The sequence below is a fragment of the Carassius gibelio genome, chromosome B11 (genome assembly GCF_023724105.1).
Source record: "Carassius gibelio isolate Cgi1373 ecotype wild population from Czech Republic chromosome B11, carGib1.2-hapl.c, whole genome shotgun sequence".
NCBI lineage: Eukaryota > Metazoa > Chordata > Actinopteri > Cypriniformes > Cyprinidae > Carassius > Carassius gibelio.
Genome location: NC_068406.1, coordinates 22,743,645 through 22,852,843, shown reverse-complemented (window position 1 = coordinate 22,852,843; position 109,199 = coordinate 22,743,645). Strand labels below are relative to the sequence as shown.

Genomic DNA, 109,199 nt, shown 5'->3' with positions numbered 1-109,199 from the left:
TGATTGATGAAACAGGATGAAATGCTCGTGTTTTTTTTTTTTAAGCTTGTGTTTGGTGAGGGACTTTCTACAGTTGTAAAGCTGCCATATTCTTTGATTTTAATCACGCTGACACATCCTCTAAAGTTTTGATCTCCGCTAAGAGGGTCTTCTCCGTCCTCAGAGGCATGCTAAGTGTACCTATGGTCATCTCTGGAGGGATTAACCGTGTGTGTGTGTGCGTGTGTGTGTGTGTAGTAACAGATTCCTGGTTGTTTGTGTAGAGTGGCTACAGCCCACTCACTGCTCTTTGACTCTATTACCCTTATAAGGCAGGTGGCACCATAGCAACCAGAGGGCTTGAATAGCAGTGTCAAATCCCTGAACACACACACACACATGCTCACTCGCCCTCCACTACTCACAGAGAGAGAGAGAGAGAGAGAGAGAAAGAACAGAGCGAGGCTTGTTGGCCAGTCACCACAGACGCTCGGGTCAGCTGTCTCTCCTGACCGTTGAATCTCATGATTTACTGATGAATGGAGAAAAGCAGGGCACGGGAAGCAGTGGACGGCTAAAAGAGCTTAAGGTCGGTTCCTGGGAATGCTGAGGCCCTCGAGAGCATACGGCTGGACCAACCGGCACTGACAAAAACAAGGTATGGAAGGACTCTCTCTCTCTTGTATTTGCAAAGAGTGTACTAAAAGAGACTGAGACTCAACTAGAAGGCGTTTGCTTCTCTGCTAAGTTGCAGGATTGTGTTGTTAACCAAGTGAAAGAGCAAGGAACTTCCTTGAACTTTCCTCCTTGAGGAGCAGGGTGGGGGCTGAGCTCTGTTTATCATTAGCCAGGTCGCTGTCTGACTGCATGTTTGGCATTGTGGGTTTCTGCTGTTGGGAGGCAGCTCTTTATGAGCAGTTTAACTCTAGTTCTAAAAAAGTTACATGGGTAAAAACATTTAGTGTCAAAAATAGTGCCATTGTTGTTACGTTTTAAGTCAACATTAGCTGTTTCGTGTTAACTTTTTTTATGCAATGTCAGATAAAAAGAAGAAGCATTTTTGATACGGATATCAATAAAACCACACAATTATAATTCTATAACTTAATATTTATATGTTAATATGTTAAACATGCATTAACATACAGTATAACCATTTCATTTGGCCTTTTTTTATTAGCTTAAACAGAAACCAGGAAAAACATGGGTATTTGCTTTATAGGCCAAACCTCAAATGGTGCTGTCAGGTGGAAAGTATTCAACATTGAATAAAAAATAAAAAAAATAGTAAAAAAATCTACGCATTGCCAACAGAATCAAAGAATGCATGATTTTATAGCTAAATGGCACTGGGGTTAAATATTGCCGTTTTAATGAAAATTGTTTGTCCTTGAGGTCCTGAGTGTAACTTTTTTTGTACCTGCTGTGTAAAATAGATTTATTAGGGTGAAATATTCAAATTCCAATAAAAATACAAATTTTGGGGAAATGTTATGCTATTTGCATTAACAACAACAACAACAAAAATGTTTCTGATGATACACAAGGGTTAAAGGAAGCAGTTTCTTTAGTATTATTTGACTTTTAGATAACCTCAGAAGATCATTTAGTTGTATTGTCATGGCTCAGGGGACTCTTTCTACTTGAATTACACAAACGAGACCATAGTAGATATACAATAAAACCATAAAGCTATAAAATAAAATTCTTGGCAGAATTCGATGAGAAAATGTTTGACTTCACAGACTGTGGTATCTTCTGAGCACATTATTGAGAAACTAGAGAAGACACTTAAGAGATTAAAGGGGAGTTCTGAGAAGCAGGAGGCTTAACTTAGGCTCCATTTGCTCTTCTTTTAATCTCATTGCTGTCCAGGAGAAACAACCGAGATACTAAGTGATCTCATTTGTGATTTAACCAAAACATGAAGCAGTAAATACGAAACACACTGGAAGGTTGAGTCAAACCAACTTAAGTGACCTGTAATACCCTCAACGTTTCTAAACATGACCGCATGTTTCTCAGTACTGAAGGAACCGGTTTAACTTGTCTGTTACTAGGGGGCATGTAGAGTAGCTTTTCCAAGAGTAATGTCACAGTGGCTGTGAGCTGTGAAGCATGTGTATGAGCTTGTCTCTTTCCTGAAGTCTGGGTGCGTTTATGTGTAATTTATTGTTTTCTGTGAAGAGGGCGAGGTGAGCTGTCCAACTCTGAACTGCTCAGTGAATCAAAGGGATCTTGAGATCTTCACAGGGTTTTTTGGTTAGAGGACATGAAGAAAAGCAACAGGGATTGTGATATGACAAAAACTTGTCAGCCCGGTAAGCCTCGGAGGTCTTCAGAGTGCTGTTGAATGTGTTTCTCCTCCGAGGTCTGACTTATTCGGCTTACTGTCTGCAGCTTGAAGGGATTCGCTCCGGGGCGGATCTGAATTCTCAACGTGGGAAGGTTTCTCAAGCAGCTCCTGCTGGTGAACACAGAGATGGCCATGGTGAGCGGAGGATGGGCCAACCCCAACGGCGGCGCTAATGGACTCGGTGAGAAAGGTTACCTGCGGGGGGAGGAGGAGAACAGCTCGCCTCGGGTGGGGAACAGCGATGCAGAAGGTGGCGAGGAGGACAAGGCCTGTGTGGTGGACTGTGTGGTGTGTGGGGACAAATCCAGCGGCAAGCACTATGGTGTTTTCACCTGTGAAGGGTGCAAGAGTTTCTTTAAGAGGAGCATCAGACGGAACCTCAACTACACTTGCAGGTGAGACATACACATATTATCCAACACACTGTCTTACAAACATATGTTTTCCACTTGGAGTCCCACAAGGATTAGTACTTGCACCGCTCTTGTTTAGCTTGTATATGCTCCCACTAAGTCAAATAATGAGAAAGAACCAAATTGCCTATCACAGCTATGCAGATGACACCCAGATTTACCAAGCCTTATCTCCAAATGACTACTGTCCCATTGACTCCCTCTGCCAATGCATTGATGAAATAAACAGTTCGATGAGCCAGACATTTCTTCAGTTAAACAAGGAGAAAACTGAAGTCATTGCATTTGGAAACAAAGATGAAGTTTTCAAGGTGAATGTATACCTTGACTCTTGGGACAAACAACTAAAAATCAAGAAAAAAAATCAAGACAGACCTTAGTTTCAGTAGTCTTGTCAAAGCAGTAACTAAATCAGCATACTGTCATCTCAAAAACATTGCAAGAATTAGATGTTTTGTTTCAAGTCAAGACATGGAGAAACTTGTTCATGCCTTTATCACCAGCAGGGTGGACTATTGTAATGGTCTCCTCAGCGGCCTTCCCAAAAAAACCATTAGACAGCTGCAGCTCATCCAGAGCACTGCTGCCAGGATTCTGACTAGAACCAGACAATCTGAGTATATCACACCAGTCCTCAGGTCCTTACACTGGCTTCAGTTACATTTAGGATTGATTTTAAAGTACTTTTACTCGTATATAAATCACTAAATGACCTAGGACTGAAATATATTTCAGATATATTTCAGATATGCTCATTGAATACAAGTGACCACTCAGATCATTAGGATCGAGTCAGTTAGAAATACCAAGGGTTCACACAAAACAAGGGGAGTCCTCCTTTAGTTACTATGCCGCTCGCAGTTGTAATCAGCTTCCAGAAGAGATCAGATGTGCTAAAACACTAGTCACATTTAAATCCAGACTCAAAACTCATCTGTTTAGCTGTGCATTATTAACTATTTTAATTAATTTTAAATCTATTTTAGTTCTTTTAAAAGTTTTTTATTTCCTTGTTTCATTATTGTGATTTTTTAAATGATAATTTTAATTCCTTTTATGTAAAGCATTTTGAATTACCATTGTGCATGAAACGTGGTATATAAATATATTTGTCTTGCCATGCATTGCCTTATATTTAATTTTTTTTTTAATAAATGCAAAATTTGATTACAACAAACTCCACAATAGTGCGTTTTCAAGCAAGAAACTGAAGGTTTGACGCCATGACTTTATATAAATGAACTACATTTTTGGACTGCTCAGGCTCATTAGCCAATCACACGACGTGTTTCCAGATGCAGCTTGGAAAAGGAATTTGGCTGAACTTTCTGTGAACTCTGTTAACCTCTTTCTGACATTTAAATTACAGTAATAAAGGGAGATGAATAAATCATAGTAATCATGCTATAATAAATGCTTTACGCTGACTCTGAGTCTGTACTCCTAAGTCAATTTAGGGGCACGATGAAAAAAGTACATTAGGTTTTTTTTTTCACTCGCACATACCCACATTCAATGATTCGAGATATACACAACGAGCAGTCCTGATCTGAATCAAATGATTCACAAACCCACTCCAAAGTTCACATCTAAATTAAACGGTTCTCGATCCACGCTGCGTAGCTCAGATCTGAATAATGATTCATGATTTCACCCATCACTATACATTATAATTTCCATTAGAATCAGTTAATTAATTTTATATAGTTTGACCACTGCAATTCAGTTGGTGCAATTAGACTATTATTTTGAAACGCTTTACCATTGCTGGGTGCTTTTTCAAACAGGTGAGGGAGATTACAATTCTTAACCATCTCTACGACATATTACAATATAAACACAATGAAGTGAACTCTGTCATAATTTAATCAACTGCAGATCATATGCAATCGTTTGGCATAAATATGAGTTATTTGACTTTGAAACGGGCAGCGCACATTTATAATAATCAAAATCATAGCCTTTTTTGAAGATATATATAAAAAACAATAGTTTCGCAGTTCATGGTTTTTATGTTTTGGCGCCAAATTTGAGACTTTTTTTTTATGCACTCGTGCTCCTAAAGACATTTTACATGCACTCAAGATGCAAGTGGGCCACTTTCGATCACTGCTATATGTTAATCAGGGAACATTACTACTAATGTTAAGATTTAGGCTTTTTTTTTTTTGCAAGTAAAGAGGAATTTCTTTCATATTGCATCAAAATATTTTAAAGAAACGACTAGCAGTGCAAGCTCTCAAGTAACAGTGATGACCAACAGCAAATTAATAAATTAATAAAAAAAATTTATTTACTAACTGTGACCTCAACATTTTGAGGGTCATGGTTTGGATGTGTACCGTGGGCATCTGTTCACCATAATATGTCAAAACCTTTTCTTTGTCGAGCATATTCATATTTGATTACGTTAGTAAGGTTTAACGATGGCTGGACTTATTTATAAGATTTTTTGGGAGCAAACAGAATAAGAAAAATATCTGAAGTGCATGGACGCTACATTTTCATTTGAAAAACACAATTGTGCATGTTCTGTGTATAACTGGCCTCTTACAGCAGATCTGACATTAGCCTTGCTGAATTGTGTCCTTCGTGTTTGTGCCAAGGTTACGTGACTGATAATTTCCCTGGGAATCACTGGAGAGCTCTTCACACAACAGAGATTCTTCTTAAATCTTAAATGATCGTATGTATTCTCTCGGCTGAAAGGTGTCTAAACTGTCTTCCCAGGTCAAACAGAGAGTGTCAGATTGATCAGCACCACCGTAACCAGTGTCAGTACTGCCGTCTGAAGAAGTGTTTCCGGGTCGGAATGAGGAAAGAAGGTCAGCAAACATCGGAAAAGTGTAAAACAATGGGTTTTCTCAGTAAAACAACTACTGGTTTCAGTTGCTCTGTTTTATCCGTGTAACTTACTAGCTGCTGAGCTTAACTATTAAATGCAATTTTGATATTACAAAGAAAAAAATGTTTATCAACTGTTTATCATACAAGCTGTGTGGGTTGACTGGTAACATTTGACATCTCATTAACATTTTTATTCATTATTTTGAACTCAAGACTCATCCGTTCAAAAACTGTCATTTAAGGGACAAAAAGGCAATTTAAAGGAAACTGAAAAACAGTGCAGAAAAATGATTAGTGTGAAATTAAAGTATGTATTTTCTTAATGGATGAATATGATATTTCTGAAGAATTATCATTAATTGACACGCAACAGTGTACTCTTAATTATACCCCACCAGTCCAAAGTTTTTAACAGTTTAATATTTTTTTATTTTTTTATTTCTCCTCTGCACATCAAGCCAGTTATGAAATGTATTTACTATTTAAAATAACTGCTTTTTATTTGAAAATATTTTGAAATTTAATTTATTAAGAGACTTACTGTAACTCTTAAAAATCTTAAAAACTTTTGACTGGTAGTGTATAATGAGCCAGATACTGTAAATATTTACTGTTTATTTATTTACATTTCTGATGTTGTCCCAAACAAACAGTTTCCCCCATAGTTTCATGTTACTGTTTGTATCACTATATTGATGTTTCTGTTCTCCCTGTTGGTTTTTTCTTGTATTTTCCAGCAGTCCAGCGTGGTCGAATCCCTCCCTCCCATGCAGGCATCAGTCCAGCCTCCATGGTTGGTGCAGGTGGTGATGTTGGAGGAGGTCAGGGCATGGGTGCCGAATTCTTCAACGGTCAGCCGGTGTCTGAATTCATCTCTCAGCTGCTGAGAGCAGAGCCGTACCCCAACAGCCGCTACGGAGCCCAGTGCGGCCAGCAGCTCCCAGGAGGCAACAGCTCCGTCATGGGCATCGACAATATATGTGAGCTGGCGGCCCGGCTGCTCTTCAGTGCCATCGAATGGGTGCGGAATATTCCGTTCTTTCCTGAGCTGCCCGTGTCGGAGCAGGTGGCTCTTCTGAGGCTCAGCTGGAGTGAACTGTTCATCTTGAATGCAGCTCAGTCGGCTCTGCCGCTGCATACAGCCCCTCTGCTGGCGGCCGCCGGCTTTCATTCCTCCCCCATGCCTGCTGACCGCGTCGTGTCCTTCATGGACCAGGTGCGGGTCTTCCAGGACCAGGTGGACAAGCTGACACGATTGCAGGTGGATTCGGCTGAATACAGCTGTCTGAAAGCCATCGCTCTGTTCTCACCAGGTGAGTGATGAACCCGAGTTACTAAAGGAACCCCGGGGTAAAAGGTGCCTTTGATATTATTTTCCTCTATACTCCTAGATGGCACAAAAACATGGCTTAGCAGTTTCCAAAACATTCGCTTATCAAGGTGCACGTGCATATTTGGCTGATACTTGATGGTCATGTACTTGCCATCATTAGCAACAGTTTTTATATCACAAAAGAATATGTAAAAGTATGGAATTTGGGGTAAAAAAGTGCCCTTACTGTTGGGGCTAAAGGCACAGTAATTAACATGATAGTTAATAGAAGGTTTACTTTTCCATTTGTTTACATAACATGGTTAATATCATATATTTGATCTTGGAGCACAAAAGCAGTCTTAAGTCACTGGGGCATATTTGTAGCAATAGTCAAAAATACATTGTATGGGTCAAAATTATAGATTTTTCTTTTATGCCCAAAATCATTAGGATATTAAGTAACGATCGTGTTCTATGAAGATATTTTGTAAATGTTCTACTGTAAATATGTCAACTTAATTTGAGATTAGTAATATGGATTGCTAAGAACTTCATTAGGACAACTTCAAATTTGATTTTCTCAATATTTAGATTTTTTTGCACACTCAGATTCCAGATTTTTCTAATAGTTTCTCAGCCAAATATTGTCCGATATTAACAAACCATACATCAATAGAAAGCCTATTTTTTCAACTTTCTGATGATGTATAAATCTCAATTTCGAAAAATTGACCCTTAAATGATTTATTTTCACACAAAATCCATTAATGTTTAATACAAACATTTATTTTTTCTGTAATTACACATTTTATGCACAGTGAAAAGCACTGCCTCCATATTAATATTAAATCAAGTAATGCATGACTATTATAATGTTTATACTTGCTTCTTGCTTAGAATCTGCATTTGAGGAATTGCATTTTATTTTATTTTAAGTCATTAAATGTACCACTTTTGCCTGCTGTATGGAACAAAATCCCTTAGACTTATATTAAAAGAGCGACCATAGCCAGATCAATTACTATCATAGAAACTTGCACTTTTAGGGTAACACATTTTGACTTGAGACAACGAGGAACCACATGGAAACCATCCAAAACATCCTAGAAATTGCATAGTAGCTTACTAAAAACTTCTAAAAAGTCACTTGCGGCTGTGTTGTAAAGTCTTTGTCCTGTTTCCTGCAGACGCGTGTGGGCTGTCAGATCCGGTGCACATCGAGAGCCTGCAGGAGAAAGCACAGGTGGCTCTGAACGAGTACGAGCGCATGCAGTATCCAGGTCAGCCGCAGCGCTTCGGGCGACTCCTGCTGCGACTGCCCGCCCTCAGAGCCGTTCCCGCCAACCTCATCTCTCAACTCTTCTTCATGCGGCTAGTTGGCAAGACGCCCATTGAGACGCTTATCCGGGACATGCAGCTCTCTGGAAGCTCCATCAACTGGCCATACGTGCCTGGACAGTAGATGAACAATCAGAGACTTGTTCCCATGTCTCTTCTCAGGCTGCGACCATGATTCCACAGTAATGTGTTGAATGTGCATAGATGTTGTGTTTCGGGTTTTGTTGATTGTGTATATACTGTATGTCTAAAAGAGGTTGACATGTATGTTCCTATGCAGTTTCAATGAGCCATCCAGCACCAGGATACCTCCTGTTTCAACAAATTCTGTCGAGAAACAGACAGAGACAAACTGATTATGAAGAAGTCAGCTGATATCTGATCCAAAGCTTTAAAGAAGTGTATAATTCCTTCTTTTTCAGTGAACTATATTAAATCTTTATGAGACTGCATTCGTGAGAAAATGGTTGGGTTATATAATTGAAGAATCAATGGTGGCTATGTTTAGAATGGAATACTTGCACAATACTGCTTTATATCGAATAGTATGTGAAACAGTATGAAATATGCAATATTACATACACCAAACCGTACTATGCTTAATTTTGATCTCATTATATTGCTTGTTTGTAGTGTAAATATGATGCACTGTATTATAGGATACAGTATTCTGTACAGTGTGCTTTGGTTGCGTTCAGAATACTTTCAGGTATTACACACTATGCACGGTTTACACACTATACACCAAAAAGAATAAGAGTGGTATGGTAGTGTGCTATTCTGAACATAGACCATGCCTTCGATTGTCCTGTTTAAACAGTTCTGGTGAATTTTTCAACGGGGTGGAGAAATGGTATCAACATTTTCATTACTGACTGGGAAATTTCAAGTATTTTTGCATATTAAAAATAAAAATTAATGATAAACATGCAGTGCTAGTCAAATAAATAAACTGCAAACAAGAAAAAGGACATTTGTTCTGAATTTTTTCGTCTGAAGTTTATGACCATTGTATTTGGAAGATTAATAAAACTGGCATCTGTTCTAATCAATACTGGTTATTATCTACACTGATTTGGCATACAAAAGTTGAAATATTAATCATAAAAAAAAACATGTTTTTTAATGTGATGTTAAAAAATTACTACACAGAAAAATAGGGAATAGAAACAATTATGAAGTTTCTTATTTAATAAAGTAACATAAAAAAACAAAGTACAAGCACTGAGATATTTTGTAAAATATATTCCAAAATATCGATAACTTCGAAAAAAGAAAACAAATCCCTTATATATATATATATATATACACCTAATTCTGATCAAATTGCGCCATCTGCTGGTGAAGCAGTGCAGGTGTTCAGTGTTGCCAAATCCGGTTTTCACGCTGTTGCCGTGGGATGTGTTTCATGAAGCGTACACAATAACATGATATTTAGCCACTGTCAGTGGTGGACGAAGTACACAAATCAAGTACTTGAGTAAAAGTACAGATACGTATAATAAAATATTACTCCAGTAAAAGTAAAAGTACTCCTTTTTCAATTTTACTCAAGTGAAAGTACAAACGTACTAAATTTTTTATGTACTTAATTAAAAAAGTACTGAAAGATAGATGTTTGCAATTTTATATAGGCTAATTTAATTTTATATTAGCACATTTGTTTTATTTTTTTTATAATCCTACTGCTCAAAATACCTGGGATTTTTTCCAAAATAACCACTATATGGAGTCAAGATATATTTTTGTTGTTGATATGGACTACGTTGATGAGAGTAATGTTAACTGTGAAGCTTACACTGTGATGTACCTGAGAGAAAACAGAGATGACCATCTGATTTTCACCAGTAAGAACAAAGTATTTTAAAGTTTGTTGTTTTACAGAACATCACAGTTATATATGACATGATAATAAGGCCTGAAGATTTTAAGGAAAATATAATTATATTTTTTCATAATGATTTTTTCCTTCTCAAACCTTGTCTGGGGTGTAAAAACACCACTGGCCAAATGGGGTGCATCTCTTCCCCTCTTTGATAATTACTGTAGTTACCATGTTCTGAACATCACATCCTTTCTTTTCTCCCCAGATGTAATCTATATATATATATATATATATATATATATATATATATATATATATATATATATATATATATATATATATATATATATATATATATATATATATATATATATAGGTGGTTGAATAACGTCCTTTATTAACGTCCTTAATAACAATGGATGAAAATTTTAAAACTCTACTGATGATTAAGTCTAGAGTGTGTCCACCTTTGTGTGTGGGTCCATGTACATGCTGAATCGACAAGTAAAAAAAAGGCTCAAGTCCAAATATTCATTTATCACCAATTAACTGTTTGACAAACACTTCCTGCTTCGATGTCTGAATTTAAAAAAATCTCAAACATGCTCCGATGTCCCGATCTGAATCAACCGAGTCGCGACCATTCTCCGAAGCGCCGATCTGAATCAACCGAGTCGCGAACAGGCTCCGAAGTGCCGATCTGAATCAACCGAGTCGCGAACAGGCTCCGAAGTGCCGATCTGAATCAACCGAGTCGCGAACATGCTCCGAAGTGCCGATCTGAATCAATCGAGTCGCGAACAGGCTCCGAAGTCCCGATCTGAATCAACCGAGTCGCGAACAGGCTCCGAAGTGCCGTTCTGAATCAACCGAGTCGCGAACAGGCTCCGAAGTGCCGATCTGAATCAACGGAGTCGCGAACAGGCTCCGAATTGCCGATCTGAATCAACAGAGTCGCGAACAGGCTCCGAAGTCCCGATCTGAATCAACAGAGTCGCGAACAGGCTCCGAATTACCGATCTGAATCAACCGAGTCGCGAACAGGCTCCGAAGTGCCGTTCTGAATCAACCGAGTCGCGAACAGGCTCCGAAGTGCCGTTCTGAATCAACCGAGTCGCGAACAGGCTCCGAAGTGCCGATCTGAATCAACAGAGTCGCGAACAGGCTCCGAAGTCCCGATCTGAATCAACAGAGTCGCGAACAGGCTCCGAATTACCGATCTGAATCAACCGAGTCGCGAACAGGCTCCGAAGTCCCGATCTGAATCAACCGAGTCGCGAACAGGCTCCGAAGTGCCGTTCTGAATCAACCGAGTCGCGAACAGGCTCCGAAGTGCCGATCTGAATCAACAGAGTCGCGAACAGGCTCCGAAGTCCCGATCTGAATCAACAGAGTCGCGAACAGGCTCCGAATTACCGATCTGAAAACTTCGACCAAAGAATGTAAAAAAAAAATAACTCAATTTCTCTAATAACTCTAATAACTCTACAAATCTATGAAAGACTCAGATCACGTGTCTAAAAATAAATCGCTATAGTAAAAGAGAAGTAATAAGAGGAGTGAAGTTTCCTACCGTTCTGCTGTGTTTGGTCCTCACGCGTGTCTGACGCTCCGCGGCGCGTCTCCGCCCCTCACACGCGCGTTTAACAGCGCTAAATTAATCATCTTTGCTAATTATTATACATTTACTTCATTGTCAGCTCCAGGTACTTCATTTATTATTGTTCACTGAACTGTTTGAAACAAAAAAAAGGTTGTATTTCAGTAATAATTCTAAATTATCAAAATAAAATATATAAAATAATGGTTTCTATTTTAATATCCTTTAAAATATAATCTATTTCTGTGATGTGCGCTGTATTTTCAGCATCATTCCTCCAGTCTTCAGTGTCACATGATCTTTAGAAATCATGAAAATATGATGATTTATTATTAGAACTATTAATAGTTGTGCTACCAAATATTATTTTGGAATCTGTGTTCTGTGAAAGTGTTTTAAAGTTTGTGGTTTTACAGAACATCACAGTTATATATGACATGATAATAAGGCCTGAAGTTAGGAAGAACATTTTAAGGAAAATATAATTATATTTTCATAATGATTTTTTTCTTTCTCAAACCTTGTCTGTGGTGTAAAAACACCCCTGGCCAAACGGGGTGCATCTCTTCCCCTCTTTGATAATTACTAGTTACCATGTTCTGAACATCACATCCTTTTGTCGCTAGATGTAATCTATATACATATATATATAGGTGGTTGAATAAAAATATTTGGACATTATTTATAAAAATTACCTCAAGTTAGCACCAGCAAGCTTGTTAGCTAGACATTTAGCATCAGCTACAATATTTACTTATTTTCAGTACTGTTATGAATAAACATGTCTGTCTAACGTTGTCTAGTTAATCCAAACAATATACATATGTATAACGTTACTGCACAATATAAAAACAGATGTCATGGTAGCATTTTAATAAAACTGTTAATATTACGGTAGCGGGGAATTTGGACATGCATGAGTTATTTTATTTAATCTGTGTTAGTTTAAGGTTATTTTATTTTATTTTTTAACCTAAAACACAGAGACGCTGATTGATGTGTCTGCATCGTTTGCACTGGAGCATTTCAGTGGGCTTAAACAGATCACTCTTTACAGCGGATTTAGTTCCCAAACAACTGACAATTTTGACCTAAATATGATTTTCAGTTACAATAATTAATCCTAAATTTCGACATTAATAACTTAGCAACATCAGACGCACGCGCGCTCACAAAATCTCCCGGTTCTTACTTCTGTAGACTCGCACTTAACGGTTCATTTGAATCAGTGAGTGGTCGACTCCAGAACAGCTGCAATCGGATCATTCTAATTCGTAAACGAATCGTTTGGTGCGATTCGCGATCCGATTAAACTTTATTTTGAAAAGACTCAGTTCGTTCATGATGAATCAGACACCGCTTCTGCGTGTCGGAGCACGTGATATATTATAGGGAGTAACGATATGTTTTATGAAATGTAGTGAAGTTAAAAGTACGATCTTATGCTTTGGAATGTAGTGAAGTAAAAGTAAAAGTTACTCAAAATAAAACTACTCCAGTAAAGTACAGATACTTGAAAAATGTACTTAAGTACAGTAACGAAGTAAAGCTACTCCGTTACTGTCAACCACTGGCCACTGTAATGCAACTTTTACCAGGGCAACCCCACCAGAAAATGTGTAATTACCCCCCTTGAACACGATTTTTACCGGAGGATCGCCCCTGAAAAGCGACTGGGCATGTTTTGAGTAGCAATTAAGCGGGTTTTTCTGTGAAAACCTGGCAACCCTTCTGGTGCTTGTTTAAACGACAGTGAAATCACTGGAAATCACGGTTTTACCCATAAATACGCCCATAAATAAGTCACATCAACATTTACCCACGTTCAGCGGATAAATCCGATTAAGTAAATGAATGAATAGGATGAATAAAACGAGAGAAGTGTGTTGTAGTCTCGAGGGCAGGGTGTGTTGAGCAGCCCAGCCCCAAACTGACACACAGCCAAAGAGGAGGAACTTAGCACCCACACTCGAATGATTATCAGTGAAAATCACTGAATTAAACACCCAGGAGTCCCAACGAGGAATAAAACCGTTATAACAAGCAGAAAATGTCGTTCATCCCCGGTCAGCCTGTCTCAGCTGTTGTGGTGAGTTTGTGTTCAGTATGAGAAAGTTTTAGCATGGAAAGCTTCATGTGTGCGGTTCTTTAGTGTTTTTACAACGACAGTGATTCATGTTATATCGTCTGACTGGGAGAGCGGTTCATTTATTTGTTCTCGACAATAATCTGCGATGTGACAGGATAGTTTGGTTACGTTTATTTAAGTTTAAGCTAACAGCTGATGTAATGGAAAGAGTTAGCATGCTAGGCTAACGTTAGCCAGCAGGGGCGAACAAAGTGAACAATAGTTAATTATTAATTTATTAGTCAAATTATTGGTTTATTTATTCAGATCGTGGGAAATGATTACGTGGCACAATATAACGAAACTGAACGTTTTATTTGTAAACCAGAGCAAACCAGAGTATTCATTTAGCTTTCCTAAAATGAAATCCTATTCATACAGTGCTTTTTAGTCATTTTTGGGATCCAATTAATATCAAATGATTAATCGGGGTTTAATTCCTTATATATATATATATATATATATAATCTCAATCTGTTGTGATGTCACTCAGGTGTGAAGTAACTAGGCGTGGTTTAGGTTCTTGTTCAGGTAGTGCTACCATATATGGTCATAAACAGCTGTGCCATAGGATGTGTCTTAAATCGCCTACCTAGATAGCACCTAGTGTGCATTCTCAAAAATGCTGACTATGTATATAGATAACTATGTTTTTAGACATACTTATTATGCCTGCCTTGTAAGTCAGCTGTCTTGTGTTTTCCTTTCTGTATTTCAGCAACGGATTGAGATTCACAAGCTATATGAGGGTGATAATTTAATATTAGGATTCAGCATCGGAGGGGGAATCGACCAAGATCCAACCCAGAATCCCTTTTCCGAAGACAAGACAGACAAGGTGAAAAATCATGTTTAGTGAATTGAATTCTGTTTAGAGAGCCATTTTTCCTCTGTCATTCAGAGGAACTCTTCTAACTTCATTAACGTTGCAGGGAATCTATGTCACACGTGTATCTAAAGGTGGACCTGCAGAGGTGGCTGGTCTCCGGCTGGGAGACAAAATCATGCAGGTGAGTGATCCAAACTATTAAGACAAACATATAATAAGACATTCTCACAGTAATGAAGATTTTTGTCCAAGTCACAAAACTAAACCATTCCTGATGTTACTAAACGAATATTTCCAGAAGAGGGCGCTGTTTCATCATTATTCATTCTTAATTTTTTTGACATAGTGGTTCACCAAAAAAATAAAATCTTTCAATTTCTTATCATTTTACTCTTACATGTTGTTTTAAATTGTACGTCTTCATAAAACAAAAAACAACCCAAAAAAAGTAATCAAAGTTTTGTTTTTCACTAAATTGAGTGAACCAATAAAATTGTGGCCGTAGTTCAATCCAAGGTTGTCAGGTTCCTTCAAAAAACATTTGAAGTGCACCTCCCATCCAATAATCACAAAGAGATTTGTGCTGTGTTCTGATAAGAAAAAGTCTAATTCATCATAATTGGTTAATTTTTTCGTAAAATTCAAACAATAAGTGGAATTATGACATTTTTAAATGTGACGTGACCGTTTTGGAGAAAACCACTTCAGTTCAAGTGACATCGCCGTTTTGGGGAAAATCCACTGAACGTAATAAGCATATGCTATTCTGATTTCCTCGCCTAAGGGAGTAATCTCGTCAATGTCAATGAGCCAATCAGCATTCAGCATGCTTGATGTGACCAACTCGAATGCTGGTGATTGGCTCTGGTGAGGCATCAAGGAAAAACGCTAGTTTACACTGGTTAGGCCCAGAGACGTGGTTCACACGGAAGTGTCCCAATCCCCATAGATGTACGGCTACGTTTACCTTAGAGCGTTTTTGTTTTAAAACAGTGTTTTAAAATAAAAACGATCTATGTCCATATTGACGTTTCAGAAAAGATCTCCGTTCACACTACACGACTGAAAACGTATGTTACGTGATCATTCATGCACTCTACTCCATAAGACAGTTTATAAGATGTATACTAAGTTTTTTTTTAATATATAATGTTGCTGAAATAGTTATTTGTTGCCTTTTTATATATTTTGCACCTGCTTGGCATTCCTCATGTACTGTAAACACCCTGTACTGAAAATTGGCAGAATCTCATGAAAATCGAATTGTATACTGTCGTAATTGTGGGTTTTATTGGCTTCATGTTTCATCTATAGAAATGTTTTTTTTTTCTGTGTTGAACTTGGAAGTGTTATGGATATTTGTCTGAAGACAGGGTGGATTATGAACTTGTCATTTAAACCAACGTGAACATGAGCAGCGAAAGAGCTTCCTATGAGAAGAGAAAATGCATGCAGACCGCACTGAAAGCAACTAATTCTCATCAGGTCGCGTGAATCAGTGGAAAATGAATTGAAATTATGATTCTAAGCTATGCAAGCTTGTGCCATGAATTTCTAATATGACAGCTAGCTAATTGCATTCAAAGAGCTTTCATCCTCCGCCATCTAGTGTTTTATGACTGGTCCTAAAAATATATATAAAATGTAGTTTTTGTGCACTCAATGTCAATTGCAGGTGAATGGCTGGGACATGACAATGGTGACGCATGATCAAGCACGGAAAAAACTCACCAAGAAGAATGAAGATGTGGTTAGGCTTCTCGTTACTAGAAAATCGCTGGAGGAAACAGTCAGACAGTCCATGATGCAACACTAATGCACATCTGAAACACGCTCATTTGAGCTAATTGAATGTCCTTATTGGTTCATCATATGTTCAGAGCATGTTTTAACTAATAAAATACTGCCAAAGAGTGATGCCAAGACCCCTTTACATTCAGAATGGACATGTTAAATATGATTTTGACGTATTGAACTCTAACTGAATCAGTGTATGTATGAATGATTGCTCCGAGTACAATCTAGATTAAGGTTTGCATTCCATAAATTGCTACGCTACTTTCAATTTAGCTACACTTTATGCCAAATACTACACTATATTACCATATATACTCTTGAATGTATCACAGAGTCTGTGAGCTCCTTATCATTTCATTCATAGATTTCAAGGGCTACAGTGATTTGTTCCTCATTTTTTTGGTCAACATGTCATATACGCCTGTTAATTATCAAAAAAGGTACTGTGGGAAACAGCCAGTTTTAGTACTTTAATGACCACTAATTTTGCTAGTTTTTAAATGTATTACTCATTTTTTAACTTTTGTTTTTGTATTTAATTAACACAGTGTTATCCTATCAAAATTAATCTACATTTGGCACAATTGAGAACACTGCAGTTTTGTATCTAGTGATACCTTATCATATGTTTCCCGTTTTGAAAATGTTTTTGATACCAATTCTTGGGAGGTTTGATTGTATGGGGATATATTTTCATGTATACGAATAAAGGAATCTTCTTGCACATGCTTTGTGTGTTTTAATGATCTCGTGTTTGCTGTCTCGGCTCTGATGTCTAATGAGTCTCTTTTGTCAGGCTGTAAATGTCTGTCTTCACATTAAGCTGGAAGATGGTGACATTTCAGAGCAACAAATCTATTTCCTGACCTTTTGCTGTTTGTCCAGGCAGTTTTGTACTTCAGGCTACTTTCATCTCTTTAATGTTAGCCGGCAAAGGTGAGCATACAACCAGGTAGCTCATAATGCAACGTGCAAAGTGCTGTAAAAGTCAGGCTGCCGATAATTACAGGGCAACACATCTTCAAACACTCATTCCATATTCTAGGGCACTGGTGAGAGAGTGATATTAGCACATATTAGACAGGATTCATCATATAAATAACAATAAAACGGAATTAGTTCAGAAAAAATGTAGAAATGCCATAACAGGGGCAACATCTTTTTAAAAGGTATACCAATATGTATCATTTAGGTACAATATGTTCTCTTTAGGTATTAATATGTACCTTTAAGACACTAGTATGAATTTGTTTAGGGGTAAAACAGAACTTTTATAAGGAACTGGCACAGTGACAGATTTTGCCCTTTTTTCTGAGAGTGTTAAGTATTCATATGTAAACTAATAGCAGTCTGCTAATGATTTCAAATATGCATCAAGATTTTATGTAACCACCTGCATGCAGAAAATGAAATGTTTTTATTGAACAGATAGTTCAGTGAGCAAAGACTGATAATTAAAATGTTATGTAAGATATTAGAAAATGATTGATTAATTAAATATATTGTTTTGATCAACTCAGCTGCATTTAATCTGTCCTATAAGCAAGGCAAGTTTATTAATATAGCACATTTCATATTCTATGGTAATTCAAAGTGCTTTACATAAAAGAAAGAAAAGTAATCATAAAAATAAAACAAGCAATTTAAAAACTAAAAATTATTTAAAAGAAAAAATAAGATTTAAAATGAATTTTAAACATTTACAAATATAAAATGATTTGACATAAAATACAGTGAATATGTAAAAAACAGTGCATAATAAGAAAGAAAACACCATTTTGGACAAAAAAGAAAAAGAAAAGAAAAAACAGACATCCAACTGCCAAACAGGAATGAGGGAAGAAATAATGCAGATAGATTTATAATAGAAGAAAAATATAATTTTTTCGAACTTTTCTTTACTTTGAGGCTGTAGTACTTGTCAAAAGGAAACCTGACATTTTACTGAAGTCTCACTGAGGCTGCATTTATTTGACCAAAAATAGCCTACAGTAAAAACAGTAATACTGTGAAATATTACAATTTAATATATTTTCAAATGTAATTTATTCCGTCGATACAAAGCTGAATTTTCAGCATTACTGCAGTCTTTAGGGTCACATAATTTATGATTTTAGCACCTATATAGCCTGCTAACAGTAACAAAAAAATGTGTCATATTTTGTACACTTTACAATAGTAAACCCAAACCTTTTATAAATATATGAACTGTGTCTAATGTGTTTCATGCCTGTTTCTCGGCAGATGAATGTGTAATTACAGTAGCTAAATGGAGAACATGTATGCAACATACCACCCACACTCTGGCAGGCCCCTTGTGTTACCATAGTGATGCAATCTGCTCCTGTCACCTTTCACAGATGCAAAATGCGCTGTTTTATGTTAAAGCATGTTTACGGCCCTTAGATTCGCTGAAGAATGGATACACACACATTTGTCATAAAAGCAGTGATGCGTTCTCTATGAATACATATTTTCTGTCATGTAAAATTGAGTTTTTGACGAGGCCACACTTCTGTTTTTGCCATATCAGGTTATAATAGAAGACCAGAAAGCTTGATACATGTAGATTTGTAGTACTTTGCATGTGCTGTCTCACATTGTCTTAGCAAAAACATGTTTTGCAATAAGTTACCATGGTACGTTCTTTCCCCCTTCTTTTCTAAGTTGTATAAATCAAAACATTCTTAAAGTGATGTTTATTGAACGTTCTATAAACGTTCTCATAATGTTGAGAGGAAACATTCTTAGAACAACATTCCTTGAACGTCCTCATTGATGTCATTTTGAACGTTCTAAAAACCGTTATCATAAACGTTAAGTAACCACGACAATAAAACTAGACCTTTAAATGTTCTTAGAATATTCAAAATAAACGTCAAATAATGTTATATTTTGAATGTAAATAACATTAACAGTACGTTCTGAGACGCGTTCTTGTAACCTTTAAATAAAGTTACAACCACAACAAGAAAACTGGGCATTTCATTGCAAACGTACAATAATATGAAACGAAATGTGCTGCAAAAATGCCATATTCCTTGGGGAGAGTTGGAAGGAAAAGAGCGAGATAGTTTATACAGACACGTGTGGTGAGTGGGTAGATCGGATCAGAAGGTCACACACACACACACACACACACACACACACACGCACAGAGATCTGGACCTCAACAAGTGCATGCAATCACGTTGTCATAGTAATGAAATACGCTTAATATTTGACTCTTACCAATGTAGTAGCCTAGCCTAATACAATGCAACTTTGCATTTTCACCTTACATATATAGTTATTTATCATTTAATGATGTGTATTATTTGAGATGTAATATCTTCAGGCGTTATTAAATGACATTAGATGAATCCAGCTCAGCGGGTGTTATCTGCATGCTCAGTATTAAACGCCTCCCCCAATCAGACTTTATTAACGTGTCGATTCTTTTCGCTGGCGGGCAGTGGGTCGTTGTTTTTTGTCTTACTGGAAATATCCTTAACCTCTTCTTCCCACGCAGAAATCACTTTCTCCGCCGTTTCCTTAAACTGTTGTGTGCACAGAATATAGAGTATCTTCTGCACGAGACTTTATCAGAACGCTCGCGAGTCACGAGAGAACAGAATAAGACGAGCTGCTACTAGATGGTAAGTCATATTCTATTGTTTTAAAATGCAAAGCGTATTAAAAAAATCTATATTTTAATTCTAATCTAATATTTAACTGAGCTAGCTCTTTGGATGAGGCATAAAACTGCCAAAATTGTTTCTTTCTCTCTTTTGTACCTACATCCAAAAATTAACACTGAGCCTAAAACCCCCTCTGTTTTGTGAGGTTCTGGTTCAAGTGAGGATCTTTCGGTTCACTGTTGGAAAGTGGAAAGATTCTGGTGCTGGTCAGCTTTGTAGTGCTCACCTGGGGTGTGTGTTGATGTGTGTATTTATGCTGATTTAAGATCAGTGGTCGTCAGACCATCAAGCACGGATCAATGGAGGGGAAACTGGCCCTAGATCAGGTCAAAGGTGTGTTGTGTACCTCTGCTGTCACTCAGTATGGGGTCACATGGAGGCTGAGAGAAGGTCAGGCCATATAAAAAACTGTTTCATGTGTGTTTGGCACAAGTTGAGCTTTACCTGTGACCACTTCAGACAAGTCTCCAGCATTAACCTGCCGCAGAGCAACCATGAGTGGTGAGTGAACCCATATCAAGGTTTTATACTGTAAATTAAACTCTTTGATAGCTTGGTGATAAATAATTTAGTTACTCAAATTTAATGTGTCTTTTTCGAATGTTTTCTTGATGGAGTGCATTATTTTTTTCAAGGTTTTCTGAGATTATACAAAAAGTAATTGGTGTCAACGTTCTGTATGATGGTTGATTATTTTGTCAGCCAGAACATAATTTCAGGGTAATTTTCTAGTGTCTGAAATTCAAAGCAGTAATGCACCCAAATTGCATTATATTTTGTGGACCAAAAAATTATGATGTTCTGCAGAATTACATGGCTTCAGATGTTTTGGAATATTGTGCACAAGTCATATAGTTAGATTAGATCATTTTCAAGTGCCTTTTTGTAATTTTTTTGTAATTTTTTTGGAGATCGACTGCCACAATATTCATTCACTTGCATTGTATGGAAATGATCAACCTGTATATTCTGATAAACATGCTGTGTTCTGTTCCACTTGAAATATATACCATATTTTCTGCACTGTAAGTCGCACTTTTTTCATAGTTTGGCTGGTCCTGATCAAAATGAATTTGACATGAACCAAGAGAAATGAAGCAAGAGAAAACATTACCGTCTCCAGCCGTGAGAGGGCGCTCTATGCTGCTAAGTTCTCCTGTAGTCTACACTGAAGACATAGAGCGCCCTCTCGTGGCTGTAGACGGTAATGTTTTCTCTTGGTTTTAAATAAATGAGACTAAATAGTCCAGTGCTACATGTTTTTTTTCCTCGTCATGACGTATTTTTGGACTGATGCGACTTATACTTAAGTGCGACTTATAGTCCAAAATATATGGTAGTCATCTTGCTTAATTTTGACAGAACTGCTTTCTGTTTTTTCATTCCATTTCTGAAATATGCAAAGCTGTTTCTGTCTCAGAGGAATAAATAAAAAGTTGATTGTGAGAAGCTGAAAATAATAAATACTTACATAAATCTAGCCACAACTATGAGTAATAGTTTCAAGTAATAAAGAGGCCTTTATGAGAAACATTTTGAGACATAAAGTTGACATTATGTGGTAAAAATTATCACAAGATATAAAGTCACAATTACAAAGTCGTAATGGCAAAATGTGAAGTCACTTTGTGCAATATAAAGTTAAAAATATCAGAAAAAGTCACAAATGCAATATATAAAGTCACACATTCAGTCATAATTGCTAAATTTGTGAGATATAAAGTTGAAATTATGTGTAAAAAGGTTTTGCAAGATAAAGTCACATTTTATGATAAAGTCACATTTTGAAGTTGAAATGATGTGGAGAAAATTAATTACAAGACATAAAGGCACATTGCAAGATATAAAGACACAAATTCAAGGTCATAATTGCAAAAGGTAAAGTCACATTAGGAGATATGAAGTTGAAATTACATGGATTTAATATTGCAAGGTGCAAAGTCACAATTTCAAAGCAAAATGTAAAGTCACTGTGCAATGTAAAGTAAAAAATTTGTGAAAGTCATAATTGCAAGATATAAAGTCACATTATGAGATATAAAGTTAAAATTATGCTGAGAAAATTAAATTGCAAGATATAAAGATGCAATTTCAAGGTTGAAGGCTAATTGTGATATATAAACACGCATTATGAAATATAACATTGATATTATGTGAAGTCATAATTGTGAGATATAAAATAACATTAATATATAATGTCACAATACGAGAAAATTAAGCAAGAAAGTCATGATAGTGAAACACAAGGTCTGCGAGATATATTCACAATGTGATATATAAAGTAACAGTTTCAAGATATACAGTCTCGTTAGATATGAAGTCAGAATGACCTGTTTATTTATATATTTTCTGCTATATTAATTAATCCTTTTTGAAAAACAATGACAATTATACTTGGCAAAATGTGCTTCCATACTAAAAGCACAAGGTGTAAATAGATTTGACTGACTGCTGTAAGTTTATTAAACATAAACCAGCTCTGCTAAAACCTTCGGTATCAGTTGCTTTGGTTGAGCCACTGCTACGACCCTCACTGGTCAATTCTTTGGCTGTTTTTTCATTATCTAACTCTACACCGTAATCCATGTGTCAGCTGGTCCTTCACACTCACAACTGACTCCAGAACAGCCCTCAGTTTACACACCTTCACTTCCATCCTGGTGTGCATCTGAAACAGAATAAACAATGACCGTTCAGTGGAGAAACTGTGTACTGCTTATCTGGAAGTCACCTGATATTTGTCTGATGTCTTCTGGGTAAGCACCTAAATATGACATTTATTTTGCATTAACAGTTTTCATAATCAATTAGAGCATGTCATTACTGTAGCCTCTCATCAATATTGCCATCAGTACATCAATAAAGTTAGTGCAAGAGTAGGTGGTGAATTGTGTTAGGTAGTTCACCCCCCGCCCCCCAAAAAGAAATTCTCATAATTTATTCTCCTTCATATCGTTCCAAACCTGGACGAGTTTCTTTCTGCTGTTTTGAAGAATGTTGGTTACCAAACAGCTGCTGGTCCCCTTTGACATCCATAGTATGGAATTCAGTGGGGACGTTAAATAGTTGGTTACCTATATTCTTAAAATATGTATTTGTGGAAATGTGTGTCCCTAAAATGGTGTTTAATGAAAGGTATGTCATCCATGCCCTCTACAGGAGCAGTACTGTATTCTCTAATTAAGTTAAAATACAAGGTCAACAGGATATACTTTTTTATTTAAGTGTACTTATTACAGGAGGGGCGACAGAATTGTACAATAATGTTGATTACCACAAAAAAAAAAAAAAAAAATGCAGTGAATGCAGCTAATTCCTAAGATTTAAAATGCTCAAATGTTTTTGAAGCATATAGCCATACGATGTAAGCAATGTGTATGTTAATTTATTGCTCAAAATTTTAATTTTAATTGTAATTTTTATTATCTATGATTTAAAAAGCAGGGACAATATTTTCTATGTTTTTGTTTTTTAATTGTTGTGTGTTCTGTATACTTTACTATTACTGTTATTATAATAATAAATAAATATTAATAATATTGTGATGTTTATCAACTCTATTAACTTGTTTTAATACAGTTTACAAAAATCACACAATAATAGTAACCGCAACAAATAGCAAACAGATCAAAACAGTATTATATTCTAAGAAAATTATGACTTTACAAAAGTAAAATAAAATAGGAATAAAATAAATATGAGAACATGATAAAACAGATATTTTAAAATTTTACTTTAATATTTAATAAATTATAATGATTAAATATTAATATTAAATGTTAAATATTTCATAAGAATAATTGTATTTAATATTTTAATTTTTTATAAAATGAGACATAACTAACCTTTTTTGTGAAATAAACAGCATGTGTTTTGACTGTTCGTGATGCATAGGTTTAAAAGAATTAACATCTGTACAGTCTATGCTTTTGTTGAATATAAAAAGAGAAACCTAAATTCTTAAAATTTTCACTTTTCATTCCCTGCAATGATCGATTCATATTTTGCCATTTGATCACATCATGATGTAGAGTAGAATGCACAATGTGTGAATGTTACATCTCGGTTTTAGCTGATACTATTTGAGAGATGGTGAATTTTAAGTCACAAAAATATAATTCTTTCTGATTTCTCGGCCACAGTCTCCCACGAAACCCTCTTGGATCATGTATTAGAGCTGATTATGAACGAGAAGCCTCCAAACAGCACTAGTCTGTTTCTGAGTGAAGCCTCTGAGAAGCCACAGCGCACTGAGGAGGGCCTCCACCGTCTGTGCCGAGTGTTACAGAAGCAGATGTCAGGAAGTCGACGGAAGATGTGCGGCATCACACGAGACAGCGTCAAGACGTTCCTGCGGAGGAACACCTTTGTGATCTTCACGGTGGCCGCTGTGGCTTTAGGTAAAGGGCCAAAACAGCAGGAAAACACAATGCTGGGCTTGTTTTTTGTTGATAGTGGCACTGTTTAGGAGGGAAGGATGATGTTTCTCATCTCTATATGTAGGGGTGGTGTTGGGTTTCGCGCTGAGGCCGTATAACCTGTCCATGAGGGAGGTGAAGTATTTCTCTTTCCCTGGAGAGCTGCTGATGAGGATGCTTCAGATGCTCGTTCTACCGCTCATCGTCTCCAGCCTTGTCACAGGTTCACCAGGAAAACACTAGACTCACTAGCATTCACTAACAATTTCAGTTCCCTTACAGTAGTTAATGCACCAGGTAGCAAACTCAAAAAGGACAATTTTGTCATCATTTACTCACCCCCCAAATCTGTATGCATTTCTTTCTTTTGTTGAACATTAAAAAATATATTTTGAAGAATGTTGTTAACCAAATAGTTGACAATAGCGATTGAATTCCATAGTTTTTTTTTCCAGACTACTGTATTAAGGTCATTGGCTACTAAAAGTGGTTACCACATTCTTCAAAATTTCTTCTTTTGCATTCAGTAGAATATATTAACTTTTGTTATGCATTGCTATGGGTTTGTCCCGTGCAATTTTACTATATAGTTAGTCAAACTATTCAAATTTAAATACATATATGAAGAGTGTATTTGCAAAAACAGATAACTCAATTCAGAAATCATGTTTTTTATTAAGTTGTCATGTTTTTATTGTTTTATTGTGTTAGTTATAATTATTATTTACTTAAAATAATCCAGCTGCAGTTTAAGATTAATTAGAATTTTTTAAAAATTTTATATATATATAAGAGTTTTAGTCAGAAAGAATGTATCAAATTAATCAAACATGCAACAGAAAAACAGTAAGCCATTTATAATGTCACAAGATTTCTGTTTCAGATAAATGCTTTTGTTTAAACTTTCTTTTCATCAGTGAATCCTTAAACTATATAAGTCTTCACAAAAGGGGTATATGTTTGATTTTGGCATTGGACGGGACATAATGTTAGACAACAGACGTTTAATTGTTTGATCAACATTACTGCCAATGACAATTTACTAATAGCTGGATATTAGTTGGGACATGTCATAGCGGCTCTAATAAATTCTACACCCTTGAAAATCATAAGTTTTGAACAGTAGTCTATGTAAGTAAAAGTGAACACCAATTATCAGTCTGTTAAACTATTTAATCAAAAGACGGTGATTTATAGGTGATTTGATGGACACAGAAATGTTCAACACCAGATCTCTTGTCTCTTGCTGTCGCATGCCTTCAGGAATCTCCTCTTTAGACAGCAAGGCCTCTGGGAAGATGGGAATCCGGGCCATCGTCTACTACATGGTGACCACGTTTATAGCGGTTTTTATCGGTATTGTATTGGTGATTATTATCAGGCCGGGTAAAGGCAGCAGGGACAGTCCAGTGACCTCTAGTGGCAGCATTGAGCCTGTGCAGGCCGCTGACGCTTTTCTGGACCTGATAAGGTGGGAGAAAACATTTGTTCGACTGATGCATTCTTGCTTGTTTGTTTTTCAGATGCAATGGGATCTAATTTTTTTTCATTATCCTTACAGAAACATGTTTCCACCAAATTTAGTTGAGGCCTGCTTTAAACAGGTTTGTGAATTTAACATCTCTAAAGGTTCAGTGTTGGGGATAATGCATTACAAGTAACGCGAGTTACAGAATCAGATTACTTTTTTCAAGTAACTAGTAAAGTAATGCATTACTTTTTAATTTATAAGAAAATATCTGAGTTACTTTTTCAAAAAGGTTTTTGTCCAGTTCAACCATACTAATAAGCAAAAATGACTTTAGATAAACTAACAATTGTGCTTGATTGTTTTTTTTTATTGCTGAAGAGTGTTGAACTTTCTTCTCCAGTGTCTACTGTACAGACATGAATTTACTTTTTGACGTGAAAGGGCTTTTACATTTGCTATAAACAGAACTTCTTATATTAAAAACAATCAAGCCCTGCTAATTTTTAAAAAGTAACGCAAAAGTAATGTAACGCATTTAAAATTGATATCACAGTCAGTGTTGGCAAATAGAAAAATTCTGTTTTATTAAAAGTGCAGTTTATCCTTATATTGTTCAACTGGTCGAGGTTGATATGGGATTTAGAAATTAGTTCGTAATAAGCAATTCACTACTATTCATATGTCAATATATATTGCAAAAGACCAATAAATCATGATTTTTTCCCCAAATCATGCATACTAATCACCCATTTTTCTTGCAGTACAAAACACTATACAAGAAAACCCTATTGATCAAAAATGTCTCCATCGTGGTCAATGCGTCAGACCTCAACTCTACAGACCTCAGCCAAGCGTCCAACTTCAGCACAGTCCTGCAGACCATCCAGGAGACGGTGGAGGAGGTGGTGCCTGTCTCCGGTTCCTCCAATGGGGTGAACGCCTTGGGGTTGGTGGTCTTCTCCATGTGCTTTGGATTAGTGATTGGAAACATGAAACAGCAGGGCCAGGCTCTCCGGGACTTCTTTGACTGCCTGAATGAGGCTATAATGCGCTTGGTGGCCATCATTATCTGGTTAGTGTGCGATTATAATGTTCTGATCACAGTAAGGCAGTCATTTAGAAGAGAATGATGTGACACTTGCATTTTTCCTGTCAAGATACATTAAAAAAGCAACTGACTGTAACGCACCTCTTTGGTAATCATGCTTTTAACTTCTGTAGTACAGTTTATTTAATTTTTTTTTTTACTGTACAATATTATAATGATAAAATAAGTCACATAAAAGAATTTGAAAATGTTTAAACATATCTGTTTTACCACTTATAATTATTTGAAAAACTTGTTTGCCAAATAAAATGAATATGGTATGACTCACCAAAAAATGTAATATAATAAAATTAAAAAAATACTTTTTTTTAACTTGATGTAAAATAATGATTACGATGTGTACACTCATATATTCAAGGAACTTTTCTTAAAATTATATATATTATATTCTTGAATACTCATAGTTGTGTTAAAAGCATAAAAGACTATTTTATAATAATGAATTAGTATGTCACATTAATGAGAATCTTCCTCATAATAAAAGATTAATATGTCATGATATTATACAATTCTGACTCAGTATTGATCTTGTAATAATGAGGACTTAGTGTAATAACTTAGTGTTAATATACAGTATATATAATAAGTGGAAATTATGTTTCTTAACATTATGACATCATAACTGATAATTATGAAAGTTTATACATTTTATACTTATACAAACTAACTCATTATTTTGAAAGTTTCTCATTATAATGAAATTATGTGTTTTTTCCCTAAATACTATGACATATTAAATACAGTTTTGATAGTAAGTGTAATTTTTATTATATTATAATATAGCCTACTATATTTTTATTATTACGATGATGAATGTTCTTAAAATCGTATTTATATTTTTCATAGTTAAAATATGAGTATATTTTTCTAAATATTATTATTTTTTTGAAATTATGGCAAATCATTTTGGAATCATTTGGAGAATGTTTCTGATTATTGTGATATACAAATGCATTATTATGAGGATTTATGTCAGTATTAAAATAAAAATTGCACATATTACAAATATCATGCAATAACATTTTTAGTTTTTAAAAAAAAAGTTCTTAAGTTAAATGAAACATCAAAGGCTCTATTTATGCATGCCTGTTATTAAATGACTATTTTTTATAAAATAATTGATTAAAATGCACTAGTTATGAAGAATTGCTGTAAATGTCTCTTCCGAGCAGGTATGCTCCGGTGGGAATCCTCTTCCTGATCGCAGGGAAGATCGTGGAGATGAAAGATCTTGCTCAGGTGGGCGGACAGTTAGGGATGTACACGGTTTCTGTCATTGTGGGACTCCTCATCCATGGCCTGTTCGTTCTGCCGCTGCTCTTCTTTGTGGTGACCAAGAAGAACCCTTTCACCTTCATAGCTGGGCTGCTGCAGGCTCTGATCACAGCTCTAGGCACCTCATCCAGGTATAAACACATTATACTTTACACATCTTACAAACAACAGTACAGAGCAAATCGTCTGTTAGCTGAGAAGAGCACTCGGTCCAGTAGCAGATGCTGTTTCTAGCTGATATACATTAAAGACCCCATGGAATGGTTTTATGAATGTAGTGTGAATGTATATATTTCCTATTGAAAGAGTTAATAGTACTATACTTATGAAAGGGCATCCTGTAGCTTTTTAATTAACATTGGAAAAAAATTAAGCCATTTGATGAATAAATTGTAGATTATTTCCTTACAACCAGTTGATGATTGGACAAGGGAATAAAGCATATCTGTAAATTAAAGGTTTGTTATAGCTATTGTTGGGCACATGTTTGTAGTGTTTATAGATTCTAGAATAGATATACAAATACATTTAATATGATATAATATCAATACATTTTTTTATTTGATCAATTTCAAATTTTAAAGGTGTAGAAAAGTTTATTAAGTCATATTTTAGCACTATGCTTGCATATAATTATTATTGTAAACTAAAATTAAAAGTAAAAACCTTAAAAAATATTTAAATAAAATGAATGAATGAAATAAATTAAATATATATATAAAAAAACATAAGCTTATTTTATTTCAGCTTGTTTCCGAGGCAAGGTTTCTTTTTTTTTCTATTTATTTAGAACAACAAAAAATAATGAAAATTAAACAAAATGATTAAACTCATATCTAAAATTAATAAGGAATCAGAAAATATAAAATAAAATAAATTATTATACAATGTAAAAATATTACATTGTACCATTATGTTAGCAAAAACTATAATAGCATCTCAGAGATAATAAAATAAAACTTGAGTTGCATATAAATGACTTCAAATCTAAAATTTAACAAAATGTTTGGCATATGATCTGAATAACAAGTACTGAATATCATTTGCCCCTGTATAGTTTACTTGTCATTTAGGAATTTTTTAAGAAGACACAATGAAATGAATAGATTCTCATCCTGAATCCATGACATTGCAGCATTTACCTATTTATAATTTGCCATCCAAATATGTAAAGTATAAAAATTTTGGAATGTGCCCAAAAGCACCATGATGATTCCTGATTCCGTGTGATTCCCTCAGCTCTGCCACCCTGCCCATCACTTTCCGTTGTCTTGAAGAAAACAACCATGTGGACAAACGAGTGACCCGTTTTGTGCTGCCAGTTGGAGCCACAATCAATATGGACGGCACAGCTCTGTACGAGGCAGTGGCGGCCATTTTTATCGCCCAGGTCAATGACATGGACCTGAACTTTGGGCAGATCCTCACCATCAGGTTAGTGTCGGCCAGCAGAAGCCCTGAAGGAGTCTTTATCACTTCTCATCTCCTTATTGCGAACAGTACCTCCTGTGGGCTATTTTCCATCAAACTCCAAATTAAAAGGCCCTCATGTTTCCCGCAGCATCACGGCGACCGCCGCCAGCATCGGAGCAGCAGGCATCCCTCAGGCTGGGCTGGTGACCATGGTGATAGTATTGACATCGGTGGGACTGCCCACAGAGGACATTACACTGATCATCGCAGTGGACTGGTTCCTGTGAGTCTCTCTCAAATGTCACGCTGAAGCTTGCGGCTCCAGTAGAGAACACTCTCTCAAAGGTTACTGATACATAATGCAGACGGCTAATCTGAAGGAGTGCTGACACGTTCAGCTTTCATACTGCTGAACACTCAATTCAATATGTTAAACGTTTCTCTTCAGTGCCTTATATGCGGATTGTTTCTTTACTTAAAGCTGCATTAGGTAACTTTTGTAAAAATCTATTTTTTACATATTTGTTAAACCTGTCATTATGTCCTGACAGTAGAATATGAGACAGATAATCTGTGAAAAAATCAAGCTCCTCTGGCTCCTCCCAGTGTCCTATTACCATTTGCAGAAATACATCGCTCCCGGTAAGAAACAACCAATCAGAGCTGCGGTCCGTAACTTTGTTTGTGTTCAAAATGTAGAAAATAATAAGCGAGAACACCATGAATTCATTTTCCAAACCGTGTTTTTAGCCTGTCCTGAATCACTAGGGTGCACCTATAATAAGTGTTTATATTCGGACTATTTTAGATTGCTTCGGGGGTAACGCGGCGGAGTAACCCAGTACCTTTGTGATTCTTCATAGACATAAACAGAGAGAAGTAGTTCCGGCTACGATGTTATTCCGCAAGACGCAAGCAGTTCTGTTTATTAACCGCTAGAGCGTCAAAAGTTCCCTACTGCAGCTTTAACAGATTACTAATGATGTTTGCTATTGTAAGCATTACTATTACTGATGCTTATTTAAAGGGAATAATTAATTTAACTACACTATTACATGTATAATGAAGTGTTTCATTTAGTCACATTGTCAGTGCTGCTCATGTGCATCAGACACAAATGATGCCTCAGACTCATGTGGTTTGTTCAGGAAAGGTGTGCTGTTACTTTTTTAAGCAGTAGGGTGAGGTTTAAAACCTTGCATGTAAAAAAGCACCACTCACAGCTGAAGAAAGTGGACTTAATGTAATGTTTTTGTGTGGTTCAGGGATCGACTCAGGACCACCACCAATGTGCTGGGAGATTCTTTCGGTGCTGGGATCGTGGAGCATCTGTCCCGACAGGAACTCCAGAACCAGGATGTGGAAATCAGCAACTTCGTGATCGAGGAGAATGAAAAGCCGTACCAGCTGATCTGTCAGGAGAACGACTCTCTCAAACATCGCAACAGTGAAACCACCATGTAACTATCCTCAAACCATCATAGTTCACACCGACGGACTGTAAAAAAAACTCCACTCCACTTCTGTCCACTAGGGAAAAGTGAAGCCACAATATTCCAATTTGAAGCACAGTCATGAAACCACATGCATTTTTATAGCATTAAACTAAAACAAACCGTATTAGAAATCCAAGGTTTGCAAACAATGGTGATGGTTTTTCTGACAATTGATGACAGTTTCCTATTAGCAGTCTATGGAAGCCATGGAATAAAATAATAATAAAAAGGTTTATTTAAGATTACATTTAAAAATGTAATACATACCTATACCGAGATTGTAAATCACAATTCTGATAAGAAGTCATAAGTTAATATCCCACAGTTCTGACTTTACAAACTCGCTATTGATGAGTTAAATCAGATCTAAATATACAGTCTAAACTTGCATTTGTGAGAAAAAGTCAGAATAGTGAGATAAATAGGTAAATGTTATGTAAAATGGTATAGGTTTAAATAGTATTTCATGATGTAACTGTAGGGCTACTACAATATGACCCATATGAACTCTATATGTGAATATTATTTTGATCTATTTTTAAAATCAATTTTAGGGTAATCACACCAGGTTTTATCCATAGTCTGTCCATTTAAAAGTTAGTTTCTCTAATCTATGACGATGGTTTTCTATGTTAAAAATTATTTGCATTCCAATTCTGACATCCAAAGGCACAACAACAATAGACTTTTTCTCTTATTCCATGGATTTTACCCATTTTCCTCCACTTGTTAGGAACGTTTTTCTGCCACCACAATACATGAGCAGCTCCAGGTGAAATAACTGTGGCATCTACTCCAAATTGGTCTATATCAGCATGATAAGAACTACTTAAAATGCTGGAAACCATGTTTTGGCTTTACTTTTTGGAACATGCAAGGCACACTTCTTCACACTCAAAGCACTATAGTTAAATTAAACATTTTCTGAAAATTAGAGCATGCTCATTAAAATGTTGGAAAGAAGACAGACGTTGAGAATGTAATTGATAGCCAATAAGATTTGTAAATGCTATCTCACAACAAATTCGTATGTATTTTATGGAGGTGGCTAATTTGCATGACCACATTGGTGTTTTATGCGAGGGGTAAGTCTAGGGCTGGTCATTTGTACGAATTCCTACAAAAATGCCACCTCTTAAAACAAGTATGATTTTTCACAAAACGTACAAATTTGAACGAACTAGCTCATACGAATTCATAAGAATTAGCCGCCTTCTAAAATGTTTGCTGTGAGATCGGGTAGTAATTGTGGTTTTATCCATTAGTATTTTTATTCACTTTGAAACAATCGAAACACATCCAGGTCAGAGTAGCACCCAATTACAACAACACTATGCTAGTTTTATAATGCTAATTTGAGACTGTTAAAAACCTCTTTGGTTTTTGTAAATTGTTTAAAGTATAAATATTGTTTTAGAGTTGGTTGATGTCAGTAAACCTGCATTATAACTTAATGCTGTATTACCTCATACACACAATGCCATACTCATAGATGATACATGTAGAGACAAAGGGAACATTTTTGAGTAACTTTGAAGTTCTTATCGTGGTTTTGTTATCTAGGTTAACAATAATGCTAATTTGTAGATGTTTATATGATATTGAATGATAGTGTGATCAATTACTTATATTATGTAATGTTTCTTTGATGAATTTAGCTTTTGCCTTACTGTTTCATACATACGTATAACTCCTCCCTTAAAGGGACAGTTCATCCAAAAATGAAAAATCTGTCATCATTTAATCACTCCCCACTTGTTTCAAGCCTGTATGAGTTTCTGTCTTCTGCTGAACCCAAAAGAAGATAATCTGAAGAATATTAATAAGTCAGTGCTAGCCATTGAAGTTTATGGTATGGAAAAAATACTATGGAAGTCATTGGCTACCATCAAATGTGTGGTAAATGACATTTTTATGTGAACTGTTCATTTAAGAATGGCTTTTATTAACATTATTTGTTTGAATTCATTCTTGATGGCACACATCGGCAGGATGTAAAGTGTATGTGAAGAGTTTTTGTTTTGTGGTGGATTATGTCTGATTATTCTAGCATGTTCTAGTTCTCCAGCCAGTTTGTGTTGTGCTTTGCTGGTTGTTTTAAGTACTTTTTGATGTCTGTTTTCCAGTTTTATAAATATCCTCAGATCGTGCTGCTCGTATTGCACCTGTGTTTTTTTTGTGAAATACTTGAATCTACCACAAAGGTCCCAAATCAGTATTAGCAGATTGGATTCACTTCAAAATCCTCTCTCTTAAATTTAGATTCACAGTATATACTTTTAGTAGAGATTGCTTTAAATAAATGCAAACTATGTGAAAATGCGGTAATGTTGTTTAATATTTCTTATTTATAAGTATTTATATGGTTCCATTTTGTACTGAACTGTTGTACTTATTAATTTGGAGTTTGCGTTTTTGAGTTAATGGTCTAGTGTGGGCATATATTTGACTTGAATGATTTGGTCATTTGAATTCTGTAATAAATGTCTCAGGAATAAAATTACTCTGTTTACAGTGTTGTCTTGTTGGAAACACACCACTTTACACTGTCTTTGAGTAACAGCATATCACCAAAACAGCATCCTCTAGTGGAGTGTAATGGATTCAGGATGTTTTACCTTGAATGCACTGTCTGTGGACTGATAGATGGACACATGTATCATTCATCAATCATGGGTTTGGTTCCCAGGGAATGCAAAAACTGCCATTGCTTTGGATAAAAGTGTCTGTCACTTGCATGAAATGTAAAGAATCTGACATTTGCCTGATCTTTTTTCTATTCTCTTTCTTTCAACAAAAATGACCTTATACCTGCTATCAGTATTTTGCTAAGTTTATTTGCACTGTCAAGCTCAATAGCTCAACTCTGTAATAGGAAAAATAACAGCGATTTAGTTATTACAGAAAAAATATTTTTTTGACAAGGCACATGAATATTATCAGTAAATAATATTGTGTTGCGCAATGTGCAGTGGGGTTTGCACTGATGCAGAGATGCTAGAAATGCATTATTTATAAAATTATTATAGTATATGTAAGTTGCTTTGGATAAAAGCATCTGCTAAATGTCTAAATGTAATGTAAATGTAACTATAAATATTTTTGAAACACAAGTCGAATCTTATTTCTCAATATTTTAAGATTATTTCAATATAAAGAAATCATCTCATATCTAAGCTTAAATAGCCTATGCATTTCCACACATTAAATAATTAACCCCTGGTAAAGGGATTTCACACTGCTCATAATTTATCCGAGGTTAACGATTAATTGTGGGCATTCTTAAAGTGACGTTTCACACTGCGCTTTCCTAAACCCTGGGTTAATGTTCTTATTTGCATATTCGTAGTCAGTGTTGCTGATTGGACGAACTGCAGCAAGCAACCTGTTAATATCTTTGGTTCGGTATCCTTTGTTTATTTTGATCAAATTTCCACTGAATTGACTTTTTGGTGGACTTTAAAGTTAAGAAAAAAACAGTCCTCACTCCTGTTAACGTTTTCTGTAAATATTTGATGTTTTCGCCTTAAATATGAGTGAAATGTAGCTTACTTTTACCCTGGAGAAAAAATCGCAGTTTAGTAGGCTACTAAAATAACCTTGGACTAAGTACAGTGTGAAAACCCCTGGGGGAAATTACTAGTCTGTTTTAATAACAACAAAACCATACTCACTATTTTCATTTATTTTTATATATAAAAATTAATTGTATTTTAACATACACAAGATAATCTGTAATTGCACTATAAATTTGAGATCGAGAACAGTGATACCAGCTTACTGGACTCTATAGAAGAGCTTGTATAAGTTATAGAGACTATACATAGCTGCAGAGATTATAAACAACCTTTAACAAGTCTCAGAGAAGAATACTTTGGCATATAGATTAACAGTCATTTGAGAGGACATCTAAATATCACAATATATCTGGATTACATACGGTTTGGTAGTGAATGCTGTGAGTCTACATGTATTTTCTTATGAGAACATATAAGAAAACAGGGACACACGAGAAGGCTGGAGTTTCTTGAATCGCATGTCCTACTTCAACATTCACTTGGTCTAAAAGGAAAGAAAACAACAACTGTGATTATTTCAGTGGGCTATTCACAAAGATTACAAAAACATTAATGTAGGCTATAACATAAACCAAGTAGACTAGCATCTAGATTACAACATTTTGTTCAAAGCAGAAAAGGGAAGATCTGAGAAAAAGCACAATGGTACAGAAAAAGTTCTTATTAATAGCCAACACCATATGTTTGAGGTGTATTGCAAAATACAGCATATCAAATATATAGAAATTTAGATGATTGAAATTGATTGACATTTTTTATTTTAACAGTATCAGATGATATTGGAAATATATTGGCATGAGTATTCTTGAATTTTATATTGGTCATTACATATATAGGCTAGGCCACATATTGTTCGGAATTATTCATGTATCCATGCATTTCTATTTCCAACTCGTCATGGGATTGGACGGTTGAAATTTCTGTTTACATGATAACAGCGACTTGGGTGATTGGTGGATGTCTCGTCAGAATTAAAGTAGTGCAGTTCTTAACTGGGAACTTACCAAATTAAACACAATTTTGTTACATATTAAGTTAAAATCACATTGATTGTGCCTATAAACAAAGTCATATATCATTCCTTAACATCTGAGTTTATGCATTGATGCATTTATGCGTTTATGCATTTAGGAGCTGATGCATTATCGCTAGACATCAGTTTATCGAAAGATAAAAAAGAATGTGATTTTTCCTTCCAGAACTGTTGCACTGAAATGGCATCCTGATGATTCTTGTTTACCTTGTTCATCTTTTGGGAGTTAACAACAGCGACCTGTCAATAAAGAGAAAATGACACTTCAAGACACTCATTTTTGGACACCGATGGTGCCGTTACTTCCTTAAATCCACGCAGATCTTACCTCTGACATGACGGGCAGATTCATATGCGGATTTGGCCACATGGGCCAGCGGGCTTTGACTCCCGGCCTCTGGCTCAGTTTCCGTAGTAACCTCTTCATCTTCTTGTCCCTTGGATCAGCGCACTTCACTGTCTTTTTGGTGTACAATCTGTCATGATTGGAACAAGCGAGAATATGAGTGCCAAGATCTCCAAGAACCTCTCTCTTTACATATGTCAAATCCCAAATCTCTTAATCTGCTATGCTTCTAGTCAGCGCAGGCCAAATTGGCTTCGGTGAAGAAACAGTTTGGGCATTGTCTACCAAGGCTGAGTGCATTCTTTTGCTCTACTTGCCTGACAATTACAGTTCTCGGTAATAAAAATCTGACCTGCTTAGACGGCAATGCCTGTGAGCTGTAATAGGGCATATTTTCCATGTCTGTGATTGCTCCAGGATGCCTGGAATACTTGCATGATGGCTCTTATGCTGCAATCCGGTCCCTCTGTCTGCATCTCATAGCTCAGGACGTCTTTGGTCCGGACTTTGTCGTAAGAGTACTGCATGCAGCACTGAACATCTCGTTGCATTTGCACACCCTTCCCTGTCATAGACAAAAACCACAAACCAGCAGCAGAATTCAACACAGAACAACACCTGGAACCCATCTTTAAGTATGGTAAACTGTGCACATCAATTGGCTTTCTCAACTGTTTGCAGAGGAAATCATGTGTCCTAATCAAATTTGGACTCCGTTTTGGAGCTTTCTGTGCCTACCATCATGCTTTAACACTCCTCATATCTCCAGACATGCGAGAAAACTGCCTCCAGCATCCGAAGCTCCTGAACTGGTCTGGTTATCATAGCATTATGCTTCTTTCCCTCCCACCCAGATCTGATCCCAACCGCCCCGTTCCAACATCACAATCAGATGCAAGCGAGAGTTTCACCTTACCTTCCAGGCAGCCGAAGAGGACGGCCGAGAGGAAGAGGATGGAGACAGTCTGCAGGAACATGATGGAACCTCAGAGGGATTTTTCCTCCGTGCTGCCTGCTGTCCTCTTGTGCTGTTTTTATTTCTCTCCTCTCTCCCTCCCTTCCCCTAGTTTTTCTCTCATGCGCCAACACACCCACAATCTCCCTCGCTCCCCCTCCTCGTGTGCTGTTTTCCGTCGTAGCATCTTCCCTCACTGTTTAGTAACACACAACTCTCTTCAATTAACACGTTGAGCTGTACGAGCTCTGGTGCAACGTGTATCATAATCTCTACAATACCGAGCCCATTGTTCTTGTTTTCTTGAGAATTTACAACTACAAAGCTCTCAATAATTAAGAAATACAAACCAAATTCTTCCGATATTTGAAGAAAGGAGATTAAAAACAGCAGTCCACAATGATATATGGGTCTGGCGACGAATGCTGAAGGAAAGGAAAGTTCTTAAATTGAAATGCCCAACTTTTTGAAAACTTATGATTTATTGCAGTCGAAAATGTTGGAGCAGGATGAAAGACAGTCCTGAGGTCTGACTTACAGGGAGGAGTGTGAGAAAACATTTGAACGAACAAAACATCAGGAATCAATATGGATGCTCATGTGCAGACATTTAGAGCCAGTCCTCTTGTCAAGTTCTTGAGTCATGTGGAGAAGCTGTGTTGGGACTTTATGGTTTTGGCATACCTGGGATCATTAGATCAAAAATATGCCATCTGCGTGTCCAAAGTGGGTGTATAAGGTGTGCAAGAATTCAGCTGCATAAACATACCTAGTCCATGACCTCACTCGCATCCATGGGCCACTCGTCTTGCCTGCATTTTTCGTTGGCAAATAAGGTATCACACTAAAGAAAACATGCCATCTGCTGCCCAAAGAACCTCTGATCTGACCAAGAACATGTTCACAGGCTGTTGTCATATGCACACAACTTCAAAATGTTTTTGCATTTACTTGAGTACTCCTAGTGAGAAAAAAATTGAGGACTGAGAGGTGGCAAGTTTGAACCATTGCCCATGAGCCAGAAAGCTAACTCCAGTGTTTGTCCAGATGAGCAATCCTTGTCAGATAATGGGTTTGTTAACTGAAAAACTTTTAGTTTGTTAAATTAAAACCTTTTTTTTTTTTAACCCTATAGGCTAAAGCTATAGACAGGCTCTAAAAACTGCTAGGGCAGAGCATATACACAAACTCATAGAAAATAACCAAAACAATCCAAGGTTTTTATTTAGCACAGTGGCTAAATTAACAAATTACCAGACGCCACCTGATTCAAATATTCCACCAACGTTTAATAGGAATGACTTTATGAATTTCTTCACTGATAAAATAGATAACATTAGAAATACAATAGCGAATGTAGATTCTACAGCGTCTAACACTTCAGTTTCATCCATCGCACCCAAAGATAAACTGCAGTGCTTTACAACTAGGACAGGAAGAGCTAAATAAACTTATCACTGTATCTAAATAAATAACATGTTTATTAGATCCTGTACCCACTAAATTACTGAAAGAGCTGTTACCTGTAGCCGAAGAACCGCTTCCAATATCATTAACTCGTCGTTATCTTTAGGTCACGTCCCAAAACCATTCAAACTGGCGGTTATTAAGCCTCTTATTAAGAAACCAAAACTAGATCCTAGTGAACTGGTAAATTATAGGCCTATTTCAAATCTTCCATTTATGTCTAAAATTTTTTAAAAAGTTGTGTCTGCTGAATTGATCACCTTCCTGCATAAAAATGATCTGTATGAAGAATTTCAGTCAGGTTTTAGGCCCCACCATAGCACAGAAACTGCACTTGTTAAAATTACAAATGACCTGCTCCTTGCGTCAGATCAAGGCTGCATCTCATTTCTAGTCTTACTTGATCTTAGTGCTGCGTTCGACACCATAGATCATGACATACTCATAGTTTGATTACAAAACTATACAGGTATTCAAGGGCAGGCTCTAAGATGGTTTAAATCCTGTCCGATCGCTACTGTTTTGTTTACTTAAATAGGGAGTCATCTCATTTATCATCAGTAAAATATGGAGTGCCACAAGGATCCGTCCTAGGTCCCCTTCTATTTTCAATATACATGTTGCCCCTTAGTAATATTATTAGAAAATACGGAATTAGCTTCCACTGTTATGCTGATGATACTCAGCTATATATCTCAACAAGACCAGATGAAACTATTCAATTATCTAAGCTAACAGAGTGTGTTAAAAATGTAAAAAAATTGAATGACAAATAATTTTCTCCAATTAAATTCGGATAAGACAGAGATATTAATTATTCGACCAAAAAACACTACACAGACTCTTGTAGATTACAGTCTGCAACTAGACGGATGTACTGTTACTTCCTCTACAGTCAGAAATCTTGGTGTTATATTAGACAGCAACTTGTCTTTTGAAAATCATATTTCCCATGTTACAAAAACTGCATTCTTCCATCTTAGAAACATTGCCAAGCTAAGAAACATGTTATCTGTTTCTGATGCAGAAAAGCTAGTTCATGCATTCATGACCTCTAGACTTGACTATTGTAATGCACTTCTAGGTGGTTGTCCTGCTTTTTCAATAAACAAGCTACAGGTAGTCCAAAATGCTATACAAATAAAAATAAACTTGAATGCAGTGTGTAGCTTTTCATTTCTTAATCAAGCATGTTGGAAAGATGTACCCATGTACATATTCACGAATGACAATATCAGGATTCAATGGACCCAAATTGTAAAATATTGCTTCAGTGAGCACAAGGAATCTTTTTCAATTACGGATTGCCCACCACAGAGGCCTGAGCTTAACCCCATTGAAAGTCTTTGGGATGTGACTTTACAAAGTGGTTTAACTCTTGCATTGTCAATACAAAATCTCAGCCAAAAATCAATGCAAGTTATGATGGAAATAAGTGTGATGTTGCACAAAAAATGCAAAATGTCATCAATGCTAAAGACCAATTAGTGTGTCAGCATGATACATTAGCATATTTCCCGACCACTTTTGGTCTTTTCACGTTAGTCAGAATGAACACAAAGCAGCACTGAGCTCACAAACACTGCTTTATCAGCCATTATTACAGGCATGATGAAATTTAAAATAAAATGAGACCAACTGGACTAATCAATGCAGATTAGAATCACGCAAATGAGGGTTTTGTAAAAATGAATCACTGAGCGAATCGTTTGGGAGTGGTTGAGCAATTAAGGTTAAAAAAAAATGCATATTATAAGACACTGAAAGTGTTTTTTGACCTTGCATGTATGTCAACCCGTTGTTAGGGACTCCTAAAACCAAAATAATGGGGGCACTTTAAGAATTTGTTTATTTATTTCTAAACTTCGACTTTTTTTTGTTTTTTTTGGCCAAGGCAGTGTCATTTTATATATATTCTAAATAAAATTGAAGTGGTCTTTGCTTAAGCTAAACTTTTCACAATGCAAACGTGGCTATGCAGTTGTTCTAAATGCTTTAGCAGGTTTAATGTGACTAGTAAATAGTTCTGGCTCTTATTTTATTTTTATGTAAAATCATTTTCTAACTGTTTTTAAATATCTTAATCATTTTAAAAGTTTTAAAATTGCTTGTTTTATTTTTGTTATTTTTCTTCATGATTATTTTACTTTCTTTTATGTAAAGCACTTTGAATTACCATTGTGTACGAAATGTGCTATATAAATAAACTTGCCTTGCCTTGCCTTGCCTAATCAAAAGAGCCAAAACGGCATTCTGGTCTATATGAATCGCCTTTTCTCAAAAGCCATACAATTTTCAGTGTTAATGTAAATCAAACAATGAAGAACATGCAATGTGAATATTTAATACTTCAGTTAAGGGGTTTATTCGATACTGATGAACACTAATGAACTTTTATCTCTCCACAGAACAAAGATCTCAAAGTTTGCAGCTGATGAGTTCAGTCCCTTTGCAGTACAGGGTCCTTCTGTTAACTTGTCATTGAATCATATTACAAAATACCATCCACACAAAAACAACTATGCAAAGAATTCTCAGCATGCATACTAGAGTTCTTCATCAAGGTCTTAAATTTCTCATGTAATGACTCACATACTTGCTCGTCTTCATCTAAAATTAATTAACTTTATGTCCTGGATCAAGACAGAAAGCCGACTAAACTTACATAAAATATTGGTTTTCAATTTTTTGGCTATGTTTTTATTTCTGCTGGATCGACAGCATCTCTCTCACTGTGAGACCACCAGAACTATTCATTCAGGGCAGACTGTTTTCCCCTGGGGGCATGCTTTAGTTAAATCTCAGGAAAGACACATGCTATGCTGCTATGATCGTGTGCACTCTGCTCAGTTCCTCCTGACCTGGTGATTCATAAAAATCTTTGGATAAGTTGGCTTGTAAAATCTTGTCTTTAAGCTCCGTGCCTGAAGACAAAGTCCTAGATATTTAGAGGTAAACAGTGGCACCCATCTCATCCTGGATATTGAGGTAGACTGGCAGTCTGATAATGGAATAGCCTCAAGACGGCACACTGCTTATATACCTTTCACTGACCGTCTAATGCATGTTGATTACAAACCTGCAAAGCACTTGCCAAAATCGCAAGCTTCAGTCAGATTTTATACTACACAACTACCGTTTACATATGGTGGCCATTGACTTTTATTCTTACTGGTATGACCACAGCCTACAAGTCCGTAGGGTGTCCTGTTTATCATTTTATTACACTAAAATATTCATTCAGACAGTTCTTGAAATGTATAGTTTTTGCAGTAAGGAAAGGCCTTTCAAATAAGAACTAATCATAGTTTGTCAGGTTAGTGGGTGAGCATGATTTCACCAAGTACAACATGTTCCCAGATCAACATTGTTGATCCTGGAACAACATTCCAATCGACCAGAGTAGAGATTTGTTTTAGGCTTAGAATAGGATTTAGGTGCTTCTACACTCTTTTTAATCAGCTATCATTTTCCCAAAGATTTTAGGAATAAATTATGCGTAGGGTTAGGTTTAGGGGTAGGGGTTCAGTCTATATTTTTGGACAATAATGTTGATCCAGGAACATGTCTTACTTGGAAAAATCACGGTGACCCAGGTTATTGCCATCAAATATATTGTGGTTTATTTTCTAACAGTGAAATAATTATTTATTTTTAGATGGACATATGAGTGAAGTGAAAAAGTGAAAGTGAATATACAGATGCTGGTCATATAATTAGAATATCATCAAAAAGTTGACTTATTTCACTAATTCCATTCAAAAAGTGAAACTTGTATATTATATTAATTCATTACACACAGACTGATATATTTCAAATGTTTATTTCTTTTAATTTTGATGATTAGAAGTAGAACTGACAACTAAGGAAAATCCCAAATTCAGGATCTCAGGAAATTAGAAATATAACTTGAGACCAATACATAGAAAGGACTTTACGAAATCTTGGCCAACTAAAAAGTAAGAAAATGAAAAGTATGAGCATGTACAGCACTCAATACTTAGTTGGGGCTTCTTTTGCCTGAATTACTGCAGCAATGCAGCGTGGGATGGAGTCGATCAGTCTGTGGCACTGCTCAGGTGTTATGAGAGCCCAGGTTGCTCTTATAGTGGCCTTCAGCTCTTCTGCATTCTTGGGTCTGACATATTGGATCTTCCCCTTCACAATACCCCATAGATTTTCTATGGGGTTAAGATAAGGTGGCCAATTAACAGGGATACCATGGTCCTTAAACCAGGTAATGGTAGCTTTGGCACTGTGTGCAGGTGCCAAGTCCTGTTGGAAAATGAAATCTGCATCTCCATAAAGTTGGTCAGCAGCATGAAGTGCTCTAAAACTTCCTGGTATACGGCTGTGTTGACCTTGGACCTCAGGAATCACAGTGGACCAACACCAGCAGATGACCTGGCACCACAAACATCACTGACTGTTTAAACTTTACACTGGACCTCAAGCAATGTGGATTGTGTGCCTCTCCTCTCTTCTTCCAGACTCAGGAACCCTGATATCCAAAGGAAATGCAAAATATATTTTCATCAGAGAACATAATTCTGGACCACTCAGCAGGAGTCCCGTCCTTTTTGAAGCAAGACACTTCTGACGCTGTCTGTTGTTCAAGAGTGTCTTGACACAAGGAATGAGACAGCTGAAACACATGTCTTGCATACATCTGTGTGTAGTGGTTCTTGAAGCACTGACTCCAGCTGCAGTCCACTATTTGTGAATCTCCCCCACATTTTTGAATGGGTTTTGTTTCACAATCCTCTCCAGGGTGCTGTTATCCCTATTGCTTGTACACTTTTTCTACCACATCTTTTTCTTCCCTTCGCCTCTCTATTAATGTGCTTGGACACAGAGCTCTGTGAACAGCCAGCCTCTTTTGCTTAAAGGTGTCAGTGGTTGTCTTTTGGACAACTGTCAAGTCAGCAGTCTTCCCACTGATTGTGTAGCCTACAGAACTACGGAGACCATTTAAAGGCTTTGCAGGTGTTTTGAGTTAATCAGCTGATTAGAGTGTGGCACCAGGTTGGGATTTTCCTTAGTTGTCAGTTATAAACATCAAAATTAAAAGAAATAAACTTTTGAAATATATCAGTCTGTGTGTAATGTGTTAATATAATATACAAGTTTCACTTTTTGAATGGAATTAGTGAAATAAATCAACTTTTTGATGATATTCTAATTATATGAACAGCACCTGTATTTTCAACAAGTCTACATGCATTTGACTTTTTACAATCATTTACAGAGAAGCCATAATTTAAATGTATTAATTTCCAGTCATTATAATGTGATCAACAAAAACGGTTGTTGGTTCCTCACATGTTGTTCAAAAGATCTTTTCCAGTTAAGCCCGAGACACACAGCATGATTTTAGCAATCCTGAGATCACTGCATATCTAACTGTGCAATATGGATCTAATAAACTTGGATATGACTTGCGTGTAGACTGTACAAAGATGACACCTAGTGACTTGTAGGCTGCGACACACATTTCTATAGAAGATTAAAATGTCATCAGTTAGTTAAACGTCATTAGTTAACTTTGTTGAAAAAAGTAGAAGCAGCCAAAGACAAAGGCATAAGACCTCGAGGTAAACAGTTTTATGTTTCAACCATGTCACATTTTATCGGCCTGGCAGTAGACATAGGTCATAGCAACTCTGTGTGTTGATCATCCAGAATTTCTGACACTCTCAGACTATCTTTGAACCTCTTTCACTGTACGACATATGACCACTGATTAGGAGCCATGATCACAGAAATTTATTAAAATAATTCAGAATAATCAAAAGTCTCAAAGCAGCACAAATTCACACATATCAGTTTTGCCCTCTCGCACAATGAACACACAACACTCTTTAGAAAAAGATAAAGAAATTCACTTTATTCAAACGTTCAACATTGTTATAAGAATTTTAGTGGAAAATACAATTGGCAATTTACAACCTTGGCAACTGTACAATTTTATCAAACGGCTCAAGCATTACAAGCATCTCAATGAAGAAAAAACCTGTTCCAGCGATCTTTCCTCCCTTTTGAGTTCTTAAATCTGAAATGAAACTTCAGAACTTGTTGACAGTCTTTACATTCATATTCGTGCACCTTTTCAGTCAGTCCAGGGTACCTACACAAGAGTGACACAGAAAGCAAACAGCTGAATTTAAAGAAATAACCTCTTTACACATGAATGAATTGCTTCGTTCAACCAAAGTTTGGTTCTATTCCCCTTCACAGGTCATATGTCACTTTTGGGTCTAAACTGTGGCACGTTTGCATCATCATCAAGTAACACTCGTTTTAACTGTACACCATTGTAACTATTGATTTTGAAGACATGAACCTTCAGTAGATCCAGTGCAGGTTACTCCAGGCCTTTCACAAGGTGAACCAAACTCTTGCCAACAAAGCAGAATTTCTTTATTGAAACAGTCATGTTATTACCAACTGCCTTCATTTCTGAATTCCTAGAATCAAAGGTCTTCATGGTCACATATAATCTGACTCCATGGCAGAATATTGTTTGCTTTAAGGCTTACAGTTCTTGGAAAATGAGGCTTGAAGGGAGGAAAGAAATATAGGCAATCAGAATGATCCATAAAACATTCTCCCACTCCTTTAAACCATTTCCCGGAGGAAATAACATTAAATTATGACTCCCTTACCTTCCAAAAACGCAAACTCATCTATTGCTTCAATAGCATTGTCTGCCAAATGAGAAAAAGCACCAATCATTACAGCATCAACACCACGGATGTTTTTAGTTAAAATTCTATTCAAACCATTTTAGAATTTACTGTATAACTTACCCAAGTCTTTGCGTTGAAGGGTTTTTCTCTTTCCCTGCTGTGCGTAAACAAGAGCATCCTTGGCGATCATTTCAACAAAAAGCTCCTGCGGGAAGAAGAATAATTGGTACCATTTTGTTTACTGTGATGTATTCGTCTTTACCCACCCAAGTGTGGTGGGGCAATCCATAAATTTTGTCCTGACGGTCCCATCAAAGTTTATACATCAATAAATCTGCCCTAGTTGGAAGTGGAATTCAGAATATCCAGACAGATAAACACTTAACAAATAATCTCCATCTGTCTTATTATACATAATATTTGTGTCATAGAAGCAATCAAGATTTTTCCGGCACTCTGAGAACCTAATATGAATTTTTTTTCTGAGGCAATTACAGACTTCTGGCTTTTAATGAGCGTGTCATTGGTGTCTGAGATTGTTTATTAACATTTATTCACATTACATTCGATCATGGGATTTCGTTTAAATGTGACCTGAGACTGTCTTACAATGAAACAAATTTTACAACCAGAAACTCAGACAAACAAAACCACAGATAGATAGACAGATAGTTGCAGAACTAAAACCGAAATGAAACAGAAAAACTTACCTTCATTGATCTCGTACATCAACTTTTATGCTCTAAAAACATTTCTGTAATTTATTATATATAACTTCTGCTGGTTTGTTATCAAGATCATGTAATTTAGCTGGCAAAAAAAATTGCAAAAAGTTACAAACTGTCACCGTCCCACTTATGGGATGCTTGGTGCTCTTTTAAATTGTTTCTCTATCAAGTATTTTAGTAATCATCAAAAATTATATGTTGCTTGAAAGATTAAAAAGCTCAAGATTCATCCAGTGAAAACTATTTGGAAACCGGAAATTGTGTTACCAAGGAAATGGGTCTTTAAAATGTTTTGGCAGTCACCTCCTGCTTAACGTGCGGTGTCAACTGTAATATTACAAAATGCATTAGTCTTTTAAAATCTAAACTTTTTATAATCTTCACATAAAACATAATTGGAAAAGGAAAAAAATCTAGACATTTGTGACAAAAAATGCATTAAAAAAAAAAAACAATGGCATTTTAATGGCACCAAGTGGCTGTTTTTGGCAGAACACGCTAAATGGCCATGTACTTACACTCTGAATTAAACTGACACAATGATCGGAAATGTTTGCTTTTCTGCACATCAAGAAAAAAATAACTATAAAATTAGAGCTCTTTTTTTTTTAGAGAGAGATAATACCAATTCCTTACATAATACCTAATTGGAATAGCATTGTGGAGAATATACCTTGGGAGAAAGTATGGACCTTGCCTCATAGATATCTGCTTACCAACAAAGTAAAAGAAATAACATTTAAGTTAATTCACAATTGTTACCCAACTAAAGTTAGACATTGATGTGAGTTGCTGTTTTTGTCATTCTTCTGAAGAAGTCTTCATTCATTTATTTTGGCAATGCTCCTACACTGAAAAAATTTGGTCAGACTTTTTGGCATTTATTCAGTGTTATTTTGTAAGTGACTTCTCTTTTTGTTTTCATTTGGATTGTTTGACCATTCAAAAGAAAATACTGGAAAATATTACATAATTTATGTTTCCTGTTAGCTAAATTTCACACTTTTGGCCATTTCACACTTCAGAGCGGGTTCACGAATCATTTGAATCATTTGAGTCATATCGCGACTTCAGAGCGGCTTCGCGAATCATTTGAGTCAGATCGGGACTTCAGAGCGGGTTCGCGAATCATTTGAGTCCTCTGAATCATTTGCGTCATTTGAGTCAGATCGGGACTTCAGAGCGGGTTCGCGAATCATTTGAGTCAGATCGGGACTTCAGAGCGGGTTCGCGAATCATTTGAGTCCTCTGAATCATTTGCGTCATTTGAGTCAGATCGGGACTTCAGAGCGGGTTCGCGAATCATTTGAGTCCTCTGAATCATTTGCGTCATTTGAGTCAGATCGCGACTTCAGAGCGGGTTCGCGAATCATTTGAGTCAGATCGGGACTTCAGAGCGGGTTCGCGAATCATTTGAGTCAGATCGGGACTTCAGAGCGGGTTCGCGAATCATTTGAGTCAGATCGCGACTTCAGAGCGGGTTCGCGAATCATTTGAGTCAGATCGGGACTTCAGAGCGGGTTAGCGAATCATTTGAGTCAGATCGCGACTTCAGAGCGGGTTCGCGAATCATTTGAGTCAGATCGCGACTTCAGAGCGGCTTCGCGAATCATAACGCGATCTACAGGCACAAGCGAGTCTTTTAAAAACAGCAACAAACATAAAATACACTAAATAAAAGTCATTTTTTGCAAATCCACAGCCTTTTTATCTACAGATCAAGCATTATGAGTATATAATATTGGAGAGAGTTTTACCATGCATACTGCTGTAAATGGACGAGGTGCGCGCTATTTGAATACTGAATGGAGAATGATTGACAGCTGCAGAGGAGGGAAAACAAGATTTCCGTAAACCTAGAACATTCTTCTTTTGACGCTCGGATGTAAAATCATATTACTTTTTTTTCAGCATGGGGGTGGCCAGGGACATGTTTACAGATGCACGGGCCTCCCTAGGACTCCGTGTAGAACCGCCACTGGAGAAAAAATTAACATGACGAATAGATGGATAAATAATTAAAAGACAGACAGAACAGAAATTGGTATCACAGAAATGAGACGACAGCAAGACAGGAAGGGAGAGAAGCACGACGAATCCAGCACGTGTTTGTGTGTATATCTTACCGTGGCTTTAGCTATGATGAACACAGACTCTTGACTGGCCAGACTCACATCCGGATCGGCTTTCATCAGAGCTTTGATTCGCGACAGCGGCAGCTTGGCGAGACGGTGCTGCTGCGCGGCCGCGATGGGCACAGCCTGCCCGTTCCCTCCGTCCTCCTCCGGCTCGGTGCCTCGGGGATCATCCTCAGCTCCGCTGCGGTCCACCTCCGACTCCGCGGGAGCTGCAGACGCAGTTGCAGCCATTGACGCACGCTGCTCGCAAAAAACGCGTTTCAAACAGAAAGCGGAGCGTCTGATGTTCTCCCGCCAAATCTGACTGTAAACAATCTCGAGGCGGACGGTGGAACTGACGTCACAGCGCCATGTGACGTCATGTTCTCGGCTCAACTCCTTCCATTCTGTAAAGGCCATTAAACAGCGCCGTTGAAAAATTAAATCTTTCAAGAAAAGGTTGATTTTTAATTGATTACAGATGACGTGTACTCAGTTCAGAGAAACTGTTTAGTGAAACAACAGAGGAAGTACATACTGTAAAAACTCCCCTACATCCAGAGAAAGACTACTTAAGATTATGTATATGTTGGAGTAAATAAACTGTGTAATGCTAAATCTATATACTTACCACGCCAAAAATCGCATGCCTCATTATACCCCAGAATTAATTTTCATTGCTTTGTTGTCATCACATAGTATCAGGGTAGCAATGAATAGTTTGGTATTTTTTGAACAATTAGTTTTTTATGTAAATGGTAACTGTTCAGTTTGTGAAATGGGAGCTAGGGGCTAGTTGTCACACTTTTTTATTCCAGGAAAGTTTTCATTGGGCAGGTTTATTTTTTCATAAGTGAATGCATGAAGTGGTAAAAATGGCCCTAATGTTTTTTAAAACAACAACAACCAAAAAAAAAAAACTGACTTCCATAAAAAAATAAATTAAAAAGAAAAATTGCATAAATGAATTGGAACCACACACTCTTTGGTTACCTTCTTCTGTGTTCAGAAGAAAGAAATTTCTACAGGTTTGGATCAAGTTGAGGGTGATTACATCATGAGAGAATTTGTATCAATCTATTTATTTAAGGGGAATTATTCCTTTAATGTACACAAAAGTTTTAATATATCAAACATGTTTATTTATCCCCTTCCTTTCCTTCAATTCGACCTGCTTTATGTATTCTTGGGGCATTGACACACATTTTTCCACCGTCGTATGACCAAGAAATATAAAAATGACATTGAGAACAAGTTTATGAAGAATTTGTGGAATTCAAGGGTTAGCAAAAAGACAGTTATGAAAAAAGTTTAATTATGGCAGGCTCCCATTTTGTGGCAGCTCACATATTTATGCTTATATATTTATGCCTTAATTATACTTTTTTCAGTTTATTATGGGCTTTTCAGCCAATTTTTAAACAGTAAAACAACATAAATAATTCATGAAATTGAAAAAGGTAAATAGATTAAAAAGAACATTGTTTTGGCCAGCAGAAATTCTAATTCAACATACACATACTGCATGACTTCAATTAAAATGTGACAGCCTGACTCAACCTGACTACTGTGAAGAATATTTTGTCTTCAGAACACAGTTTAATCATCTAGTTTAAATTTTAGTTTAAAATAGTTTTTAACTAGATGTTTAAAACCAATGCTAGAAAATAGCCTTTAAATGTTTAACTGAATAGGTCTTCCCTGTATCAAGTGTATCAAAATAGCATTCTTTTGCGTAGCTCCATTGGGGTGTGTTACAATGGATATTATTACGTCCATCTAATTGGATTGATCGCTGGTGATCGCCGGAGGATTGAAGCCTGGAGAGTAAAAGAGGTTGTCATGCTGTTCTCTATGTCCATTCATACAGACACCAGCATGAAGGATCCACAGCTTCCAGGTAAACTATATTTCTTCATGGAATAGAGTATAAGGGAGAGTTTTGACATTGTTTTGAAATGCAAATAGGGCTATGTTTTATTAGACCAGTTTTTTTCTGCGCATGGTTATGTGTCAAATTGCATAGATTATGAATAACATATCAAAAGAGAATTCTAAATATATTTTTCTTACAAGACAAGTGGATGTGGTATGCATAAGATGCTGTCATTTTTTTTAAATCTTGAATTGTATGTTTTAAATGTTTCATTTTAAATTTCAACACTTAATCCTTGCTCTTAAACACTGTTGTTTGTTAAATATGAAGGGGTTTTATAGTAAAGATGTCTGTCCAATCGATACATTAAGGAATTTTTTTAATTTTCAAGAGTTTAAATGATATCTAGGACACTTATTTCAAATTTGTTTTTGTCAATACTGTGCAAAATATTGTATCAAAAGTAATTAATGATAACGTTGTCATTAAGCAAAGTCATATGCATGCCCAACTATTTGTTTTTTTCTTGCAGCATTGATGTTTCTGATATTGTAAGTAGTTCAGTGGATATCCTGTGTATTTTTAGAAGTGTGTCGAGTCTGCAACCTGTGATGCATGGTCTTAAAGAGGCTCCTAATCCACCCTTCTTAAAGACTTTCCTATTCAGATTTATAAGCCTGATCTTGCCTCTAGAGCAGACACACTGGCCATTTGAACTGAAATAGAAAGGACATGGAGTCTGGATTAGGATTATACAAGAACATCTCTGCGACGAGTGTGATATTCCTAAAGGGTGTTCAACATGTCATTTCAATATGCTTACAGAGAACTTCACTGTAAAAAAAAATAAGTAGCAACAAAACCAGATCAGATGGATGTATTTTTTTTACCCAAGTAGGTGTTACACAGTTGTCCAAACATAGAATTTCACATTTCTGAAATGTTAAGTGTTTGTAAATTACCAGCTTGCATTGCAGCATGAATAAATGATGCGGTTATAGGATTATTGTTTTGTTGTGTGCTAACTTCATTTAAACCGTTGCTGTTATTTTGTCATTATAGTTAGTTATTTGTTGTAAGAGCTCATTTTTGACATTTGTTGATTGTTACTGGTACTTGACAATAAAAGATATAGTTCACTTAAAACTAATACTATATATACAGCTGTCAAAACAATGCATTAATTTACTGTGTTAATGCATGAATACTTGCTGAACAAGAAATCTGTTGCTGTCTTGATGAATTAGTTGGCTGAATGAGGCATTCACTGAACAAACAAGTGTTACTCAGTACAGTTATTAAGACAAAAGTTGAAAAACCTGTACGCTTAGTTGAGTTAGATTTTTAACTAATCTCAAAAAAATATGTTTATATAGTGACTTGATTTTGGTAAAAAAAAAAAAGATGGAAAAAAAAGAACTAGCTTTATTCAAGTAAACACATATTTTAAAAGAATCACCCTAAAATGTATCAAATTAAAATTCATTTTTATGGTTTAATAAAAATAATAGCTCTTAAAAGATAACATGTAATCTTTGATTTAAAAGTAGATTTAATTTATTATTGTTAATTATTATAAATTGCAGTTTTGTAAAGACATGAATATGCCATAACTGTTTACATGTAAAATAACCCTAACTTTTAAAATTTCTGATATTTTCAGTCTTCTTTTTTTTCATTATTTGTCTCATCCAAGGTACCAAAACACTAAATGTCTGGGCGAAGAGACGTGGGAAAAAAGGCAAGAATGAGCCAGCGGCCCAACCTGCCCAGAAGGAAGCAGAAACACGCAAGTCTCCAGCGCTGACGCCTGAACAACTAGCGAAGCAGACGGCCTTCGAGAGGGTCCTGTATGATATGTCCCACAATGACCAGGTCATCAGTGACATCATGCTGGGCCGCAGGATTGCTTTCTACGATCTCAGAGGAGAAATAGGCACTGGGAATTTCTCCCAGGTTAAACTGGGCGTTCACGCTTTGACTAAAGGTGAGACAGTCAAAGTGAGACATTATACTTTTTATTTTCTCAATTTCAAGCGTGCATTAGAAAAAAATCTAAATGGTGTCTAAATGTAAAAAACTGAGCATATTGGCAAATAAATTATACCTGTCTTTTGAATCTCTAATGTTAAGAACATTTAAAATGTCCAAATGAAATACTTTATGGGGCCACTGCATGTGTAAATCACAGACTTATTGATCTTGTATAACATTAATAGTGTTTGTTGGAACTAGATATTTCATAGTTGGAATGAAATTAAAATTCCAAACTGATCTCATGAGAAATTGGAACTTCATCACTTGCTCACCGGTAGATCCACTGCAGTGAATGGGTGCCATCAGAATAGGAGTCCAAACAGCTGTAGAAAGCAGTATTGTGTAGAGGACTCATATTTTAGTTGGAAGTTAAAACAATTTTAATGATGGATTTGTTTCTTACAAACACACTGTTTTTTTTCTTCACAAGACATTTACTGATAGACTCGAGTTGTGTGGATTATTGTGATGTTTTTATTAGCTGTTTGGACTCTCATTCTGACGGCACCCATTCACTGCAGAGCATCTGTTGGTGAGCAAGTGATGCAATGCTGTATTTTTCTAAATCTGTTTTCATAATGAAACAAATTGGATCATCTCATCTACATATTGGACGGCATGAGTGTGAGTAAATGTTCAGCATATGTTCAATTTTGGATGAACTATCCCTTTAAACTTAGCCTTCCCTTTTCTCCAATCTTTCATCTGCCTCGATTTTTGGCAGAAGAATTTTCTAAATCCAGGCAACAACCAATGCATGCTTTAAACCAAGTCCCTGTTTGACATTTCGTCTTTTACTAGAATCCATCACACATTTCACAATAAAAAAGAGAGATCTGTGGATACTTCATCACGACTGTACGCTCTCTGGATTTCTGTGATCTGTCAGTTTGCAGCTCCTGACAGCAGGCGGCACAGTCGAACTGTGTCAGTGACCACGAGTTGATCCGCTCATGTAATCCATCAGATTTACAGCACCCCTTCTGTGAATCGCTCTGATATTGTGGTGTGTTGCTTGAGAGGCCTTCTGAAAGCCTCTCTAGCATTCTGCCACATATTTGTTTAAAGACCTTTTCTAAGATTTTAAGATAAAAAGGTCACTAGAATATTTCACTTGATCCACTGCTATGTCATGGATTTCCCCAAATATAATTCACTGTGTTTCCCCCCTCTCTGTCTCACAGAGCGTGTTGCAGTAAAGATCCTCAATAAAGCACGTCTCGACAAGAAGTCACAGAATCTATTTACCTCAGAGATCATCTGCATGGAAAAACTCTCCCATCCGAACATCGTGCGTCTGTATGAGGTGCTCGAGACCAGTAAGCATTTGTACTTAGCAATGGAGTACGGCAGCGGAGGAGACCTGTTCTCACGCATCACCAGCAGCGGCCGCCTGACAGACCTGGAGAGCAAGCTCATCTTCGCCCAGATCATCTCAGCCATCAAATACATGGTGAGAGCAGCAAGGCCTTGTCCTCACCCGGCCTGACAACAGATCCTGTTTAGTAATGCTGCTTTTGAAGACAAGCATCGCTCCTTATATCGATCACACTTAGAATCAGGAATTTGAACGAATCCCTCAAAATCTGGTTTAGAACTACAATCATCATCCTGCACATGTGCTACGAACATCAATATACCAGTCAGGGGCGTAGCCATCTTTTCAGAAGTGAGGGGGACAGAAATTACACACACACACACACACATAATATAAACATTACAATATAAAATTTCTGTATTCTATAAAGCCTACCGGTCAACAGTTTTTGAACAGTAAGATTTTCTTAAATAACTGTTTTCTATTTGAAAGTTAATTCTGTGATGTGCAGCTTTATTTTCAGCATCATTACTCCAGTCTTAAGTGTCACATCCTTCAGAAATCATTCTAATATGATGATTAGCTGATTATCAATATTTAAAACAGATGAGTAAATTTTTTTCAGTATTCTTTGATGAATAGATGGAGCCAAAGATCAGCATTTATGTGAAATAAAAAGCTTTTGCAACATTATACACTATATAAAGTCAGTATACATTTTTCTTTTAAGAAATTATAGAACACTAGAATATTTTTATTTAGCAAGGATTCATTAAATTGATCAAAAGTCAAGATAAAGACATAATTTTACAAAATATACTGTAAATACTTCAGATAAATGCTGTTGTTCTGAACTTTTATGAAAACTATACTATAACTATACTTAAAATATATACTATATATTTTTACATTTTAATGTTTTGATTTTCCTTTAATCAAATAAATGCAGGCTTGGTTAATAGAAGAGACTTCTTTAAAAAACATTGACAAGCTTATGTTCAAAAACATTTGACTGATGAATACTATAGGCAACTTTTTCTCTCATTACTAGCTTTTAATTGGCTTAGAAATCTATAACTGCTGGACAATAACAAATAATAATGATTTGTTTATATACTACAAGCTATTTTTATAACATTATAAGGCAGAATAGTTTCTATTCTGTAATAAATGCTATGACAATTAGCATTGCATTGTTCATATACTTTATTTATCACCTGCTGGAGATGTCTTGAAAATCCATATATTGTCACAATTGTATGTTTAATGTCTTCGTGTTTCCAAAAGTTTCCAAAACTGTTTTCAAACAGCGATAGCTGGATGGTTTTGTCTTTATATATATATATAGAATTTTACAAGGTATGATTCAGTCTAACAGATCTTTATATTTCATTGTTTGTTTTTCAGCATGAAAACAACATCATCCATCGCGACCTGAAAGCAGAAAATATTTTTTACACCACATGCTACTGCATCAAAGTGGGTGACTTTGGTTTCAGTGTTGTCAGTGAGCCGACCGAAACGCTGAACACGTTTTGTGGCTCCCCGCCGTATGCGGCGCCTGAGCTGTTCAGAGACAAAAGCTACGTGGGCCGTTATGTGGACATCTGGGCGCTGGGCGTCCTACTCTACTTCATGGTGACGGCCACAATGCCTTTCTTTGCTGACAACTTAGGCCGACTGAAACGCTGCATCCTGCAGGGGGCGTACAGCATCCCGCCCTACGTCCCTGAGTCCTGCCAACTGGCCATCAAAGGCATGCTGAGACCCGTACCTGTGGACCGGACCACTGTGTCACAGCTGATGGTATGCTCCTGGCTGAGGGGCATCGAATACCCCAAACCCTATCCTGCTTTCAGCGCGACGCCCAATTACCTGGCTGACCCGGCCAAGAGTCTGTGTGTGGAGGAACAGGAAGTGAAGTCGGCCCTGAGCGAGCTGGGCATCAGTGGCACACACCTGCAGAATAACACCTGCACTGACTGTCGCAGCCCAATAACAGGAATTTATCGTATCCTGCTGCACCGCATCCAGAAGAGGAGATCCGTGGAAGCGGTAGGATATTCCGCCCTGTACCCGGAGGATTTCAGTAGCAAGAAATACTGCAGCAACAACACAACTGCTAAGCACAATCCTTCTGCAGTGTGTAACGTCTTATGAACAGTGTGGGGGGTTACGCATTACAAGTAACTAGTAAAGTAAAGTAAAAAAAAAAATCAAAAAAGTAACGCAGGTTACTTTGTTTTCCCATTTATTGACTGACAAGTCTTCTGTCCCCACATTGGGAGAAATCAGAAGTACAGAGGCGTTGTGTGCTCTGTGTGAACATGATGTAGTTCTACACTAAATGTGAATGTGCATTAATTCATCCCACTTGCAAAAAAACTGATTTAGTTATCATTAAAATTAATTAAAACAGTGACATGCAAACTCAGAATATGACGCAAACCTGCAATAATTAAATATGTTAAATAACACAAATGTATCTAATCTCATTTTATTAACTAATGTCTTTGCAGCTGACCTTTGATGATCCAGTTCAACCATACTCATAATCAAAAATGACTTTAGATAAACTAACAATTGTGCTTCATTGTTTTTTTATTGTTGAAGGCGTGTTGAATCTTCTTCTCTTGTGTTCTGCTGTACAGACATCAGTTTACTTTTCCTTCAGCCTGAGGTTTATTCACTACACTTTTTGATGTGAAAGCGCTTTTACATTTGCTATAAACAGAACTTCTTATATATATATATATATATATAAAAAAAATCAAGCCCTGGCCATATTTAAAAAGTAACACGAAAGTAACGTAACTCATTACTTTCCATAAAAAGTGACTAAGTTACGTAATTAGTTTTTTTAGGGAGTAACACAATATTTGTAATGCATTACTTTTAAAAGTAACTTTCCCCAACACTGCTTATGAAGACCTCCTTTTAATGGTTCATGGGTGAATAGTTTGTTTGATGCCATGCTTCCGGAATTTATGAATTTATAAGTATACATTTGTGCAATTTTTTGCAATTTAATTACAAATCCCAGCCTCCCAGAATCAATCCCAAGATCAGTCTTTTAAGAAACAGCGCAACAAGTGTAGCCTAATTCCAGAAATCTTTTTAACAAATCAAAAACAGACTGTGGGAGAAATTCAGCTTTATTCCCGAAAACAAAAGAACACATTGCAACAATATATAGTGTGTCAGCTTGTTTCCTGAAATGATTGGGTCTTATGAGAAAGGAATAGCTCAAAAAATTGGACTGAATCAATATAACTGAAAAAAAGAGATCAAATTAATCATAATAAATCAGTTGCATTGCATAATTTTTATTCTGTTTTACAAAATCAACAGAGTCCAGTGGGGACCAAAGGTCTGAGACCATTTCTGAAATGGCTCAAATTTGAAATACTTATGTTTATTTTGTATGTCGCTTTGTTTTATTTTTGCTTTCAACACCAATAAACTCTTTTCACAAAGGTCTCATTAAAACATGTGGATACAGCTGTTTTTCCTTTAACAGTCTGTATATTAGCCTATATATACAAATGAAAACATTTATAAGCAGCACAAATTGCATGCACATTTGGATTTATCACGCTCGTGTAATTCTAATCAGTAAGTGGTCATTTACTGTTGCCAAGCTGTGTACAGAGATGTGGCCAATCCTTAACATTTAGGAAAACATTTGTTGTATCACTGAGCGGCTGAATGTTTGAGATGTTGTATGTTTGATATAGTCTGAGCCACAGCTTTTGGTTGAGTGTAGTAAATATTTGGTCACTGTCTGTTCTGGTCTTGTGTAACAAAGTTCACATGCATTTGTACAGATTTGATGCTTATTTAATGGACTCCACCGCCATCTGTTTCTATTAAAATAGCTGAATTGCTACTTGAGATCTCAGGCAGGGTTTACATTGACTGAATGACGTAAAGGATTAAACGCTAATCCAAATGAGCGTGGTGCTTTATAAAAAGCTTGTTGTATCAGCGATTTCTTCGTATTCTATAGAATCAATCTTCTTTATTTTCCCTGATAAGGAAAAACAAGCAAGCCATAGCACATTCATATCAGGAATGGAGGAGATCTGCCAAGACGCTGTTTTTACAGGCATAATAGTGTTTTGTAGCTACACACATATGCCTTTGACTTTCTAAATCTGATTTAGAGATACATTTCATGTTAATAAACCATGTTTCTCAATGACATGACATATAGATGTAAAATTGTTACTATACCATTGCGTCATTTGCAGCATGATGTTTAATCATCAATTTACAGTCAAGCGTTGCATGTGATTTATTGTTACAGGATCGCATGTTAATATTAACAGCTTTTTGTTTGAGACAAATATATTGGATAGTGCTAATATGATACATTTCATATAACCTTATGTCACACAAATTTCAGATGCTAGATAAAAATGCATTGCATTATATTTTTGTATATGGAATATGAGAAAATGTTATAGAAAAAAAATGAAGGGGCTTTTATCCAGTACATATATTGATTAATTTTATTTTTGCATGAAATGTAAACTGGATTGTTGAAGTTCCTAAGCTTCAATAAAAGTAAAAAAAATAATAAAGTGTACACTTCTATCATAAAAATCATAAAAATCCATACTGTGGTTAAAAAAGAAGCCTCTCTTTGAGCTACATCTGATCAAAAATGATGTCACACAGTTGTTTATTTTCTTGTGTAATCCAATGCATGTTGTTCTGTGATGAATTGGGAAAGCTAAGAGAACAAAAAGAGTAAATATGCACTCTGGTGATTAATCACACATCAGACTATCCAGCATCCAAATAACCAATTAAAAGAGTTTATTTTGAACTGGATTCTCTGAATTGCTCATTTTGGATACATATCCAGTGCAAACAAGTATGGGACTGGATTAACTGTCCTTAGGTGTTTTTAGAAAAAAGACTTACTGTTCTTGGTTTTTGCTGTGTGTTAAAAATTTAGACTCATAAACATCTCTCATATAACCTATCTTTAAAGCAACAGGACCCTTGAATAAACATCCTTTCAAATCCGTCTTAGACGTGCAACGCATGCCAGAGATTTACTGTCCTCGGAACAAACAGTTTCTTTTCCTCTCTCTGTGAAATCATTTGGCCTCAATTTCACAACACTTGTACACTTCCTGCACATTACTAGTTTGTGCTTGCAGTGTTCATGGTTTCTACAAAGTGATTGTCAGTTTGCTGGCTGATAGAGATTTTGCAATCCACTCCACTCGCTCATTCCAGACTTGTTCACACATGCTTTGGCACCAAAAAGTGACTAATGAAGATCACAAAAGATCGCTGATATACTTTGATATAGATGCTAACTGCCACCTATTGTACCATATATTTCACAATATTAACAGGCAATTCATCTTTTGTTTTCCATCTAGATAAACTCTTAAAAAGCATTTTTCAGTGTGCATCATTTTTATGTGTAAGAGACAAGATCTCTATTCTAAATCTTTATAAATCATAGGACACCTTAGATATAAAATAAGAACTTAAAATAAAATTATTTTTGTTGTGAGAGTGGCTTCTCTAAAGTCTGAGGAGACTATATATAAAGATAAATAAATAAAAAAATATATATTATATTTATATTTTGCTTACCAAAGCATTACATCTATAGTATTAGCCTTCTAATTAAAATATATATTTATTATTCCTCTTTTCATAGCATGCTTTGTTTAAAGCTCAATCTGTTAATTGCATACTACAACGCATGTGCACTTGTAGTGTACTTCATATTTTAAAAATAATTATTACTTGCAGACAGTATAACATTAATTTAATAAAAGGCCACTTAAAATCAGTAAGTTATCATGTTTCTTAAGTACATTTGTAAAAAGTCCACTTTGTAGTAATGTCAAAGTAAAGGTTTTGCTTTAAACATTTTAAATCATTAGGCCTTTGTTTAAGTAATGCTTGCACTTATTTGATGACTTGAACATATAAAGCACAAATTATTTGAACTTTAGTAAGTTTTTTTTTTACATTACATTTAAAGTCAATGTATTCAAACTGTTCTAAATCGTAAATGCTTGTCAGTGTATTCGCCAGTACACTTCAAAGCAATTATGACACTGCATATGAAGACTTATGTTCATGGTTCAAAAAGCACTCTTAAGTTTAAGTAAATGCATTTCATATAAATCTTAAACAGATTTTATTGCAAACAGCATATAATTAAGTGTCCAAAAACATTACATTTAAAAACATTTAAAACCCACTATCTGTCTACAGGATGTTATTCCACCTTCTTTCCTTAGGCAAATTATGGACACAGTTGGACCGGGCCTGTTACTTTTAATTAACAAATGCCTGTCAACTGGTTCCTTCCCTAACAGTCTGAAAGTTGCTGTGGTGACGCCATATCTTAAAAAAACTAATCTTGATCCTTCCACTCTTTCTAACTATCGTCCTATTTCTAATCGACCTTTTATTTAGAAGATCCTTGAGAGAGTTGTACTGGTTCAACTACAATCATACTTATCCGCAAATTCTCTCCATGAAACATTTCAATCTGGTTTTAAAGCTCTTCACAGTACTGAATCTGCTCTTTTAAGAGTGTCAAGTGATATTTTCACTGAAACTGACTCTGGGAAATCAATGGCCTTAGTCTTATTAGATTTGAGTTCTGCATTTGACTTAGTTGACCATGAGGTCCTGTTGCGACGTCTGGAGACATCCGTGGGTTTTCGAGGCGTTGTCTTGCAGTGGTTCCGCTCTTATCTGAACAATAGATGTTTTAGTGTCCGTATTGGTCATCAATCCTCCACTAGTGTACCTCTGAACTGCGGAGTCCCACAGGGATCAATCCTCGGCCCCATATTGTTTATTCTGTATCTGTTACCTCTGGCTTCTATCTTTGATAAATATGAAGTATCCTTCCATTTGTATGCCGACGATACTCAGATTTATTTTCCTTTAAAACAGAATGATAAAAATGGTCTACAATCCTTGTTTGACTGTTAAAGTGATCTTAAACTTTGGCTTTCAAGTAACTTTCTAAACCTAAATGAAAATAAAACTGAAATAATTATCTTCGGGCCCAAGGAAAACTGTGTGTTTGATGTTGAGCGTGTTTCTCTTGCACCGTATGAAACCCACCGCGAAAGAAATCTGGGCTTTCTGTTTGACCACAACTTAAAATTTGAGAAACAGATCAGTGCTGTTGTAAAGTCATGCTTTTTTTCAGCTTCGGCAACTCTCTAAAGTGAAACCGTTTTTAACTCTAATCTTGTAATCTTCAAATAGTGACTCACGCATTCGTAACATCACGACTAGACTACTGTAATTCACTTTACTTTGGTCTATCTCATTCTTCTCTTTCTCACCTACAGCTAGTGCAAAACGCAGCAGCTAGACTCCTCACTGGGACACGCAAGTATGAGTCGATCACCCCTATCTGATTCAAACTCCATTGGCTACCTGTTAAATTTAGAATTGATTTTAAAATTTTACTTTTCTTAACAATTTGGCCCCTCAGTACCTGACTGATCTGCTCTGTCCGTACACTCCTTCTCGTACTTTGAGATCCAGCGATCACTGTCTTCTCATCGTGCCTAGATCCAGGCTTAAAAAACGAGGTGACCGTGCTTTTGCGACAGCAGGCCCAAAACTTTGGAACAGTCTGCCTCTCTATATCAGACTGGCTCCTTCAGTTTCCATCTTCAAATCTTCTTTAAAGACTTTTTTGTTTTCTCTTGCTTTTGATGCTCATTGATTCTGATACGATTACTGCTTATTTTTTCTTTTGTCCGGTACTGCTCTGCATTTTATTCTCTGCTATGTAAAGCACTTTGGTCAGCCTTGGTGGTTTTTAAATGTGCTTTATAAATAAATATTGTATTGTATTGTATTACATTTGTATCACATGCAGGTACAGTGTTATTTGAATCCTTTTATTTCCATAGAAAGTGGTCTTTTTAAAGGATACTAGTGTATTTCTTTTGCACAAGGCCAGAGCCTTACTCTTTGCTTAGATTGAGCAATTTCAGCACATTGCTCTTTGCACTTCTGGGGGGATGCTAACTGCATTTCATTGTCTCTATACGGTGAAAATAAAGTTGGATCCGACCACTGCTTTAACTCAGACTGTGGATTATTCAGAATGGAATTCAGTGGTTTCTTAATAAATATCTCGGCACATTAATCTCACCCAGTAAGATGTTTGTCGTAAATATAGTGTGTCCTCTGGATGACCTAGTTTCTCTTTAAAGATGATGCTTTAGAAATTATTTCACATATCAGACATAAAAAAGTGAAGTGTTACAGTAAGTTTGAGTGAACACAGGTCAAGTTGTTATCGGAAATGCAGACAGGTCAAAAGCAAGGGAAATAGTCCATGCGACAGGCCGACGCTACTAAATATTCATTTGCAACCACTTGTAACATTTCTCATGGCTAATGGCCAACAGAACCCACTTTCTTTGTATTAGTCATGTAATGCAAATGACAAGTTTGGAGTTGTTGCACAATGCTGATGACATATTGTCCTGAAAACACACATCCGCCCTGAATATTGAGAGTGTGAGAAAGGTACGCTACATTGCAACGTTTGCAGTTTAGTGATAAAAGCCACTTAGTCACAGAATCATGTCAGAATCAAAACACCCTTAGGCTTTGTTTCTTTATGTTAAACGGCTGATAGGAAAGTTGTCTTCAGTTTTATACTGACACCTTTGGTGTGGATGGAGATGCGAAAGGTTCCAAGTGCTGTCAAGCAATTAAAACGTGATTGATGTTCTAATTAATTAATCTAAATTAATCAAATTATTTCCCAAAAGATAAAGTTATTAATGTTAAAACATTAAAAAGGCATTACATAAAGGAAATATTTTGATCGAACATTGAATAAAAGGGTATTAATGTTTTGTAAAAAAAAAAAAAAAAAAAAAAAAAACAGCAGGTGGTGGAAAGTCACTATGTTAATGAGTCAAAGAGCTGATTCACTGAAGAACTGCATGCGGTGTAAGATGATGTAAGGGTCTCATGATAAAATTAACATCTTTAAAGTGTGAAAGTGAAAGTGACGTGACATTCAGCTAAGTATGGTGACCCATACTCAGAATTTGTGCTCTGCATTTAATCCATCCGAAGTGCACACACACACAGAGCAGTGAACACAGTGGGCAGCCATTTATGCTGCGGCGCCCGGGGAGCTGTTGGGGGTTCGATACCTTGCTCAAGGGCACCTAAGTCATGGTATTGAAGGTGGAGAGAGAACTGTACATGCACTCCCCCCACCCACAATTCCTGCCGGCCCGAGACTCGAACTCAATTCAATTGGGAGTCCGACTCTCTAACCATTAGGCCACGACTTCCCAAATCCATCATTATATAATTATTTGCAATGCTTTGTGAGATTTTAGTCCTTATTTAATGCTTTGTACCTTTTTCGTACATTTTTGTCCAACACTTTTTTTTTTGGGATATGACTCTTTAAAGGTGCCATATGCAAAAATTGAGGTAAAAATATCCATAACATGACCTACTCGCATCAAAAGAATGAGAAGAAATAAGGGCGATGATGTAATTAAAAAAATGTCAAGTTATAGTGCTGCAGAGATATCAACCTTAATTAGCATTAGCATTACTAGCCCCGGCCCGACAGGTGTCGTAATACCAGTTTCGGCCATGGGAGGCGATATGCGGGCAACATAACCACCAGCCAACCTGCAATACACGAATAAATCGCACGGCTTGTCGGCGTACCTGAACCTGATGTCAATCATGTGGAAAGTACAGCCCACTACTTCATTTCAGTTCAGGGAAGAGAGAGGAAGGATGGCTCAAGCCCTTGGCAAGAGACCAACACCCGCTACAGGGAAACAACCGCGCTCGGACTCACAAATCAAATCCGATAAGAAAAGAAGCCGAATCAGAGTAAACATCGGCACTGCTTTTAATCGCTGGAGACAACTGATGGACCTGAAAGAAATGAGGTTCGACTCCGAACGTGCAACATTTCTTTTGGATTGGTAAGTTAGATGCTGTTAGTATTTCGCTAGAAGTTTGTTTTATATGTTTGTGTATTTGTTTTCGGGAAGTTATAACATGTATCGAAGGCTGTTCGATAAACGTGCTAATGTTCAATTGCGTGTGTCTCACGGTGAATGCTTGAGAGTTGGCACATTAGTTCCCAAGCAGCATAAAGGACAGGTTAATTATTGCTGTTTAGCGTTTGTATTAATCTATGATGTGTCCCTGTTTGCGTACAGGGACATAAAAAATAAATTAAAAGTGATACGTGGTCCAAGGTGTCTGAGATTGTTCATTTTAAGTAAAGGATCCTAATATTTCGTCCACAACAATATTTAATGAGGTTAACTTATAACTCCTTGTGGTTAGTCTGCACGAGATCAACAAGCTTGTTTGCTTTGCGGCCGCTTTAAATACAAAATAAGCATTCGATCTACGTTAGAGCGTCTGAGCGCTCACAAATCTTTCTGCAGCGTCGTGAGCAGAGCGGCAAGAGCGATTTTTGACGCTCTAGACGCCGGCGGTGTGAACGCACAGTTAGGCTTCGGCTATGGCTGTAGTGTTGTTGTGAAAGTAGGGGCGGAGCATAGAGACTATGCCGTTTCTCGTTTGTTACTCTAGAGTAGACCAATTCACTTTATTGAGGCATACTGCCCCCATCTGGAATGGAATGTGGAGTATGACTTGATTTTTTTTGCCAAACAATACAGATGGCACCTTTAATGAGAACTTTACAAAAAATCTTTATTGGAAAAAGAATATGAAAAATACATCCATAACTAATGCCACAAAAGTGTACAAAAACTTAATAATTCTAAAAAACAAAGAAAAAAAACAACAACAACAACAAAAATCCAATATTAAAATTCTTTACGTATTGCTCAGTATTTTACATTATAAGTACAGTCAAAAGCGACCAAAGAGATTTTTAAGGGAAAGAAGTGGAATGTTATGCAATGGCCAAGTCAATCACCTGACCTAAATCCGATTGAGCATGCATTTCACTTGCTGAAGACAAAACTGAAGGGAAAATGCCCCAAGAACAAGCAGGAACTGAAGACAGTTGCAGTAGAGGCCTGGCAGAGCATCACCAGGGATGAAACCCAGCGTACGCTGATGTCTAATTGATCTCCAGACTTCAGGCTGTAATTGACTGCAAAGGATTTGCAACCAAGTATTAAAAAAGGAAAGTTTGATTTTTGATTGTTAATCTGTCCCATTACTTTTGGTCCCTTAAAAAGTGGGATGTAGATATATAAACTGTTGTAATTCCTACACCGTTCACCTGATTTAGATGTAAATACCCTCAAATTAAAGCTGAAATTCTGCAGTTAAAGCACATCTTGTTCGTTTCATTTCAAATCCATTGTGGTGGTGTATAGAGCCAAAAAGATTAGAATTGTGTCGATGTCCCAATATTTATGGACCTGACTGTATGTTCCAACACTTCACGACTCAACTTTTGTCCATGGACACAATAAAAGTAGTGTAGCTGAATACTGACACAACTCTTTTCCTTCAAAACACAGACTTTCAGTATAAAAAAAAATCTATTTTTTATCAAATGAATGCTTACGGTGACAAGGTACCCTGAAGTGCCAGAAAAACACCATTAAAGTTCCATAACAAGTTCATGCAACTCTATTTTACACTATAGTACCCCGTGTTAGAAAGAGATCAAAATGTACAGCCAGACTGTGTGCACAGTGCAATTATGCCATCTGAGGCTAATTTCAAAGATTATAAAATAGATATTTTATCCTGAGGCAGCTTTGGATGGCTGAGCTTGACATGCTCACTGATTAATTGCCTTTCTGATGAATTTTAGCCATTGATGTAGCTGTACGTTGTATGGGGCGTCTAATGATGAACCAAACATGATAATTAATTACATGTGTGTATGAAAGATCGCAATGAAACAAAGAGTGAGAGAAGCACAGCTGAAAATGTTTTAGACTAGCTTAAAGAGATTGTAATTCTGGCATCCTTTGTTCGCCTGCCTGTTGTTCCAAACCTGATTTTCTTTCCTTTGTGCAGATACTGATGAAGAAAAACAGTGTTGATGTATATATAATGACAGCGGAAGACCGATGTTGTTTGAACCATGATGTCTTTAAGTCATTCAGGTTTGAAACAATGACACTATTTATCTTTGTGTTACTACTGTGCTTTCAAAATTAAAGTGCATGGCCACTTTTGCACCCACACTCTAAGTCAAAACACTTTGACTTTGTCTGGTTTCCTTCCTTCTTATCATTTCCAAGCAAAATCAGCTTTGTTGCCAACATTATCACAGAGGGATTTGCTAACAAAACACTTCATTTAAACCCATTTAAATAAGGAGGGAAAAGTATGCATTTGCTTTTAGAAAATGTATATTTTAATTTGAAGACTTGGAATATATTTCGTTTATTGTCCCTTTTTCTGAAAACTGAAAGCTTACAAGGCAGTGTGTGTTTTTGGAGTATGGGAAAGTGCAGCATTAAAGGGTTATTTCATCCAAAATTGAAAATTCTGTCAATAATTACTCACCCACATGTTGTTTCAAACCCGTCCAAGATCTTTCTTGATCCTCCGAACACTAATAAAATATTTTTTGATTAAATCCAAGAGCTCTCTAACCCTACATAGACAGCAATGTAACTGGTACATTCAAGGTTCACATTGTTAAATGCGATGGAATTAGCTGAATTAGACTGTTTTTTGACCCACTTTAGGAAGACTTAAAGGGTTAGTTCACCCCAAAATCTAAATCATGTAATTAATAACTCACCCTCATGTCGGTCCGGACTAAATCTAAAATATCTAAAACTGTGTTCCAAAGATAAACGGAGGTCTTACGGGTTTGGAGCGACATGAGAGTTATTAATGAAATAATTTCGATTTTTGGGTGAACTATCCCTTTAAGAAGTATCCTTTATTTGTAATTTCACTTGTAAATTTTGTTGGCGTTGAAAAATACTGTATATTTGTCATGATCTAAAATAAAGATGCAATTTAGTACATTTAAAACATATTAACCTTAAATGTATTTTTGAATTATAGTTATACATCATGTACTTTATATAGATTTGTTGCTATTTGTGACCCTGGACCACGAAACCAGTCTTAAGTTGCTTGGTTATATTTTTAGCAATAGCAATAATAATTTACATTTGGATTTTTTGTCAAAAATCATTAGGATATTAAGTAAAGATCATGTTTCGTTAAGGTATTTTGTAAATGTCCTACCGCAAATTTATCAGAACCTAATTTTTGATAAGTAATATGCATTGCTAAGGACTTCATCTGGAGTATTTAAATTTAGTTCCAGATTTTCTAATAGTTGTATCTTGGCCAAATATTGTCCTATCATAACAAACCATACATCAAATGAAAGCTTATTTATTTACATTTTTAGATTATGGACAAACCTAAATTTCAAGAAATTGACCCTTATGACAGGTTTTGTGGTCCAGGGTCACATAACACTATACAATAGTGTATACAATAACAAAATAATTGTGCTGCTTTAAAGCATGACAAAAGATTACTAAAACATCACAAGTTTAAATCTCTACTACAAATACGACTTTTAATTTGACGTTATTACAAAGTACACTTAACTGTGAAACAGTCATGAAAGTTTACTTTCTTTAATGATGTTAGTGAACTTATATTTCATTGATATTATATAATTAGCAAGTAGTTAAATATGCTTTAAAGATCTATAAAGACACTACAAGTGCATATTAAGCACAGTTAAGTGCTCTAATTGTTTACAAGGGTTTCGTTTTTTTTCTCTTCAGGATTTCTTCTTTTAAAGACCAAATGATTTTAGATTGACTCATATTCTCATCACGTGTGGAATTGAATTTGAATAGTATCCTAGAACAAAGGTGAAGTTCTTAAGTGAAATGCATTATGTTTTAAAAATAAGGCTTTTGCCCACACAGCGAGATTAAATGGATGTGATGACAGATTTAGACCTAGAGTATTTGAATCACAGCTATTTGGCATGAAATGGAGAAACTCGACTCAGTAATTCATCTCACCCCGGCAAGTTCAGGCATCACTTGTAACACCTCAAGCTGATACTTTGGCATCGAAAAGATACAGAGATAAGGATCCTCTAAATCAATCACAAAGAGCTTAGCAAGAACAAACGCATGCTCTGTGGCACTGAACCAGCACGGCAAATTGATTTTCTTAAGAAGGCTGAGGTAATGAAATGCAAGTTGCTTTTTCACCAAGCAATTAATATCTAATTTATAGGCTCAATAAAGCATTATTATTGTGTATACATTTTTTATTAATTATGAATAGATTTTTTAAATGGATATTACATGCTAGAATAGTCGTTCAGATGGGCTTAACACATGCACAAAAGAAAAAGACATGAAAATTTAAATGCACAACTCCAACTCTTTATTATAAAAAATGCATTAAATGTATACTGCCTCTTATACACACTGAATCACACAGACACACACACACACACGCACACACACACACACTTACATGTAGGCAATGCGGTTCACAGGTTATATTTGAATAAAACATACAAAAAAATATATATATATACATAAAGTGTAAAAAGATGCATAATGAAGCTTGGAGAAAAAGAGAACAAACATTCACAGTTCATACATTCATATTGTTCTAATACAATGAACAGAAGCAGACCATATACAGTTCATTATGAACCTCTGCATGAAGATAACAATTCATAGGTGTAGAAAATATGAATCAGCAGGATTGATAGTGGTAGAAACTACATACTGTTACATTAGTGTGTTATAAACATAATACAGTTTGGTCTGTGGTGGCGTGGTCAAAGCTGCCTCTGAAACACTACATTTTGGAAGTGTTGTCCTCACTCCTTTTCTGTATCAATCGATTAACCCATTTTACTCTCGGATCAACACAGATCACCCTTGAATTCCTCAGCTTCAAGCTGTGTGGAAAACAGAAAGAGAAAAGGAAATCATAAATCTCCTCCCGAGTGTTGCTGGTGCAATGACCTCTAGCTTTGAAAGCGATCGTGTTGCTGTGTTTTATGTCGTACTCACACAACAGCAGGAATGTTACATCCTCCGTCGGTTTTCTGCTCTCTGAAACTCACGATAAATTTGTTGAGGTTCCTCTTGACATGCGCATACTGCAAACAGCAGTTTTCATAGGAACCTGGGAATAAATCACAGTTATATTTAGTCATTTGATCTATCTATCATGAAAAGTGGTATTGAAAACATTCAATTAATCAAGAAATTTGTAAGTACAAAAACTAAAAAAAGCTTTTTTTATATTAACTCCAATAATCAAATAATTTTTGCTGTTTATCTTTATACACTATAAAAAGTGGTAACATGCACTTGTTACCTATTTTCACCCGATTTAACGCATAGAAATAAGTTTGATTGTACAAATTAGTGTATTTATGGTGAAACAGTGTATTTAAATCATATTTTTGGCTTGAATAGAACCAGTTCATTTAAATACTAATAATTTCCCAGTGTATTTATCTATGCATATGCTTCTTCGTATATAGTTTTTCCTTAATGCATTTAATAACAAAATGATCAGCTGAAATGTTTTAAAAACGATGTAAAATCAAAAATGTGCATTTTTAGAAAGGTGCAAAAAATTAAAATGTTTTATTTAAACAAATGATATATTTAAAATATCATCATTAATATCGCATTATTAAGTCAACTCTCTTAATTAACCGAATTGTTACCTTGTGCCACACTGTGATGCACGCAAGCAAGCAGCAAGAGAAAAAACAGGATTTGAAACTTCATGTTTGAATGCTTTGTTTCCATGTAAGCTGCAAGAAAAGACAGGGAAATATTTAGTGCAATTTTCAATGTATCATGTGCATCCACTAAGCAAAAACACGTGGCTGTAAAGTGCTGAATAATGTCTCACCTTAGAGATTCTCCGAAGAATGAGGTTTTCTTCACGGCTGAAGCTGCTCTTATCTCCAGCTCTGTTTCGATCGTGTCGCTTTTTATAGCAACAAACCTGAGCCTCGGCCACGCCCCCCCCCCCCTTCAAATTTTGCCTAGCATTTAAATTCTGATGCATTAGAAGATGTTAATATGAAAGTGGATCCTGTCGATTGACTTTATTGTTTTGACAAATTGCAGTTGACTTAAGAGTTCCCGCAATATAAACATTAACAGGATGCCTGGAGCGATATCTCTAATATATCTCAAATGACAAATCTCTATATTTGGTCAGCAGTGAGATGTTTCAGCGTGGGGGAAGGAACCGCTTAGAGAACGGACCCCAATTCTCACCCCTGCGAAGTATTGCACAATACAATGTCTTTGCCAAATCGTTTCCCCCCAAACACATCTGCTTTAGGACTTTTAATGGCCTGTGTGCCAATACAAACATGAAATGCAATATTGAGCAACAAGATTCTGCTAAATTGATCACACTTTGTCCAGCGCTAATCTCTTTCCTTACTCAAGGATGTCTTAACTCTGATGACCGTTTACTGTCTCAGCCTCGACCTGACCTGAATCTGACCTAAACTACAGCATTTTGGCCGCGTCTTGGCTTTTATGACAGCTAGTGATCTTCTGCAGGTCTTTGCCTGTAAGATAGACAACAATTCATGGAGTGCCAACAGCGCAGTTCTTCTGCATAAAGGGGAATTCCAATATTTGATAAACAGCATTTAACCAGAAGAATCTTATCTTTTGGTGCATTTTATTTCAATGATTCCAGGCTGTCGTATAACCTTCAGACCTAGAATTCTGGAGAAAGTGCAGTGTTTCATATGAAGTTTCATTCCTTTACCAAGTCTTGACACTTGAGGGGATAAAGCAAGGGTCAGATTTCACTGCTAGCAAAGAGAACATCACGTTTGCTTTCAAAGAACATTAGAAGCCACTTCACTTTCTTTGGGGACCAACATTTTATGTTTCCCAGCGAAATTGATGGCTGGAATTTTAAATAGTCCCATATGGAGAACTGTTGTCTTGATTCATTCAGGACATCTTTTTGTTGTTTTTTCATGACCCGATGTTTTCTAGAATTCTTCAGAAGTACAGCTATGATCAAACTACACTGCAAAAAAGAGATAGGTCTATTCATCTTTTATTTCTTTGTGACATGCCACCAGTCAATTTATAATAAAGTCATATTTCTAAGTCGTTATGTTGCAGATGGTCCTGATTTCATCTGTCTCTAATTTCTGAGGTGAGGCCTATAGTAAAATTTATGTGACGATAAATATGACATCTTACTCCACAGAGCACCCCATATTCTTTACACATTGCTTCAAGCTGAGTAATGCAGAGGTTTTATGCTCATAAACTAATGCATTTACAGGCACAGTCATACTTCATTTTCTGTTTTTGTGGCAAACTCTTAAAAAATATAATGCAATGCAAGTGTAAAATGTATGAACATGATTAACTGTGCACGACACTACACAATCTTTTAATTATAATTAAAAAGCAAGAATCATATACCAAGACCATCAATAACAAAGTAAGAATACGCACACTTGTAGTTGTAGTTAAATTAATCAAGAATAAATAAGAGTTTTTCAAAAAACTGAATGCAATTCAAGACTGAAAAGTGTTACATGCAAACAACTGCTGTTTTTACAAAATTAAGTTTTACAAACACATTAAACTTCCACTCGGATCAGGAATCGAATCATTGTGGAATTCTGATTTAATTTCTAAATAATTTAACATGCAATTAATTATTAAACATGCATTTTTGGATGCACTGTATTTGTTTAATTTAATTTTTGAATTTATCTCTTTTTATTAAAGTACAAGAGTCATATAAATCAAGGACATCGATATCAAACTATCAAAGTTAAAGTTCAGGATATAATATTCATCAACTACAACAACAACAACAATTAACCTATAATTCATACAAACACACACAAATGTACTATATATAACTGCATTTCTAGGGAAAAATATTTTCTAGGTTACAAGAAATATATAAATAAAATTCACAGACATTTGGGTATTATCAAAAGTACCCTGTATTGTCCAAACATCAGATCAAAACCTCATGTAAGTTGTTTCTGGCTCATATATGCAAAATGGGTTTTCATAAACCTTAACCTCAAGAACCGAACATGAAGAGATCCTATTTTTAATCGAAGCAATCTGTGGGAATCTGGACACACACAAGCAAAGGCGTTCTATCTAGAGCATTTTCAGTGGTGGGGACATGCTGGGGCACTGCCTCAAAATAGGGCGGCCAACAGAGACCAAAATAATAACGATGAAAATCTGTGGTACACTATTAAAATTAGTTAATCTGCAAATGTAAGCTTAACTGTTTACATGTTCATCTAATCTCATTTTGTTAGTGACTCTTCTTTTACTTTGGATTGTTTTGCTAAACTTGATTAATTTGTGGTTCCTGCAAGCTAAATTTCACATAGACAAATAAAAAAGCTGGTTCTCTTTTTTTCTTAATTGAAAATTGATCTAGACAAGTACATGGAAACTATTTAAAATCTGTCAATCCTAAAGTGAAAACTGCATCTCCATATTCATCCTGCGCCCTCTTAAGTGGTACATTTATTATTATTATTATTATTATTTTACCTGGCAATACATGGATTAAAAAAATTAGCATGAAAACAGTCAGCATTGAGAAAACAGAATTAGCATGAAAACAGATCTAGGATTCATCAAAATGAATTAAAACTGTGAAATGCAAACTCAAAATATGACTGTCAAATTATGTGCACAAGGGAATGAACAAATACAAAGATGATGATATCATCAACAATAATAATAACACAAAGTCTTTAATAATCCACAAGTGTTAAAGCTGCAGTAGGAAACTTTTGTAAAAATATATTTTTTACATATTTGTTAAACCTGTTATTATGTCCTGACAGTAGAATATGAGACAGATAATCTATGAAAAAATCAAGCTCCTCTGGCTCCTCCCAGTGTCCTATTGAAATGCAGAAATAGATCGCTCCCGGTAAGAAACAACCAATCAGAGCTGCGGTCCGTAACTTTGTTTGTGTTCAAAATTTACAAAATGTATATAATAAGCGAGTACACCATGAATCCATTTTCCAAACCGTGTTTTTAGCCTGTCCTGAATCACTAGGGTGCACCTTTAATAAGTGTTTATATCAGGACTATTTTAGATTGCTTCGGGGATACTGCGGCGGAGTAACCCAGTACCTTTGTGATTCTTCATAGACATAAACAGAGAGAAGTAGTTCCGGCTACGATGTTCTTCCGCAAGACGCAAGCAGTTATGTTTATTAACCGCTAGAGCGTCAAAAGTTACCGACTGCAGCTTTAAGCCAAAAAAAAAAAAAAACAAACAAAAAAAACATGATCACACCTACACATAGTTGTAAACTCAATACCTGATCACCAAAGGCTGAACAGAATACAACTCATAATATAAGGGGAATGTTAATGAGGATAATGAATGACACACCTGAGCATAATGACTTAATAAACGGGAAGACAGAAACTAGGTCAGTGAACAAGAGTGAACAAATGAAAACAAACACACAAGTCGAATGTTCTCCTGTGTTCTACTGTACAGACATGAATTTAATTTTCCTCCAGCCTTAGGTTTATTCATTACACTTAAGTGTGAAAGGGCTTTTATATTTGCTATAAATAGAATGTATATTAAAAACAATGAACTCTGCTCAAAATTAAAATGTAGTGCAATGCAAAAGTAACAACGCATTACTATCCATAAAATTAGTTACTTTTTAGGCAGCAATATTGTAATGCATTACTTTTAAAAGTACACTACACTACACTAACCATAGTTTAACAGTTTGTAGCAAAACTGTGCTTATACAAAGAAACAAACATGGTTACACTTTTACTAGTAAAACCAAAGTTCGTTTTATTAAGGGATTTAATTTATGTTAGCTATACTTTCTGATTTATATATTTTTTATAACTCTACTGCCTTTGATGTTTTCTACTGTTAAATAATAAAATAAAGTATAAAATAGCGAAACAGATCTGAAGCTGCGAATGCGAACTGAATCAAATGATTTGCGAACCCACTCTGAAGCAGAGGGCTCCATACAATATCCAAGACACGTCACTCGTCTAGTTTCGAATGGGGAAAAATGATGGGGGGTCTTGACAACCACGCATCCAACAGGTGTGACAAGAGTCAGTTTTTACTGGGTCAAGAGTTATGAGAGATGACTGACAAGATCATGGAGGATTTGCTGCTCAACAGATCCTGAGCTCATTGATAAATATCTTATCTTGTAAGATGTGCTTGCATTACACAGAGTGTGGGAGGTTGCAAAATGTTAAGTGATAGTAAATAGCAGGTGCTCATTCAAAAGCGATTGAAATACCTTGCATACCCAGATGGCAAATCACATGTGGCCCAGTTCTGGCCAACATACCGTGTGGAATGACGCCGATGACTCAACCTGAGTCAGAGATAACATCCCACACAAACCTACAAATTCAGGTGAGGTAACCGGATTACAGGGTGCGAAAGTTTGGGCACCTCTTGCAGAATCTGTGAAAATGTGAATAATTAAAAAAAAATAAGAAGATCATATTAAATGCGTGTTTTTTTTATTTAGTACTGTCCTGAGTAAGATATTGTACATAAAAGATGTTTACATTTAGTCTACAAGAAAAAAAAAATTGCTGAAATTATTCAAATATCCCCATTCAAAAGTTTGGGAACCCTTGGTTCTTAAAGGGACAGATCACCCAAAAATGAAAATGATGTCATTAATGACTCACCCTCATGTCGTTCCAAACCCGTCAGACCTCTGTTCATCTTCGGAACACAGTTTAAGATATTTTAGATTTAGTCCGAGAGCTCTCAGTCCCTCCATTGAAGCTGTGTGTACGGTCTACTGTCCATGTCCAGAAAGGTAAGAAAAACATCATCAAAGTAGTCCATGTGACATCAGAGGGTTGGTTAGAATTTTTTGAAGCATCGAAAATACATTTTGGTCCAAAAATATCAAAAACTATGACTTTATTCAGCATTGTCTTCTCTTTCGTGTCTGTTGTGAGAGAAAGAGTTCAAATCAAAGCAGTCTGGATATCCGGTTTGCGAACGAATCATTCGATGTAACTGGATCTTTTTGAACCAGTTCACCAAATCGAACTGAATCGTTCGATACAGTTTGCGTCTCCAATACGCATTAATCCACAAATGACTTAAGCTGTTAACTTTTTTAATGTGACTGACACTCCCTCTGAGTTCAAACAAACCAATATCCCGGAGTAATGCATGTACTCAAACAGTACACTGACTGAACTGCTGTGAAGAGCCGAGTCAGATAACAAACAATAGACAGTTCTTAATGCATCTTGTTTCCTTCTGGAGCATCAGTGAATGTTTGAACCATTTTTAATAGTTGTGTTTGAGTGCCTCAGTTGTTCTCAGTCTGAAAAGATGTATCTAAAAATCATAAAGTCCCTGCTGGAAAGGGTTCAAACATGCAAAGATGCTAGAAAACTAAAGAATCTGCAGGACCTTAAAGATTTTTCTGAAGAACGCTGCTCAGTTTAACTGTTCAGAACAAACAAGGGACTCATGCACAACCATCACAAAACAGAAAGACAGTCGAGGATCATCAGGTAACAGAACACAGTACTAAGAAACCAAGGGTTCCCAAACTTTGGAATGGGGTTATTTTAATAATTTCAGCAATTGTCTTTTGGACCATATGCAAACATCTTTTATGTACAATATCTTACTCCAGACAGTACTACAGTAAATAAAAATAACATGCATTTAGTATGATCTCTCTTATTTTTTGAAAATTATCCACATTTTCAGATTCTGTAAGGGGTGCCCAAACTTTCGAGCCCCACTGTACTGCTAACTAGTGAAACACACACCATTAATATGAAAAGCTGCACCTCAAAATACTTGTTAGATTGAAATATTGTGCATTAAAATCGAGTTTGTAGCTTAATTCACCTAGTTTCACGACTGCAATTCATGTAGTTATATTTTAACATATATACATTTTAATACATTTTTTTCTGTTTTAATGTTTGTTTAATTAATGTTTTTAATTGTATTCTATTTATCTCAATGTTTTTTTTTTCATTATATGCAGATTCATCTGCAATAATTTAAACTCATATTATTAATGTTATTAATGTCAACATGTGTGACCCTGGAGCACAAAACCATGTCATAAGTAGCACGGGAATATCTGTAGTAAAAGCCAAAAATACATTGTATGGGTCAAAAATTATCGATTTTTCTTTTAAGACAAAAATCATTAGGATATTAAGTAAAGAAGGTATTTTGTAAATTTCCTACTCTAAATATATTACAACTTAATTTTGGATTATTAATATGCATTGCTAAGAACTTCATTTGGACATCTTTAAAGGAATTTTTCTCAACATTTAGATTTTTTGGAACCTCAGATTCCAGATTTTCAAATAGTTGTGCCTCAGCCAAATAATGTCCTGTCCTGACAAACCATACATCAATGGAAATGTATTAAGCTTTCAGATGAATTTCGAAAAATGTACACTTATATGACTGGTTTTGAGGTGCAGGGTCACATATGTATGTATTTGATGCGACTACACGGTCTTTATAATTTTGCAAAATAAACCCATTCAATGTTTAACAAGACGCTGCGAATCAGCCTACCGTGTCTGTGCGACTGTAACCGCGTGCTTTATCTTTACTACATGCTGTGTGTACTTTTTGCATTTCTCCAAGCTTGCTAATGTAATGTGTTGAAGTTTATCATTTCATCCGATGCCCGTGACTAACCGAAAACAATTAGACCGCAAAACATCTGTGTGGCCAACTATATTAAAGTGTGGAGCAGTACACTTTTACTGTCTATGGACATAACCCAACCTACATATCTATGTCAGCTGACCCGTGTCATGTGATCCAAAATGTCGAATGCATGCAGAACTGACATCAGACGGATCACTTTCCTCCTGTAATAGAGTTAACGCTTTTTTACTTTTAGTGTAGCCTACTGAGAGACTGACTCATCGACTGACAGCTGATGATCTGTAGTTAATCAGATTTTATCTTTGGCGCGTTAGGACGCATTTCGCTTTGTTTTTAATGAGAGCACTCGACTGAACAGTAATTCCACTCGTGTAGGATTATAAATATAATGTCAAGATGAAGCAGGCTGTCTTACTGTTTCTCATTACACTGTCTGCCTGTGCGCACACGGTGTTTGCTGCTGGTATGTGAGATGTTTTAAATACAATAAAAGATAACAAAGAGAAGAACAGGGCTAAGTTAATATCATTATATTTGTTTATTTACAGATGCAGAAGTGACTATCAAAGCTCCAGCAACAGTGAATCTACAGGAACAATCTGCAGAAAATATCACCATAACACTGAGGTACGACTGTAAGCCATGATTTGATTATTCACACTAATACTCACTATGTAAACGTTCAATATATTATATGGGTTGGGAATCATTTATATATGACTTAGCTTTTATGTGTTTACATCCACAGTTCACCATTGAACACATCTGTAACAGTTTATTTCAATATCACTTATGAATCAAAAAACGTGTCTTCAATAATTCTGCTGCCTGATGAGGTATGTGCACTTATTTCAACCTATCAGATTTTAATACACCCGTCTGACTCAGCAATATTCGTGTTTTAATGTTGAATGCAAAGGTTTGTTGTTATTACAGTTTAGTCTGATAGGAATTAGTATGTTTTGATGCTTTCTTTCATATCAAAATCTGGACTGGAGCTTTTATAATGTTTGGATTTATAATATTAGTCATCATGTATCATTACATCTCACACACACACACACACACACACACACACACATATATATATATATATATATATATATATATGTGTGTGTGTGTGTGTGTGTGTGTCATCCATTCCAATCTATAGCCTGTGTTATACATGAATAATGATATTAACTTAAGACAAATGAACACTGTAAAAATGATAAAACGCTGTCAAATGAAGCAATGCTAAATAACTATATCTGTCCTCTCTGCTCTCTCACAGGTTGTCGTGCCGGCAGGAAACTCATCTGTATCTTTTGAAGTGCAAGCAAAAGGGGTTGGTCAGGTGACTGCTTACCTTTCCAGCAATGACACTCACATAAAAAAGTGCGTTGTAAGCTACATTTTCTTAATCTGTCACCAATTAAACATTGTTGGATAAATATGATGTTCTCTTATAGCTTCCTACTGGAGTTTTTTGTTGCCATTTATAGCATAAAAGCAACACTTGTGCATGCATTATAAGTGAAGTGAAGTGAAGTGAAGTGACATTCAGCCAAGTATGGTGAACCATACTCAGAATTTGTGCTCTGCATTTAACCCATCCGAAATGCACACACACAGAGCAGTGAACACAAACACACACACTGTGAGCACACACCCGGAGCAGTGGGCAGCCATTAATGCTGCGGCGCCCGGGGAGCAGTTGGGGGTTCGATGCCTTGCTCAAGGGCACCTAAGTCGTGGTATTGAAGGTGGAGAGAGAGCTGTTCATGCACTCCCCCCACCCACAATTCCGTCCGGCCCGAGACTAGAACCCACAACCCTTCGATTGGGAGTCCAACCCTCTAACCATTAGGCCACGACTTTGAGACATTTGCATCAGCCACTTGCAAAACCTGTTTTATTTATTTAGTTCCTTAATTTAGGGGAATTTATACTGGCGCTTGTGGGCAGCTGAGTAATAGGTGAACTGTATTTATTGTTAAAAGCACTATGCCAATACATTTAAAGGGATAGGTCTGCTCACACTCAAGTTGTTCCAAACCTGTATGGGTTTCTTTTTCTTATGCTGAGCATAAAAGATGATATTTTGAAGAATGTGAGTAACCAAAGAGTTTCTGGTACCCATTGACACCCATAGTATTTTTTTAATACTAGACGTCAGCAGCTGTCCCTTTAATTGAACTAAAAAAGACTATAACATTCTAAAACTAAGTAGAAAATGTGTGTTAACATCTAGACGGGATTTTATTTTTCCAGCTTAGAAGCACGAATCAGATTCCTGATTGTAAGAAGCAACGTCCTCTTCATCATCAACCAAATCATTGGCTGGATTTACTTCGTGGCCTGGTCTGTGTCGTTCTACCCGCAGGCGTATGAGAACTGGAAACGACGAAGGTAATGAGATGATCTTTGAGACTCGAGGATTTCGACTGAATAAAAAAGCTAATGAATAACATACATGTTTTGCTTCATGCAGTGTGGTAGGCCTCAGTTTTGATTTCCTCGCTCTCAACCTGACTGGATTCTTCGCTTACAGTGTGTTCAACATTGGTCTGTTCTGGGTGCCTTATATACAGGTGTGTGCTCCTGACAGCTTTCGGGTTGTAGTTATTTAGTCCAGTCTTCTGCAGCATTGTTTTTACTAACAGAGGTCTCTGGGACAGTAGCATTTCTGTAGAAAATACACATTTAAAGGACTACTTTAGTGCTAGCTGAACTGAAGTCTTTAGCTTTTGTCCACATGTTCAATAGAGTTTATCTTTAATGGAGATGATAAATGGTGCATCTACAGGAGGAGTTCTTGAAGAAAGATCCGAACGGGGTCATTCCTGTCGACGCTAATGATGTCTTCTTCAGTCTTCATGCGTTACTTCTCACTCTCGTCTACGTCTGCCAGTGTGCCATCTATGAGGTAAATGTTGAAGCATTACTGTGTAAATCATCTTTATAATGATAATGTTATTATACACACACACACATATATTAAAATTGTAATGTATGCGGTTTTTTTTACATACATTTATTATTTAATTCGGTATTTAGCATTAAATAAAAAAAAAATAGTTTAGAATTTTTATTTATATTTGCTTATTTTATTTAAAAAATATATATATTATAAATGATATATATATATATATTTAATATATTTGCTTTTTATTCATCAAATAATGCTGAATAAAATGTCACATGTTCCACAAGTTATTAAAAACATTAAAAATAAGAAGAAATGATTCTTAAGCAGTAAATCAGCATATAAGAATGATTCCTGAGGAATATTTGACTAAATTACTGGTTTTCATCAAATAAATGCAGCCTTGGTGAGCATTAGAAAAATGTTGTTTCAATAACTTAAAAACATCATACTGACCCCAAACTTTTGAATAGTAGTACATAGTAATAAATAACAATTGCATTGTTTCCTAAATTGCTTTTTTTATCATTTAATTATACAGAGAGGAGGGCAAAAGGTTTCCAAAATGGCCATTGGGTTATTAGCGATCGGCTGGACCTTTGCGTTCGTCTCTCTGTTTGTAGCTGTGGCACAGAAGATCTCCTGGCTGGATTATCTCTACTATTTCTCTTACATTAAACTGGGAGTCACGCTTGTAAAGTACATCCCTCAGGTACAACTCTCCCATTTCACACCATGACATACATACGCTATCATTGTCTCACCCTGATATCATGCCAAATCTGACTTGAAAAAATGCAGACCAAATGACTTCCTTGTTCCAGTGAAATCATAAAGGAAACATTTATCAGATGTGGTTTTCCTAAAAATGAAAGTGCATGAGAACTGGGACAAACTCCAACATTAACATGTCATTATATATAATATCAGCGCTGGCTCCTGCCAATCCTGTCAGAAGGGTGAAATAACTGCATGATTTAATACAGATAGGTCGCCCATTCATTTGATAAATTAACGGCTAGTTAAAGATGTAAATGAAACTGAACTATTATAGTATTAAGTAAAAATAAACTGACTATTGCAATCAATCTCTTGCTCTCCTTATGTTTCTATATGCATATTAACACAATTCGGCAGCAAATGAAGACTGAAGCCAGGATGTGGTTTTCCAAAAACATTTGATAAATAAAAACTAATTTAACTCGCATAAATCACTATTTACAGTACACAACTCACTTATATTACACAGCTCATTTACGACATTGCTTATATTATACAGCTCATTTGTATTACACTGTTCACTTATGTCACATTATATCACATTGCTCCCTTACATTACACTGCTTACTTACCTAACTCACATTACATTTTTTTTTCACCATTTGATAAAGATATTAAAGCAGTTTTTGTTTTTCCTTGTTGTTAAAATTCAAAATAGTTTTTCAGTATTATTGGATGTCACTGTTCCCATCACTCCTTGCACAAGTTAAGGTTACGCATGATGACAAAAGTGAGTTAGTGCGAGTCCTCCCGGGACTGATTGAGATTTCATTGCAGTGCTTGCAGTTCAAAAAAAATAATCTTTTAATGGATGTCAACTTTAGCACTTTGGACTATTATCAGTGTGTTTTGGGAATCAAACCTGGCTTGATGTGTCTAGCCCCCATGTCTGAATATTCACATGTGTGAAAGAAATCTGAGATGGGAGATTTGTATTCTGTGGAATAAAGAAAGTCATGATGGCTTGGAATGGTATGGGGGTGAGTAATTAATGACAGAATTGTTCATTTTTGAGTGAACTAGCCTTTTAAAAAAAAAAATGGCTTCAATGCAGTTTACCGGAATGCTAAACATAGATTTCACGCTTCCTCTTTTTAACTGTTTTGTACACTTGGTTATATTTGTGGTTTAAGAAAGTTTCAAATGAATCAGAATAAAAGCAATCCTCCTTAGCTTAGATTTGTGATTGAATTTTGGAGTAACAATTTCTGTCACATGTATTTGGGAAGAAATATTAGAAATGGTTACATTTGAGTTTAAATCTGATGCTGATGCATAGAAAAAATTTATATCATGTATGTGTATATATATATATATATATATATATATATATATATATATATATATATATATATATTGGATGTTGTTTATAACATACATTGGTGACCAAAAGCTTGTAATAATTAAGATTTTTAATGTTTTTTATGTATTTTATGTTCATCAATGCTGGATTTATTGGATTTCTTTTCATCTGAATATATTTTACAATTTGTTTTATTCCTGTGATGCAAAGCTGAATTTTCAGCATCATTACTCCAGTCTTCAGTGTCACGATACATGAGAAATTATTCTAAAATGCTGCTTATTTTTCTGAAGATGAAAATTTAGCAGGAAAAAATTACAATGGAAAATACATTCAAACCGAAAACAGTTTTTACAATATTACTTTTACTGAAATGTTACTGAAACTAACATTTCTTCCAATTGAATTGCTTTTTCTAAAACATAACATTGTGATTATTCCAAACGTATGGCCACCTCTGTGTATGTTTTATGTAAGTTTAATTTAGAGTAATAACAACTTGATCATCGTTTGTTTACATGTTCTTTACATCAAGTCCAGTTCCATTACCCAAAAATGTGTTATGTAATTCTGCTTTATATTGTAGGCTTATATGAACTACCGCAGGAAGAGCACAGAGGGATGGAGCATCGGGAATGTGCTGCTGGACTTCACAGGGGGCAGTTTCAGCTTACTTCAAATGTTCCTTCAGGCCTATAACAACGGTGAGACCACACAAACACTTTGCTATACGACCAGTGCTTTAAAGACGTTAGAATGCACATAAACATTTGTTTTAATTTTTGTGTTTCCTTGACAGATAAGTGGAAGTTTATATTCGGAGACCCCACAAAGTTCGGACTGGGTGTGTTGTCCATATTCTTCGATGTTGTGTTCATCGTACAGCATTATTGTCTGTATAGGAACAGAGAGCCAATGTATCGTGATTTAGACGATCAGGATGACCAACACGCCAGTGTTAAAACATGACCACTGCAATATATGCAATTTCATATGGACTTTTATATCTTTATCTAAAGTGTGTACTATGTATTAAAGGGAATTACAAATGTGTCTTACTTAAAAACATGTACTCTGTATGCAAATAAGCACTAGTTTCCTATGATTAGTATGTTTTATAATCATTTTTCAGAATTTAGTATATTGTTGCTATCTCAGGTGGATAACTGAAGCTGGTACTGTTATGAAATTTATGCAACTCTTAATATAAGCATGTTTTTTTTCATATTTCACATGTTTTACACTGCATTCTGGTGGCAGTGAGATAAACTACACCGCATTCTGACACTGTATTAGTGGAAAACTAACGCATTTATTCTTCTCATGTTTTAAATAAAACAAAATAGCATTTTAATAATATAGTTCTATAATTGTAGTAAAACATCACAACGTTTTTACTCTTCGAGAACGCAACTCGTCTACGCTCTGACGTCACTGTAGGACGCAGAGGATTATGGGTAAACACTAACGTAAGGAGGATGGCGGAGGTGACAGATGAGGGTAAGATGTTTGTGTATTAAAGACCAGTAAAACTCTTTCCATATGTTTTAATTAAGCGCGACGAGTCATGTTAGATTTGTGAGACTGTCTGGAGCTGACACAACGCGTGTTTGCTTATTTCAGTTGATTTAATTATGAAATGTTATCGTTTCATTTGAACGCGCCGGCCTCAGTCAGAGACAAGAGCTAATGTTTACATTTATGTGTGTCTATTCATACTCTCTCACAGAAGTGTGTTTATCATTTACAGGCATATTTGTTATTCCTGCTGTCTTTATAAGCCTGTAGGCAGGCATTTCTCTCTGTAGATTGGTGGTTTTCTGGTTATTTGTGGCAGGAGTGACACTGATGTGTATGAGCTCAGATCAGTGAGACTCACGATCAATCAGTTCCGAGATGAAATACAAAACCTGTGTTCATTGAGAGAAAAAAAGATTGTATCCAAGATTGGGTGATAATAAAGCGTAATGAAACATTTACAAGCAGTTTTTAAAAGGTTGGTCATTTCTTGGCTGGGAACACCAAATTAAGTAAAGCTTTAACTTATATCTGTATTATTCTGTTAAATAACAAAATGGTTATTTTTAAAAGTATATATATTTTTTATAATATAATTGTTTTATAATTAAAAAAAACGTCATTTTAAGGGCTAGTTATTTTTGACTGTGGACATCAAATTAGGTAAAGCTTTATATTTATAGTCTTTATGTATATTATGTGTGCATTCTAATAAAAGTAACATTAAATTTTTTTTAATAAAAAAATCATAAAAAATATATATTTTTAACTAAATAATTGTATTGTTTATCTAAACATATATATGAAAAATATATAACAAACAAACATAATTTTCTTAATTAAAAACAACATCTAATGTTTAGGTTATTTGTAAACTTGCATACACAGTGGACTATTTTCTGTTGCACTCAAAATGACCTGAAACATATAATCTACAACTTGAGGAACAACAATTGTAAGAAGTTTTCATTAACTGAAAATCTTTCCCTCCAGTGAGCTGTAGACTGCTATGACAGGAGCATTGAATCAGTGAGTTAAACTTGAAAACTGATTCATTCAAGTCATACAAGCTTATAAACATGAGGTTTATTGAGTGGATTAAATTATTAAAAAGGTCTTTTTGGCTAATCATGTCTTTTTTATTTAAGAAAATTCTTGTGCATTTTTATGTAGTATTTTCTCTCTGATGGTTGGAAACAGAAGATCTTGACTTCATCCTGCGGAGGATCAGAAGCAGCATGGCGGATGAGAACGGTGAGTTGTGTTGGCAAACGGATGATGAGATGATCTCTTCTGCACTTTATATTTGGATGTTTTTACCTGATTAAAAATAATTCAGCTTGTGGTTCACGTGTCTTTTCGCTGTAATATATTTACAGATTTTTATAAAGTAAACATAAGAATAACTAAAGTTCTCTTAAGTAACATTTCAAGAGGAACACTTATTGGACTGAATCAGTTTAGGTTTACTTTATTATGCATACATTTTCAAGAAAAATCTTTTTTAAGTTGTTTTTTTCTTGGGTAATTAATATTCTACTGTATCATACGTCTGTATCATACAAACCAGAAAAGACTGTTGTATCTAATATGGTACTTAACAAAAAAAACACATGCACATTTTTTAAAGATATTATCTAAGGTTCAATAAATGATTCTTTTTCAAAAATGTGATTTCTATTTATTAATTAATATTTACGCATCTAGCGTCTAAGAAAAAGAAGCACCCATTCAAAAAGTGCAAGCTCAAAACATTGTAAAACAAAAAGAAGTTTCAAACATTAATATATTTTTAAATTATACTGTACATAGATTTATATAATCCATTGCATTTCTCAGACTTTATCTGCTGTCTTGGATTTATTTCCTCTCTGTCAAGAATATATGAGATGCTGCTGTAGTATATCCACTCAGTGACACCAAATCTTGTTTTTCAACTCGCAGAGAAACCTGCTGTTGCTCCTCCAGTGTTTGTGTTTCAGAAAGATAAAGCCCAAAAGGTAAGACCAGCTCTTCACTTCTTCCTGCATGACTCGGGTCACATCTGATCAATACTGGCCTAAAAACAGTGATTCTGTCCTCAGAGGTCAGCAGAGGGATCCAGCACAGAGGATGGAGAGGGTGAGCTTCTGTCTTTTTTTGCAGTTAACCCGAAAAAATTACTGAAAATATTAATTTCACAAATAAATGTTTGGGACATTTTAGAATAAAAAGGAACACTTGAGACATAAAGACAAAGAGACCTGGGTATTTGCTTTTATTTGTTTCTTATTTTTTTATAATAGCACATTTAAGCACATTCAAATTAGTTGATTTGAAATTAAAAGTAATTACTTGCTCAAATAGAAAAAAATATGAATTTTGATTTTATAAAGCCATATACAGTTACTACAATTTAAGAAGGAATGTTCTTATGTCATGAAAATGTTACAAATCTTATAAACATTCTTCATTTTCTTTTTGAAAAATCTAATTAATTATTTTCCTTTTGAATATGGGGTGAAAAACATCTCATATAAATTCTCTCTCTCTCTAATATATATACTGTGTATATATATATATATATATATATATATATATATATATATATATATATATATATGTATATATGAGGACATGATTTCTGTATGAAAAATTAATGTATGCATGTGTCTTTAAAATTCTAATGTACTTAATTTTTTAATTTGCCTTTTTCTGGACGTTTCCTTCTGTTTCTGTCCAGACTCTGATACAGCAGATGGCAATTACAGCCCTGCAGCCAAAAGAGGAAGAACATCACCATTTACACAGTTTCCACCAACTCATTCCGGTAACTCCCCTGGAAAATAATTACAGGTTTAATAGAACGTTTACAACTTCTTCTGTATAGCCTGGTTTCTTGACACACCTTTCTTTTCCTTTTTACAGTTTCTAAGAATAATGTTTTCATGCCATCCAGTTTCTGCCAGTCACCAACCGAAAACTCAGACTCAGAACCTGGTGAGACTCTGGTGCTTCAGACTTTACTTAAAACGTTACTTAAGTTCACTCATAAAGACATTTATATTCAGTAAGAAAAAATCAGTACTGGAGTTTATCCAGTGGGAATTGGCTTGGATTAAGAAAAGTGCTCTGTATTTGACAATTAAAAATGAAAGTTGTTTAAGAAATTGGGCATGTTATTACAAACCTTTGCACAAGACTTAATTTGTGCATTAAGCAAGTAAGTCATGAAAGTTTTGGTTTCATGTTGACGACTGTGTTTCTTTGTTTTTTAAATTTCCTAGAAGAGAAAACTGGGGGGTTTCGCCTGAAACCCCCTACTCTGATCCATGGCCAGGCGCCGAGTGCTGGTGAGTCACTGATCAAACATCTGCTGTTTTGAACTGTCTGTTGATTACTGTCCATTTGTGGTGCTTTCATAAGATTGTTTATTTACGTGATTCCACAGACAGTCACCATTTGAACTTTCTGTGTCAAAGACCCTTAAGAGGGCATGAGAGTTAGACTAAAATGTCTTTTGATTTGTTTCAGGTGTCCCGAGCCCCAAACGCAAAGAAGCCCAGCGCAGCATCCTGCGACCTCCAATGCTGCAGCCCCCTCCGGCTCGATCCCCCCCACAGAACAGTGAGTGCTAGGGTTCACTAAGATTATAGTTCAGTATGTAAATAAGTTTTAATGTCACAGTTCGGTATGTTTTCGGTACAGCAAGTACATAAAATTACATCTCTTTTTCTTTTTTATGAAACTGTTGTTTACTGAACAAATTGTTGTTCTGTCTCTAAATAAAAATAACTTAAAGCTGCAGTCTGTAAGTTTTGCCTCTTTGTCACCATCTCTGTTTAAAAACCTGCAATTGTAGCTGTTTGCAGAATTAATTCATCTTCCTTAAGGTCGTGGGTGAATCTGATGTTTGAGGAGTATGCTCGTGTGTTTGGCAGTCAGTCACTGCACCTGAAAAAAAGTGAAGTGACATTCAGCCAAGTATGGTGACCCATACTCAGAATTTGTGCTCTGCATTTAACCCATCCGAAATGCACACACACACACACTGTGAGCACACACCCGGAGCAGTGGGCAGCCATTTATGCTTCGGCGCCCGGGGAGCAGTTGGGGGTTCGATGCCTTGCTCAAGGGCACCTAAGTCGTGGTATTGAAGGTGGAGAGAGAACTATACATGCACTACCCCCACCCACAATTCCGTCCGGCCCGAGACTAGAACTCACAACCCTTCGATTGGGAGTCCAACCCTCTAACCATTAGGCCACGACTTCCCCAAAAATATATTTGTGTGGATATTTGTGTGGATATTTACTGTTCTTCGCAATCACAGATTCTAGCCTACGTCTTGGAATATATGACCCAAATAAGAATTTTCACCATATATTGTCATCTGAATAAGTAAGAAACAAGTCTGCCACTTTTGTTCTGACCAACTGAAGAAAAAAGCATTACAATAAATCATTGCTACCAGTGGTGATTAAATCTAATAGTTAGCTCATATAACATCAAACCCTGCAAATTATTATTATCATTATACTTTAATCTCAAATTATTAATATTGACAGCACTGGCTGGTTATGTTCTTGCTCAAATATGTGATTCTGGACCACAAAACCAGTCTTGGTTTGCTGGGGTATTTTTTTTTAGCAATAGCCAAAAAATACATTGTATGAGTCAAAATTATTAATATTTATTTTATGCCAAAAATCATTAGGATATTGAGTAAAGATCATGTTCCATGAAGATATTTTGTAAATATCCTACCGTAAATATATAAAAACTTAATTTTTGAATAGTAATATGCATTGCTAAGAACTTAAATTGGATAATATTAAAGGCTATTTTCTCAGTATTTTGATTTTTTTTTTTGCACCCTCAGATTCCAGATTTTCAAGCAGTTGTATCTCGGCCAAATATTGTCTGATCCTTGTCCTATCCGACACTTAAGACAGGGTCACATATGATATTGGATCATTTATAATGATATTGGACTGCATCTTTAAGGATAATTATAAATGATTGTTAATGTTATAAACTGTGTAGGGAACCCAATTATTTGCACATTACTATAATATTAAAGGTTATAATTAACACCAGAGCCAAAACTATTGCATTTAGGTCATATATATTTTAAAATACAATAATCAGCACTTCAAAAAAATATATATACATGTAAATCGGCAGTTTTCACATTAACTAATTATGAAAATTACATTTCTACTCCAGTTCATTGTTGAAATAACTTGTTTTCATGACAGATTTTTTTACACATTTCATAATCAAAGACATCACTAGCAGGTTAACATAACTATAGTGAATATATAGGCTAATGTAGTGCATACATTTATGCTTATTTCTGTAGCGAACTAACCCTCTGTGGGCACTGAATAGTTTTCCCAAAGCATATTGTTTACAAGCTGTTTTATCAATATCTTTCCATGGTTGAAACACTGATTGAGCTATTACTGTACATGATGAGATGTGATATGTTCATTCGTGTCTGTTTTGTGCTAGTATTATGAAACTATTAAACTGTTTTGCGATCAAAGATCATCAGAACGGCATTTATTGTTTGAATTTACAGAAAAATCGGACAGAATTTGAAAGATGAGACTTTGTTTCTTATCAAAAATAAGGAAAAAACCAAGCTTATTGCACTTATTGGATAATGTAAATGAGCTGTATGTCCAGTGAAGTTTTATTCATGCATAGATAAATTAAAACATAGACATATTGAACTAAGAGTTTCAAATAAAGTTCCTCATGTGCATTGTATAAAACAATTCTATATTTGTTCCGTACACATGCACATGGAACCGTAAAACCTGTCCTGAAAATATTGATTATGAATATGTGTATTGTTACACCCATAGTGAGTGCATGATGAATATCTAACAGATCAGCTGAAGGAGAACTAAAACTAAAAGCTGCAATCTTGTTTCACCAGACACGGACGACAGCAGTTCAAACGGAGCGAAGAACCTCTCAGACGGAGGAGCAGGATGTGAACGTATCTCAGAGATGTCTGCTGCTGGCACACAAGATAATGACGCGTCAACGGTAAGATGTGACTAACAACCCACTCTTATCTACTTATTTTATGGTCACATAAATCTCTTAAAAGGATAGGTCACCTAAAAAAAATTTGGCATCTTTTACAAACCCTCAGGTTGTTCCAAACCTGTATGAGTTCTTATCTTTTTTTTCCTCTTTTCTTCTGAGCATAAAAGAAGATATTTAGAACAATGCGGGTAACCAAACAGCTGCCTCTCATTGAATACTATGGGGAAAAAATCAGTGGAAGTCAATGGGGACCAGAAACTGTTTGGTTACCCACTTTCTTGAAAATATTTTCTGTGTTCTTCAGCAGAAGACAGAAACTCCTACAGGTTTGGAACAACTGAAGGTGAGTAAATAATCACAGAATTATCATTTCGGGTGCACTTTGGGAGAAAACCGATTAATACTTTTTGTACTATTTTGCTTAAAAAGTGTACTTGCGCAATACTTTTTCATGCCACTTTGTTTGATATTTTGTTATATAACAGAGATTCATATTCATCTTGAAGTGTGGTTTAAGTGTCGACATAGTTTTCAGGGCCACTTTAATGTTTGCACTCAGTGTTTTTTATATTTGCCAAATATAAGCATGTTTGAACGCAGCATGGGCTGTGGTCCAAAGGCCAGACAAGTCTAGTTTTCTTTCACATAGCTGTGGCTTCCAGAAAGTACTTTGTCATCTTGTTCTGAATCTCTTCATTTTATTTGGCTGACCCCGTATTTCTAGTTGAAGCTCTGAAAGACAACTAGCGCAAAGTGAACAGGATATGAGCAGCGTGGTCACACTTTTAAACTTAAATAACCTTTTGTTATTTCTTTTAAGGTAAAGAGCAACAACACTCTTGGACAAAAAACAGAAGACCAAACTGAAGGTGCCCCACTTGAGACCAGTTTTGTGTTTGGACAGAACATGAGGGATAGAGCAAAGGTTTGATTCATCTGCGTCCGATGACAAAAATAAACTACTTCAGTGCAAATATGTAGGAGATATTATTTTATGATTATTTTGTCCTTTTTATGTATTTTAAATATAGATCAAGTTATAATTTACCTGTATCACCCAGCCCTAATTCCGAATAATTCTTGATCAAGTTCTGACTTTTAGTGAGAAATAGTTTTGCTTCTGTGTTGGTGTTTCGTCTTGTTGATTGAAAGTATAAGTGTGTTTTCTGCAGCTGGGCACCAGCTGTGTCTCATCCAAAAGTGGTGATTCAAAGGAAACAAATTACTTTTTGCAGTATGTCACTTCCAGGTACTGCATCTGAAATGTTCATGTTAATATTTAAAGACATTTTTACAGATCTCCTCGGGCAGAGATGTGTAACTTTCCTTGGAATCAATATTGTTTCTCGTAGTGCACAAAAACCTGACTGCAGCAATGCCAACAGCGTGAAGTTTGTCTTTGGGCAGAACATGTCGGATCGTGTCTTGGTAAAACTGTAAATTCTGTTCGAATCTTTGATGTGTTTGTCATGATTTGGCATGGTCAGGTTATAATAGATCACAGTTCCTGACATGTTTATGTATTGCATGCTTATAGGCACTGCCAAAACTCAGCACTGAACCTCCAGGGGGCAGCAAAGAGCCTCAGTCAGAGATGGGCCTGTTCAGTCAGATTTCCTCCTCACATGATCAAACTCTGGAGAAGGGTATGTGATTTTTGACTTTTTGTGACTTTTATTTTTTTTTAATCTTACAGAGTCTTAAAAACAAACCAGAAGTGGCAGGATGTTAATAAAATAGCATAGTATGCTTAACATATACATACATATATGTGTTTTTTAGCAAATCTATGCACACATGTGTGTGTTTTTCAAAGCGACTTGCAATTTGTCATAAGAGTCCACAATTGTCTTTATGAATAAATTAAATCAAACCCATCAGGTATCTAATGTCAAGAAGATTTTTAATCGAAGTTCCGTTCATAACATTCTAAAAACAGTAATATTGTGAAACATACAATGTTACATTGTTTTTCTGTTTGAATATATTTTAAAATAGTTTAATTCTGTGATGCAAAGTTGAATTTTCAGCATCATTCCTCCAGTCTTCAGTGTCACATGATACATCAGAAATCATTCTGATATGCTGCTCAAGAAGCATTTCTGATTATTTCTGATTATTATTATTACAGTCGTGCTGCTTCAGATTTTTGTGGAAATCTTGATGCGTTTTTCTCTGATGAATAGATAGTTCAAAAGAACTGCATTTATTCTATAGAAAACATTTTAAATGTGGTTACTGTAACTTTTTTTATTAATTAAATGAATCCTTTTTTTAATAAAGTCAATAATATCCCTTAATTGTACAAAGATAATGTAAGGTTCTTGTTCTTCCTTTATTTTCACAGTATCATTTTTATCCACTGCCTTAAGCAATTGAAGCTCATGCTGTGTTTTTTTAATGTGCTGTAGGTGACAACATGAAAGAGTCTCTGGAGGAGTCGGCGGCGCGACATGAAGCACACAAACCACACAAGTGTTTATTAGAGCAGGTGGAGGTCAGGACAGGGGAGGAGTCTGAGAGCAATGTGCTGCAGGTGAGAGCAGCGCACACATCTGATCCATACAGGCCAGCTTCACAAACACCTGAGAGGATGATGCTCTCTGCCGTGTGTTTTCAGATGCAGTGTAAGCTGTTTGTGTTTGAGCTGACGTCTCAGTCATGGCTGGAGAAAGGATGTGGAGTGCTCCGGCTCAATGACATGGCGTCCGCTGACGACGGCACCTTACAGTCCAGACTGGGTAATGCACAAAGGCCTTGGTCGTATAACCTTCGCACTTCAATATTTACTGTGAATTTGCCATGGAGTTCTGATAGTGGCCATTCATTGATATCAAAAGGAAAAGTTCATCCCAAAAGTGAAAGTTTTGTCATAATTAGGGGTGTAACGGTTCACAAAATTCACGGTTCGGTTCGGTACGATTCACTGATGTCACGGTTCGGTTCGGTACGGTTCGGTACGTTTTAGATACAGCAAAAAGAACAAATTGGCAACAAAGTATGTTTTTTGTTTTTTTTTACATTGAACAATGATCTATTCTTTACCCATCTTCTATGGTGTTTTCTTAGCAGCATACTGTATAAAACAAAAACAGCTCCTTATTAAAAAAAATTGAAAATGTTATATTGTTGTAGTAGTTATGAACAAATACAAAGATGTAACTTTTCATATGGAACTCTATAACTCTTTATATTGAGTGTGTTTTTACTCAATTGGTTCTCTATAGGGCTTATGTTTTTTGGAACAAAGCAGGAATTACGGTCTGGCTGAAATGGGCTCGTGAAGGAATATAGTAACGGGGCTAAATTACATTAAGAATGTTCTTAAAACATGCGTTTTCCACTATAGGCGCTCGCTCACTCAGCACACGCTGAAGGCTCGTTGCAAAATGACTAAAGGGTCTTTCACACAGGACGCGATACGCGCGGCGCTGGATCCTGGGCTCAGCGTTGCCCTTCAGATACAACGCGATTTGCGCTGCACTATGCCAAGAGCAAAGTAGGTGGAGTTTTCAAAACTGCCCGTGCATACGTTCTATTTATAACAGTTCTTCTATAACGTGCAGGCCTGTTAATTGAATCGTACTGCTCAGGAAATTCCGACACAGTACAGTACTAGTCCATTTTGATTACCGTGCTTGTTTGGATGCCCCGATCGATTGGTAAAGTGCACCCAAACACCAGACCTGTTGGTTATTGGAGGATCTTCTATTTGTGGTCTGTTAAACGCATTGGCCATTTTGCAACGAGCCTTCAGCGCGTACTGAGTGAGCGAACGCCTGACCTGAGTAGCCTAACATTAACATATAAGCTGGTGTTTTTTTTTTCTTGTTCAGGGGTGTCAGGGGCGTTGCCTGTTACGTCGTTTGGGTTATTGGGCTACCTTGTTGAACGCATATCATTATATTTCACAATTTTTTCTTTATTTTCCAAATATAATTAATTAGTCCAACGAACCGTTCGGTACATAATGCGTACCGCGTACCGAACCGAAAGCCTCGTACCGAACGGTTCAATACGAATACGCGTATCGTTACACCCCTAGTCATAATGTAATTACAAGATATATATTTTTTTTATCTTGAAACAAACCGAAAAAGATCACATGCAGAATGTCGAACATTTAATATACTCTACCGTTAATGTTTCTGAAAGAAGTCTTATGCCAACCAGGGCTGCATTTATTTGATCAAAAACACAATTAAACCAGTAATACTGTGGAATATTACCATTTAAAATATAATTGTTTTCTATTTGAATATACTTTAAAATGTTATGATGAAAAGAAAGTTCAAAAGAATAGCATTTATTTAAAGTAGGAATCATTTGTAACATTATGAGTGTCTATACTGTGACTTTTGATCATTGCTGAATTAAATATCTATTTCTTTAAAACTCATTCTGACCACCAACTTTAGAACAGTAGTGTCAAAATCACTCTTTGTTTTTGTTAATATGGAAAACAGAAGCTTAGCATTTCTGCTTAAACATATCTTTGAATTTCATGAAAAAAAGAGGAGTCACATGAGTTTGGCATTGGATGAACTATAACTTCATACACAGCAGCTTGAATTTACTGGATGTTTGTGTAACGCAATAGTTATACAAAACATTAAAACATTACTAAACACACCTCATTTTCATTAGACTGTAGATGAGGCCACTTGCAGATTTTGTGACTGACACAAGGGGGTGCTATTTCTTCTGTTTTATCTGTATTGAGTGCTGAAGTTAGTGGCTGATGCTAGCAATCTCAAAATAGACAAATGCTGGACAGTTTATTGATTGTTCCTACATATCAGCCTGTATTAAACATTTATTTAGCAAAAAATGGCACAACACACCTTTTTTCAGTCACTAGTTTAGAAAAGAGAAATCTTTAGTGTTCTTGTTTACTGATAGGCAGCTGATCACAGTGTTTTTTTTGTCTTGCAGTCATGCGGACTCAGGGAAGTCTTCGAGTGATCCTCAACACTAAGCTTTGGTCTCAGATGCAAGTGGATAAAGCCAGTGAGAAGAGTCTCAGAATAACAGCTATGGACACAGAGGAGCAGGGCGTCAAAGTCTTCCTCATATCTGTAAGAATGCACCCAGTGATTATCATATGATCAGCTGATTTGAGTCAGTCAGTGTTGTGTTGCTCGTCTCATCTCTCAGTCCAGCTCTAAGGACACTGCGCAGCTCTTTGCAGCCCTGCACCATCGTATCCTGGCGCTGCGGAGCATCAGCGGACAGGAGTGTGACGGCCAGCCGGTTATCCGCTTCAGCGACGACGACGAGTCCCGCACGCCCCCCACAGCTGCCACCCCTGCTCCAGGTAATATCTCATATTGGTATCAAGTTCATGGTTGTTATCTGCACTTGTAAGATGCAAATCAAAAATATTTTGTTGATATGATATGTGTATGTGTGTGTGTATATATATATGTGTGTGTGTGTGTGTGTATATATATATATATATTGAGAGAGAGAGAGAGAGAGATATTATTTTTTATTTATTCTTTTGAAAATTAAGTTTTTTTTTGTTCACAATTGGTAATTTATTTAACAATATATTAAAAATACTATTGCATTACTTCAATTAATCTTTTCAATTATATGCATATTTTAATTTAATTAAATATTTATTTTAGGTTTTTGGATGACATAAATTCAAAAACATCCAGGAAATATTGATATCATAATAAAGAAAAGAAGTCTCATTAAAATAATGAAATGTCTAGTAATTTGAAAATCTTTTATTTTTGTCTCTTATCATTTATTAGTAATAATTATTAATAATGATATATATATATATTGATTGATTGATTGTCCACCAAATCAGTCATGGACATTTTTACAGTCTTTAAATGGAAGTGTGCGAATGCTATAGAAGTTTTGTAAACCACATGAACCCATCGTGAGTAAAGACTGACACATTGGTACATTCAAGAATGAGACGTGTTTTAAACCAGAATTTTAAGTAGATTTTAATTCCTTCTTTTTTTCCTTCTATATCTCCTTATATATATATGTGTGTGTGCATATTTTTGTATTTATTGTTTGTTTGTCTTTGTTATTGTCTGTGCTTTTCTCATTTAAACCATTTTTCTTTCAGGTAATCCAGAGGCAGGTGTGTGTCCATCCACAGGTGACACACAGTGTTAAGTCTGCTGCTGATGTTTATCCCACAATGCCTCACTGCAGCCCTCTGATCCCCTCAAATACTATGCAGGTGTTTTTTCTCCTTCAGGTGTACTGTAGTCATGTGTTTAGCTGGTTTTATTGATTGCATTTTAACAGCAAAACAGCTCATCTTCAGGACTGGACACATAATACTCTCAAAGTCATCATATTGATGAGAATGAGAGGCTCTTAGTGTTTTAGTAAACCGAATTTCCTTTCTAAATGTTGTGAGACTTAATTACTCCATTCCCTGCTGAGTGTGCACAGAGTGTGCACAGAGTTTGTTGTCTCATCTCATCTTCCATCACGGTTCAGCTCAGTTTCTGCTGTGTTGTTAAAATCACTTTAGATCTTTAGAATTTACTCTCTTTTACTTAAAGGAAAAGTTCAGCTATAAATGAACATTCTGTTGTGACTCTTTTGTAGTTTCAAACCTGAAAAAAGAAATATATTTTTGAGGATTCTGGGTTTGGATGAGTAAACAATGACAGAGTTTTTTATTTTTGGGGTGAAATGTTTCAGCTTTTACATATCATTGCAGTGAGGTTGACCATTGTACAGACACTTACTGTAAATTATTCTCCAGTTTCATTGCAATAGTACCTTTTCACACAGTATATTTTTATGAATATGTACTGTACATAGTTTAGGATCAAAAGTTTTATTGCAAAATGTTTTATTAAGGACATTAATAACTATCATTACATGTGTTCTGTATTGTCTGTACTACCGTAATACTATATACAGTGTTTTTAATTTAAATGTTTGTCGTTTCTCTTATTTAACGGATATTTGTTAAAAAAAATATATAGGAAAATAGTTGGACAGGATATTTTACGTTTTGTGATTGCGCAGCTGTAGAACTGGCCTGTCGGGGTGAATCTCACAGAATCTGTCAGGGTTACATTTCACACTAAAATAAAATCATTAAAGGAATGGTTCAACCAAAAATTGACTCAAAATGTAGATGAGTTTGTTTCTTCATGGGAACAGATCTGGAGAAATGTAGCATTCATGTAGCATTCCATCATTTGCTCACCAGTGGATCCTCTGCAGTGAATGGGTGCCGTCAGAATGAACGTCCAGACGTGCAGTTTTTTGCTTCACAATACATTAACTGATGGACTGGAGTAGTGTGGATTATTATGATGTTTATTTCAGCTGTTTGGACTCTCATTCCGACGGCACCCATTCACTGCTGAGCATCCTTTGAAGTTTGAGTCATTTTTAATGTGTGTATGAACTGTTCCTTTAAGAGGGTTTGCACTGTGATCTTATTTTTCTACATAAAATTCATCCAACCTTAATTTTCAGCCTACTTTAGTATGAAAGAAATGCATCCTAATTATTGAAATGAAAATTTTATTAAATTGAATAAATCAGGGTAGTATTTCTGCTTAATTCTTCATAATTTGATTGAAAGAAAAAAAGCCATTTTGCCTAGACAGGATGTTTTTACTCCAACTTATGTCATAATTGTCAATTCATCAAAATATTATTAAAATAATGCCACAATACTAAACATATCAGCAGAATTAAATTAGGCTTAATTTATATAATGTTGTATATACAATTCGATAATATTACAGTAATTTGAATAAATAATTATTTTAAACAAAAGTTCATTTGAATTTTAAGTGAAATATGACTTTCTTTTTGAGAGAGAATTGCGTTTTTTTTACAGATTAAAGGGTTTTTAAGAAGCAAAACCTGATTCATCATAAGTTATAGAAGACTTTTGGTCAGCTAGTGTGGCTCATTACACATTATTGTAACCTAATTATTCATATTATAATATAATCACAAATTATTGTAATATAATTGAATTCTAAATTTTATATAATTAAATAAAATATGCAGTTATATTACAATAATTTTAATAAATTATGTTTTTCTTTTGATGAAATGTAACCTACACTATATACATTTATTTATTTTTGTGAGATTTGCCCTTTTATACAGTTTCTTGAAGAAACAAAAGCTGGTTGATCTTAAGTTGTAAAGGCAGTTTGTCAGCTAGTGTGGGCCAGATATCACTCATGAGAAACCTGTGACTCTGACCCAGTCCCTCTCTGCTGCCGAATCTCCTCAGTGCACTGCCAGTGATAGGTACTCGAGTGTAGCATATTCACAAAATGTGGAAATAGAACATTGACTGTTTCTGTCCACACGTGCAGTTAAAGAGCAGTCTTCAGTTCTTCACATTTAGTCATTTTACAATAGGATTTTTTTAAATTATTATTCAATATTGTTACAAATAAAACGAGCTATGTAGATATGTTGGTCAATATATTAAATTAGTCTTTGTTAAAAACTTAGTGAGATAAAAAAAAATATATTTTTTGTCCTGTTTGCAGAGGATATAGTGTTTATAGCAACTATAGCACTTAATAGTTGTTCATATTTCAGTTGTATCTGCATTACTTTGTTGTTTCACTTCGGAATGAAGGTGTTTCCATAGAGTAAGATGTTTCCCGTCAATATGAAAGCACTAGCAGAGCTAAAGGTTTACAAAACAGATGTTTGCTGAGTGCCAGTTGATTGCTGTAAATGTCAGTAAATGTTTACATTCAATGTGTTGCAGCAGATGTCCTGTAGGACACACTACTTCTTGTTTTTTATGTTTTTTTTTTGGGTTGATTTGTGTAGACCTCAGATAGACTGTGAATGCGACCGTGCTATTTCTAGTCCAGACTAGCTCAACTGCACTGGTCTTGTGGTTAAAATATACAATTTAGCTCTGGTGGAAGCGTTTGGAGATCGTTTAGAAGGGCTAGGCTGCTTCTGGACCATTGATTTCACTGGAATAATTATGTCTTTTTTGTTCAAATATGTAATGGTGGTAAAATGTCTATATATATTTGGTCTGTTCTGTTTTCCATTGACCATGTGACAAGTTATAAAACTCTGGAATATGCAAATAATTTAGATATTTCGTTTTTTTCCTGTTTTTCATTTTTATTCATTATTCATCCAGGATCTTTTTTTCCCCCACTGGGAAACTATATTGTATTCATGTTTGCAATTAAATTTATTTAGACCATTCCACTATTCCACCTGCACATGTCTGTTGTTTCTGAATTATGAAATATGATTCTGCTTCTAATTTACATCATTCTGTCAATTGGAAACCGTTGATTGTTGTTTCATAAAGTCTCTTCTTCCATTGTCTGCACTCTGTAAGCTGGGTATTATTGTTTCTCAGTTAGTAATATTTAGTTCTTAACTGTTTTTGCTGTTCAGGTAGCAGTTTACTGAAAAGTGGACGTCAGTAAACAATCACACAGTCAGGTCATGAAAACTGTGATACAAAAATTGGGTCTGTGGAGTAACTTATTTTCTTTTTTGACTCATAATTTCAATGTAATATGCCTAGTCTGGCCAACAACATGCTATTTTCTTCATAAGGTTAGCCTCAAATATGAAAACATTTATAAAATAAAATAATAAAAATAAATTATATTTATATATATTAATTTTTCCCATTAAAATAAGATATATATAACATTGGTGGTCAGTTAAAATGTCCTTTGACAGAAGAAGAAAGCATACATGTTGGTCACATGGTGATGTGATGAACCATTTTTAGAGGTTTTTTCTTTTTAGTGACATAGATGATTAATTTTATGGACAAAATAAGTAAAATGTAATATTAAAATATACAACAATAAAATATTTTCTTCAATAATTTTTTTTTTTATTTCTTAAGTATTAAAATTAAATTAATTAAAATAAGCTGCAGTATATGGAAGATGTCTGGTCGGATTTCGCGGGAAGTGACACATTTACGTCACTCGTCTTTGCTTGGTTACGTATGTCACGTGTGTAAACAAAGAGAAGAAGGTCCGAGTATTACAACGCAGGTTTATAACCAATGAGAAGAATTGTTATCAGTAAATTGTTTAAAAGTTTACACGCAAAGGGGAAGGTGAGGTGGTTTCAGAGATGGCTTAAAGGATTTAAAACCGACCCAGAGATGGACTCTTTCTTGCTCGACAGGTAAGACAGGTCAGGTGTAGCAGTCGATTCTGTTCCCCTCGGAATGTCTGTTCCCCTTTACGCAAACATACTACAATTCTTACGTAGTTGCCGAGTTACTATGCGTACGATCAGAACTAGCGTGCGCAAGAAGCGTGACTGGATGTACGGCAAGTAAAATATTTCAAATTACCGTCCTAAATCTTAAACTTAAAATAAATTTAAGACGAGAGGTTTTTCAACTTGAAATGTAAAAACACAAGACAAAAATAACGGAACAACTGCAAGATGAATAATAAAAAAAAGAACATAAACGGGAGCGGGAGAATCATTTTACTATGCTGCAGTGTAAGCAAGAAATTTGTCCCTTTTTACTTTCCTTACATCCAGGTGTGTTTGGTGTATTTGTATGCGGGAATGTTGCCAAATCCGCGGAATTTAGGCTACTTCGGAAAAATGTTTGATTAACTATTTGGTAGGGTTTATTACACGGACCTGGCAACCCGAGGGGAAACAGACATTTCGAGGGGAACAGAATCGACTGCTACACCGGCCTATGGAAATTGAAAGGCAGTGTTTTTTTGGCAGTGCTTTGGGGCTAAATCTCTTTATTGTTATTGTTATTTTTTATTTTTATTTTTTTGGGGTGCACAGATACCCCTCAAACCAGCATTTTAATTCTCGCCGTAGAGCTGAACTCAAGCTCAACTCACATATAAAACAAAATTAGTTTTAGGCGTGAAGCGCTACAGCAATGGTCTTTGGTTTGTAGGAAACGAACGTGATCTGAGGCGCACAGAAAACATCAGACCGCTTGATGGCGCAATTTACTAATTAAAACCGAGTATTCTAATGAGCCATGTAATTATATCTGTCATGGGATATTTGATTGATTATAGTCTATAATTTAACTTTGGTAATGATTGAATATCAGTATGAGTAATGTTATGTCACAGTGTGGTCTACATGCAAGGTCAAATCCACTGTTTTCTTCCATTCTCTCACGTTTTAATGGTTAAAAGGTCAAAGCCATTTTGAGCAAGTTATTTTAGCTAATTGATGTTTGGGAGCCTTTTGTAAGCTAATTATAGCTTCATTCATACCATAACTACATGGTTTAGAAACACAAGCATCTATTTGACAGTTGGCTTTGTTGACTAACACAAACAGCCAACAGAATAACAACAGATATTGACTGCATTCTGTTATTCTGACAAACTACAGGTAAAGTGAAGGGATTTAACGTTTAAGCACTCTGCCATTTTGTTGAGATTTCATATTTATTGCTTAACTTCTCATATAGTTCATATGGTGGATCTAAATAATTGGACAATTCTGGACACACACTCAAAAGCATGAGTCACACAAACTGGTTATCAAACCATATGATATTTGCAAACAAATGATCCAATGCAGCAATCCCAAAGTGGTTTTCAATCAATGCATGAAGACAGTTCCCTGGAAGTTCAACCCGGTGCTCTATCAAAGATTACTGAAGAATGTTTTACAAGAAAATACTATTTAAGTCTTTGGTAGGGACTTGTCATAGTATACCTAAATTCTGTATTTAAACAATTTCACTACATGCTACTGGACTGAACACCACTGAAAACACCTTGACCTCAATCAAACCTGGTTTGATATTTTCTTATTTAGAGCAACAATGTCTTTTTAAAAACAGGATAAAGAACAAATACAATTTCTTTCTGTAAATAACAAAGTAGTGACTGAAATGCATGTACAAATCTAGCAGGAATGATCCTGAACTGCTTGGTTTGACGTGTGAAATCATCTTTGTGCTTCTCCGCTGGGGCGTTTCTGTAATTTTCCACAGCTCTTGAACTCGTCACTCATTCTGGACAGCTTCAGTTGAGTTTATTTTAACAGAGAGGGTGTGATGTGTCAGTTTTGGTGTGCTGTGAGGTCTGCTATCGGCCCAGAACGCCCTTGCATGCGTGAGGCCATGAATTAATGAAGCATTTCAGATGATATGTGACGAACACTTTCCTAGAAACCTTTCAGAAGAAATAAAAGCATCTCCTGTTAACAGTTTTAGGACAACAAACACCAACGTTCTAAGTGCAGAAAAGCAAATTCTTCATAAATATACAATATATCACAAAATTCCATGTCATGTGGCGAGTTGGAAGTTAACACATTTTTAAATTCATATTGTTTCTGAGGGTCTTAAAACAGTCTAAACCCACCCTTCCACAAATTAAGACAAATTCTATAATGACAAGAAAGAACCCTTTTGGCACAAAGGTTCTTTAGGCTATTATTCATTCATAACTTAATATAACATTTGAATCATGCTGATTTTTGGAGAAAAACTGAAATGGCAATCTTTGTGTGATATTGATTAACTACATAAAATGATATAAATATATACATTTTCTAACCCCCATATCTTGAATTTTGTGATCATTCACATGCATTCATAAATGCATTTGAATACACCGAATAATGCAGTGAAACAAACAGACTCAAAATGCACACTTGCACTAGTATGACTTCATCATGTAACTTTACATTAGTCTAGATGCGTGCACTTTGTTGGCATGATTTGTTTAGTTTTTTAATATACCTGATAATGTTAAAAGGCACATCATTAAAACAAAAAATACTAGTTCACATATCGCACCTAAACACGCTAAACACGGAAAACGTAATTAGAACTAGCTACTAAATTAATTAAAAATGCCTATCCATATACAGCTATGATTCGCGAACCCCAAACTAACTCAAATCATCCCCGCTCCAAACTCCCGAACTGATTTAAATGATTCGCGATCCCCAAACTGACTCAAATAATTCGCGAACCCGCTACGAACTCCCCAACTGACTCAAATGATTCGCGAACTTGCTACGAACTCCCGAACTGACTCAAATGATTCGCGAACCCGCTCCGAGCTCCCGAACTGATTCAAATGATTCGCGATCCCCAAACTGACTCAAATTTATCGCTAATCCGCTAAGAACTCCCCAATTGACGAAAATGATTCGCGAACCCACTACGAACTCCCGAACTGATTCAAATGATTCGCGTTACCCAAATTGACTCAAATGATTCGCGAACCCGCTTTGAACTCCCGAACTGACTCAAATCATTCGCGAATCCGCTATGAACTCCCGAACTGATTCAGATGATTCGCGATACCCAAACCGACTCAAATGATTCACGCTCCATACTCCGAACGCTACTATTCGCTCCGAACTCTCGAATTGACTCAAATGATTCGCGAACCCGCTCCGAACTCCCGAACTGACTCAAATGATTCGCGAGCCTGCTACGAACTAGCGAACTGATTCAAATGATTTGTGATCCCCAATCCGACTCAAATGATTCGCGAATCCGCTCCGAACTCCCGACCTGATTCAAATGATTTGCGATCCCCAAACTGACTCAAATGATTCGTGAACCCGCTACGAACTCCCGAACTAATTCAAATGATTCGTGATCCCGCTCCGAACTCCTGAACTGATTCAAATGATTTGTGATCCCCAAACTGACTCAAATGATTCGCGAACCTGCTCCGAACTCCCGAACTGACTCAAATGATTCGTCATCCCGTATCGAACTACCAAACTGACTCAAATGATTCGCGACCCCATTTTCAATCTCCAAGGTGAATGTTATAACAACACACTCTTAGAAAAAAGGGTTCATTGGGGTTCTATATAGAACCATAGGGTTCTTTACTCAACTCAAAAGAACCATTTATGCTAAAAAGGTTCTATAATGACAAGAAAGAAACCTTTTGGCACAAAGGCTCTTTAGGCTATTATTCATTCATATATTACATTATTCTGCAACATTTTTGTATTTGTAATTAAATTATTGTTTGTAGTAACTTAATATCACATTTGAATCATGCTGATTTTGGGAGAAAAACTCAAATGGCACTCTTCGTGTGATATTGATTAACTTTCATAAAATGATATAAATATATTCATTTTCTAACCCCCATATCTTGAATTTTGTGATCATTCACATGCATTCATAAATCCATTTGAATACACCGAATAATGCAGTGAAAGAACGCACCCAAAATGCACACTTGCACTAGTATGACTTCATCATGTAACTTTACATTAGTCTAGATGCGTGCACTTTGTCGGCACGATTTGTTTAGTTTTTAAATATACCTGATAATGTTAAAAGGCACATCATTAAAACAAAAAAAAAACGTGAAATTATGTGAAATTATGTACTGCAACTAAACAATTTAGCTTTAGCCTATGGATTAAATTTTTTTATCTGTTGAACACCAAACATAAACAAAAAGAAGTAATAAACTCATTATTTTCATTAATTTTACAAAGTAAACAATTTGTTTGCATTTGCGCGAGCATGTTCACGCAGCGTTGTCTCGCGAGTGCAGTACACGTTTTTGAATTCCAACGGTCGAGAAGAAATTGATCCCCGTCTGGTGATTTAAATTGATGTTCTGACGGAAATATTGTTGTGGTAAGTCAGATAAATATATTTTTTTCAAGTAATTTACTTTTTATAAGCTTTAAATCCATTAGTAATTAAGTTGTCAATGTTTCTACAACGGATTAACACTAAAACACGAAAGAACCTGCACCGCGACAGTGTCACAAGTTGCCTTCCATCGGTAAGTTTTGTTGTGCTTGTTGCAAACTGTTAAGAGTTTGTGTTTTCTGATCCTAAGCTTAGTTTTTAACTGCAGATAGTGCTCTAAGCTAGTTTTTGACCGCACACTCAAATGGTTATGAATAACAGCCCTAGAACAGAACAGAACAGAACATCCATACAATCTGCAGTATGAGACATACGGCCAAATCAAGTTTTTTATTATTCTTGACATCCATGAATAAAAGTCATGTGTTTTTTTATAACAATAAAGGTAAACAAGTAAATGGTGACAGATTTTTTTTGGGGGGGAGGTGAATGAATGCTTTAATTCTACTCATAATTGATTTTCAGTTATTTGTGTTATGTCACTTCTAAATATTTTACTTATATGAACTGTCTTTTGCTCATTTCAGCAAACAAAAACATGCAAGACTGCAAACTTTCCAGTACTTCTGTGTACTGATAATCCGGTTTCCACCCAGTCCCAGGAGGTTTGTCTGTTTTATCCTTCTTCACTAAAATGTCTTAAAATTGCTTGGTTATTGACCAGTAATGCTAGAAGATTGTGATAAATGCTGAACTACGTAAAAAGCCCTATTCGGACGTGACTAGATTCTTACCAGCTGACGTCTGCAATTTTCATGTACCAATTCGGACGGGACTAACATCTCCGTGTTTATTACAGAGGTGGGAGGGTCTGATTTGTGCATCTGGGCGTCACAGAGATCACGCGGTCTGTAATACCATTAGTATTATTACACAATAAATACTAAATGGCTAGTATAGCTAAACCATGTAAATGTGTGGTTCCTTTAGGCTAAACCTACCGTATGTTTAATTTTTATAAAGGTACATATGTAACTGATTATATAAATGAACGTGAGTAATCTTACCTGATGCTGATATTACAATAGCTGGTAACAGTTTACGTGATCTTGCTCTTGATTTTATTATTTTATTATTTCTTTGCCGGAAAGCAAATATCAAACATCCGTGCGGTAAGAGCATCTACGGTAATTCACGTTGGACAGAACATACAAGGAAACGCGTTGTGAAATAAAATATCACCGGCAATCACAGACATTCGCATTCGGACGAGATTCATTTTCTCAGAGGATCACAGAGTTTGCTGAAAAACTGTAGGTCATTTGCTCTGGAATTATCACAGAGGTTTTGTGAGAAAAACACAGACGTGGTTTTCTTTACTTGGTCTTAAAAAGGTCCTAGTAGTCTGAAATTTATTTTTAAAACCTACAGAAACCCAATGCAACCCTTTAAAATATTTCTTCTTCTTGGGCCACAAAAACATGACTTCACAGATGTGAATTTTTACCTTATTTTTTGTTCTTCCAGACACAATAAGCTGGTTGAAGCCACAGTGCCACATTTTGTTTCTGTCCATATGTTTATGGCTGCAGATCTCTGAAATGCACATTTGTATACATGGACATAATCATACTCGCTGAGTGTAATGAGTATGTGTGCAGCATCTCTCAGCACTGATTGTGGGTTTCCTCACTGTTCCTTTTCAAAACAAATGTGGTCAACCACAGAAAATGTTCCCTGGATGAATCACCGACAGTGATGATGATAATCACCCTCACCATTAGCAAGCATGTGGTGGAATCTGTTCAATTTTCACATCCTTTTATTTATTCACTTTGGATTCTTTATTATGTCGGCTGTTCTCTACTGAATCATATAAATGGAGTATATTTCGCTGTAATTTAAATAAATCTCTATTTTAAATAAATCCATAATCTCGCTATTTGTCTCAGCTCTTTGTTTTATGAGATGTGGCTCTTGTTTGGTTAAAATTCCAAAAGTGTTTTGGAATCATTTCATCCTTGATTCACATGCTAAACTGAGTCATTTCTAATCAACTAAATATTAGCAGACATGCACAAAGCTGTGACTGAGTAATAAACATTTTTTGCATGGCAGTTTGATGAATCACTCTTATTGGTCACACAAGCAGATTTTCTGACGTTTTCATGAATTTTTTAGTTTTTTGGAAACAACAACAAAAGATTTATACGAGCTTAATCCAAATTAACTTCTGAAGTGGTTTGAAACTGAGATTTTTGTTAATGTTCAAGACAGATCTGACTTGTTTTTGACCATGTGATGCGAGATGTTCATGTGCTTCCCCAGTGCAGTTCAGGTATTTCTTTTTATTTATTTATTTATTATTATTTCAGTAGAATTGTAAAAAAATTAATAAAAAAATTTAATAATATATATATATATATATACGCACAATTTTACAATATTTTTTTGTGTATTTTTCATAATAATAAACTTCTATAAATGTCTATTAGTTTTTCACTTTATACACTTCCTTAAGTAATAATCTGGCTTTTTAAAAAAAGATACCAACTTGAGTGCTCCAAAGCAATCAGAATTTGCAACAGTTTAAGTCGGAAATTTCATTTTAGGTCTAGGCTCAAAATCTGGGTAACATAACAAAATATTATAACTATTCCATATACACGCACACACACACACACAATCACTGCTGTTTTTTTTTTTTTGGTTCCTGCTTAAATGTCCTACCTACAGCAATATTTGCCCCAGTTTTCCATATTTTGTTTTGTACAACAAATGTGTTGGATACAGCCCTTGTGAAAAGCATAATAATTCTCAAAGTTGTGGACATGCTAGCAAAAGTGGCTACGGTCTAAAATAAAAAAAATGCAATCCCCTGTTCTCACACAGAAGTTTTATGCTTCCCTAAGTTACTTGGCATTCATTTGCAAAAGCACTCAAAGTAACTTCCAGTTTATATTATTTCCATCACCAGGTTTTTGAGAGCAAATTAAGGTTTTTGTGAATGTTTTGCAAGTGAAAGCATTGAAATGTAATATTTAATAAAACTTAAAAGGGACATGGTCCCGTAAAAAAAAATTAAAGCAAACTTATATTTTGATGCTCTTGCTTTTCTCCTGCAAAAGTTTTGTAACAGAAATAAAATAAGGCGGGAGGAAAACCTATACTGTATTTCAGTGCCTTTGGAAGAAAATATTAAGTTACTCAGGGTAATGTGAGAAAACGCAAAGTTTTACAAGAAAATGCCATTTCCTTGAAGAACGCAATACTTTTGCGAGAGAGCACAAACGTTTTGCAACGAAATGCAAAGTTACTCAGGATAATGTAATACTCTTGTTAGAGAATGCAAATGGTTTGCGAAGGAATGCAAAAGCATAGAAATAAAATTTCCCCTCTGATCTCATATTTTTTCCATCGCTATGCTCTCTTATAGGAGCTCTTCATGGCTATACAATAGAGAACAATTAACATGCAAAAAACTTTTTTTTTTCAAGAAGTGTTACATAATTTTCATGCTGAAGTTCTCTTGAGACCGAATCAGACAATCTGAGCTCATAAGAGTGTGTTTTCAACCGAGACATTCTCATGCACAGCTTAACTCAGTGATCACTTGAACATGAGAAGAAAAGCGAGCACCAAGCCTTGATTTCATGTAATCGAATCCAGCTCCTTCACCGGAAACAATGACTCCCGACGTGTTTAGTCTGTCTGGCTTCACCCGAGTGACCCACTCAGATGGCCAGTGAGATTCAGACATTGTATAATGATAGAATAGAGTCAAGGCCTGGCAGTGATAGATGATGTTTGTGTTGAGGAGATAACGTAACACTCTCGCTGGTCAAAGTGGTTTACCCTCCAAATTACAGTGATCGATTCCTCAAAGCAGAGCAGTATTTGCTTAGTGTGATCATCATGCAGGCTCGCCAGGATAGTTTGTGTACCTGATCCTCATTTCAAAGTCAAACAAGCCCTCGTGTGATTGTGCATGTCTCTGTGAGAGGACAGCAGAGGGCGCTCAGCACATGGCCAGAACATCACTCGATGAAGGCCGTGTTTGAAATGTTTGGAAATAAAGCCTGGCTTGTTTAATTTATATTATAGATTACAGGATCCAATGCATTAGACTGTTTTAGCACACAGCAATAACTGCATAAGGGAAGGAAGAAATCTAATCTTACGGTTAGATAAGCGATTTAAAAATAGAAAAGTCATAAATGTGGCTTGAAAGGCTCTTATAGGCTTTAAAGTTAAATCACGACTGCGTGTTGAAGAATCTGTCAGGATTTGGTACTGTTGAGCAAACTCTGGAAAAACTGTTTTTAATGGGCTCATTTTATTTGAAAAGGTTTTCTGCAGATCTGTCAGTATATCATGATTTCTCACATCAGACCCAAAGTAACAGGGCCATAAACATTCATAAACATTAGGAATCCATCTCGAAAAAACTGTAGAAGCATGATATTCGAATTTAAATATAAATATAAATAATTAAATGCAACTTATTTTTAAACTGGTTTGCATTACATTACTTGCAAAACCATGTTAAATCTAAATATATATATTAATGAAAAATGTTAATCGACTGACAGCCCTTCTGTAATGTTGTTTATTGATGTAAATAGTATATTAATTAAAACTATATATAGATAGATAGATTGATAGATAGATTATTAATGCTGTCAAAGGATTAATTGTATCCAAAATAATTTTTTGTTTACATAATATGTGTGTGTGTCTGTTTGTGTGGTGAATATTTATTATGTATATATTAATATACACACATACTGCATATATTTTGAAAATATTTACATATATTTGCATATTTATTTTCATATAATATATATCATATATAAATATTTAATATATAAACATTACATATTTTTATATGTATATATGTATATATATATATATATATATATATATATATATACATACATACATACATACATATATATACATTATACATCAATAAACATTACAGAGAGTATAGAGTGGAGTACAGAAATACATTAAAAATAGATAAATCTATCATTCGGAATGTTTTAAGAGCTTTTTTATTGGAAGAAATTTTAACAGTAAACAGAAATCTTAGGCAAGTAATTTACAGTTATGTTTAAATTTAAGATATCTTGCTTTGTGAATGTGATATTTACATACAAATACATTTTAAGACATCATACAGCTCCCTATTGCCAGAAATGTGAGAGTAGAAAAGAAACACAAATAAATAAGATCAAAAATAAATAGGTGAGAGATTCTTCCTCTTTTTGACAATAGGAACACAGTGCCAAAATGTTTTGGTTAAACTTACTTAAATGTATATTACAATCGTTTAAATATTAATCATTAAATAATTTAAATTGACTTTTAATAAGCTTTTTTTAAATGAAAGATTATTAGTAGCAGTAATAACATTTCCCTGTTTTATATGCAAAATGCTAACCTCTCATTGTTTGGGGATATTCAAAATCATATTGCATTGCAATTTGTAAGCTTTCACCAGGAACTACTGATTAGAAGGGTTAATATCTAGATGCATTTACCCCTCGTCTTTCTGTCAAACTTCATAAGAATAAAATGTCTCACTGTTGCTTACAAAGAACGAAAGACAGCGCCCTTACTAAACTAGTCAGGGAAAAATCTCATGTTACAACCTGATAATATATATTGATTATTCCAAATTAAATGAGGGGAACATTTATATAAAGATCAGCTTCCATGACTCAGGAGCTTTATAAAAGTTTGAGAGCTTCGGGAAGCCTTGTGCACTAAAAATCACAAGAAACTGATGCATATGTCCACATTTTTAAGGAATAGTTCATTTAAGTCGTCATTTATTCACTCTCAAATTGTTCCAAGCCTATAAGAGTTTCTTTCTTCTGCTGAACACAAAAGAAGATATCTTGAAGAATG

General features: G+C 35.7%; 8 protein-coding genes across 17 annotated transcripts; 6 read left to right on the top strand and 2 right to left on the bottom strand.

The window, feature by feature from the left end:
• Positions 1–356: 356 nt before the first annotated feature.
• LOC127968299 (nuclear receptor subfamily 2 group F member 6-like) lies at positions 357–9,216 on the top strand. 4 transcript variants are annotated; one of them, XM_052569410.1, is made up of 6 exons: positions 357–637; positions 2,167–2,300; positions 2,380–2,730; positions 5,479–5,594; positions 6,336–6,908; positions 8,098–9,216. In XM_052569410.1, the coding sequence occupies exons 3-6, from the start codon at positions 2,462–2,464 to the stop codon at positions 8,370–8,372; spliced, it is 1,233 nt and encodes a 410-aa protein (XP_052425370.1). In that variant the 5' UTR covers positions 357–637; positions 2,167–2,300; positions 2,380–2,461; the 3' UTR covers positions 8,373–9,216. The 4 variants fall into 4 exon arrangements, with proteins under 4 accessions (XP_052425370.1, XP_052425369.1, XP_052425372.1 ...); XM_052569409.1 differs by lacking the exon at positions 2,167–2,300 and having other exon boundaries at positions 359–637; XM_052569412.1 differs by lacking the exon at positions 2,167–2,300 and having other exon boundaries at positions 360–637; positions 5,479–5,573.
• A 4,279-nt stretch (positions 9,217–13,495) lies between these two features.
• tax1bp3 (Tax1 (human T-cell leukemia virus type I) binding protein 3) lies at positions 13,496–17,151 on the top strand. The gene is made up of 4 exons (XM_052569408.1): positions 13,496–13,762; positions 14,520–14,639; positions 14,734–14,811; positions 16,306–17,151. The coding sequence occupies exons 1-4, from the start codon at positions 13,724–13,726 to the stop codon at positions 16,444–16,446; spliced, it is 378 nt and encodes a 125-aa protein (XP_052425368.1). The 5' UTR covers positions 13,496–13,723; the 3' UTR covers positions 16,447–17,151.
• A 2,712-nt stretch (positions 17,152–19,863) lies between these two features.
• On the top strand, positions 19,864–33,791 carry slc1a6 (solute carrier family 1 member 6). Its single transcript, XM_052569739.1, has 10 exons — positions 19,864–20,065; positions 24,250–24,507; positions 24,611–24,748; positions 25,789–25,996; positions 26,087–26,129; positions 26,758–27,068; positions 28,277–28,510; positions 29,619–29,813; positions 29,941–30,075; positions 31,058–33,791. The coding sequence occupies exons 2-10, from the start codon at positions 24,291–24,293 to the stop codon at positions 31,254–31,256; spliced, it is 1,680 nt and encodes a 559-aa protein (XP_052425699.1). The 5' UTR covers positions 19,864–20,065; positions 24,250–24,290; the 3' UTR covers positions 31,257–33,791.
• Positions 33,792–44,527: 10,736 nt separating this feature from the next.
• pole4 (polymerase (DNA-directed), epsilon 4, accessory subunit) lies at positions 44,528–48,567 on the bottom strand. 3 transcript variants are annotated; one of them, XR_008155978.1, is made up of 5 exons: positions 48,211–48,567; positions 45,477–45,561; positions 45,333–45,374; positions 45,011–45,224; positions 44,528–44,794 (listed from the first exon to the last, which is right to left on the bottom strand). XR_008155978.1 is itself a non-coding variant. In XM_052569738.1 (4 exons), the coding sequence occupies exons 1-4, from the start codon at positions 48,451–48,453 to the stop codon at positions 44,781–44,783; spliced, it is 384 nt and encodes a 127-aa protein (XP_052425698.1). In that variant the 5' UTR covers positions 48,454–48,566; the 3' UTR covers positions 44,528–44,780. The 3 variants fall into 3 exon arrangements, 1 of the variants encoding a protein (XP_052425698.1); XR_008155977.1 differs by having other exon boundaries at positions 45,112–45,224; XM_052569738.1 differs by lacking the exon at positions 45,011–45,224 and having other exon boundaries at positions 48,211–48,566.
• Positions 48,568–50,003: 1,436 nt separating this feature from the next.
• Positions 50,004–58,266, top strand: LOC127968475 (serine/threonine-protein kinase NIM1). Of its 2 annotated transcripts, XM_052569737.1 has the most exons (5): positions 50,009–50,101; positions 50,610–50,628; positions 51,774–52,064; positions 53,299–53,567; positions 54,840–58,266. In XM_052569737.1, the coding sequence occupies exons 3-5, from the start codon at positions 51,935–51,937 to the stop codon at positions 55,590–55,592; spliced, it is 1,152 nt and encodes a 383-aa protein (XP_052425697.1). In that variant the 5' UTR covers positions 50,009–50,101; positions 50,610–50,628; positions 51,774–51,934; the 3' UTR covers positions 55,593–58,266. The 2 variants fall into 2 exon arrangements, with proteins under 2 accessions (XP_052425696.1, XP_052425697.1); XM_052569736.1 differs by lacking the exon at positions 50,610–50,628 and having other exon boundaries at positions 50,004–50,101.
• A 9,546-nt stretch (positions 58,267–67,812) lies between these two features.
• Positions 67,813–69,467, bottom strand: ccl25b (chemokine (C-C motif) ligand 25b). Its single transcript, XM_052569960.1, has 4 exons — positions 69,339–69,467; positions 69,148–69,237; positions 68,480–68,594; positions 67,813–68,364 (listed from the first exon to the last, which is right to left on the bottom strand). The coding sequence occupies exons 2-4, from the start codon at positions 69,230–69,232 to the stop codon at positions 68,262–68,264; spliced, it is 303 nt and encodes a 100-aa protein (XP_052425920.1). The 5' UTR covers positions 69,233–69,237; positions 69,339–69,467; the 3' UTR covers positions 67,813–68,261.
• Positions 69,468–76,296: 6,829 nt separating this feature from the next.
• On the top strand, positions 76,297–82,493 carry ctns (cystinosin, lysosomal cystine transporter). Its single transcript, XM_052569046.1, has 10 exons — positions 76,297–76,620; positions 76,706–76,784; positions 76,906–76,993; positions 77,431–77,534; positions 78,411–78,548; positions 78,631–78,730; positions 78,946–79,065; positions 79,607–79,777; positions 81,735–81,852; positions 81,948–82,493. Exons 1-10 carry the CDS (start codon positions 76,554–76,556, stop codon positions 82,115–82,117), a joined length of 1,155 nt encoding a protein of 384 aa, XP_052425006.1. The 5' UTR covers positions 76,297–76,553; the 3' UTR covers positions 82,118–82,493.
• Positions 82,494–82,550: 57 nt separating this feature from the next.
• ranbp3a (RAN binding protein 3a) lies at positions 82,551–98,059 on the top strand. Of its 4 annotated transcripts, none has more exons than XM_052569044.1 (20): positions 82,551–82,648; positions 83,660–83,695; positions 83,840–83,920; positions 84,611–84,666; positions 84,751–84,787; positions 85,389–85,475; positions 85,574–85,645; positions 85,933–85,998; positions 86,180–86,272; positions 88,596–88,708; positions 89,019–89,054; positions 89,532–89,636; positions 89,884–89,960; positions 90,064–90,139; positions 90,249–90,357; positions 91,123–91,247; positions 91,332–91,452; positions 93,647–93,789; positions 93,869–94,028; positions 94,809–98,059. In XM_052569044.1, exons 3-20 carry the CDS (start codon positions 83,905–83,907, stop codon positions 94,856–94,858), a joined length of 1,542 nt encoding a protein of 513 aa, XP_052425004.1. In that variant the 5' UTR covers positions 82,551–82,648; positions 83,660–83,695; positions 83,840–83,904; the 3' UTR covers positions 94,859–98,059. The 4 variants fall into 4 exon arrangements, with proteins under 4 accessions (XP_052425004.1, XP_052425002.1, XP_052425005.1 ...); XM_052569042.1 differs by having other exon boundaries at positions 89,016–89,054; XM_052569045.1 differs by lacking the exon at positions 89,019–89,054.
• Positions 98,060–109,199: the final 11,140 nt, after the last annotated feature.

What these genes read in the sequence shown, in the direction of transcription:
- tax1bp3 (XM_052569408.1), top strand. Translation starts at nt 13,724, where the DNA reads ATGTCGTTCATCCCCGGTCAGCCTGTCTCAGCTGTTGTG. An exon ending in CCGAAGACAAGACAGACAAG is followed by an intron (nt 14,640 to 14,733) that starts GTGAAAAATCAT and finishes TTAACGTTGCAG; the next exon opens with GGAATCTATGTCACACGTGT. An exon ending in TGGGAGACAAAATCATGCAG is followed by an intron (nt 14,812 to 16,305) that starts GTGAGTGATCCA and finishes TGTCAATTGCAG; the next exon opens with GTGAATGGCTGGGACATGAC.
- ctns (XM_052569046.1), top strand. Translation starts at nt 76,554, where the DNA reads ATGAAGCAGGCTGTCTTACTGTTTCTCATTACACTGTCTGCCTGTGCG. An exon ending in TAATTCTGCTGCCTGATGAG is followed by an intron (nt 76,994 to 77,430) that starts GTATGTGCACTT and finishes GCTCTCTCACAG; the next exon opens with GTTGTCGTGCCGGCAGGAAA. An exon ending in GCCAGTGTGCCATCTATGAG is followed by an intron (nt 79,066 to 79,606) that starts GTAAATGTTGAA and finishes TTAATTATACAG; the next exon opens with AGAGGAGGGCAAAAGGTTTC.
- LOC127968475 (XM_052569736.1), top strand. Translation starts at nt 50,044, where the DNA reads ATGCTGTTCTCTATGTCCATTCATACAGACACCAGCATGAAGGATCCA. An exon ending in GAAGGATCCACAGCTTCCAG is followed by an intron (nt 50,102 to 51,773) that starts GTAAACTATATT and finishes GTCTCATCCAAG; the next exon opens with GTACCAAAACACTAAATGTC. An exon ending in TCTCAGCCATCAAATACATG is followed by an intron (nt 53,568 to 54,839) that starts GTGAGAGCAGCA and finishes TTTGTTTTTCAG; the next exon opens with CATGAAAACAACATCATCCA.
- ranbp3a (XM_052569042.1), top strand. An exon ending in CAGCACAGAGGATGGAGAGG is followed by an intron (nt 84,788 to 85,388) that starts GTGAGCTTCTGT and finishes GTTTCTGTCCAG; the next exon opens with ACTCTGATACAGCAGATGGC. An exon ending in TGATCAAACTCTGGAGAAGG is followed by an intron (nt 90,358 to 91,122) that starts GTATGTGATTTT and finishes AATGTGCTGTAG; the next exon opens with GTGACAACATGAAAGAGTCT.
- slc1a6 (XM_052569739.1), top strand. Translation starts at nt 24,291, where the DNA reads ATGAACGAGAAGCCTCCAAACAGCACTAGTCTGTTTCTGAGTGAAGCC. An exon ending in GGGCAGATCCTCACCATCAG is followed by an intron (nt 29,814 to 29,940) that starts GTTAGTGTCGGC and finishes TGTTTCCCGCAG; the next exon opens with CATCACGGCGACCGCCGCCA. An exon ending in ATCGCAGTGGACTGGTTCCT is followed by an intron (nt 30,076 to 31,057) that starts GTGAGTCTCTCT and finishes TGTGTGGTTCAG; the next exon opens with GGATCGACTCAGGACCACCA.
- pole4 (XM_052569738.1), bottom strand. Translation starts at nt 48,453, where the DNA reads ATGGCTGCAACTGCGTCTGCAGCTCCCGCGGAGTCGGAGGTGGACCGC. An exon ending in TCATCATAGCTAAAGCCACG is followed by an intron (nt 45,562 to 48,210) that starts GTAAGATATACA and finishes TTCTTCCCGCAG; the next exon opens with GAGCTTTTTGTTGAAATGAT. An exon ending in CCTTCAACGCAAAGACTTGG is followed by an intron (nt 45,375 to 45,476) that starts GTAAGTTATACA and finishes CTCATTTGGCAG; the next exon opens with ACAATGCTATTGAAGCAATA.
- ccl25b (XM_052569960.1), bottom strand. Translation starts at nt 69,232, where the DNA reads ATGGAAACAAAGCATTCAAACATGAAGTTTCAAATCCTGTTTTTTCTC. An exon ending in GCATCACAGTGTGGCACAAG is followed by an intron (nt 68,595 to 69,147) that starts GTAACAATTCGG and finishes ATTTATTCCCAG; the next exon opens with GTTCCTATGAAAACTGCTGT. An exon ending in TGTAACATTCCTGCTGTTGT is followed by an intron (nt 68,365 to 68,479) that starts GTGAGTACGACA and finishes TTTTCCACACAG; the next exon opens with CTTGAAGCTGAGGAATTCAA.
- LOC127968299 (XM_052569410.1), top strand. Translation starts at nt 2,462, where the DNA reads ATGGCCATGGTGAGCGGAGGATGGGCCAACCCCAACGGCGGCGCTAAT. An exon ending in AACCTCAACTACACTTGCAG is followed by an intron (nt 2,731 to 5,478) that starts GTGAGACATACA and finishes CTGTCTTCCCAG; the next exon opens with GTCAAACAGAGAGTGTCAGA. An exon ending in CATCGCTCTGTTCTCACCAG is followed by an intron (nt 6,909 to 8,097) that starts GTGAGTGATGAA and finishes TGTTTCCTGCAG; the next exon opens with ACGCGTGTGGGCTGTCAGAT.